Below are 144,179 nucleotides of genomic sequence, written 5' to 3'. Positions count from 1 at the left end.
AATGACTGCTATTGATTTTAAGAACTTGATTCTGGGATGGCAACAATATTGCTTGGTAATTTGGTTTCTTACATTTTATATCATTTGCTTAAAATACTACAGGGCACAAAAAGTAAATGGCAACAACCACATCACCTGGTAGGAATGACAACCAGGAAGAGAAGCCGGCCCAAAGAAGAGGTTAAATCAAATGGACATTTAAACACACACACGTCTTAAAAGTCATTGTTTTTACTTGACCTTTTTTGGTTAAAATACCGTCAACAACATCCTCTAAAATAAAAATTACAAACCAATTTCGAAAGAGGACGCACAACCCAATGAGTATGTGCGTGTGTGTGTGTGTGTATTCCAGAATGCAACTTCAATGTGTAGCAACAGCTTCATCCTTTAAATTAATTTATGGCCCTAAACACAATTTGTTCCTCAGTATTTTCCATTTTAAAAATGAAATTACTGTTCCCTGGGGGATGGACAACAGAAAAGGGGGTGAAGGGAGACGCCGGATAGGACAAGATATGACAAAATAATAATTTATAAATTATCAAGGGTTCATGAGGGAGGAGGGAGCGGGGAGGGAGGGGAAAAAAGAGGACTTGATGCAAAGGGCTTAAGTGGAGAGCAAATGCTTTGAAAATGATCAGGGCAAAGAATGTACAGATGTGCTTTATACAATTGATGTATGTATATGTATGGATTGTGATAAGAGTTGTATGAGTCCCTAATAAAATGTTTAAAAAATAAATAAATAAAACCCTTGTGCAAAAAAAATGAAATTACTGTTATCTGCGGACCATTCGTTTCTTGGAGGAACATTGGAAATTCTCTTAAGGGAATGCCATAATAGAAGGTTTTTTTCTTTCCTGTGTGCAGAAGGAAGTTTCTCCGGCTTGGTGTTGGGCGGGGGGGGGGGGGGTGTGGGGCTGGTGTCAATGTGTTGTGTGTGAGTTATTTATGTTTCAGTTGTAAACCTTGAGATGTTCTCACTACCACCCTCTCACATACCTCGTAATGGTTTTAAAACGTGACCACAAATCTATGGTCATTGTTAAGTCAGGCTCCTTCTCCTTCAGTCTGGCCAGTATGTGACTATTCCCCAGCCAGCCAGAGCAGAACGACTTCCTAATGGCTCGGAAAAGTCTTGTCTCCTGGAGAGAAGCAGGGAGTACAACTCACAACCCCAATAAAAATGAATCGATAGAACAGAATCACACATGACAGGGACAACTGAACTAGCAGATAAGCCCGTTAAAGGAGCTAGTCTACATACACTCGCTATGTTCAAGAAGGTAGGGAAAAAAGAAAACGAACATGCGGGGGACAGCAACAGAAAATATTAAAAAGAAGAAGAAGAAGCAGAAAGAACCAAATCACATTTATAACGCAAAACAGTATTTGAAATACAAAATACAGTAGGTGGAATGAACAGCGGGTTAGAGATTAAAGAAGAAAATATGAATGGACATGATAGATGCCAATACAAAATATTCAGACCAAAAATCAGAGGGGAAAAAAGACTAAAAACCAAACCAAACAAAAAAGTAACAACCTGTTACACAACAAAGAGACAGGATAGGAAATATATTTGAAAAACTTCCAAATGTAATGGAAGGATAAATTTACAGATGAAAAAAGCTCAAAAATTCCAAAGAAGCACCAGGAAAGCACACCAAGGGTCATCATACTCAAAGTGCAGAAGCCTGGAAGCAATCCGAGGCCCAAAGACACAGAGGAGCAGAGATAAGGGTTACAGCGCCCTACGCAAGCCAGAAGACAATGGAGTTATGGCTCCATAATGCAAAAAGGAAAAACAAAAGTCCTGTAAATCCAGAATTCTAAGCGTGGGAAAAACATCTTTAAAAATGAGTGCAAAACTGGACATCCCCTTACAGAAGGGTCCTGGAGAGGAGACAAGCCAGTCAGGGTGCAGTGTAGCAGTGATGAAACACAACTTTCCTCTACTTTTTAAATGCTTGCTACCCCCACTATCATGATCCCAATTCTACCTTACAAATCTGGCTAGACCAGAGGAATGCACACTGGAAGTGGAAACACAGGGAATTCAGGACAGATGATCCCTTCAGGACCAGTGGTCAGAGTAGCGATGCCTGGAGGGTGGAGGGAAGGTGGGGTAGAAATGGGGAACCAATTACAAGAATCTACATATAACCTCCTTCCTGGGGGACGGACAATAGGAAAGTGTGTGAAGGGAGACATCGGATAGTGGAAGACAAGAAAAATAATAATAATTTATAAATGATCAAAGGTTCGTGAGGGAGGGGGGGAGCAGGGAGGGAAGGGAAAATGAGCTAATACCAAGGGCTCAAGCAGAAAGCAAATGTTTTGAGAATGATGATGGCAACAAGTGTACAAATGTGCTTGACACAATGGATGTATGTATGTATTGTGATAAGAGTTGTATGAGCCCCAATAAAATGATTTTTAAAAAATGAGTGCAAAATTTAAAATCTTCAAATATACAAAGGCTGAGCAAATTATTATGAGTACACCAACACTTCTAATAATGTCGATAGAAGCCCTTCAGGAGAAAGAAAAGGACACTAGATGGATACTTAGACCCACAGGGAGTGGTAATAAATAGATTAGAAAAAATACCTTTTTCCTGTCAAAAAACCCTCTGTGATAATTAACAGATTAATGTAAAAGAAAAGAAGTTATGACCCCTACTGGGCATATACCCAGAAGAGGCAAGAAACAAACCAAGACCAGACATCTGTGCTCCAATGTTCATTGCGGCACAGTTCACAATTGCAAGGAGTTGGAAGCAACCCAAATTTCCATCAACTGACGATTGGATTAAAAAACTGTGGTATATACATACAATGGAATACTACGCATCACTAAAAAGCAGTGATGAACGTATGAGGCACATAGCGGCATGGGAAGAACTGGAGGAAATCATGCTAAGCAAAGTAAGTCAGGCACAAAAGGACAAGTACAACATGAGTCCGCTGAGGTAAGAATTTAAAAAAAAATTTTTTTAAAAAAAGCAAAAGTGGCATAGGGAAAAAAGCTACTGTATACAAACATTTTAGGGGTGAAGACGGTGTAGTATGGAAGAGACCAGACCAAAACCAGGGATGTACATGGTAGACAATGGTGGAGGAGGTGGGGAAAGGAAAACAAAAGGATGAATACAAGGAAGAAAAGGGTAGTGGGGTCATGGGGCATTAATCCACCCAAGGGGAGGGTATTGTTTATATCTCCACAGGGAAAGTGGGACCAGACTTCAACCCAGTGTCGCAAGGTGTGAATGCAATATCCCGGCGTGGAGGAGGGAACCGGTGGAGAGGTCTGGGAGGCTGGCCCCAGCACCATAAATTAAGTGGATTCCTGCCCCTCCCCCGAAAAGAATTTGTTCCAAAGGACGACATTGACTCTGCAGCTCTGGGAGATGGACATATTTGATCAGAGCACACGGGAGCAGATGAAGGGGCAGGAGGAGAGAGTGGAGCACAGCCTGGCCCACCAGGCTGTGATGATGATGTTCCTGAGTAGAGCAGCCAGTCCACAGAGAGAACAATATGGCTGGCCCCACTATGAGACATGATGCCCCTCAGTGACTAAGGGCGATACAGGGGACAGCACCGGAGACACAGTGTGGGAATTGCACCTGACTTGATCCCACCACACCGAGGCAAATCACTGGAGGAGTGCAGCGGAACAGCAAGGGAATGGAGTGGCAAGGTCCCCAGGGAATGCTGAAAGTGGACTTTGGGGCCAGGGCGTGGTGCCCCAACAGAATGGACTGGAAAACGCTCCTAAGGGCCAGCAGGCGATCCCTGAACTAACTACAAGCTTTTCTCTTGTGAACTGTTTTGTTCTGTTCTTTGTCAGTGGTTTGTTTTTGTTGTTTTGTTGTCTGGTTGTATACTGTTGCTTTGTTTTCCTCTGTCTAGTTTTCGTGCATGTTAGTGACTCCACAGGTCTGTCTGAATAGGACGGGCTGGATGGACTGTCTGGAGGAAAGGCAACGGGGCCGACAGTTCTGGGGGGACTTGGGGTGGGGGGGTAGGGGGGGTAAGGAAGTGGTGTTAACAGACCCAGGGACAAGGGAAAAACATGGGACCCCAAATGGTGGAGAAGGGGGAGTGGCGGGCCTGGTGGGAAATGATCAAGGGTAAGGTTACTTAGAGAAGAGGTATACTCTAGCCCAGGTGGCAATGAAGCTTGGTAGTAGGGCAGGAGGAAAGTCAGGGGAGATGGAGGAAGGAGCTAGGAGTCAAAGGGCATTCGTGGAGGTCTAGACAAAGACATGTACATGCAAATATATATAGGAGGATGGGGAGATAGATCTATGTGTGTATATTTATAGGTCAAGTATTAAGGTGGCGGAGGGACCTTGGGCCTCTACTCAAACACTCCCTCAATGCATGAATACCTTCTTTTATTAAATTGGAACTCTATGATGCTCACTCTCCCGACACAACGGCTGGAGCCAAAGTGGGTGAACAAGTAAATGTGGTGAAGAAAGCTGATGGTGCCCGGCTATCAAAAGAGATAGTGACTGGGGTCTTAAAGGCTTGAAGATAAACAAGCGGCCATCTAGCTCAGAAGCAACAAAGTCCACATGGAAGAACACACCAGCCTGTGTGATCGAGTGGTCCCAAAGGGATCAGTTACCAGGCATCAAAGAACAAAAAATCATATCATTGACTGCACACCTCCATGATAGGATCGCTGAAGACAAATGGGTGCATAAGCAAATGTGGTGAAGAAAGCTGATGGTGCCGGGCTATCAAAAGAGATAGTGTATGGGGTCTTAAAGGCTTGAAGGTGAACAAGCGGCCATCTAGCTCAGAAGCAAATAAGCCCACATGGAAGAAGCACACCGGCCAGTGCGATCACGAGGTGCCCAAGGGACCAGGTATAAGGCATCATGCAAAAAAAAAATAGATATAAGTGTGTGTATGTAGTGTATATGTATATATGTATGTGTATATATGTATATATATATCATATTAAATGAAGGGGGAAGTGCAGAGTGGAGACCCAAGGCCCAAGTGTCGACCAATGGAGATCCCCTCATAGAGGGGTTTAGGAGAGGAGATGGGTTAATTAGGGTGTGAGGTAGTATCGATGAAGAACACAGCTTTCCCCCAGATCCTGGATGCTTCCTCCCCCCAACTACCATGATCTGAATTCTACCTTGCAGGACTGGATAGGGCAGAGGTTGTACACTGGTGCATATGGGGGCTGGAGGCACAGAGAATCCAGGGTGGATGATACCTTCAGGACCAAGGGTGTGAGGGACGATGCTGGGAGAGTGGAGGGTGAGTGGGTTGGAAAGGGGGAACTGATTACAAGGATCCACATGTGACCTCTTCCCTGGGAGAGGGACAGCAGAGAAGGGGGGAAGGGAGACTCCGGATAGGGCAAGATATGACAAAATAACGATGTATAAATTACCAATGGCATATGAGGGAGGGGGTAATGGGGAGGGAGGGGGGAAAAAAAAGAGGACCTGATGCAAGGGGCTTAAGTGGAGAGCAAATGCCTTGAGAATGATTGGGGCAGGGAACGTATGGATGTGCTTTATACAATTGATGTATGTATATGTATGGATTGTGGTAAGAGTTGTATGAGTCCCTAATAAAATGTAAAAGAAGAAAAGAGAAAAAAATGATTAGGGCAAAGACTGTACAGATGTGCTTTATACAATTGATGTATGTATATGTATGAACTGTGAAAAGAATTGTATGAGCCCCAATAAATTGTTAAAATAAATAAATAAATGAATTAATTAAAAAAAAAGAAGTTATGACAACAATACACCAAGACCAGGAGGAGCCCTGGTGGTGTAGGGCTTATGCAGTTGGCTGCTAACCATGAGGTCAGCGGTTTGAAACCAGCAGGGTTGCTATGGTCAACATTGACTCAAATGCAGTGAGGTTTCGGGGGAGAAGGTTCTTACACAATACATGAGATATTATGATTAATTAAGGCTGTATGTTTTAAACCTTTGAGGAAGAAGTTTTTTTAAAAGGAGCTAATATCTCATTACTATGGATAACACTGATTTTAAAAATTCAGTTAATCCAACTTTAGTCAGAGGAGAACAAGGATAGCCAGAGCAAGTTGAAAACAAATAGTAAGAAGTTCGGGTACATTCCACCATATTAATGATCACATTAACATCAATGACCCAACTGTTCTGTTTATGAGGCAGCAGTTGTGAAATAGGATAGAAAAGCAAGCCGCAGCTCCCTGGTCTCTGTGAGAAATGCACTTTAAGCCCAAAGACCCTGATAGGTTAAAAGTTGTTGTTGCTAGGTGCCATTAGGTCTACTGCTACCCATAACGACCAGATGCACAAGAGAACAAAGCACTGCCCTGCTGGCTTTGTCCTCACAATTGTTCATTCATGTGCTGGAGCCTATTGTTGCAGCCACGTGTCAAACCATCTAATGGAGGCTGCCATCCTTGATCTTCATCAGCAAGGGCTGAAAGTGAGGAGGGACTGGTCTCTCCTGACAACATGCCCAGAGTATGAAAGATGAAGTCTTGCCATCCTTGCCTTTAAGGAGCACTCTGGTCTTACTTCTTCCGAGACAGAGTGTTTGTCCTTTGGGCAGTCCATGGTAGTTTCAATACTCCTCCAGCACCACAGTTCAAAGGCACCAATTCTTCTTCAGTCTTCCTTCTTCAGTGTTCCACTTTCACATGCATGTGACATGATTGAATACATCATGGCTTGGGTCGGGGCAGTACAGTCCTGAAGGTAGCTTCTTTGCCCTTTGACACTCTAAAGAGGTGTACAGCAGATTCACCCAACACAACGCATCTTTTGATCTCTTGACTGCTGCTCCCATGGACATTGATTGTGAGTTCAAGCAAGACAACATTCTTGACAACTTCAGTCATGTCTCCATTTATGCTACCCATTAGTCCACTTGGGAGGATTTTGGTTTTCTTTACAATAAATTGTAATCCATAATGAAGGCTGAAATCCGTGATCTTCATCAGCAAAGGCTTCAAGTCCTCACTTTCATCAAGCCAGGTTGTGTCATCTGCATATTGCAGGTTGTTAATAAGCCTGCCTCCAACCCTGGTGCAGCATTCTTCTTCATGTAATTCAGCTTCTCTGATGATGTGCTCACCATGCAGATAGAATAACTGCGGAGAGAGCATACAATCCTGACACACACCTTTCCTAATTTTAAACCATGCAGGATGCCCTTGTTTGGTTTGCAAAACTGCCTCTTGGTCCATGTACAAGTTCGACATGAGCACAATCAAGTGTTCTGAAATCCAATTTTTCTCAAGGTTATCCATAGTTTGTTATGACCCACACAGTTGAATGCCTTGCCATAGTCCATAAAACACCAGTAAACATTTTTCTGGTATTCTCTGCTTTCAGCCAAGATCCACCAAATAACAGCAACAATACCCTTGTTCCATGTTCTCTTCTGAATTCATCCTGGACTGCTGGAAGTTCTCTGTCATTGTACTGCTGCAACCATTGTTGGACGATCTTCAGCAAAATTTTACCTGCATACGATAGTAGCGTTATTGTTCTATGATTTGAGCATTCTTTTGGGTCACCTCTCTTTGGAATGGGTACAAAATTGGCCAAGTACCTGTCTTCCGAATTTCCTGGCATCGACGAGTGTTTCCAGTTCTTCACCAGCTTGTTGAAACATTTTAATGGGTATTCCATCAATCCCTGAAGCCTTGTCTTTGCCTAATGCTTTCAGTACAACTTAAATGTCTTCCTTCAGCACCACTGGCTCTTGCTTAAATGCTGTCCTGAAATGGACTGTTGGTTAGTTCGCTTTGCTTTGGGTACAGTGCTTCTATGAATTCTTTCCATCTTCTTTTGATACTGGCTGCATTATTCAATATTTTGCCCATAAAATCCTTCAAAATTTCAATTGCAGGCTTGAAATTTGTTCTTCAGTCCTTTCTGCTTCAGATATGATGAGTGTGCTCTTTTGTTTGTTTTCTAACTCTAGGGATGTGCACAGTTCATTAAAATATTTTACTTTGTTTCATGAGCTGTCTTGAAATTTTCTGTCCAGCTCTTTGACGTCATCATATTTTTGCATTTGCCTTAGGTGTTTTAGGATTAAGAGCAAGTTTTAGAGCCTCTTCTGACATCCATTTTGAGCCTTCTTTGCTTGTCTTTTAAATTATCTTTTGCTTTCTTCACACGTGATCTTCTTGATGTCATCTCATAGCTCATCAGTTAGTGTTCAATTTGTCAAATCTGTTCTTGAGTTGTTCTTGAAATTTAGGTAGGTTATACTCAAGGTCGTATTTTGGCTCTTGTGGATTTGTTTTCATTTTCTTGAGCTTTAACATGAACTTACATATAAGTAATCTGATGGTCTGTTCCACAGTCAGACCTTGGCCTGGTTTTAATGGCTTACATTGAGCTTCCTCGTCGTTTCTTCCCAGTAGTTATTTGGATTTCTGTGTTTTCCATCTGGCGAAGTCCATATGTGTAGTCACCATTCCTGTTATTGGAAAAAAGTAATTACTATGAATACATCATTGGTCGTGCAAAATTCTGTCGTGATCTCTAGCGTTATTTCTACCACCAAGACCGTATTTTCCAACTACTATTCCTTCCACTTTGTTTCCAACTTTTGCATGCCAATAATTATCAGTGCATCCTGATTACATGTTTGATCAATTTCCAACTGAAGATATTGGGGAAATGCTTCCATTTCTTCCTCACTAGTTTTAGTGGTGATGCATAAATTTTCATAATAGTTGTATTGATTGGCTTCCAAAAAACCACTATCACAAAGAGCATCATCCCTCAACATAGAGCATGAAATGCCATGCTTGTCTGTGCTAGTCTGAGTAGACTAGAAAACACATTCATAGACACTAATAGGTGTATCAGACAGAGCTTTATATACAAGAGCAATCGAATATTGAGAAAACACCCCAGCCTGGTCCAGATCAAATCTGTAAGTTCCATCTTAGCCCATATGTCTGATACCAATCTATAAAGTCCTCGTCATACTCACGAAACACATGCAATGACACCAAATGTAGGAAGATCACAGGTCAGTGGGTGCAAAGTCTTGTGGATCCAGTGGCAGTAGAAGCATCTCAGTGCTGGCAGGGTCTCCAAGTGGCTCCCTCCAGCTGCCAGGACACAGGCTCTATCAGCGTAGCATCATGTGTCTTGTGTGTCTCTCAGGGAGTGAGTGTGTGTCCCACCTCCAGCGAGCTAGTCATCTCCTTAGCGTCTCCAAATGAGGTCATCAAAATGCCACCTGATTGACAGGCTAAACTCCACCCCTTCGCTCTTAATCCTCTCAAATTGACAGCAGATGATGTAACTACCACATTACCTACGAACATGACGTATTCCTCTAGATGGTGTCATTCCTGGCACCATAAAACCATCGGATTTTCTGATTGAAAATGGACAACACTAGCCTACTTCAGCTCACTAATATCTAGGATGTCCACCTTTACTCATTTCATTTCCATTTTGAGTTCCAATTTTCCGAGATTTGTGCCCTGTACGTTCCAAGTTCCAATGATTAGATGTTTGCAGCTATCTCTTCCCACTTTGAATTGAACCCAACAGCAAATGAAGACCTGAGCGTTCCATGCCCACAGGCTTCCTTCCATTATGTTGCCAGTGCGGACTGCACTTGGAGGGAATAGGTACTCCTCAGCCACATATGAGCGCCTTCCCACCCAAGGGACCGACCTCCGGCACTATCTCACACAGTGCCTGCTTCTATTCATTAGACCTGCAGTATCTGACAATGTTGCTATGCTCAGCATAAGGTTTTCAGCATATACTTCCTCTGAAATATTCAGCCAATTCCTTCTTCATAGTCTTTACGTGGTCTGGAAGCTCCACTGAAACCTGTTCCCTTGGGGTGGCCCTACTGGCATTTGAAATACTAGGGACATGGCTTCCAGCACCACAGCCACACACAAGCCACCTCAGTATGACAGACTGACAGACAGTCTGGAGATTAAAAGCAAAAGGATGGAAAAGATATTCCACTAGTACATGAATCAGAACAAAGTTAGAGTAGCTATATCAATATTAGCTAAAGTAGATTTATGAATATACAAATATTTAAAAGAGGGGGATTTAAAAGGGATACATGCATCAACTTATAAAGATTTATGCAAATACCTAACTGTGTAAGTTGTTATTGTTAGGTGAGGGACTTTTTGTATAACAGAATACCGTTCAGTCCTGTGCCATTTCCACATTTGTGGTTACGTCTGAGCCCATCGGTGCAGCCATTCTGCCAACCCATCTCCTTGATGGTCTTCCTCTTTTTCACTATCCCTCCACTTTCTGAAACATGATGTCCTTTTCCAGGAACTGGTCTCTCCTGAAAACACGTCCCATGTATGTGAGATGGAAGTCTTGCCAACCTTACTCCTAAGTAGCATTCTGGCTGTATTTCTTCCAAGACAGATTTGTTTGTTCTTTTGACAGCCCATTTTAACTTCAATATTCTTCACTCTACTTGAAATCCATCAATTTTTCTAACTGTACATAATCAGTAAAAAGAAAGTCAGTAAGGGCAATAAAAGCCTAAACAACACCTTCAACCAACTTGTTCATGCACTGGAGAGCCCAATATTGTTGATACACTCCTCCACCGATTCACAAATTCAGTGCAGCCCTAATGAAAATTTTAACAGGCCTTTTTCCAAACTAGAAATTTGACAAGCAGATTATAAAGTGTATATAGAAAATAAAGGAGCCAAAACAATGTTGAAAAATAACAAATTGTTTCAAGATTTAGTAATCAAGACAATGTTGTATAGGCTAAGATAAACACATAGGTCAATGGAACAGAAATAAAGAGTCCAGAAATAGAAACATGTATATGGATAATTGGTTTTCAACAGCAGTAATTCAATGGGGGAAACTTTTTCAACAAATAGTGCTAAAACAATTGAATATACATTGAGAAAAAGGAACACTGACCCATTACCTCATTACATACACAATTGTTATCTCAAATAGAATCATTCATCTAAACATAAAAGTTAAAACTATAAACCTTCTAGAAGGCATTATGGGAGCAAATCTTTGTGACTGGCATAAAAGCTTACAAATGGGCAAAGGAAAAGGTAAGCTACAGATTGGGTGAAACTGTTTACAGTGCACATATCTGATAAATGATTTATACTCAGAATAGGTAAACAATACTTACAATGTCTATTTTTAGTGTTTTATTCTTAAATAATGATAGACTCAAGATAAGTGGGAAAACTAGTAAGGAAGAGTTTCCATGTCCCTATTATTCAGCTTCCTCCAATGGCAGCATCTGCCACATGTATCAAAACTCACCACCATCGATTCTGACTCTTATAGATCTTATAGGGCAGAGCATAACCAACACGGTGGGTTTCCCAGACTGTAAATATTTTAAAAAATCATATTATTATATTAGGAGTTCATACAACTCTTATCATAATCCATATATACATCAATTGTGTAAAGCACATTTGTACATTCATTGCCCTCATCATTCTCAAAACATTTGCTCTCCACTTAAGCCCCTGCACCAGCTCCTCATTTCCCCCCTCCCTTCCCACTTCCTCCTCCCTCATGAACCCTTGATAATTTATAAATTATTATTTTGTTATATCTTGCACTGTTTGACGTCTCCCTTCACCCACTTTTCTGTTGTCCATCCCCCAGGGAGGAGGTCACATGTAGATCCTTGTCATCGATTCCCCCTTTCCAACCCACCCTCCGCCTACCCTCCCAGTATTGCCACTCTCACCACTGGTCCTGAAGGGATCATCCACCATGGATTCCCTGTGTTTCCAGTTCCTATCTGGACCAGTGTACATCCTCTGGTTTAGCCAGATTTGTAAGACAGAATTGGGATCATGATAGTGGGGGGAGGAAGCAATTAGGAGCTACAGGAAAGTTGTATGTTTCATTGTTGCTACACTGCACCCTGACTGGCTCATCTCCTCCGTGCAACCCTTCCTTGAGGGGATGTCCAGTTGCCTACAAATGGGCATTGGGTCTTCACTCCACACTCCCCCTCATTCACAATGATATGATTTTTTTGTTCTGAAGATGCCTGATACATGATCCCTTAGACACCTTGTGATTGCACAGGCTGGTGTGCTTCTTCCATGTGGGTTTTGCTGCTTCTGAACTAGATGGTCACTTGTTTACCTTCAAGCCTTTAAAACCCCAGATGCTATATATTTTGATAGCCAGGCACCATCAGCTTTCTTCACCACATTTGCTTATTCACCCACTTTGTCTTCAGGAATTGTATCAGGAAGGTGAGCATCATGGAATGCCAGTTTAATAGAACAAAGTGTTCTTGCATTGAGGGAGTACTTGAGTGGAGGCCCAATGTCTATCTGCTACTGTAATACTAAACCTATACATATATGCACATGGACCTATTTCCCCATCCTCAAATATAAATATATTTACATATGTCTATGCCTGTATTTAGACCTCTATAAATGCCCTTTACTTCCTAGCTCTTTCCTCTCTTTCCTTTTACTTTCCTCTTGTCCCACTATCATGTTCAGCCTTCATTAGGGTTTCAGTAATTCCTCTTGGTTACATTACCCTTGGTCACACCCTACCAGGCCTCCTACACCCTCCTCACCACTGACTTGGATCACTTGTTGATCCCTTGTCACTGGGTTTGTTAACACCACTACCTATCCCCCCACCTCCCCCTCTCCCATGTACCCCCGGAACCATTGGACCCATTGTTTTCTCCTCCAGATTGTTCATCCAGCCTATCGCATTTCGACAGACCTGTGGAGATAATAACATGCATAACAACAAGACAGCAAAATCAAGCAACAAAATAAAACAAAACAACAACAAGCCAATGACGAAACAAAACGCAACAAAGAGAAAGAAAAGCTTGTAGTTAGTTCAAGGACTGTTTGTTGACCTTTAGGAGTATTTTCCAGTCAGTCTGTTGGGGCGCCAAGCCTGGCCCCAAAGTCTAGTTTTGGTATTCTGTGGGACTTCGTTTTTCTGTTCCACACCCTTGCTTTTCTGTTCCATACCCTTAGTGTTTTGCCTCAATGTGGTGGAACCAGATCGGGCGCAATTCCCACACTGTGTCTCCAGTGTTGTCCCCTGTAGGGGTATGGGTCAGTGAGAGATGTCATGTCTCATAGTGGGGCCGGCCATGTGGTCTTCTCTGTGGACTGGCTGCTCTGACTGGGATTGTCATCTTCAAGGCTTGGTGGTAGACTGTAAATCTTGATGGGAGTAGAAAGTCTCATACTTCTCTCATGGAGCAGCTGGTGGTTTTGAACTGTTGACTCAAGAGTTAGTAGCCCAAAGTGTTATGCAGTATGCTATCAGAGTTCCTCACATAACTGTAGTACATTTGTGAAATGAGAACATGGAGATCGATAATGTTCTCAAGTACAAAATGACAACGATATCTCTAAGGTGAACCAGAAATATGTACAAACCACGGAAATATAAATGAATTTGTCTTTCTGGGTGAAGAAGCTTGATGGTGTCCAGCCACCAGAAGGGAACATGTCTGGGGTCTTAAAGGCTTGTCCTCAAACAAGCAGCCATTTACATGAGGCATCAATTAAGTCCACATGGAAGAAGCATAACAGCCCATGTGATCCAAGGATTGTAAATAATAATATTCAGATCCAAATGTGGGAGGATGATGCCGGACCAGACAGTGTTTCTATTGTGCATAAGGTCGTTATGGGTCGGAACCGACTTGACGGCACCTAACAACAACAGAATCCAGAGAAGGCAATGGTATTAGATTTTAAATTGTGAACATTTGGTTTGCAGAAGGCGAGGGATGGCTGTGGAAACCCAACATTCATTTATGGGGACCACACATGGATTAAGTCACCAGTGACTCCCCTCCGATCATAGTTGAGGGTGAGAATGACGCTGTTGTCAGACAGAGACCATTGTAAAATTGGTTATGGCAGATGGAGTTAAGGTAAAATGTAACACCTTATCATTTTATCTTCCTTTTGACGCATTTTAAAACTGCTTCAATGTTATAAAAGGGAAGGGAAATACATGTGGATTAAGCCTCTGGTGAATCCCCTCGGAACATAGACCAGGGATGTGTCAGATTTCGTAAACCTTTGACCCACTAAAGACCGTTTGAAAAAACAAAAAAAGACCTTTCGAGTTGTTTCTAGGTTTCAGCTATTGCAAGCAAAACTGTTATGAGCTTTGGCATAAAGTGGGGTGAGCATCAGCTTTCACCTCTTGTCGATCAATGCCCGTGACTGATTACGGGTTGGATGTTAAGTACCCGCTTCCCTTTTCAAGGCCTTGCAAAACCGACCCCTGGGAGAGCTGGGCCCTTTTGCCCCATCATCAGTCAAGTCTGAGAGCACGTTGCTAGCATTTTGTACTGTTGGTGTTTTTCATTTAGCTATTTGAATAGGCATGCCCACCGCATACTTCTCCTTTGTTTTATTGACTACACAGAGATTCACAAAAATTTATGATCATAAACAAATATGGATCACATTGGGAAAAGTAGGAATCCCAGAACACAATTGTGGAGCCAGTGCACAGACCAAAAGGCAGTTGTTCAAACAGAATAAGAGGCTACTGCTTGATCCAAATTTCAGAAAGGTGTGGTCAAGGTCATTTCCTTCTATCCTCCATTCAGAATACATGCTGAGCAAATAATCTGGAAAGCTGAACCATCTGAAGAAGAGTATGGTTTCAGGTTTTGGAGGAAGACCAAGTGCTAACCTGTGATATTCAGGTGGGCAATTTTGCCTGCCTAAAGTGATGAGGCCTTGAAGCACTTCCTGGTAAAGACCAACAGAAAGAAACAAAAATTCCTCACAACTGGACCAGTAAGCGACATCATGATACACGAGGAAAACATTAAAATAGTTCAAACTTTCATTTTACTTGGTTCAACAATCCACGTCTATGGAGGCACAGACAAGAAATCAAGTGATAGCTGATGGTAAATCTGTGATAGCATAAATCTGTGATGGTAAAAAAGTGATAGCATTAGGTAAATCTGCTTCAAATATTTAAATTATTGAGAGGAAAGATGCGGCTGAGGTCTAAGGTGGGCTTGACCGAAGATAGCGCATTTCCATGACCTCATGTGTGTGAGACAGCTGGACAATGAATCAAGGAGATGGGAAAAATCAAGGCATTTGTGTTATGGTGGTGATAAATAAGCTTGCACACACCATGAACCGCTGGAAGAATGAATGAGTTGATCTCGGAAGAAGTACAGCCAGGCTACTCCTCAGAAGCAAAGATGGTGATAGTCTTGCTAATGTTGTACATCTGGCCAAGAGGGACCAGCTCCCGGGCAAGACAGAAAGAGATCTCTCACCTTGACGGGTGAGCCCACTGGCTCCAACACTGGGCTTCAAAAGCAATCGTGTTGAGATTGGGGCAGGGCAGGGCAGGGCAGCATTCTGCTATACGTGGATGGGCTGACTGTGAATCAGAACCGAATCAATGGCTCCTAACCATGATAGGGATGCAGTGGTAACTGATCATGGTGTTAGCTTGCATCCCTCTAAGGCAGTGGTTCTCAACCGTCCTAATACCCCCCGTGACCCTTTCATACAGTTCCTCATGTGGTGGTGACTCCCCGCAAGCATAAAATTATTTTTGTTGCTACTTCATAATTGTAATTTTGCTACTGTTATGAACTGGGTGACCCCTGTGAAAGGGTTGTTCATCCCCCAAAGAGGCCGTGACCCACAGGTTGAGAACCGCTGCTCTAAGGGCTCGTGTTATTGAATATCTTTTTATGTGCTTATTAACTATCCATCTATAGTCTTTGGTGAAATATTTGCTCAAATCTTTTGTCAATTTTTCTATTGGGATAGTTTTAGATACAATTGTGGTTAGTTACATAATCTGTTGTCAATTTTGAGAGAATTGAGAGTGAAGGGGTGGAGCTTAGACTGTCAATCGGGTGGCAGCTTCATGACTTCATTTGGAGGCTCTAAGGAGATAAATAGCTCGCTGGAGACGGGACACACACTCACTCCCTGTGAGACCCTCTACTGGTAAGATACATGGCACTACGCTGCTAGAGCCTGTGCCCTGGGAGGTGGAGGAGCCACATGGAGACCCCTGCCAATGCTGAGATGCTTCTACTGCCACTGGATCCACAACTTTGCATCCACTGGCCTGTGATCTTCCTGCATTTGGTGTCATTGCATGTGTTTCGTGAGTCTGAAGAGGATTTTATAGATTGGTAATAGACATATGGGCTAATATTGGACTTATGGATTTGATCTGGGATGTTTTCTCAATATTCAATTGCTCTTGTATATAAAGTTCTTTCTTATGAGTGTCTCTATGAATTTGTTTCTCTAGTCAAGCCAGACTAACACAATTATTATTCATTGGGAATTAATGCATATCTCATTCCATAGTTTAATCATGTCTGGCAGAATTGTACATTTGCTACCACAATCAGTTTCCAAACATTTCATTTCATCATCTCCCCTTCCCCCTGCCACCTCCACTGGATCCCCCTCCTCCTGAATCATTTTGTGTTAAACTTTGTAGACAGTGCAAGGTTTACACTTTCTTACCTACCAATGTCCAAATGTTCCAATGTCATTTGTTTTTAAAACAATCTATCTTTCCTCAATTAACAATTGCCCCCTTCTTTTTAAAGCATTAATTGGGCATATTTGTGTTGGTCTACTTCTGGGTTCTCTGTTTTGCTCTATTGATCTAGTGTCTTTTCCTACTATCTTGGTCACACTAAATTAGCATAAAGGAAGCAAGAGAGTTGAGCCCCTAAAAGGCAAGGCTCATGTAGAGTCACGTCAGTGAAATTGGGCTGGAGCGGGCTTTGCAGCCTAAGCCCTTCCTTTAAGATTCAGTCGGGAGAAAGCCCCAGCCTCGGGCTGAGAGAGTTACTAGAGGACACGCAGTCCCTTCCCTTCGGCGGTGGCTCAGTTTACACCGAATCATTGCCCTGAGTTCCCTGAGCAGCCGAAGATTCCTTCTAGTTCGAAAACTCCAAGAGCCACAAAACAAATCTCTTCATACATAAGCCAAGCTGCGGCAAAGGAATTTGAAAATGAAACAGCCTTTAGATCAGTGGTTCTCAACCTGTGGGTCGTGACCCCTTTGGAGGTCAAATGACCCTTTCACAGGGGTCGCCCGATTCATACCAGTAGCAAAATCACAGTTATGAAGAAGTAGCAACAGAAATGATTTTATGGTTGGAGGGTCACCCCAAACAAGAGGAACTGTATGAAAGGATCGCAGCAGAAGGAAGGTGGAGAACCACTGCTCTAGATGGTCCCACCTCGTCTTCCGCTGAGGAGCTTAAAGGAAGCCTGGCATTCGTTTCTTCCAACTCACTCAACTTCCCCCCACGCTCCGGAGTGCTGCCGCCCAAATGAGCATTCCTTGGCTTACAAAATCTTTGTAAGGTTGGCAACTTCCCTTTGAATTCGGAAACATAAAACTGCAAAGGCCTGAGCGATGCGCCATGGCGTCAGATCTTCCAACGTTCATGACAGTGCATAGATGGCGCTTTTCGTAAGGGCTGGGACCACATCTGTGGCACCTGCAGTCCAAGCAGCCAGCACAGTCTGCTACACATGAGCCACTTAATGTGTGTGGCACGAATGACCAAAGAAACCCAAGGGCTGCTCATCTGCTGGGGCGCTCCCACACCAGTTTGCACACCTTTCCTTTAGCTTGTGAATCATGCTGTAGTTGGTACGAAGGCACATGGCCTGAAAAAATGGACTACCTCACACTGCAAGTGGAATGCATTCAATTATTTCAAGAAAGAAAAAAAATCAAAGATAGTAGCCATAACTTTTCCAGGATCCCAAAGGGGCTGGAGCTCAGGGAAGCAAGCTAGGGTGGGAGCCATTCCATCTCCCACTTTATGGACTGGGGACCTTGGTCAAGGTTAGCAGCCACGAACCTGTTTCTTCACCTATACAGCGAGGACTGTAACACCACAGCTCTACCAGGGTAGGGGTAAGCATGACTTTTTGTCCACTGGGCAAGCACGCGGCGGGATCCTGGTTGGGAAGACCCACCGGCTTTCTTGTCCAGTGTACGCACATTGGCCTCCTTCCAGCTCAGCTCACCCACCTCGGATTGGCAGTGCCCTTGCCCCATCACAGCAGGGTTTTGTAATCCCTGCAGGCTGAATTGCAACAGCTTGCCTGGCTTGGGCTGCCTAGAGTCCCAGGTAAGGGCAGGATCCTGAAGCCTGTCACCCGAGAAGCCTCTGAGTCAATGTAACCACACCCCGCCTCCGCCCCAGGGCCTGCTCACAGGTTACCACGTCCAGTGCTGAGCCTAAACCTTCCTGGGACTTGGATGTCTTCAGGATGACCCGACCACACCTCTGTGTCTCATCCTGGAGCTTGTTAGTCCTGAGCGATAGTCGCAGGAACATGTAAAAAGTGAGTCAGGAGCCTTGGCGACAGTTCCTCAGAACACTAGGACTGGGGGGGCCTTGGACTCTCAGCAGAGCGAGACAAGCGGTCCAGCCCCTTTCCCGGGGAAGGCTGCCGGCTTTATGAGCATGCTGACTTCTCGGTTTCTCCTCTTGGGGGTGTGGAAAGAGAAAGATGTCTTAAGAACCTTCTTGATGGTGCCTGGCTATATAGTGTCTGGGGACTTAAAGGCTTGAAGGTAAACAAGTGACCATCTAGCTCAGAAGCAACAAAGCCCACATGGAAGAAGCACTCCAGCCTGTGTGATCACGAGATGTCGAAGGGATCAGGTACAGAAGGGTCTCTGGGAGGAGACGAGTCAGTCAGAGGCAATGTAGCAATGAGATGTCGGACACTGCAAGATATGACAAAATAATCATAATTTATAAATTATCAAGGGTTCATGAGGGAGGGGGAGCAGGGAGGGGGGAATGATACGAAGGACTCAAGTAGAAAGCAAATGTTTTGAGAATGATGGGGGCAATAAACGTGCAAATGTGCTTGACACAGTAGATGGATGTATGGATTGTGATGAGTTGTACGAGCCCCCTATAAAATGATTCTTTTTAAAAAGATCTTTCTGTCCAGTATTCTGATAAGCATCTTGTGAGGTCCCTTTCTCATTTAATTTGTGCAACTAGAGGACAGTAGTGAATCCAAACCAAATTCACTGCCATCAAACTGATTCTGATTCATAGCAACCCTGTGTGGGGTTTTTAAGGCTGCAATGTTTTAAAAAATCATTTTATTAGGGGCTCATACAACTCTTATCACAATCCATACATACATCAATTGTGTAAAGCACATTTGTACATTCATTGCCCTCATCATTCTCAAAATATTTGCTCTCCACTTAAGCCCCTGGCATCAGGTCCTTATTTTTCCCCTCCCTCCCCACGACACCTCCCATGAACACTTGATAATTTATAAATTATTATTTTGCCATATCTTGCACTGTCTGACATCTCCCTTCACCCACTTTTCTGTTGTCCAGCCCCCAGGGTGGAGGTCACATGTAGATCCTTGTAATCAGTTCCCCCTTTCCAACCCACCCTCTGTCTACACTTCTGGTATTGCCACTCTCACCACTGGTCCTGAAGGGCTCATCTGCCCTGGATTCCCTGTTTCCAGTTCCTATCTGTACCAGTGCACATCCTCTGGTCTAGTCAGACTTGTAAGGTAGAATTGGTATCATGACAGTGGGGGGGAAGAGGAAGCATTTAGGAACCAGAGGAAAGTTGTATCTTTCATCGGTGCTACATCGCACCCTGACTGGCTCATCTCCTCCCTGAGACCCTTCTGTAAGGGATGTCCAGTGGCCGACATATAGGCTTTGGGTCTCCACTCTGCACTTCCCCCCTCATTCACTATGGTAAGGTTTTTTGTTCTGATGATGCCTGATACCTGATCCCTTAGACACCTCGTGATTGCACAGGCTGGCGTGCTTCTTCCATGTGGGCTTTGTTGCTTCTGAGCTAGATGGCTGCTTATTTACCTTCAAGCCTTTAAAACCCCAGACGCTATATATTTTGATAGCCGGGCACCATCAACTTTCTTCACATTTGCTTATTCACCTGCTTTGTCTTCAGTGGTTGTGTCAGGAAGGTGAGCATCACAGAATGCCAATTTAAAAGTATTCTTGCATCAAGGGAGAACTTAAGTGGAGGCCCAATATCCTTTTGATACTATAATACTAAATCTATAAATATATGCACATGGACCTATTTCCCCATCCTCATATATAAATATATTTGCATATGTACATGTTTTTACCTAGACCTCTATAAATGCCCTCTGCCTCTCAGCTCTTTCCTCTATTTCCTTCGACTTTCCTCCTGTCCCACTATCATGCTCAGTCCCCATCAGGGTTTCAACAATTCCTCTTGGTTACATTACCCTTGATCATGCCCTACCAGGCCTCCCACACCCTCCTCACCACCAATTTGGATCACTTGTTGTTCCCTTGCCTCTGGGTTTGTTAACACCACTACCTTTGCCCCCACCTCCCCATCTCCCATGTCCCCCGGAACCGTCGGTCCTGTTGTTTTCTCCTCCAGATTATTCATCCAGCCTATTTAGACAGACCGAGACTGGAATTCTTGATGGGAGCAGACCCCTCAGCCTTTTCTCATGGGGCAGCTGTGGACAGCAGTTTGGACCAGCAACCTTGTGGATGGCAGCCCAATGCTTGTTCCACGGATTCTTGAGAAGACTTTTTTGAGAGGTTGGGCTACTCGAAGGCTGTACGAGAGGACTGGGGAATCATATTCAAGTCCTTAAGCAGGTGAGTGAAAAGGGGGATAGACTGCTTACAGTGTGGGAACTTGAGGCACTCCCAGAGACAAGGCTGTGGCATTGCACCGCGTCCCTGTTCAGACACCCCATCCTGGGGTACTTCAGGCTTTCTGAGCACTGCTTCCGTGGCTAGGCGTGGTGGCATTGTGGTTACAAGTTGGACTGCTAACCATAAAGTCAGCAGTTTCAAACCACCAGCTGCTCTGAGGGAGAAAGATGAGGCTTTCTACTCCCATAAAGAGTTAACAGTGTCGGAAACCCACAGCCGTTGTTCTCCTCTGTCCCATAGTCATGGACTTGATGACTGTGAGTTGCGTTTTGGTAGTCCAATCATTCGCTTTGGTTTCCATCCAAGAGAGCCCTCAGTAGCTGCTCTGTGCAAGACATTGTCCTGGGTGCTGTTGCGGTCTGAAGATTCACTTCCTCTTCATGAGGCAAACAGAGGAAACGATGTCTCCAAGAACTCATCTAAGGTGGACCCTGGTGAGTGCAGAGAGGACGGTGAAGATTCGGAGAGGAGGAGGCACTTTCTGGAGGCCCAGGTGAGCAAAGGCTGGGAAGGGAGTTGCTGGCATCTGAGGCAGGCCTGAAAAGCAGGTAGGCAGTGGATGCAATGGTCTAGGGCAGGTAGGCAGTGGGTGCAATGGTCTAGGGCAGAAGTACTAAGGTAAGAACCAGATGAGAGACAGTGAGAATGGCAATGAGCGGCAGATTTGCTAGATAGTGGGAGGCAGACTGATCAGACAAGGAAGGTCAAGAGGGAGGGAGTGCTCAGCTACGAGCCTCATGCGGACAAGGATTTACCTAGTGCACTGACGGCAGGGGGTTAACTGGGTTGGACCGCCCCAAAGGACAGGAGATGTTCAAGTCAGACTGCTTGAGAGCATAGGGGTGTCCATAACAACAGGAGGGTCCAGGGGTGGCCTGAAAAAAAGAGGAATATTTCAGAGCCACTGAACTGGAGGGGCCCTTATGCTGTAGTGACCCTATAGGGCAGGGTAGAACTGCCCCTGTGGGTTTCCAAGACTCAAGCTTTCCGGGAGTAGAAAGCCTCATTCCCCCCAGGACCGACTGGTTGTTCCAAACTGCTGACCTTGTGGTTAACAGCACAGCTTGTCAGCACTATGCCACGGGGTCGCAGTCAGAATCAACTCCGTGGTAGCAAGTCTGAGGCTATCTGCCATTGCAAAGATCCTTTATCTAGGGCAGCTGTGAGTGGGCATCACCTTGGTGGCAGGGAGTTACAGGGTCACTAGAACCCTGATGGCGCAGTGGTTAAAGCAGTTTGGCTGCTAATGCACCAATTGCTGTGTGTGAGAAATGTGGCAGGCAGTCTGCGTTCATAAAGATTAGAGCGCTCTGAAAACTCGTGCGAGGCCGTCAAAGGTGCAGCTGTCGGTCTTTCTCCGTCCAGAGGCAAGACCAGCGACGGCACTGGACACATGGAATCCAGGAGGGCCGCTGAGCAGTGGGCCGTGGGAACAGCCTCCACAACTCCGAGCCCGGAACTAGCCGGTGTCTGGCGCCTGTCATCAACTCTTCTGAAGGGGATCACATTCGAGGGTCCTAGATTGAGTGGGAGAAAAAGGTGGAACAAAATTCAAAATCAGCAAAGAGCCAAATCAGCTTAGTGGTCGGAGAGAGACTGGTGGAACCCTTGGTCACCTTCAGGCCTGGAACTGCACTCGTGCAGGTGATTCAAACTTCAGCCAAAGGACACGGCCCTATCCTACATGGGACCAGTACACGCGTGACATACAGACACCTTGGTTCATCCTTCACTGAAGATCACAAATGCAACCTTTAGAAGGGATAGGAGAAGACTGGAGACAAGAGAAACAAGGAAGAAGTCGGGTAAGGGGTGATGCTCCATTGAAGGGACTGTAGTAAACGAGACACAACAAAATGTGCATCAACGATCTGTTCTGTAACCTTCACCCAATCAAAGTTTATGAAAGAACAAGAGGACAGGCTTGGAAGCTCTATGGGCAGCTGTACGACTGAGTGGAGACTGACTGACCGGAGGGCCACGAGTTTGGTTTTCCTGCTTGGGTTTGGGATGGCAGCCCACAATGCGGAAGAAAGCTGAACTGCTGTGGGGACCATGGATGCAGATCTGGGACTTGCCCACCGTAAACCCAGCCTTGCCCTCCAGTCTATTCCATCTCAGACAGAGCACAGCCGTCTCCAGGGTTTCTGAGGCTGTCGAGTCTTCAGGGAAGCAGGCTGCCATGTCTTCCTCTCGAGGAACACTTAACCACGGCACCGCCAGTGCTCCTACGAACTTATAGTGAGCAGATATGTGAGTGGAGAACGGCGAGAGCCCAATCCTCAAGGGCTTCCTGTTTCTTTCTCACGCTTAGGCGACTGGGAGGAAGGAGGGCCGAAGAAGCACCCAGATAGGCAGCTGTTGGTCTGGAGTCTCTGTATGGGGATCGGCTCAAAGAACTTTGCATGGAGTCTCTCACCCGCGGAAGCCAGGTAGCTCCAAGGGATGGAAGGCAAAGTGACGGGCATGCTCCCATCGCTCACAGCCACAGCTCCCCAACTTCCGAAGGCTGGGGGTGGGGTTTGCCTTCAGCAGTTTCCCGCTTCTTTAACTTTCCCCTTTAAAAGATACATACCGGTTTGTTTTTAAATCATTTTATTAGGGGCTCTTACAACAATCCATGCATCAATTGTGTCAAGCACATTTGTTGCCATCATCCTTTTCAAAACATTTTCTACCTGAGCCCTTGGTATCAGCTACTTTTTCCCTCCCTCCCCACCTTTGTGACCCCTTGATAAATTATTTTCATCTTACACTGTCCATTGTCTCCTTTCTACCATGTTTCTATTGTTTGTCACCATGGGTGGAGGGAGGGGGTTATATGTTGATCATTATGATCGGTTCCCTTTCTTCCCACACCTTTCCCCCACCCTCATGGTATTACTACTCCCGTTATTGTTCCCAAGGGATTTATCTGTCCTGGATTCTGGGTGTCGAGAGAGCTCTCATCCAGTGTTCATGCTCTGGTCCAGCTGGATTTGTAAGGTAGACCTGGGGTCATAATAGCGTGTGTGTGTAGCATTAAAGAACTAGAGGAACGTTGTATTCTTGGTGCTATGCTGCACGATGGGTGATATGGGTGTCCCATTATCTAGATGGGCTTTGGGTCTCCGGTCCACCCCCTACATACCTATTTTTATCCCACCCAGGTTCAAGGACTGTTTCTGGCTGCTAAGTAAGGCTACCTGAAGGCTTCATGCCATATCCCTGCGTGTCACACCCCACTCCCAGGGTAATGCATGCCCACTCCTATCTCTGGGCAGATAGGCTGGTGACCGGAGGGGCAGGACAGGGGCCTGGGTTTAATCTTTCTGACTCATCTTTTCAGTTCAGAATTCACCACCAAACACATTTTTAATGCACTAAGCAGAGGAATGGGCAAATATATCCCTGCTTATTTCTCACAGAAGTGGAGATTGATTTCAGTAGACTCTGCAGGCCAAAGTCAAATGATTCCTCAGGGCTTACCGTCCAACCTCACTGAAGTCCTCTGGAATGCTAGCAGGGACCAAGCACCATCTCCAGTGTAGAGATGAGGCCCCGGGCACATCTCACTGACATTATGCCCAGGCACCGGGGCCCATTCTAAAAGGCACAAAGTTTCGGAAACACTCACCGGTAGGCGATCTTAGATCTGAAGCATGGAACCTTGTCCTCGCGATGGGAGCGCCCCCTGGTCAGGGTCTAGCTCGAAGTTGGTGCTCATTTCATGCTTTTAGAATATTTGCTTTTCAGCACGCAGGGCCCTGTCTTTGGGGAAACCCGATGTGGGAAGAGACCAATAGAAAACTCGGGACATGAGTTACAGAATGACAAAACCTCACTGCTAATGCTTACACAAAAACGTAACCTGCTTTCCAGCCTAGTACGCACATCTCTAGGCCTCCCCAGATGGCCGCGGAGGCCCGGGTGGGAGCAGATTGCCCGTGGAGCATGTCTGCATTAGCCCCCACGCTGCAACTATTCCTAATGTTTTGGCAACCCAGCTACAAGCCTCCATCCACCCACGAGCTTTCTCACTTTTTCTTTCCTTTTTTTCCTTACTGCTTTCATAAAAAAGGCTTTGGGCATGCTATCTTAGGGCAGCCAAGATTCCCTTTGTCTACTTTTTGCAAGGAGTTTAATCTTCATCTTTATTAGGATGCAAGGCTAATTTGCTCGTTAACAGTCTAGCACTATAAAGGCACAGAATCAGAGCACCTGACCTGACCTCCCCACATGCCAGCACAACAGGCTCCAAACTGCAGTGGCTGCAGAAGCCTACAAGATAAACAGGGTGGTGATGGGGAAGTTCTTACTCAAATCTAAGTGCAGCCGCTGCTTGCCGTCACAGGTTGAGATCACAGGGGAGATTGTGCCCAGACGTTTCTCTGATGTGACTTCTTGAGCAAAATAGAACATGACATACAACAGGCCTCAACTTGTTCCTGCTGGAGTCTGTGGACAGGTGAGGAAGTCAAGATGCAGAGGGACAGATCGCGGCCTAACAAATGCTCACTTGGATTTCCTTTCCAGATGCACCGACTTGTGTCAATGTAGAAGAAAGTCTACCCCCCCCCACCACCACCACACTCCTGTTTTTTTATCGACAGGTAAAGGGTTAGAAGAAGCTGTCACTCAGTCACGTCCCCACCAGCCTCTTGATTGGGTTGCAAAAGACAACCCCATGCCCATGTGGAATGTACCTAGCAACACCTTCTGTGGCTCATATAAACAATGCTTATTTGCATTCATTATAAACTCTTGGCAGCTCAGCAGCTGCTTTCAAATATAACCTCATGTCAAAATGATGCCGGCTTGTCGGAAACCCCCGAATCCTGAGGGGCAAGTGGAGGATAAAGGGAACGCGGCAGAGGCCCAAGGAAAGATGGGTAAGATTATACACAATAGGGACAATATTTTTCACACAAGACTAACGTTAATGTTGATCAGAAACAACCCACAGTGATTTTCAATCCAGTATATGACTGAAACTTTGAAGAATACCTACCATGACCACGATTTTTCCCAGTGATACAGACCATACAATTTCCATCTGATCACAGGAGTTCAGCGGGCATGTAGAATGGAACATAAAGGAGCAGGCCTGGGTTTCATATTAAGGCGTAATATAAATTTCTCAGTGAGACCACGCAATAGGATATGCCACTTTGTACCATAAGATGCTAATAATGAGCCAATTTTTACCTACGCAAATGAACAGATGGAATTTTGGGGTTCTGTTGACTCTTCAAATGTACGTAAAGTAGTATTCTGTATTTAAATTCTACTAGTGCAAGTCTGCCTTTAGTAATAAAACACCAAAAATATTTTTCAGGACCAGAAGCATTCACTTGGGGAAATTAAAAAACAAAACAAAACAGTATTATAACTAATACTCTGGGTCAAAGATCAGATTTTAATGATAAGTTGTCTGATAAATTGAAGTCTGGCATTGAGAAACAAGAGTTTGTACCTGGTTAGCATTTTAATTTAAAACGATTAGTTTTGTTAGCTTATTTTTAAATCGCCTTTTTACATTTATTGATTGATCCATAACCCGGGCATCATAGTGGCTGGAATACAAAGGGAGGGGCTACTAGCACACGTTGAGTGAATGATGCTGCCTAGAACTCTTGCCTCCACGGATCGAGAACTTCTACCCCCAGAGAGGCCACCCTGGTCTGAACAACCCCTGCGGCGGAGCTTTTGCCTGGGAACTATGACATTGTGGACAGGCTCTGTTCCTTGTGCACAACGTTTTCTGCCAAAGAATGAAGACAAAATGAAAAGCATGTGCTGGGAAGAGCTCCAGTGCCAAGACACATTGCTAAAGACCTGTGGAATTGGGTGAGCCAGGGCGAGGACCGAGAAAAGGGGAGCTTGGCTTGGGACTGTGGTAGAGAGGACTCAACCATGCTGGGTCTCTAGGAGCTGGTCAGCAAGTTATAAAATCCATGAGGCTTTGGGTCTGAAAATGGGTTAATCACCACAGCTATATGATCCGACTGCCTAAGAAGTAGATGAGCTGACTGATTTATTTAAACTGTTTGGAATAGGGCTAGGCACATAAGCCCTCATATAATTATCATCTATTAAAATTAATATCACAGAACAGAAGGTTGCTACGACGACAAGTAAGAACCTTTTCATTGGCTCATTGGCTCAAGGACATTTCCGTCCTTCGGAACCTACCTCCCACCTTAAAACTGAGAGATGGCACGGACAGCACTGAAGGCGATTAAGCTTTAAAAAGCATGAAAAAACCAAGTCTATATAAAACAGTCATCCACATACTTACTTGTTTGACTGTCGACTTGGATCCAGAAGGCCAAGCGCAGACGGAGTGAGAAAGCGGCGCTGGGGAAGAACGCCGGCCGGCTGAGAATGTCTACAAGAAACAGACATCTCGTCCGTCGAAAGCACTCGGCCTTGGGCCTCATTCTCCGGCCACCTGCTCATGAGCAAAGCCACTCAGGAGGCCGTTCTCCAGCCCGTGAAAATATTAATAATCTCATCCTCCACAGGCTCTTTCTCTGAAAGTTGGCAGTTTAAGCGATCTTGCCCACAGCTCTCTGGGAATTCCTAACCCCCAGAAGTGGCCGCTTCACTTCAGTAACCCCCTCTCCCCCAGTTCCCTTTAGCCCCGAGGTCTGACCCAGAAATTTCTCTGGCTTAACCATTTGCTCTTCCCTCTGGCATGTATTTCTGTGTATTTTCCTTTCATTTTTATTGGTGGAGGGAGATTAAAGTTAACCAAGCAGAAGGGGGTGGGGATGGGGAACGCTAGAGACACCAAAAAAGACACAACTCAGACACCTTGGCTTGCCCACAGGCCTGTGCGTGCCCTCGCAGAACTCTGGCTCCCCACAGGAGACGGGCACAAGATCGCACATGCAGAGAGCCCGGCATGTGCCTTCCTCTGCGAGGAAAAGGTATCTTAAAAGCCTCTGCTGCTACGGCCTGGGGTTCTAACGCCAGTGGCAGAGGACAAAACTAGAGACTGGTCCTTGGGATCTGAATTCGCTAGAATCTTCTTTCTGAATTCACTACTCATATGAAAACAATTAGCACCATTCAGTATCCTTAGAGCCTAAAACCAAGAATTCTTCCTGTATTTGTACCCAGCGCTGGACTCTCGAATCTCAGGGAGCCTGCTTCTTATTCTCATGTATGACCCCACGGGGAAAATCCAAGGGCAAAAGGTCATCAGATTGCCTGTGAGCCTGAGTTCTGTTATCCAGTAAGGATCTCTAAATCCAGGGGAGAACACCAGCCAGCCATGGGCACATGCCCTGCCCCGCCCCGCAGGTCCAGGGCAGCAGACAGGTGAGTAGGCAGCGGGGGAAGGGGCCTGGGAATGAGGAAATAGAGGGGAGAGAGGGAGGGAGGGTGCAAACAGACATGGAAGGAGGCGGGAAGAGGGGCACGATGAAGCACACAGAGCAAGCGGAGGTGGGGGAACAAGGTGGAGGCAGAGTAGGACGAGACTCTAAATTGTGTAAGCTTGCATTTCCTTTTTCAATCCGCGGCCGAGGGCACGCGAAGGTGTTGGGGAAACTCACACACGGGGAAACCCACTGTCAACACAACGAGGCCCCAGCACGGCACGTCACACTAATGACAGCTATCTGCTCACATCTATCGATATTGGTACTTTTAAGAGTTTCCAGAAGGCAGTCCAAATCTAGAGACAGAGAGCTGAAATTAATGGCATGATCTTAAGATTCTCTCGGTTTTGTAAACTCTTCTGAGGCCCCCCGCCTGATCTTCAGGATACAAATCCTACGTTCAAGTGTAGGATCCCCAGAGCAGTCCCTTGTGAAAGCTGCAAGACTAGGCTATCCCCAAGAACTGGATTCAGTCTTCCGGAGGTCTCAGAACACGTGGCTGCCACTGCTGAGTGGCAGTGGAAGTTGCTGGTTGCCGTTGAGTCAGCTCCAGCTCAGGGTGAACCCCATGGCCCCCCAGCAGGACTGCTCTGTGGGCGGTTCAGACTGGGGCCTTCTGGAAGCCCACTGCCATGCTCATCCTGAGCATGAACCACCAACCTTTCATTCGGCTACCGGTCCAGGGTTTAGCCTCTCGTGCTGCTCGGGGAACAACACTTAGTGGCAGGGAGGATATTAAAACAATTTCCCTATTAAAACCCAAACAAAACACATTTTAAAATCCTCTGATTTGGAAATGTAATCATATAATTCCTACTTGGCAAAAGGGTACAGTTTGGCTGGAGAACAAAAGGAGCTATCTGAATCCAAGTGATTGACTCTTAATCTTTTAATTAGACGAAGCCCTTCAGAGGGAAGCATACTTCATCGTTACTGAGGGAAATTCACAGAGAACCCAGGCTGTGATATACATTCACACATGTATCCACACATACATGCCTCAGTGCACTCGTGTGAGTAACACGCCGGGTGTCGGGCTCAGAGTCTCCATAGGAAGTTATTTGCCAAGGAGAACCATGGCTTGGAACATTAAGAAGGAGTTCTGCTTGAAGCTGATTCGGGAAGCCTGCTGTGGGAGGGCGAGGGCCAGCAATCGCGGGCATGTTAAAAGATGTGAACACACTGTCTTGAGTCAACGATGCTCTGACTTCAGGCCAACGGTTTTTGCCCTGGCGCGCACCGATGTCTCAGTGGTTGGGATTTATTTGGAACCTTTCTTCTTTTTCTTCTTCTTTTTCACGGGTGTTTCATGTAGCCTGGGGTCCTCTGCTGCCTCCACTGGGACTTTTAGCTTTTTCTTTTCTTTCCTTTTCTTGGGCTCTGGGATAAGATCCTGGTCATCAGGTGGCCAAACACAGCCCTCTTCATTCTCGGTTGAAGACTCGGGGTTCTCGTCACAACCAGGGCCTCTGAGCTGCTGTTCAACCTGGTCTCTTTTCTTCTTGGCTGCACGCTTAGGGTGCGCCTCTTGTTCCGGAGATTGGTTCTTTTTAGGTCGCTTGGCTTTGGGTTGGGTGCTGTTCTCTAAATTGCTATCTCTGTTTCTCTTCTTTCCCTCTTTCTGTTCACTTTGGGCCTCAGAATGGTTAGGAGCTGAAGCTGTGATTTGTGGCTTGTTCTTGAGCTCTGCCATCCTCTTAGCAAAATATTCCTGGATGGTGAAGGCACTGGTTGTCGTTGTGGACGGTTCGTTCTCATCTGGAGTGGCGCAGGTGGACTCCTCCTAAGGGAAGGGGGAAATGAAAAACAGTTAAATATCAACTCTTTACTCAACGTGTCCCAGGAAGCCTCCACAGTCCCCTTCTTCTGCCAGAGTTGATTCTGACTCGCGGGGACCTGTCAAGAGCGGAGCAGAAATGCTCTCTAGGGCCTCCAGGACTGTTGCAGTGCTATGGGAGCAGCCAGTACCACCATTCTCTCTTGTAGAGCCTGGTGGGTTTGAACTACTGACCTTGTGGTACACAGCCCAGAGTGTGGCCCCCTACACCACCAGGGTTCCTTCCACTCAAAATTAGCAGCAGGAAACAAGGCTCTTAGCTCAACACTCCCCTTTTCTCTTTCTCTTCTGCTACATTTGAACTGCAGTGCCTGGAACCAGGTGGCCATTTGTTTTGGGTGAATGAGGCAGGCTTTGGAGATATGGACTCAAACTTCAGGAGTTAGCTGGCATATCACCTAGTCGGATTTCTGTGTAAGCATCTCCTTGGGAACTGTTTTATTTCTAAGAGTCTCCCATGGGGAGGTGGGCACCCCAAAAGAGACACTGGAAGTCTTGAGCTTTGTGATTCTACTGGAAACACAGAAGTATTTCAGGCACATGATGGAATACCCAGGTCTGTGTGTGTGTGTGTGTGTGTGTGTGTGTGTGTGTGCGCGCGTGTGCGTGCGTGTGTTGACCTAGAATTGAGAGTGCTTGTTAATCCGGCCTATGAGAACAGAATCCAAATTCCAACCTGGAATCTGGGTTTTCAGGAACACCTCCCTCCTCCACTGGCAGCTGCTTGAGAGGAGGATGTGCAAGAGCTGGAGCCGTGTGTGGGTCATCCTCCACCCGGAAGGGCAGGCAGGCCTGGGAGCCTTTCTTCCCTCAACTGGGGCGGGGAGCAGGAGATGCCCTCCCCGGCTTTGGCAGGGGCTAGCCTATGTGGCTGTGAGGAGGCTTCACAAAGTTTGTGGGAAACGGAAGGAAAGATCACAGAACTTGCCCTACGGACTTCGTGAAGCCCCGCCACGGTAGTCTCATGTCTGCTCTTCAAGCACTACTCACCCTCAGCCGTTGGGGTTAAGGGAGGTAATAGTCTTGAACCCCAGAGAGCACTTCTACTCAGGTCGACAGGATCATTATTTTAATTTTAAATGATCACAGTTAGCTGCAAGACTTGAAAAGACACAAAAATGCCCGATATAAAAGGTTGAAAGATGTAATGAAATGTTGGCGTTGACATGAAGACTGTTTAAAAAACAAAACAGAAGCACAATTCAAACTCCCTGCTTTCGCGTCAATTCTGACTCCTGGTGGTCCTGTCGTTTCCGAGACGAACTCCTTACTGGAAGGCGCAACTCACTAGGCTACCAGGGAGGAGCTCGAACGTGGCTGGCTGGCAGCGAGCGGGTTTTCATCCTGCGTGTGCAAGAGAAAACAAAGCAAACCCCAAACCTGCCCATAGCTCCAACCCACTGTCATGGAGTCAAGCCCAGGCCAGGGACCCATCTGCTAAGAGTCGGGCTGCTCCCTGGTACCTTCCTGGCGGTCAACGTTGGAGAAGCGGTTCACTAAGACTCTCTCCCGAGATGCCACCAATTCAGGCAGGGCCTTTTCAAATCATCAAGTCAATAAAGGATACCTGAATGCTAAACTGGGTTGTTTGTTTTTAATCATTTCACCGGTTCTTTCATAGACACTTAGTCTTATAGGAAGAGACGGTTAGTTGTAGCCTTTTCTGTTGGGAAGTATGGGATTGGGTTCTGAATAGGCCACATATTACTCTGAACTTGGCTGGCAAAGACCCTATTGTGCCGATGATTGAATTAAAAACAATATATAAGTGACCCTGGGATATTCTTGGCACAGTGGCACTGGGTGTCCCTACAGAAGCAGTATTACAGACGTGTGTAATTGGGCCTTGCCTGGCAATCACCCACAGAGCTCGTCTTACCCAAGGTGCCTTGTTAACAGAAGTACTACTCAACCAAACCACGCAAGCCTTTTCACTGAGCTAAGAAGACCACAGCATGTGGTCAAGTGTGCATTTTCAAAATGTGAACTACGGAAATAAATTAACTGAGTTCTGGGAAGGAGTTCTAATTTTTTTTTTTCTGTTAACATTCAATTTTGCAGGTACCCATCAGGTAATTTTTCAGAAAAAGAAAAAAAATCCCTTACTCCAAGAGTCAAAAACCAGGTCATGGTGTCGTTTTAAATTATCAGACAACACAGGATCATTTCGGAGTCACTTGTTGAATCCAATGGGATCGTCTAAACCTAGAAAACAACTATGAGAAGCACTTCAATAACCCGGGGTCGCTGCATGCCAAGCTTAGTGGGGCATGGAGGCAAGCAAGGGAGAGGCCAGCCCCAAATCCCATTTATCCCCAGGAAAGTGTAGGCAAGAGAATAACGAGCAAGCTGTCGAGGGTTGTCTAATGTCGTGGGAGCTGCTGTCGAGGGTTGTCTAATGTCATGGTGACCTAGGAAGAAATGCTGCAAATCAGATCATCCAGGGTCAAAACCTAAGACAAATATTTGATACACTTAACTTAATAAACCTAATTTTACTACAGAGGTTATATACTGTTTATGGGTTCTTAGCCACAGACTTGTGGGAAAAATATACACCTTTACACAAGAAAACAAATACTGTTGTTTGTTTGCTCCCTGCTTAATTGAGATCATTTGACCTCTAGTTCTTTGATTTTGAGCCAGTGGCCTGTCACCGTATCTGCTGATCTTGACTTTATCAGCCCATGTGGCTACACCAGGCAGTAGAAACCCCCAGCCCGACACAGGACCCCTGCCTATGGATTTGAGACTTGCAAGCCTCATGTAAAACCAGTGAGCCATTTTCTTGAAATCATTCTGCATATACTTATAAAAGCTCGACTGGTTTTGCTTCTCTAAAGAACCCAGACTAAGACATGTCTGACTGTTAAAGGAAAGGTTGACAGTTCAAATCTTCCCAGAGGCACCTTGTAAGAAGTTAGATTTACTTTCAAGATATGATCCATTGAAAACCCTGCGGAGCACAGTTCTACTAAGACACAAACAGGTGCTGCCATGAATCGACTAGATGGTGTGTCAGTCTGTGTAAACTAGGGAAACAAATCCACAGAAACTCCTATGTACAAGAGAGAGTTTTATATAAAAGGTGAGTGCACATTAAGAAAGCATCCCAACCCAGTGCTGTCCAAGCCCATAAGTCCCTATGTCCGACACTGATCTACAAAGTCCTCCTCCACCTCACAAAACACACATTGCCGCCGACTGCAGGAGGAAAGCTGAATCAGTGAGCATGTAAGCATCTCAGCACTGGCAGGGGTCTCCACACAGCTGCTCTAGAACCCAGGGCTGCATCAGGGTAGGTTCATGTGGCTTCTCCTCCAGGATTTTTTTTGCAGGAAGTAAACCTTGCCAGCTGAAGCAGGGAACTGGCTAAGGCAGCTGCACCCTGGTCCATCCACCAGAGAGCAAAAGACATGAGAACTAAAAGGGCGAGGCTCATCGAGCCATTTATCTCTCCACCCTTCAATCAATCCCACGTGTTTATCAGCTAGGTTGGCACGATAAACCTTAACTATGTCAGATGGCAAGTGGCTATAAATATGAAATTGGTCAACATCAGGGAAATTTGTCCTTCTGATCAAAACAGGCCCCACTCACCTGCCAATTTGTTTGCGTGTTGCTGTGATGCTGGAAGCTATGCTACCAGTGTTTCACACACCAGCAGGGCCACTTATAGTGTACAGGTTTCAGCAGCGCTTCCAGACTAAGGCAGACGAGGAAAATGGAGCGGTGGAGCCATTTGAGAATCTCATGAATAGTAGAAGATTGTCAGATACAGTGCAAGAGGCTGAGGTCCTCAGGTTAGAAGGCTGTAAAAATATGACCTGGGAATAGCTACGTCCTCAAAATAGGGTTGACCTCAATGAGAAGAAACATTTGGAAATACCATTAATAACCAAAACATGGAATATGCCAAGTATGAATGTAGGGAAATTGGAAGCCATTAAAAATGAAACAGAATATATGAAGGTCAATATCCTAGGTGTTTCTGAGATGAAATGGATTGGTGCTGGCCATGGTGAATCAAACTGTCATATGGTTCCCTTGGTTCATGTAGCAGAGATGGAAACTTGAGAAGGTATGGCATCACATTCACTGTCAAAAGAACATCCAAGTTTACCTCGAAGTCAAACACTGTCTGCCGTAGGATGCCATCAATATGCCTTAAGGAGGACAACTACTGTTCACTTTGATGTACGGACCACTATAGACACTGACAATGGTGAAACAAATGAAGAGTTCTAACCATCTGTTTAGTCTGATACTGATCAAACACGCAACCAAAATGGATTGATAATTTCTGGTGATAAGAATACAAATGTTGGAAACAAAGAAGAAGAAATAATAATTGGAAAATAATGCCTTGATCATGCAAATGAAGCTGGAAACTTGAAAGAAAGAATTTAATAACACCAGGATTCTTTGTGGCAACAAAGTTTATTTTACAAAAACATAAACAATTACATACTTGGAACTAACCAGATAAAAGATAGAGAAGCTCAATAGCATCAACCAAAACAAGGTGTGGTAGTTACATAATCTGGTGTCAATTTTGGATTTGAGAAAATTAAGAGGGAAGGGGTGGAGTCTAGTTTGTTGGAGTCTAGTCTGTCAATTGGGTCGTGGGCATGGCCTCCCCCTGATATTCTGGGAACGCCTGGATTTCCTCCTTGGAAGTAGGGGAGCCCCTCTCTCTGCTGCCTTCCTGTGAGATATCCCTGAGGAGAAGCCACATGGACTGACCCTGATGCAGCTAGAACCGTGGACCTGGAGAAGCCACGTGGAGACCCCTGCCAGTGCTGAGATGCTTAAAATGTCACTTGGATCTACAAGACTTCCCACCTGCGGGCCAGTCATCTTCCTGCAATTGGCATCATTGCATGTGTTTTGTTTGAGTCTGAAGAGGGCTTTGTAGATTGGTATTGGACATATGGGCTTAGGCTGGGATGGGTTGGGATGCTTTCTTAATGTATAATTACCCTTTATATAAAACTTTCTTTTATACACATATGCATGTTTATGGATTTGTTTCTCTAGTCTACCCAGACTAACGCACAAGACCAGGGGTAGAGTGTGGAACAGACTTATCAACTGCTCATATCCAAGTTCAGGTTGATGTTCAAGAAAATTAAAACAAGGCCTTGAGAGCCGGAATGTGCCTCTGAATATATCCCATTTAGACTCTCTCCAGAAAAGCATGAAGGATCAAAGACCAGAGGAGCTGCAGGAGCGCATCAAGAACATCATACATGAAGAATACAAAAGGTCACTAAAAACAAAACAAAAACAAAAAAGAGATGACAAAATTGGATGTCAGAAGAGACTCTGAAATTTGCTCTTGAACATAGAGGAGCCAAAGCAAATGGAAGAAATGATGAAGTAAAAGAGCTGAATTTGAACAGGCAGCTCAAGAAGACAAAGTACAGTATTATAATCATGAAATGTGCAAAAACCTGGAGTTAGCTGAAAGTAGGGAAGAAAAAATTCAAGCCTCAAATTGCCAATATTAAAGAATTCTATTGGCAAAGATTGAACAGCATCAAAAGAAGATGACAGGAATACAGTCACTGTCCCAGAGACAACCGGTCAACCATTTCGAGAGGTAGTATGTGATCAAAAACCAACTGATACTAAAGGAAGAAGTCCACCCTGCACGGAGGGCATTGGCGGAAAAACAAGGTAACGGGTTATACAGTGGGCGGCCAACTGCAAGCTCAGCAGTTCTTCTCTACCAGTGACTGTGTGGGAGAAAGACAAGGTTTTCTGTTTCTGTAGTGATTTATAGCCTCAGAAACCATCAGGGTTGCTATGAGTCAGAATCAACTTCGATGGCAATAGTTTTAGGAATTGACAAAATACAAATTGAAATGTTTCAACAAGCTGATGCAAACACTGGAAACACTCACTAATCCATGCCAAGAAATTTGCCAACTGACTGGAAGAGATCCCTATTTGTGCCCATTCCAAAGGAAGGAGGCCCAAATCAAATGTGGAAATTATCTGTCAGTATCATTTATATCAAATAAAAATAAATTTTTTGCTGAGGATAATTCATAAGTAGTTGCAACAGGAAACTGCCAGAGATTCACGCCAGCTTTAGAAGAGAATGTGGAAGGAGGGCTATCACTACTGATGCAGATGGATCTTGACTAAAAATAGAATGTCAGAAAGAGGTTTACCTGTTTTTTTAAACCATTTTATTGGGGGGGGGGGGGTGTCTCGTACAATTCTTATCACAATCCATCCATCCATCCATGCATCCATTGTGTCCAGCACATTTGCACATTTGTTGCCATCATCATTCTCAAAACATTTGCTTTCTGCTTGAGCCCTTGGTATCAGCTCTTCATTTTTTCCCCTTCTTCCCGTTTCCCCCTAGCCTCATGAACCCCTGATAATTTATAAATTATTATTGTTTACTTGTGTTTTATTGACTATGCAAAGTCATTCGATTGTATGGATCATAACAACCTACGGATAAGAATGTAAATTCCAGGACACTTAATTGTCTTCATGCAGAATCTGTACACACACAGACCAAGACAGTTGATGGAACACTGCAAAGGGATACGGAATGGTTTAAAATCAGGGGAGGTGTGTCAGAGTGGCAACCGGTCATTATACTTACTTACTCCATCTGTATGCTGGGCAAATCATTGGAGAAGCTGGACTATGTGAAGAAGGCGGTAGCATCAGGATCAGAAGAAGGCTCAATAACAACCTGCAACAGGCAGCTGACAAAACTGCTTGCTGAAAGCAAAGATGACTTGAAGCACTTACTGATGATCAAAAATTAGATCCTTCTGTTTGAATTGCACCTCAATTTACATTTCTTTCTTTACAGAAAGAACACCCCAAGCCTCACAATTGGGCCAAATACATGACATGAAGAGAAACAAAGGCAGTTGTTAAGGATCATCTTACTTGGACCCACAGACAGCTCTCAAGGAAGCAAGAAACCAGGGACTGCACTGTAATGAGCCCATTAGCGCAGAGCCCTCTCTAAGGAGTCCAAGAATACAGGTGTCACTTTGTTTTTTTTTAAATCATTTTATTGGGGGCTCTTACAACTCTTATCACAATCCATTCATCCATCCATCCATCCATGCATCCATCCGTGTCAGGCACATTTGTACATTTGTTGCCATCATCATTCTCAAAACATTTGCTTTCTCAACAAAGCCCACATGGAAGAAGCACACCAGCCTGTGTGATCGTGAGGTGTAGAATGGATCAGGTATCAGGCATCAAAGAACAAAAAAATCCTATCATTGTGAATGAGGGGGAGTGCAGAGTGGAGACCCAAAGCTCATCTGTAGGCAACTGGACATCCCCTTAGAGAAGGGTTGCGAGATACAAGCCAGGCAGGGTGCAGGGTAGCAATGATGAAATATACAACTTTCCTCTAGTTCTTAAATGCTTCCCCCCCACACCCACTATCATGATCCAGTTCTACCTTACAAATCTGGCTAGACCAGAGGATGTACACTGGTACAGATAGGAACTGGAATCCAGGACAGATGAACCCCTCAGGAACAGTGGTGAGAGTGCCGATACCGAGAGGGTGGAGGGAAGCTAGGGTAGAAAGGGGGAACCGATTACAAGGATCTCCATATCACCTCCTCCCTAGGGGGTGGACAACAGAAAAGTGGGTGAAGGGAGATCTCGGACAGTGTAAGATATGATGAAATAATAATAATAATATACAAATTACCAAGGGTTCATGAAGGAGGGAGAAGTGGAGGAGGGGGAAAAATGAGGAGCTGATACCAAGGGTTCAAGTAGAAAGATATTGTTTGGAGAAGCTGGACTATGTGAAGAAGGCGGTAGCATCAGGATCAGAAGAAGGCTCAAATGTACAAATGTGCTTGACCCAATGGATGTATGTATGGATTATGATTAGTAAGAGCCCCCAATAAAATGATAAAAATAAACCCTCTTTCTTATACATATGAGTGTCCCTGGACTTGTTTCTCTAGTCAACCTGACCTTAGCAAAATTATTAATAGGCACTGGAATCTATTTTAAACATAAGTCCTGCAACTCTCTTAATACAGTCTTCTAACAAATGCCCATTTTAAACATATGGTTTAGAGGCTTTGTTTTTATACAGATGGACTGGAAAGTTTCTATTAATGCCTCATATGCCTGCATTTTATCAGAAAGTATGTGTGTGTCAGTGTTCTAATGTTACCACATTAGAACTGAGCAAGTACACGCTGGGCTTCTCGAACAGAATAAACTGGCAAATTACATACCTCCACAACCGAAGATTCTTTCTTGGGGGAGGGGAATGTGTTGGCATTGACTGCAGGTGAGAGAAAAACCATTGATTCTATTGCTCTCCTTGAAGTATTATTTTGTATTAATATGCGTTTGGAGTTCATGGCTTTCGTTTTTGAAATCAAGGGCATTTCTTTTATTTTATTGTCTTTTGTGATATTTTAATTCAATGAACACAATGAATACAAAGATTAACAGGGATTTGGCTATAGAGTCTCAATTTTACGTTGAAGCTCCAAGTTTTAGCACCTGTCTGATAGAGACACATGCAGAAAGAAATGTAAGTTTTATATTTGGGAAGGGCGACAGAGAAGAGGGGGTCATCGTGTGTGCAGGCAGCAGCTCCTTCCCTGGCATCCCTCAGCTTTCTGTGGACCGTGGTGCACAGCGCGCCAGCTCACTCCCGGCACCACCAGGGCTTCTGTTTGGCTTCACTCGGGGACTCCGGAAATGAAAGCCAGGGCTTAATTTTGCCCAGTCAATAAATAGTCTACAGACTAAGAACTTTTAGGAGATCATTTCGAGGAGAACCAGTCCGGTACTTCGCAGAAGCTAAGCATTATAAAGCAGCTTTCTCATGCGGTGGTTGTCCCGGGTGCCGCGAAGAAGGCGGCCTCAGTGTGCTAATCACTGAATACCATCTCCTGTGACTCACAGCAACCAGAGAGGCCCTGAGCTCCACTTACAAAGAGAACACGAGCACCGGGTTGCAGAAGGTCTCAAGGGTGAGAAACCAGTAGTAGCAGATTTGGGTCCAAGGGCACCACGCTCTAACACCCTTGCTCCCTCCCCTCTGGCATTCTGACTTCTAGTCTGGTGCATGGCTCTGGGTCTGCAACTTTTCCTCTCTCTTCCAAAGTCATCCGAACACTAAAATATGTGTCAATAAATCACAGTATTAAAAAGGAGTAACTAAGGTCCATACTAAAGTTCAACTGAGGCAGAAGCCAGCTGATGCACAAAGAATAAAAGACTGCATATAGAACTTTTAAGTTTAGGTATAATTGTGGATGTGCACTGTGTTAGTTGGGGTAGACTAGAGAAGCAGATTCATAGGCACTCATGTGTGTATAAGAAAAGGCAATCGAACATTGAGAAAACATCCCAGCCCAGTCCAGATCAAGTCCATAAGTCCGATGTTAGCCATGTGTCCTAAGGCAAGCTGTAAAGTCCTCTGCAGACTCACACAGCACACGCAATGACACCAAGTGCAGGAAGATCACAGGCCAGTGCGCGGAAAGTCTTGTGGATCCAGTGGCAGTAAAAGCATCTCAACACTGGCGTGGGTCTCCACGTGGCTCCTCCAGCTCTCTGAGTTTTGGCTGCTTCAGCGCAGCTCCATCAGGCTTGTCCCCAGTAATGTCTTGCAGGGAGTGTGTCCCACCTCCAGCAATCTCCTGAACTCCTCCAAATGAGGTCATCAAGCTGTGACCTGATTGACAGGCTAAACTCCACCCCTTCACTCTTCAGTCTCAAACTGACAACAGATTATGTAATCACCACATGCATATAGTTACATAATTCATGCCTGTGACAAAACTGATCACATCACGCTTACCTAGGAAAACACATGAGTTTTACAAAAAAAGATTTTCTACTTAAGAGTCACACTCCAGCAGGCTTTCCTGAGGCAGGAGAAATAGAAGACAAGAGCGCAAAGAAAGGGACAGAAGAAACAGGGCAAATATGCCTTAATAAGGAACCTGGGAAATCAATGAGTGAAAGCATAGTAAATAAAAGACTCCCCTAATAGTTCCATTCAGAAGAATGTCAACAGAAATATAAATTACTTTTCCATCAGAAAAAAACAATATTCTCTAGTTTGCAATTCATAGAATTAAAAAGTAGTGAGACGTTTATACTCTACTTCTCTCTGTCCCTCAAGCTCGTCTACACATTTACTTGACAAAATAAAGCAGCTGCAAAGCGTGAAGCAAAGACCAATCACAACCTTCCGTCTACAGACACAATCCTTCTGGGATGGAGAGCTGATCTGTTTGCACGTGGACACTTCCGGTACAGAGAGCTGATCACTCTGGGGGGCAGGCCACCTCACTGTCAGCTCTCTTGATCGTGATTTTCTCATCAGCAAAAGGTGGCCCAGGCTTCATGGGTATACTGTGTTCTAGAATTAGAGCTAGGGCATCTCAGAACCTAAGCCCGCCTCTGGCCAGTTTGAATGACCCTGAAACAGACAAGCAAACACTACTGAGTCTGGACGGAAAGAAGATATCAGCGAACACACCTGCTTGGGACCCTGAAATGCACCCGAAACTAGGCGTGTCAACTTTTCTCGAATGTCCATAGATCTGTGTTTGTTCTTTCTTTTAGATAGGCGTTTTTGCAGCTTAACGAACTACCTGGGAAAGCTCATCTGGGTTTCCAGGACCTCACTCGTGCTGTTCCAATATGTACAAGATGGAATCACAGTAAAACGCCTCACTTATAAGCGGGCTCTGCATTATCCTCAGAAGAAGGCGGAGGCTAACATCTTTTGAGGCAGGGAAATGAAGCCTATTGTAAAGAGAATTTACTGAGATGTTCAGGGCAGATACACCGTGACTATGAAATCTTGCTACTGTGGACAAGTGCAGCAAGGAAAGGGAAGGATTTCACAGGCAAAGTTCCTCAGCTCACCAGCCTATGTCACACAGTAATGCTGAACCTAAGTGACAAGATATCGGAAGCTTCTTGATTTCCATGTCACAACACAGAGATCATGTTGCAACAGTGACGCTCCAGTGAAATTTCCATGGACAGAAAACACTGGGTAATGGATGCAGCAATTGTGACTTTTTATTGTGGTGGCCAGTAATTAGGATGGCCAAATGTTCACTTCCACCACAGCCTGCGTTGGATTAGCTTTTTTTATAAAAGGGTAAGAAGGTTTGGCAAGTTAGTAGTATGAAATAACTTTCTGTACTTTCCCGCAGCACTGTTCTGACAAACACAAATTATATCTTGAAGTAGTCCTGGGACTCAGCTATGGTACCCAACTATTTTGGTGGTGTAGTGAGTTATGAGTTGGTCTGCCGATGACAGGGTCAGCAGTCAGAGCCCAACAGGCCCTCTGTGGGAGAAAGATGAAGATTCTTCTCCCTTAAAACGAGTTACAACCCCAGAACCCACAGGGGCAGTTCTATTCTGTTCTATAGTCACAACGAGTCAGAATTGCCTCAATGGCAGCGGAGCTTTTTGTTTTTGTGTTTTGGACAGAGATAAATAATGGTAGATGTAAGTTTGTGGGATGTGTCAACATGATAGTACTGCTGAGGTCCACTGGCTAGTCTCTGTGGGCGTTAAACCCTTCTCAAGAAGAGCGGGTGGACGGCACTGACTCGGCCACTTCCCACCCTGGCCTAGAATGTTCTCCCAGATCCCAGATCCCTGTGCTCACTCCTGCACACCACTCCTGGCAAGATCGTGTGCCAGACTGTCTCCTTCAACAAGCCTGGTCCTTTGAGAACAGTTCCTTCTGGTTTATATCTACAGCTAGCAATGACTGCTTCCAGCTTCTGTATGTGTATAATTTGCTTCTTTCCAAGGAAATTAAAGTTCTTTGAGGACAGGGACCATCTAGTTCATTTATATTCAGCACAACTTCCAAAACGAGGAACAAACACACAGCAAGGAGTCAGTGACACCCAATCCAACTGAATCAATTTAGCACCAACTGAACAGCCAACAGCAATGTTTTTCTTTGTGTCTGCCCTTCAGGCATCTCATGACTAGCAGGTGCGTGTAAGGGTAGGGAGGAAGAGCTTGGGCATTCTGAATTAGAGCTTCTTCCAATCCACAGACATACTAATCACGTCACATACCTGAGTCTTTACACAAACTCGTTCTGCAATTACCCACAGGGACATTTGCGCGCCTCCTGGTGTGACTGGCCAGCTCTGTGGCCTCTCCTGTGGCACAGGAACTCAACCACCCAACTGACGGCTTCTGACTTAGATGCCACATGCCGCCACGGTCACTTTTGGGGAGACACATCAGAACAGAAAAGAAAAAGCATTGCGTTGTGTGTGCACGGTCGCAATCTCTCTGGGTTTCCGAGATGCTAACTATGGCAGTGGAAAGCCTCGTCTTCCTCCCAAGGAGCAGCTGGTGGCTACACCTTACTGACCTGGCGGCTAGCAGCCCAGGGTGTAACCACCATGCCACCCGGGCTCCTTCCAAAGTGAGAAGGCTGCTGCTGAAAGCTGAGATGCGAGTGTGCAGTCCTGTGCCTTTCCTCAAGCAGTCAATGACGCACAGGTGGAGCTGGGCTCCGCACACACAGCCGTACCAATACCAGTGCAAAACCGCGCAGAGGCCAGACATGCCCCCTCTGCACTTTTCTTCACCAACCACCCTCCCAGGGCACCCTGATTCTGTGCTGGGCTCGATAATGTGCTGCACGGCCACGTAGAACTCACAGATTACAATCATGTTTAAGAGGGTTTATTAGGGACGAGAGCGGTAGTCAATTAATAGGCCGTCTACCCATAACCCTGATGTGAACTAGTCATGAGCTCCACACAGTTTGGAAGGTGTTCTGAACTGTCCTAAAGGACAGGACCTCACGTTAGTGGGGGGAGTGAACTGAACCACACCTCGTTTTCCTGGGGCATTGGTAGACTCGACCTTCGTCCGGAGCGGGAGGTGTAACTTAAAGAGACACCATCCTTTGGAGCGGGTATATATACTGTAAAGTTTAAACACCCCTGGAAAGTCGAATCTCTGTTTCCTGACTAGCCTTTGACAGAAGCAAGAAGACCTGCTGTGACTGTGAGACATTTTTGGCTCCTGGCTTTAGTCCCTGAATTTAGTTTGCTTCTGCCTGACATTCAGATCTGGGACTGAATAGCACCCACCACCACGTGAGACAGTTCCTCAAAGTTTTGTGAATTTCGAACTGCAGAAGCCAGGGACAGGAGGGGATAGACACTCAAGGGAAGAGTGGGAAGAAAAAGGGATAGAATAGCATCTTAGAAGAGTTGCACGTCTGGGCCATCTTTGATCTCTAGCTCCGGGGGACCAGTATGGTACCAATTCTTATTAAAGATATTACCACAGGAAGTTAACAGTCATGGTACAGGTCAGCATCTCTCCTCAGTGAGTAAGCACGTTTCTCTCTGGCCCTCGGCATCCCGGCCACATGGTCTGCCTCTGTGGGCCAGGAAGCCTGCCTGCTGCTCTGTTTCACGGTCTCATAGTCTCGGCACTGGTGCCCTACCTTGTCTATGGTTTCCGTGCCTTGGTCTCTGATCTTGGCCTGGTTCCCTTGCTCTGTCTCATGGTCTTTGGGCTGCAGTCTCTGGTCTCAGCCTCCACCACTTCAGACAGAGATCTCGCATGTGCTCCAATTCTGATGGTTCTGAGATTTCTTCCTGGGTCTGAGTTGGCTCTGGCACACAGAGGAATGGTTGTGATGGAGGTGTGCTTTGTGTCTGCCAGCAGTGATACTCCCAAGGAAACAAAGGCTGGTGGTGTGGTTCACACCTACTAAATCGGAGACTTAATCCTGCCTTAATCCTGTCCATTAGCATGGCACAGAACAAGGGGCTATAGCCCCAGAGATACAGGCCAGAAATATATCACATAAAATGTTATGGCTAGTAGAGCCATATTGATCTATTACATCTCAAACAATGCGTTTTTTAAGGTACAATTAACTTTTAGTATCACAAGATATTAAAACAGACCAAAAAAACCCTCCCCATTGATTGATAAGAAGGCTTGATTGGAAGTAGTATTAATCAAAGATATAACAATAGAAATAGAATTAGATAGCCACTTAACTGGAAAACACTTCTACAAATTGGATATGCATGTGTGCACGCAAACAGGTTACGGGGAAGCACAAGCTGTATTCCAAACCCACAGTGCAGGGGTTTCAGAAGGGTTTCTCTAGAACAAGCGACGACAAGCAGCCTGCTGCCTATTTTTATACAGCGTGCAATACGAGAATTGTTTTTAATGATTGAAAGAAAAAAATCAACAGAACATTCCTAAAGTAATATTATATGTCATTCAAATATAAAAACCAAACTTACTGCCATTGAGTTAATTTTGGCTCATAGCAACCCTATAGGATAGAGTAGAACTGTCTCCAGTTTCTGTTCTCTGTAGTAGTGGAGTGATTCATCTTTCTCCTGAGGATGAATGATGGTTTTGAACTGCTGACCTTGTGATTAGCAAGCTTAGTTACCCACTATGGCACCTGGGCTCCTTGAAATTCAAATGTGTCCAGAAACAAAGTTCTGAATTTCATCATTAAAAAAAACATATGTTTTAGAAATTTGCTTTTTCTTTAATTATGTTGAGTAGAAATAATGTTCTCAATTTTGCCTACAAGATTTACCGATTCTATTAAAAATGTTTGTCAACCCCTGTTCTTGTGATTGCAGAGATTCAAGAATGTTCCATGAGCTGAGACTTGCTATTCTAGGGAGATCTTGCAACAAACAGTATTAGCATCAGATACCACAAGCATCATCCCCAGGGAACTTGTGAGAAACATAGGTTCTCGGGCCCTATTCCAGCCCAACCAATCAGAATCTACCCTTTAATAAGATTCCTCAAGTGATCTGTATGCAAATGAAAGTTTGAAAATCACCATCCTAGAAGATATTCACTAATCAACAGTCTTTAATCAGGACCTCTAAATGGGAAAAACTGCCACTGAATAGATTCCAACTCATAGCGACTCTATAGGACAGAGTAGAACTGCTCCTTTGTGTTTTCAAGACGTTAAATCTTTACAGACATCTTTCTCCCGTGTCTGGCTTTGAACTGCTGACCTTGCGATTAGAATTTAGTACCTAAATGTTAACCCATCCAACTGCTAACCAAGGCCCGGAGATGTTCAAGGCAGTTTGTTGAGAGGCACCTTAAAGAAAGGCCTGGTGATCTACCTCTGAAAAACCAGCCATTGAGAAGCGCCCGGGGCCCAGCTCTGACCTGAGACACACGACCTCCATGAGTTGGAGGCGACTGCACAGGTGGCTGGACTGCTTACTCGAGATGCGGGTCCGTGTGGAAGGTAGATTCAATCTCCAAAGACAACAACACTCTCGGTGACACCCACCACAGGGATTTTTGAGATAAGCCACCTCATTAGCTTGCGCTGTTGGTTGGTTTGCTCACTCATGATTAACCTTTCCCAGCAGTCTCTGTAAGAGCCTGCATGCATCACACAGATGACACAAACTGGCTTGCAGAAAGCCAAGGGGACCCGACGCATTTACTGATGAAAATCAAAGAATATAGCCATCGTAGAGATTACAATAACGCATTGTAAAGACAACAAAAATCCTCACAACCAGATCAATAGACATCATGAGAAGCAGAGAAACGATGGGAGTCATCAAGAATTTAATTTTACTAGGATCTACAATTAATGCACATGGAAGCAGCAGTCAAGAAATCTAATGACTCACCGTATTGAGCAAATCAGCTGCACAGGATTTCTTTAATGTGTGAAAGAACAAGGATGTCACCTAGAGACCCGAGGTGCCCTTGACTCAGGCCGTGATATCTTCAATCCCCTCATCTGTATGGGGAGCTGGACAACGGATCAGGACAACTGATGGACACAGTGCGCTTAAGTTTGGTGCTGGCAAAGAATATTCCAAGTACATGACTGCCAGCTTTTGGAGGAAATACAGCCAGAATGCCATAGTAGGGAGGGTGACAAGACTTCGCCTCACATACTCTGGACATACCATCAGGAGGAGCCGATTCCTGGCAAAGGTATCGTGCTCAGTAGAGCACAAATGAGGTGAAAAAGAGGAAGACCCTCCAGAAGATGAACTGGTCAGGTGGATGCAGCCATGGGCTCAGACATGGCAGGAAGTGGGAGGCTGGCGTGGCAATTTCCTTCTGTTGTACATCGGGTCATTATGAGTTGGGAGTTGACACCACAGCACCTAAGTACATAGCAACAGAGAAGACTCACTTGGCACTGATTTTGCAAATATCTGCTAAACCATTTTCGGCAAATAAAACAACCACATCACAGAGGTTACTATCTTTAATATCAATGGCACGTGTTCTCAAGCAGCAGGATGAAGGAATCAGGAAGGAATCCTCTCTTCTTGGCAAAGCCGGCACTAAACCAGCTCTCCCTTTCTCAAGTCCAATGCAGGCTGACCGTTCTTATTTTCCGCTTCTTCAGAAACCATTGTGATTTCTTCTGAGCCATTCTCCTATTTTTACACTCCATAAACAAAAGAAAAAAAATCCAACTCTGATGTTGTCACTAGTTAGTCATACAATAGTAGTAGACCTCAAAAAGTTTCTGGAAAACTTCCACTATCTTTAAATTCCACTTTCCCCTGAACTTTTGGGAGCATTATCATAACAATTTTTGGTTTCTCCTACCATGAGGCAAAAAAGAAAGCCGGCCTAAAACCTTTCTACTTTTAAAAAGCATAATGTCTTTCCAAATTGCAAATGTGTGACGTAAGAGTCCATCAAATCATTAAATGTTTTGTAGAAAATAGTGACTAAATCAATTTAAATTTAAAATAAATGAATTTATTGATTTCTTATAAATGTGACATGATATGGCATCTTGAGCATAATTAAGATTGACTTACTGGGGAAAAACCACATCTATAAATTTGGATTTTGACACTAGCAGTGAAGTGAAATTACTTGGTGTGGCTCGTCTGTCTTGGTATCTCCTCCCAAATGACTGAAGGGGAGCATGCAAACCAGATGGAGGGTCCTCTAACTCAGAGACCAGTCAGTTTTGACATTCCACTCGGTATCAAATGAGTCATTTCAGAAGCAGGAAAAGGAATCAATGGCAACAAAGAAAGAAGAGCCACCAGTGAAGCAGGTGTGAGACCCTGGGGTGAAGTCATGGTGGCAGTGGAGGCACCAGAGGCCACAGCATGAAGACCAGGAGGTGGAACAAGCATCTGGCTTCTTGGCCCAAAGAAAGAGTAAAAGTGAACATCTTTGGGCAAGAGGCTGACCCGCAGAATGGGCATTTCAGTGCTAAGGGAGTTTTGAAATGCTTGCCCGAGCAGGGCAGAGGCCAATGAGCATGGCTGAGGCCCAGAGTGAGAGGTGAGAAGCCCTGCTATGGACAAAAGGAGAGGGCCCTGGTGGCACAGTGGTTATACTTTGAGCTGTGATCCTCAAGGTTAGCAGTTCGAAACCACTAGCCAATTTGAGGGGCAAAGACGGGGTTTTCTATTCTCATAAAGAGTTCCAGTCTTGGAAGCTTTCAGTGGCAGTTCTACCCTGTCCTGTAAGATCACTGTGAGTTGAAACTGGCTAAGTGGCAGTGAGTTTTGTTTTTTGGTAGACAAAAGGGCTATATCCTTCATGCTTTCTGATAGATTTGCTGTGACCTATTAACTAACTTCCCTAATAAGCCTCTATAACAGTGGTTCTCAATCTTCCTAATGCTGCCACCCTTTAATACAGTTCATGTTGTGGTGACCCAACCATAATAACAAAACTATTGTGTTGCTACTTCATCACTGTAATTTTGCTATTGTTGTGAATCGGGTGACCCCTGTGAAAGGGTCGATCGACCCCCAGGTTGAGAACCGCTGCTCTATAATCAGGAGTATTTCCAGTGAGTTCCGTCTGGCTGCTGCAATGGTTATGGAACCCAGTGGAGAAGCTGAGGGCCGTGGGAGGGAGGTTAGTGTCAGAATAGCATGAAGAGAGGGAGAGCGTATCAGACCTCGGCTTCACCGGAATCGTTCTAAGGCAGGTGTGACATTGGATTTTCCTTCCCCCTTGTGCTGCTTCTGTCTCCTCAACATTCAATTCAACATGAAGTTATTTTCATGTCCCAACTAATTTTAAAAACCTAACTCACTGCCATCGAGCCAATTCCAAATAATGGCAAACCTATAAGGCAGGGCAGCATTGCCTTGGTGGCATTCCAAGACTGTAAATCTGTATGGGTGTGGTGCGTCTCATCTTGCTCCCGTGGAGCAGCTAGTGGTTTCAAACTGTTGGCCTTTTGGATCGCAGCCCAACTCGGAACCACTACATCATTAGGGCTAGTAGACATGGATAATTTATACTACTGTGGCTATAAGACACCCTTGGGTGGTACAAACAGGCACATTATTACTAGCTGGTGGTTCAAACCCAGCCAGAGGTGACTCAGAAGACAGACTTGGGAAGGTGCTTCTGATAGGCTTGAAAGCCCTGTGGAGGGTCTGCTTTGCACCACAAGCCAGAATCAATAGCAACAGCACCAGCAACCATATTGTAGGTACAGTAAATACTGTTCAACATATACTGTGACCCACTTGGCTTTGCTTCTTAAATCTTTTACGCCCAGTTGAGGGGTGGTCCACATGAAGTCACCTGATCCATGCGTTTGTTGGATACAAGACCACACACACTAATTAGAAGGCAATTCATTTGCCTGTAGCAGAAGTTGCCCCTGAGTATAGCGCTGATATAGAAATTTTCTCTTGCTAGCTAGATCTCAGTATCTTTTAAACAAATATTTATTTCTGGAATAATTTGTTTCTCATGACTCCTGCTACTACAATCCTAATCTTTCACCTGAACTTTCCTGAAGCTTCCAAACTGTGCCCTTTGTGTCCATCCTTGTTTCTCCAAAGTCAGGTTGATACAAGTCCAGGGAGATTATTTTAAATAAGGTGAACGCATGATACCTTTCTGCTCAAAACCTTCCAATGGCTTTCTTCTTAAACTCAAAATAAAATCACAGGTGTTCCCAATGGCTTTCAAAGCCTCAATGTTTTCACCTCCTAAGATACCTCTTCATAATTTTCTTGGATTTTTACTCAGCAACAACTAATTCTTTGAACATGCCAAGACCCTCCATACCTCAGGACCTTTGCATTACCTTTTCCTGTGCCATAATTGCTCTGCCCCAAGTATCCATCTGGTCTGCTCCCTCACTTTGTTTTAGGTAGGGCTCTGCTCAAAGGCTACTTTATCACGCAGGTCTTTCCTGAGCAGCCTATATCAAGGAGCACAATCTTCCCATCGTGTGCTTCTCCAGGGCGTGTTTTCTTTTCATGCGGTGCCCACATCACCACCTGAGGTACTTAGTTTATTGTGCCAACCTGGCCGGTAAACACATGTGGGGTTAATTGAAGGGCTAAGGGATAAATGGCTCGGTGAGCCTTGCCTTTCTAGTTCTTGGGTCTCTTGCTTTCTGATGGTCGGACGAGGGTGCAGCTGGCTTAGCCAGTTCCTGCTTCAGCTAAAGGCTCACTTCCTGTGAGATATCTCTGAGAAGCCACATGAACCTACCCCGATGCAGCCCTGAGTGCTGGAGCAGTCCTGTGGAGACCCCTGCCAGCGCTGAAATGTTTACACATTCACTGACTTGGCTTTCTTCCGGCAGTCACACCAACACTGCGTGTATTTTTGTCAGATGGAGGACTTTGTGGATTGGTGCTGAGGACATGTGAGTTAATGTTGGACTTGTAGGCTTGGGCAGCACTGGGTTGGGATGTTTCTTGATGTGCACTTACCCTTTATGTAAAATCCTCTCTTATGCATATGACTTTTCTGTGGATTTGTTTCTCTAATGTACCCAGACTAACACAGTGCGCCTAACATTTTATCAATCTCCTTCACCTGCTCAAGCCCCAGGAGAGTAGGGATTTTGCTATAGCTGAATGTCAGAACAATGCCTGGTACATTGTAGATACTCAGTAAATAGTTTCTGAATGAATATCAATGAAAAATTTTATTGCAAATTGTGACCTGCTGTTGTGAACATCGTACTGCTGAGCTTTGAAAATGCTAGAGACTTTCAAGGAGATATTTCTGGGGGGTCAGGTAGGGAGAAAAAAGAAAGGGCTTAGATCTTGGATGAAGTCCTCGGCCTCTTGTCAGATACAGAATGTCTACCTTACTAAATTATGTAAATAAATAGAGGAGGGGAAAACACACGCACACACGTTGCCCTTGATTTGCTTCTGACTCATGGAGCACCCATGTGGATGAGAGCGGATCTCGGCTTAATAGGGATTTCCCTGCCTGGTTTCTCAAATACAGATTTCTAGGTCTTCTAGTAAGGCTCAAGCTGGGTAGCCTGGAACCTCCAACTTTTCAGTTAGCAGCCGAGTGTGTAAGCCTTTTGCACCATGCAGCAGCTCCAGTAGAGTTAGTGGAGAGGCTGCTTTTGAGCAGCAGAGGATGGTAGACAAGGAAAATATTTGGTTATGAAGCAATCTGACATCATAGAGAGCTCTGAAGAGCACTATAATTATGCAGAGATACCATTCTAGTCATCAGGCATCAGAGCTTTGCCTGGCTGAGATCCACTAATGTAGAAAAATGAACTATACTTCTTCAGGGACAATAACGGAGAAGTAGAGCACCCCAGTGATAGCGTTGCTCCTGGCTTTTCACTGGACGAGAACGGAGGAGGAGAAATAGTGCCAAATCTTCACATGAAGGCCAATGCTAACAAAGCTGTTCATTTTATTTATTTATTCTCCATTTGCCTAGTCAGCTGCCCAAATTACCACTCATTAAGAAAAGCCAACATAAACTTGTTTTAAAAAAGATGGTTCTCTATGGCAACAGGTTCTCAAGAAACTGACATCAGAATCACTGACAAGAGTTTTACAGCCTCCAGGGAAAAGGGGGAAAGGCAAAGAACAGCAGGCTTCCTGCCTCTAAAATGCTCAGTTTTGGAAAGATGCAGAGACTCATGCGACACCATTTCACAACCCCGTGGCCATTATAAGATAAACGAGGCTCCTCCAAAGCTAGAATGATCAATGTGACATAGGCACCAACCTCTCTGAATGAAGTCTAAAAATAATCCAAATTGACTGTACTTAATAATTCTAGGTCAACTGGTTCTCTGCCTTGCTCTTTAGAGGCAGGACAAAGAGTCTCTTAAGTAGTTACAGGCCAGGACTGGAAAGTCAGAGAAGCAGACTAGGGCAGGCTACGAGCCTTCCAGCTGTACTCAACAGCACGACTGGAAAATTACGCATCACGGCAACCCAAACTTCTCTTCCTTATTATAAAATACTCACCATTTGCGGGAGATTTTAGAGAACTGAGTATCTTAAAAGCAGGAATAAGTAGTCAAGGTTATCTTTAAGAGAAAGTGTGCTAAGGTCCCCCTGCTCAGTGCTTGTGTACTATGGATAAGACTTGTGCTTATTCATCAGACTAGCCACCCTGAAATCAATTCTGCCTCAGGATGACTCCATGAGAACCCCAAAGACCTACATGATAAGCAATATTTAAAAATATATTTAGAAGTAAATTTGGCAACTAATTTTGTTTAAAGGATATTGAAATTGGTAAACTAAAGATTCCAAACTCTATGAATCATCCAATAATATTAAATGATTGCCCCCCCCCCAAAAAAAAAACACTGGGGGAGGGTGTTATATTAGGAAAGATAAAAACTAAAAAAACTTACTCCTCTTACTGTTACTCCTACTACAAAATAAGCCCATTCAAGGAAAACTCAACAACTTAATTTGAGATTGCAATTTCAATGAACTCACAAAGAATACACATTATTGCCATATACAATCCCACATTTTAAAATTTTATAACAAGTGCAGGGGCGCTTGGATTATTTAATGTGGCTCTTCTACCCAATGTTTCTTACCTCCCACCAAATGACCTTTCCCTGAATGGGTCCAGGAAGAAGGTGGTAGAAGATACTCATAAGATTCACCTGTGACTACTTGCGAAGTGGATTCCCTTGGACGCCATCCTGCTCTGTATAAAATGGGCCCTCTGAGCAGCAGCAGGAGCGATCTCATTGCTAGCAAGGTTCCGGAGAAGTGTGCAATGAGCCTCCTGGATCCAGAAGACAGCTATGACATTAGAGTAGCAGCAGCAGCAGCAGCAACAGAACCAGAGAACAGGAGAGTGGAAGATTTCCCACCAAGTAAAGCTGAGTACTTTTCTGCAGGAGGCTGGCTTGAGGAGTGGGGTGCCTTCGGCACTTAATTGGAGAAGTTGGGTTTGCTGACCCATGGAAGTGGAGCTGGGTATCTTTGGGCTGAGGCTTAATGGAGCGCGGTGCCTCTGGGTACTTAATTCAGGAAGTTAGCCCAAGGAGTTTGAGCTGAATGTCTTTGGGTGGCGGCTTCGAGGGGAGTGGTATGCCCTTTGGCTATTTATTAGCAGACAGAGAGAAATCTGTAACATGTCCTGATAAACTCTGTCCAAAGCATTTCTCACTTTCGTTACAACCTGTCAACTTCCTTAATAAGCTTTTAACAATGAACAATGACTCAGTTCGGTGTAGCCATTGCAACAGATATTAGGACCCAGCCAGGTAATATAGAGAATATTAATCCCTTTCAAGGAGAACCCTAACTAATTAAATTCAGATTACAATTTCCAAGAACTCACAAAGAATAAACCTTATTATTGCCATATGTAATCCTACATACAGAACCCTATAAAGGCCCCTTGGTTTTAGGCGGCTTTATTTCCAATTTATAAGAAAAAAAGATAAAATACTATGAATTTAAGGGGAAAAGAAAAAATATTTGCTCAAAGTTCAAAAACATCACTGACAGTAAGACCTGCCTGTTGTTTGTAACAAGCAGGACCGAGGGAGCGCCGTGCCACACAGGGCTGGCTGCAGGTGTGGGTCGCTGAATGAACGAACTCTGGAAAGTCAATGCCTGATCTAAGCTGTGCATCTCAACTGTCACAGGCAGAGGATCCGTTTTCTTGGGCCAATATGTCGGTAAAATGCAAAATGAAAAAAATTTCTTAGAAAAAAATCTAAAAAAATGGAACTCATTGGATAACATCTAACAATAGCAGCAAAATTTAAGATGTAAGAGAATGGTCCAAGTAACCATTTGTAAGGTCCTTTTCTAATCCAGGCTTTAAAATGATATTTACTAAAAAATGAAAGAGCCAGCGGATGTCAGGGAAAGCCCCAAATCCATTGCAGAGTTCCCCCACATGTTAAGCCTCCACTGAATCCTTGGCCAGGGATGCCTTCCTCTCGGACAGAGTGCATGGAAAGAAGATGAGTGTAGATAAAATGCAGTTAAAACTAACATATGAGCATGTTTTCCCTTCTGACCCATTTATACTTGGTTGTAGTCTCTATTGTCTTCTGGACTGAGGCTTTTGTGTTTTATTGTCACTGTTGGGGTTTTTCTAGGAATGTCTTTATGTGAAACCAGAATCGGTAAACCCACAGAAGCAGTAACTAGCTGTAGTAACTCCTTTGGCTATGGCCGAGGAGACGTGGGTAAGAGAGAGCTGGGATGAGTACGAAAATGACGGAAATGTTCTGGGTGGATGTTCTAAAAATGATATGGTAATGATTGTACAATTCTCCTCGATATGATGAATGACATGTAGGCTTTGTACATTATGTGCCAACAAAACTTAAAAAAAATCTTAAAAAAAGGCATAAAACACGCAAATTTAGAAAATGACCAACAAATAACTAAAAAAGCTTCTAACTGCCTACTCTCGTTTTCTTTTTTTAATCATGTCACGGGCTGGTCTCAGACTGAACTTCACGTAGCCCTGCTATAAACAGTAGATACCAAAGCAAAGAAAGGTGCTGGACTCAATGCAGACTTAGGGAGAAGTGGTACTAACCTAGTAGGTGCCCAAAGGGCTGACTCATCCAGGGGCAGAAGGTGTGATCTTGGACAAGTCCTTAAGGACTTTGTAAACCCTAAACAGAATTATTTGCAGACTAAGGAAGTAGGGCTACTACTCAGTGACTTAATTCAAACATAGCTTTTGAACTGTGTGTCTTTCCTTCAAATGAAATCTTAAACATGAGACTAACACACATCGGGGCAGCTTCGGCTAAAGTGGGCTGCCCTCAACTGCAAAGTCCTAGAGCGAGCGCTGAGCAGCGCAGGATTCTGTGGAAGAGTTTAAAGAAGAGCATCAGTGATTGTTAAAGCCCATTCATTACATTTCTAACAGCTGTCCTAGCCTGGATACTTTCACCCCATTCAGCAACATGAGGGTAACACATTCTCAATGAAACCACATCTTTGGTATTCTAGCTTTATAAAACCGATGGTATGGTGCAGACATCTGACTGCCTCTAACTTCACAAGGGTGCTGGGCAGGGAGGGTAGAAGGAGGGAGAATCGGCAGCAGCCTACAGCTGATTTCCATGAAGTAGATGTCAGACATACCTACCCCTCCAACCTGTGTACGATTCTGACAGACACCAACTGTCCCCTTTTCTTTTGAAAAATTTAACCGTTTTAATGACATATAATTCACATACCATAAAGCTCAAGGGTTTAAATGTATTAAAGAGTATGCAGCCATTACAATCATTTTAGAACACTTTCTTCATTCTTAGACTCACTAGTAGCCCCGTTTCCCCCTCAACCCCTGCTGCCAAAATCCTAAGCAAATACTAATCTATAGATTACATATCCTGGATTTCATATAAAGAAAATCACACAAGTTGTTCCCACCACCAAAAAAAACAAAAAACACCCCAGAAAAAACTCAATCCAAAAGAAAGCAGAAAACAAAAGGGAAAAAAAAGCAGAAAATGATAAAAAATGGAACCAATTAAAAATGAGCCAAAAGGAAAAACAAAGGATAAGGTGCTGCATTTTAACCCAACTTCATCTGCATTAATCCACTTTCCAGTGCATTCTGTCCAAGGGCAAGGCTGTCTCAGGCCTGGGTCAGTGGTCACAGCTGTCTCTTCCCCGGTACTCTACTCCTCTGCAGAGTCTAATAGTGTGGGGCAATGGCCACAAAGAATTCAAACAAAACTCGGGATTATGAGGTTTATTAGGGAAGTAACAGGTCACACCTGTTACTATGAATAACCACCCCTCCCCAAGACCCCAAATCAGATCAGGAAGGACTCCAGAGACCACTCTTTGATTAGGATAGCCTATTCTCCATTTCCATGGCCCCTTGGGGCCCGTGAGGCTGGTCTCTGCCCTGCTTTGGCCAGTGCCACACAGCTCTTTAGGTAAGCCAGTAAGTGCTTATTTCTTGTTAGTGAGGCGCCACCTTAGCCACCCTCTGTCCAACAAAACGAATCCCTGCTCAGCTCTGTACCATCCCCGATCCTTCAATAAGCTTCAGCTTTAAGGAGCTCCATTCTCATGCTCTGTAGGTCCGCGAGCTTAGCTCTGCTGACAAGTGTCAGGAGGAACCACACTGTGAGCGAGCCTCCTGCCCAAAGGTGCTCAGCCACTTTGCTGGGGGAACTGGCACAGCCCATGTAGCCGCCATGCTGTGCAGGTCAGGAGGCTGCCGGTGCTGTCTCACACCAGGCTCTGGCTTCTGCAGTCATCACTGCTCCACTGCTGCTCCTCACAAGTGTCATATCTTTGTTTCCTGGAGCTAAGAGGTTCTCAATGCAGAGACCCAAGGTTTAATAAGCATGATCAGTTCTCAGCTCTACTTAGTGGTATGAGAGCGCCTCTCCAGACGTGTGATGGCAAAACAGACTGAGCATCTTCTTTAGGGTTCCATACCTTTTTGAGGGGGCTTCTAAGAGCTCATGGAAGAACTACATTATCTATTTTAAGTGCACTTCGTCCACCCACTTTTAAAGCTCCCTTGGATTTTCACGGTGGCAGGGAGTTGTGAAGCACGGGGTCAGCAGTGTGAAACAGCCGTGCCGTGCCCGCCTCGGGAGAAAGATGAAGCTTTCTGGGCCTGTACAGATCTCGTCTCTGACAACCACGGGGGCCAGCCTCCCCTGTCCTACGGGGTCGCTAAGAGTCAGAATCGACTGGATGGCAGGGCTTCAACTCCCATAAGGGTGCCACGTGCCTTATTTGCATTAATAGCAGGTTATCCAGTGCCCTTGATGGGCCACCGACACTTAACTTGTATAAGCCTAAAAATCATCGTGGGGATCCCAACGACAATGGCTAACTCGCTGCCACGAAGTCGATCCTGACTCATAGCCACTCTCTAGGACAGGGTGGAGCTGCCTCTGGTTTCTGAGCCTGGACATCTCTCTGGGAGGAGGCAGCCTCAGCTTTCTCCCAAGGAAGCGGCTTGTAGGTCTGAACTGCCAATCTTGTGGTTGGTCGCCCAACTCATAACCTGTTAAGTTTCTGGGATGGTTTTCTCTGGTTCTTGCTTCTCCATGCTGAAAAAAATGCATTCACCAGAAGCACTTTTGTAAATCCAAGTAACTTTTACGAGGGAAAGGGAAGTTTCGGGTCATACTGTCTCAGGCAGCCCATGCTCTCCTTGGAAAGCATGCAAGGCCGTGTGGGGGTAGCGTAGGAGTTTGCAACCGAAAACGGCTGCTTCAGGGGAGTGTGAAAAATGGCTGTAAGAGGAGAGGCTTTGAAACCAAGAGGAGAGGGCTGGAGAAAAAAAAATTCCCGCCCTCCGCTTCTGCTTTCTGTCCCTTCTGACCCGACATAGGGACGTGGTTGAAGATCTTGGCCGCTCGCAGGGCTGCCTTTAGCCATGTGTGTGTAGGGGTGTGCTCGGGTGATTTTAATCTGCAGGCTCAGGTGGCTTTCGTCTCCGCATACCCAACTTTGAGTCTTTCCCACAGGTGTCTGATGTGCGCCTGATTTCATTCAAACCCCTTCCGGTGGCATGGCCAGCTAATGTTCGTTTAGCACAGGCATTCGTCCCTAATCTTCCAACCCATCACACCCAGTGTGACACCACAGCTCAGGGACCCCATGTGGCGCAGTTCAACCGCTCCAGTTTTCTTGGCCCCAAGCTTCATGAACGCAGACCACCAGGCCTTCCTTACACGGTGCCACCGGGCCGGTTTGAATGGCCAACCGTTGGGTTAGCAGCTATGTACTGAATTAATTGTTGGGCCACCAGGGTTCCTTGTGGTATTTCAACTGGTAATTCACACTCAACAACTGGGTCTTATAAAATTGTCCAGCATACCATCTTCTTCTACAGTGTGTAGGAAAGCACGAAGCCTAGAGTTGGAAATCGGATCTTCATGGATACACATAACTGCAGCCAATTTCAGATGATCTGCCTCTCAGTTTATCCCGGGGGGGGGGGGCAGGAGGAAGACAGAGGGGACATGGTAATGCGCAGAGACCCTCCAGCGCTCCACTTAAACGTAGAACGAGAAGCAATGTGCTGCCTTTCCCGTTAGGGATGCCCACGGTCTTCCCTGAAGGTCTTTAGTCCCTCAGCGCCATGTTCATTACCACCCAGGCTGAAAGTCGGGGTGCGAATGTTGACTTCTGGGTTCCTGGCAGGGTACGAGGAGAAGGAAAAGTGGCACCACACCTCATTCTTCTCCTCTAACACCAGGACATCTGTGTGTCTATTTCTTGTGATCACAGCTCTTCAAACTATTTGCTTAATATGTCAACAAACAACCAATAACAAATGAACCTTTCAGGCTAACCGTATGTTCTGGCAAAAACCTTTAATCAAACTAAAGAGCTCAGTGATCTGCAACCATTGCTGGGTGGTTTTGCTCCTGTCCTTGTCTCCCCAACTCTCCTTTTCTCCCTGCCCCACCCCTTTCCTTTCTTTGTTTTCCTTTCCACTCCTTCTTTTGTTTTTTTAATTTCAATGAGCATCTTAACAGGGAATCGCGTTTGCTGATGCAGAAGAAGCGTGTAATTTTTTCCTAGCACTAAAACCACTTTCAAAAAGAGCAGTGGGCCACTTTCTCCTTTCTGGCCCTTCAGAAAGTAGAGGCAGGCCCCTAGGCCCGTTTGAAGTCCTGGCTGCCAGGAGATGGTCAGTTTATGTCTCTTGTTCTAGGACAGGAAAAGGATGCACTCTCGGCACCATGTGCTCTGCAGCGATAAGACCAGAGATTTCTGTCCTCGACACCTTATCAGCTTTTCCTGCTACTTTCCAGAGCCCACAGCACCACGACGGGCAATAAACTAAACTCGTTTAAGGGGGGCGGGTGTGTAAGTGGCTTGGGGATTAGGGGGGGGAGAGTGAAGTAGGGAGGAGTGTGGAATGAGGAAAATAGAAGAGGTTTCAAATATATCTTCTAATAGTTTGGCCCAAATAAAATTGCTTTAAAATGCACACATACTTTTTGCATCTGTTTGTTAAAGCGGAAGCCACAGGAACAGCCTGGCAAGAACTTGTTCTGGTTGGAATGTATCAGCAGCTTTCAGCACTGCTCTGGAAGGTCTTATGCACGCAGCCTGGGGCTGATCTGGTGCCCAGTTCTCCAACAGCATGCCTACAAACCACGGGCTACAGAGAGAATGCCTTCCACAGCCATGCAAGCCTCCATTTGGACAACTGGTACTTTCTGGGGACCAGGGCACCGCGGCTTGCAAATCGTAATTCCATTTCCAAATTGCCAAGGAACAAGCAAGGCTACAGACTATGCCTTCAAATACAGACAGATCTCCTTGATGGCCTACTTTGTTTTGCAACAAATCAGACCTGCAATATAACACCAAAATCAAACCCACTGCCATCAAGTCAATTCTGACTCACAGTGACTAGATCAACGAAGGATTATACTTTTTGAAAGCCCTGGCTTTTGGGGCACTGGGAGCACACAGAAGAAGGCAGGCAGGCGAGCGGGCGGGGGTGGGTGGGTAGAGAAGCTCAAATATAGCTGCTAGCAAAGAAGGTAGCCTGGGGAAATAATATTTTAAATTATTAGGGACTCAAGTCATTTCTAATAAGCTTATAGGAATGTAGTACAAATTTGCTATCTTTTTAAAAAATGTATTTTGAAAATTGTCAAACATGTAGAAAAGTTGAGAAAATAGTCAATGAACCCATAAGCCAGCAAATCACTGGCACACACACATCAATGCTACCCTACTCTCCCCATTAACTCAAAGCAAATCAGACAAGGCAAGCTCTTCAAAAGGCTCAAGGAAAAGAAATATTATAAAAAAAACTATGCACAGAGTTCATGAAATTCTGGTATTTAAAAAAAACCGTAGACTAACTTGTTATAACATTTATGAACATACCTAGCCTGAGGCACTAAGAAGGTTAAGATATCTGAAAGGGCTCTGTGATATGTAAGATTTTATGTCAACTTGGTTGGGCCAGGATTCTTAATACTTTGGCAATTAAGTCATAGTAATCTTCCACGATGAGATCTAATATAATGTAATCACTTCTATGCTGAGATCTGCTATGTGCAGCAAATCCACAGAAAGGAAGTTTCCTTGCGCGTGTGGCTGGTTTTCAATACATGCGGACACTGTGGAAACACGTGCTTGTTTCTTCTTAGCCTTGGATTCTGCATCTGGCTTGTCATCTGACCTCGGGTTCCTTGGACTTTAACCACAGGCTGGCATATTGCCTGCAGATCCTGGTAGTCATACGCAGCTGCCTTATTTCTGCAGTCAGAGGAGCCTACCATATGACCTGACCTCAAGGTACATGAGCTAGGAGAAGCCTCCAGCTCTTTGTACATATGACCCCATGAATTTGGCATTTGCCCGCCTTCACATTCAAGTGAGCTATTTCCTTGGTATAATCTCTCTACATCTTTCTGTGTGCATGCGCGCGCGCGCACACACACACACACAGTGGGTGGTGCTGTCAGGTAAGCATTGGGCTGCTAACTACCAGGTCAGCAGCTCAACCAGATAAGGTGCGCTGTTGGAGAAAAATGAGGTTATCTGCTCCCATAAAGACTTATAACCTTAGAAAAAAAATCTATAGAGTCATTATGAATCTCCCTAGTAGAGGGTTTGGTTTTAGTTTTAAATATACATATATAAGCTTCACTGGCTTTGCTTTTCTAGAGAACTCAGCCTACGATAAGCCTCTATGAAAGCAACATGAATTCTGCTAAAATGGAAGCAGAAACAAACATCAAATGTACGGTGAAGTTTGAGCGGAAGAATGGTGAAATCACTGACGCTTGACACTACTACGTTCATGGGGACAATGCTCCAACAAAATTAGCTGTCTATATTTGGATAACTCGTTTTAAGAAAGGGTCCACTGATGTTGTAACTCGTTGGCCCTGGTGCCATAGTGGTGAGCAGTTGGACTGCTAACGACCAGATTAGCTGTTTGAAACCCCCCATCACCCAGTGGGAGGAGGACAAAGCTGTCTACTCCCATCAAAAGCTACAGTCTCAGAAACCCACAGGTCCAGTTCTCCTTGTCTTATGGAGTTGCTAAGAGCTGGCCTAGAATCAATGACAACAGCAGCAGCAGCCTATACTAACCAATCTACATCAACTTGCAAGAAAACACTTCATTTTGTTCGTGTCTTAATTGAAGAGGATTCATGATTAACAATAGAAACAATAGCCAACACCACAGACATACCAATGGTTCATTTCACATTCTGCTGACCAAAAAATGAAAGTCAAGCACACATCCTGCTCCACGGGTGCCAAACCTGTTGCACCCAGGTAAGAACAGCACTGTCCGTGAAAACTTTATAAACAAGATCTCGAAGCGTTTCTTAGAAGGACTTCAACAGGAGATGACACATGGCTTTACCAGGACGGTCTTGAAGACCAAGCACAAACAAAGCAGGAGCTACCAAGCGTTGGAAGTGGTCCAGTCAAAGCAAAAGCAGACCTGGCAAGAACAAAGGTCATGCCAACAGTTTCTGGGGATTTTCAGGCTTTTTAATGGTTGATGTGCCAGAGGGCCCGAAAGAATAAGTATAGAGACCGAATACAACCCTGAAATGCAGGCTTCCAAGCTCAAATCATGCAACAGTCTCTTGTGTTCAAAAGCCTGCCTCGTAGTTTCTGGATGGGCTCCACAGGAGTATAATGAAGTGTTCTAGCATTTCCATTTTTAGCAACACGAATCACAATTTGTTATGAACTACACATAGTCGAATGCCTTTGCATCATCAATAAAACACAAGAGTTTTCTGGTATTCTCTTCTTTCATCTAAGATCCATCTAAAACCAGCAATGATGTCCCTAGTTCCACGCTCTCTTCTGAATTCAGCTTGAATTGCTGACCATTTCCACCCATGATACCGCCGCAACTATTTTTGAATTATCTTCAGCAAAATTTTACTTACATCTGGTATTTTCAAATTGAGTGCACACACCGTGATGGATATGTCTCAAGTAGCTTTTAATCTCTAGGTTTCCATCTCCTGTGTATTTCTGAAATTGTGTTAATGAAATTGAGCTGTTTGTTGTGTAGAGGTCTCTTATAATCTCAATTTTGCTGTTTCCGTGTAGTATGTTGGCAAAAATTTCCGCCCCCCCTTTCAAGATTTTCAGTTAAATCTAGAGGCTTGATCAAACGTAGGTTTGTTGTTTTGAGGGTTGGGAGGTGATTCATTTTTTAGGTGGTAACGCTCCACACTTCATAAAAAAGGTGCATACTATTAGGCGTTTTGTAGCTTGTGGTTGTCCGCAGTTATTGAGTTACTTGCCCGGATCCAGTCTGTTCCCTCCCACCTATTACGTGGGTGGTTACCCAGAGTACAGAGCATATAAGAGAGGCACAGCGAAGGCTTTGATTCTTCCCCTTATTTTCGAGTTTAGAAAACAAGGATGTGGCTTACTAGTATCTTACGAGGGTGACCAATGAGTTTTAGCTCTTTCTTTTCCTTTCTTTCTTCCCTTCTTTTTATATAACTGCAAATTCATCGATGGAAATACATGTGATTTCCAAAAATTCCAAAATTCCCATCTTTGCCCAGTGGAGCTTTTCAAGTTGGCCCCTGAAATCTTTTGACATGTGCCTAATTAATATTTGATAGCTTCCTCCTTATCACGTGTGACAAGATGGTCCACGCCCAGTCTGTGGGTTTGCTCCTTTAGAACCTGAAACACCACTCTCTAGTCAGTGGCTCTACGCCTTCCTCATGCCACGACCCTTTCATACAGCTCCTCATGGTGTGGGGACCCCTAGCCATAAAATGATTTTTATTGCTACTTCATAACTGTAATTTTGCTACTGCTATGAATCGGGCGAACCTGTGAAAGGGTCGTTTGTCCCCCAAAGGGTCGCAACCCACAGGTGGAGAACCATAGAAGGCATGCTCCTTGCTACAGGGTTGGACTGTTTCCAGGCCTTTTCAATGGCTCAAGCTGGTTGGAAAGTATATATAGTTCCCGTCCAAATTCAAGACTACAGAGTGATTACTTAGCCTCAACAATTTAAATCTATCTCTTTTCATACATGCTAAAAGTCATGATGTTCCAAAGCAATCACTTATTTGTTTTTTTCATAATATATACACAAGAGTCTCAGAATAGCTGGAGAACAGTTGTAGTAATACCAAAACCAAACATTTTTTGGAGTCCTTATTCTTGGCTTTACAGTAAAATTACTTGTGTTAACATTATCTAGACTAATGACTAAGCATGTTGATTCGATGTGCTTCACTTTACTTTCTATGCTTTGAGACTTTTAGAATTTCATTTTACTTTCTAATTATGGAGTGATTTCTAGAATTTGAAATATGGACAAAGTTCCAGTCAATAGTCAAACAGACAGTTCTAGACAGTTCTATCTCTTCCACTTTGATGGTTCAGGTCCCATGGGTCACTGTCAATCTGTCTCATCCCTGAATTGAAAAAGGAGAAAAACATAAGCTAACTATTTACATATTTTACTTTCTTTCTTGGATAGACCTTGCCGTATTAGCCAGATTTCTTTGTTTTCTTTCATTAAAACATAGCCTGGAGATTACTGCAAAATGGAGCTATTTCTTTCCTTCTTATGGCTGCCTCAGACGACTACAGGAAGCAAACCCAACCAATCTCGCTGCCATCGAATCCATGCCGACTCTCTCACCGCATGAACAAGCTACAATTTATTCAACCAGTCTCCACCGAGACGTGTGGGTTATTTCTAATCTTTTCCCAAGGAGTCCTGCTGGCACTGGAGGTAAGTGGTGTGCTTGCTAACCTCAGTAGGTAGGCAAAGATAAGCCTATTTTCCGCAGTACAAATGTACAGGCTTGGAAAGCTGGTCGAAGGGTGGCTCTGAATGGGCAATGACTTGCTGGCAGTGGGGGTGGGATTCTTTGCCGATTGCCAACAGCAGGTGATTGTACTTTCCTTAATCTATCATTTTCCAAGTGCAGCATATTGCTTTGTGTGAAAGTAGGATTAATTCTGTGATGAAGAATCCTATGTGTCAATTTCACGAGGCTGTTTTTGCCGTGCTTTGACTAAATGTTAGCCTAGCTGCTGTTATGTGTTGCATGTCATGTTCTATGTGATAAAGTCATTGATCTTGAGTAGGACATATTGCCTTCCATAATTTAGATAATTGCCACCTGGATAAAATGAGTAGTTTTCTTGATTAAAACTTGTACAAAAATCATTAGTTTATATGGGTCAGCCTTAGGGGGCCTTTGCCGTAGACAATACATTTCATGCAAAGATGGGAGAAAGACCTTGCCGTTGTGGAATGGAGAAGACAGAAACATAATACATTCCAAATCATGTCGATAATACAGCACGACATTCGATTTAGAAAACTTATTTTTGGATCACGTGCAAGTAGCCAATGCTGCAGTCTGACCAGTGGGGCAACCAGGATTAAGAAGAAAGGTCTTGAACTTAGATTTCTCTGAAATCAGTTCAAAGTTCAAATTGTTAAATAGTGAATAAATTTATATCAGCAACAACAGGATGAAAATAGAAAATGTAACAGTTAATAGACAGAGTAAAAGAAAATTAATTTAAAAAGGGAAATCCTAAAAATAAAATGAAACATAAGAACCCAATTTTATAAATAGCTGGCTGAATAATCAGGGAGACATATTTCAAATGACTTTAGAACACCGTGATTTAACTGTGTATTCATAACTGGATAGTCCATAAGGACAAAAAGAACTTGTGAAATAAAATACACATTATCTACAGATAATTTCCTGTTAAAAGGAACCAGGGGAAAAAAGATGATTCCAAGTATGAAGGAGCAAATACATAAGGTAAGCCTGAAAAATCCTATGCCAGACAGGAAGGAAACTTATCATTTCGGGTTGTGTCAAAAAGACTCAGAAACCAGAGGCTCCCACTGGGTCAAGAGCGGGTTACAAGACTTGGGTAAATATTGTGAAGCTGATACTGCAAGTACAAGTGTCACTGAGACATAGAACTGGAGGTAGCTTCCCCAGTCAGCTTCTTATTGGATCTCCCCTTTGATCTGTTTTAAAGTTGTTTCAGTTTTTAATATTTTCTGCTTTCTTTTTGAATGAGGATTTTCTATGTTTCGTCTAGTCATTGCTTTTTCTTTGTATCCTGTTTGTGTTTTGTATGATTTTCTGTATATGAAATTCAGGATAGGGAACTCAATAGACAGTAACAGGATTAAAAATTACATAGCAGGGGAGGATGGTGGGGCGGGGAGTACAGAGCTAACAATGAGCTCAAGAAGAAAATGTTCGGAAATGGAGTGTGCTGATAACTGTACAATCCTTTTTAATATGATTGAAAGATTAAATTGCATGATATGTGAAGTATATGTCAATAAAACTGGTTTAAAAAAAAACACCCCCAAACCTAGAAAGCCCAACAAATCTAATGTATTGTCATCAAGATAAAGTCAGTTTGACAACAAGCTTTAGAACCCGCCAAGTAAACCTGAGACGCTTCCTCTGCCTTTCAGAGTCAGAATGAGCTCTACTAAAGGAGCTGGGCAGAAGTGAGGCTGGCTGCCATTTCTGCCACCATTTTGTTTAAAGCAACTCTTTTTGATGCAGAAAAGATAAGCCTGTCAAAGAACGACAGAGGACACATCCAAGAAGGCCAAACCATGTCACCCCTGTGCTCTTTGGCAGAGATGGGGTTGGAAGCAAGACAAGCGGAGTGAACTTCCTAGACACTCAGTCTGCTTCAGATAAGAACAAACAGAAACACCTACCAGCACATTCGGATTTCTGATAAACACTCACGGTTTCAAATTTAAATCTTATAGGAACAAAAATAATGGTTTGGAAAACTTCCCGAGAGTTCTGGGTTAGCTGGAAATTGAGTTCTTATCAGAAAATGTTGGTTGTCATAAAGTGATTCCAATGAAATTATTTAAGATAACAATTTAATGACTGATTGCCATCAAGAAGTACACTAAGCTACAACTGGAGATATTAGTGAAAGCCTTCTTATTTATGACTGGGTTAGAGTTCCTTCTTGCATGCTCCTATGGGAGGATTTGCTGAGCTAATTAGCAGGGCAGGACCTTCTTTTAGTTCTGTACTTCAGAAGCTAAATCTACAAAAAACCAAGATTCTTAGATTCCATTAAATGGGTGTTCATATGATAAGTTATCCAAATAGTTTAATTACACCAGTCTGAATCACAAGAACTCCTAAGGCTAAGAGAAATATATATATGTTTTAATAAATCATTTTATTGGGGGCTCTAATACCTCATAACAATCCATACATCAATTGTACATATGTTGCCATCATCACTTTCAAAATATTTCTTTGTTTGAGCCCTTGGTATCGGCTCATCTTTTCCCCTCCCACCCTCACATCTTACACCACCCGCTGTCTCCCTTCACCCACATTACTGTTGTTCATACCCCTTGGGGGAGGGGGGAGGGGAGGTTAAAGGCGGGGAAATATTTACATTACTTAAATGAGTTGCTTTCAGATGGCTGCAAGCACTTTAGTAATACTAATTGAGATACTCACATGAGCTGCATTACCAGTAATTAGTTCTTATCAAAGCAATCCCATTGGAATAGTTGAAAACAGTGGTTCTCAGCCGTCCCAATGCCGCGACCCTTCAATACAGTTCCTCATGTTGGAGTGACCCCCAACCATAAAATTCTTTTCGTTGCTACTTCATCACTATAATTTTGCTACTGTCATGAATCAGGCGACCCTTGTGAAAGGGGTTTGTTTGTTGTTATATTTCAGGAGTCATCTAAAAGAACTTGGCTAGCTAAGATTCTGTATGTCCAGAAGCAATCATGTTATCGGTGTGTCTGTTCATTTTGCGATGGCCACTTACACCTGTATGGGACAGGATGACTACACAAGGTAAAGTCCAGTTTCAGTTGTATTTCCTGGGTCAATTAGGCCTGAAAAGTGAACCCCGAGGCCTTGTCTGTGAATGCTGTCAGTCCTTTCTGCAGCAAGTAAGAAGTGGAGTGGCCGGTGCTAGGCCCCTTCTCTCCAGTGCACAGTCTGCTCCGGGACAAGAACAGCTCCTCCATCATCGGTCAATAAACACTGGCATCCAGTTAGGGCTTGAAAAAGTTCATGGAAACATGGAATGAAAAGTTACTGGAATTTTCCCATCAAGTTTTTAAAGGGTCCCTTGTATAATGTGGAAGTTGTATGGTTCACAGGAGATTTTCCCTAGGCCATGAGTCACAATGGCGTGAGCAGAAATCTAATCCTCAGGAGGAAGGGAATCATTTCAAAGTTCTAGGCCAGGACCCCTTCAGCTCTATTTTAAGAAAAATAAATATAAATCCCTGGAGGGAAATGTTCTACCCCACACCAGGTCTTCACTCTGAATTGAAGGGCTGATTCACCCAATACTGCGTGAATTCTCAGCCCTCCTGGGAACAGCCACTTGGGGACAGAGAAGAGACTGGCCCCAGGGGAGGGTCAATGCAAGAGTATGGGGGCTCCAGCCCCTGCAAGTGACCTGCAGAGGGCCCTACAGCTGAACTGGGGCAGCACTCCCTGGGCATCTGCTGAGACTTGTGCTCCTATTGCAGCCCAACTTCTCCCCAGGTCCCCAGTTCTATGCCCACCTCTTGAAGGCACCCTACCAGTCCCCTCCAATGAACGTGTGTCTGCTTCTTAATCTGACATCGACTGTGCTCTTGAGAACTCACACCCAGAGTTTCTTCCCCATGGGGCACCCGTCCCACTCTCCTGCCTCATACAAAGCTCCCAGCTAGTGGAAGACTGCCCTTTGCGGCAACACCACTGGCTCAGAGCTCCCAACACCTGCGCTGTCTCAGCTCCACAAGCTCATACTTTCATTCTACTGGCTTTGGAACGCTTTGAAGATGCATGAATTTCCTCCTGTGATGACAATTAGTTATTAGTGTGTGTGCTCACTCTGGTTCCAAAGCTGCTCAGGTATTCGAAGCCTGCCTCTCACCCAGTTGTTCTCATAATCTGTTGTTTTTAATGTGTAATTTTGAAAACTGTGGCATTCTTCATGAACACACGCATTGTGTAATATCAGAAACACCTGTATCTGACATCTTATTACCTTTGTGTACCATATATCTGACATAGAAAACCCAGAATGTGGGACATACTCAGAGGACGTACACAGTCTTTTCAACAGTAACTTGCAAGGAATAAAGAGAAAACGAGAACCCGTATGTTGAAAGTCTTAAGCAATATGACTGAGTAATTGCAATAGATAAGACTTCATTAGAAGATTGGAAACCTTGACAAAAATGGGTCAACTGAAGACAGATGCACTCTGACTGGACTTGACAATATTAGGAGCTGTCGCTCACGTGTGAGGCCTGAAGACAGTCCTGTGACTGAGGCGTCCTCATCTTCTGGAGGTATCTCGTGAAGGTCACATCGATGCGCTGATGTCTAGGGCTTGCTTCAGTCGTTAGGGGAGGGCAGGGGCAGGGAAAAAGTAGGCGGAGAGTAGAAGCAAGACTGCCCACAACTGGTAACCACTAAAATGATGGATAAAAAATTCACAAAAGAGGATCAGTCTCTCTGCTTTCATGTCAGAGCTCATTTAATGTTTTCTACAATAAGAACGGTGGCGGCAGAGCCGCTGCCATGCCTGGGCGCAGCGAAAAGCCTGCACAATCCGGGTCATCAGTGAGAGGGAGGAATCCAGTACTGGTCTAACTGACGCCTGAGACTTCTCGCACCAAAGGAAAAATACGTTTGGATTCAGAGCAGAAACAAGGCTGAGGAGATCCCAGGCAGGGCAGAAAGGTAATCCCATCTGTGAGCTGACTCAGGCAGGAACAGAGAAGCCTGCAAAGCGGGTACGTTTCTCATATGAGCTCATGTATTGGACACCGGCAATTACTAATGTTAGAACAGGGTTTTCCCCTGAAAGAGTCACAATTCCTCTCCGCAGCAAAACAGGAACTGATCATAACAGGAATATTATGTAATACCAGGGAACTGAGGAGATCCGGAAAAGGAGGAGGGGTAGGGACAAGCGACAGGATGAAGGTGGAGGCGGGGAATGGAAAAGCAGAGCCATCAGTGGGGCCATTAAAGGGACAAAGCTGTGGACAGGCTTCCTAGACACCCCCGCCCCCTCCCTGGATGACCTGCAACCAGGAAGAGGGAGCAGACAATCTTCTCTGCAGATGCATACTTACGCTTCTACAGGGCTGACAAGTGTCTCAGGAGGGGATCTCGGGTGAAGATCTTAGGCGAAAATAAGAAAAGGCGGACCACGGAGGGAGAAAGCAAGCATGCGCGCTCCCTTTCATTCTGTGACCAAAAAAGAAAACCAAACCAAATTCCTTGCCGTGCGAGGAGACTGATTCCTGGACACTCCACACAGGGGTTCCGAAGCCGTCAATCTGCACGGGCGCAGACAGCCTCACAGTTCTCCCTCTGAGCAGCTGGTGGATTTGAACTTGTGGTTAGTGGTCCAGTCTTTATCCAACTGGGATGCCTTTCATTCTAGAGACAAAACCAAATTCATTGCCACTGAATCAATGCCAATTCATAGTGGCCCTGTGGGACAGGGTAGAACTGCCCCTGTGTTTCCTGAGAAGGTAACTCTTTACAGAAGTAGAATGCTCAGTCTTTCTCTCAGAGAGGCAAGTGGTTTCGAACAGCTGAACATACAGTTAGCAGCCCAAAAAGGAACCACTGGCTACCAGGGATCACTTCATTCTGTAGACAACAGCAGGGGTCAGATGTGAGCACTTTAAATAAGTACAAGGTCACTGGCTAAAAGGCAAGCTCCCAAAGAGGCACAAAAACAACAATTTTTTTATGTCACAATACAGTAGGCACATTATGACCTGCTTTTGAGACAGACAAGAAAAGTGATATATACTCATACCACATGTACCTCGATAAAGTTGTTACTAAATCATACAAGCCTTCATTAAGCAAAAACACAAAAATGTGAAGCTACTGTTTCTTGACCCAGCCTCATTTACGAATGGCGTCTTTTCGTCTCTCTAACTAAAACCTTCGCAGAAGAATTCTTTGATTTCCATATCAGCTTTCTTAAGAGGCTCCTTCTGTGTTCCACTAAAAAGATCAGGATAGAAGATCAGACGAGATAAGGTTTCCCTAATGACAGTCTCCAAGGGCAGCCCCTGCCACCCTCAAAAAAGGAGCAGGTCCATGCTGTGATGGAAACAAATTTGGTGATGCGCCTCTCCTGGGCCTCTTCTTACCAGAGCAGCTGGAACATTTCGGGATAACAAGACCTGGATCCTTTGAGAATACCCACACCAAGAGTAGCCCTCAGAGCCTCTCCATTCAAAAATAGTCACCACATCCTCTGCGCTGGCCGCCTGTCTTGGATTTGACTGGCCCAGCAAATGCCCTGGAAGCACTGTTTGGATCGGGCACTGTTTTAAGTTGGTGCAGTAGGGTACAAGCTGGGCTGCTAACCACAAGAGCAGCAGTTCAAAAGCACCGGCTGCTCCGTGGAAGGAAGATGGGGGCTTCTACTCCCTTAGAGTTATAGTCCTGGACACCCATAGGGCAGTTCTACTCTGACCTGCAGGGTTACTGCGAGGCAGAACTGCCTCGATGGCAGTGCGAACAAGACTAAGACAAGAGAGGACTTATCTGCAGCCACTCCCTGATCACAGAGGCATGTTAAAACACATTTTGTTTGGAATAAACATTTAGGAACCCAAACCCTAGTTTTTGAATCATCCTCCTATCTGTCCTGTGTTGCTGTTGCAGTGCCTGCCGGGGACCCCGACACAAGCCTGCCCCTCTTGTAGTCTGTTCAAAAAGCATCTAACTTCCAGAGAGCCTGTGTCCCCCAGGACAACCCACCTGACCCCGTCTCTCCACTGCTGTGCCCCCCTGCGCCGACGCAGGAAGTAAGGAAAACACCTTCCCCAGATCTTTTTTGTTTTCTCTCATTTTTCCAAACACTCAGGAGGAATGGCCTCATTTACTTATTTTCCCACTAGTTTTGGGGGCGATAAAGTTTCTCTATCTTACACTTCCATAGTTCAGTCATATTTAAAAAGAGTTGTATATACACCACCACAATCTGTATTAGTGCACCCTCCCCACTTCTTTATTTGGTCCCAATTCCCCTCCTCCACCACCCCTGTATTCCCAGTAAGATATTATATCATTTTTTTTCAGTGATCATAAAACTTTAATGCTTATTGTAAGTACAATAACAATTTGATACAATATAGCTAAACACATGCAAAACCCGTCTATCCTGAACTACAAAGCCATTTCCACAGCCCTGTGAGTTTAGCTAAGTATACATTTCCACAATGAAAAAAGAACAAATGTGGTCATAAACCACTACCCCAATGCTTACCCTGACAGCAGCCTTTAGCAATGCCATTCCTAATACTGAAAGCATTTATTTTTTAAGACTTATCTGGAAGATCAAGGTCTCCAAAAACTTGACAAATAGCATGTATAAACCTCACAGGTTTTCAATAGAAAAAATCTCCCAACTTTACTGAAACATTCATAGGAAAACTGGTCCTCAAAAGGTTAGCATTGCTATCTCAAGACTATTAAAGGATCTGTTAAGTCAGATAAACATTCTTACAAGGCCTGTATTTTCCTACATCATCTTCTACTGAAGAGACATCTAAGTCCGTTCACTATCTTTAACAATTTCCTAGACTCTTGTTGTCTAGATACCTGAAATCCAGTTCACCTATCAGTTTAGATTTCACACACAAACTAGTCACGGTAGAGACGGCAAGGGCTCAAAGACTCTGAGCACGTACATACTACTTTGTCATTTAGATGGCCAAAAGACAGTATGCCATTTAAGTGGGGTCATTAAAACCCCATAGTTAATTCAAGCACATAATAAATAAAGGCAGGTAATTGCAGGCTCACATACCAATCTATAATCAAAGACATGAAAATAAACGCTGAAAATTTTGTGCTCTGCCACGGTTCATTTGCATGGTTAAGTATCAGAATCTTACAGTAGAAATCGCAGTTACCAGAGAGAGACAAGGCAGCTTCAGAAAATACAAAACACTGTCATGATCCATAGTTTGCTTCGTCAAATGCTTTTCTAGCTCTTTTCAATTCTTCATTCATAGTCAGCAGGTCTTTAACCCTAGCAAACTTCCTCGGGTCCTTTCGGATCAAAAAGACAATATCTTCAACTTGTACTCGACCTTGTCTTCCAGTTGACATTGCCTTGTGAGTCATCTCCGTGATGAACTCCACGACAAGGTCTTCAAGGATATCCACTGACTCCGTGTAAGGGTTCTGGTCGTCCCCAAACCCGTACATCATACATCTTAATTCTTTGGAAAAAAGTCGCTTTCGTTTGCCCTGTCCACCTTCTGCACCTCCTCCAATTTCTTCATTTTCTTCCTCAAAGTTGGGGTCTTCTTCCTCATCTGCCATCCCATCGATCGCGAAACCCAGAAGACGCCGCCGGCTCGCTCTCGGAAAGAGGCTTGCCACTTCCGACGCGTCACTTCCGGTGATTATATCATTTATTGTCTCTATGTATCCGCCACATCTATACTTCATCAACCAGGAAATACACTGAACAAGCAAACAAACGAAAAGGACTACTGGCAATATTAAAATAAACCAGAGAAATCCTGTCGAGAAACAAGCCAGTAGTAGTTAAACCTAGAACAAGTCCAGAATAGGTCAAGCAGGAGATCAACTGACCAGGTATCACATTACACCACAACTCTAGCCGCCATAATCAGGTTTACAACAATCTCTGTGTGACAGTAAAGCCATCCATGTCCCTTCACTGTGATCAGAAGGGAGCTGCCAGAGGCTGAATCCGCATAGCTACTCTATATTTATCCTACTCTTGAGGAAAAGGTACAGTTAGTTAGCGTGAAAGACCTGGGAGACCCAGGATATCCAGCCCTCGCAAGGTGTGCGGAGGCTGCCTACAGTCCAGTGCCCATTCATCTCCAAGGGCCCTCACCTAGCAGACACACCGCTGACCCCAGCTATGGCAACCCAAGTGGAGACAACTGCCTCTCCGTGTTTCCCTTTGACTTGTTTGCACATATTGCTACTTCTGTCAAAAACCCTCCTCTGCTTCTTCCCTTAATGAACATTTCATCGTTACAGACGCCCATAACTTTAATGCAGGGGCAGAGCACATCTGCGGGCTTGTACTCTCCTTGGGGTCCTACTGGATCACATGTACCTAGCAAAATAGTCATCACACTGCACTGAAATTATGGGTCACTTCTCTGTCATTGCTTCGTGAACCTCCTTATCAGGAAAAAGCAGCCCCTGCTTGAGTCTCCTGTTGCTGGGAGCCCTGTCTTGGCAGCTCACTGTTTGGACGCCTACGGAGAGAGGTGGGAAGGATGAGGGAGGGAGGATGTTAATGAGACCTGTAAGGGGCTTTAACATAGGGATGTGATATGGCTTATGTTGTGCGTGACTCCGTATTAGGAACAAATGGCATTTTAGGTTGCATTGCCCACAATACGGTTACGTCGTTGTGAGAATCCATCCGGTCAGTTCTGACTCCGATCATCTCTACGGACAAGGAAAGACTGCCAGTCGCGCTCCAGCCTCACACTCATTCCTAGGTCTGAGCCCATGGTTGCAGTTTTTGTTGAAGATTTTCATCCTTTTTACTCACCTCTACCAAGCCTGACATCCTTTGCAGAGGTTGGTTTTTCCTAATAATGTGCTTACAGCCTCACCATCCTCACACGTCTAGGGAGTATTCTGGCTAGACTTCCTTCCAAGATAGATAGGCTTGTTCTTCTGGCAGTCCAAGGTACATGTTCAACATTATTTGCCAAAACCACAACTGAAATGCACCAATTCTTCCCAAGTCTTCCTTATTCACTGGCCAGGCACCGGAGGCAATTGAAAATACCCATGGCTTGAGTCCAGAGCACCTCTGCCCTCCGTCTGCCAACTCTGGTTTTCAACAGTTTAAAGAGATCTTGCAGCAGACTTGCCCACTACAATGTATCATTTGGTTTCTTATGGTTGCTTCCATGAACGTTGATTATGGATCCAAGTAAAATGAAATCTTTGACAACCTCACTCTTTTCCTCCATGTATCATGGTGTGAGGGCTGGCCCAGATGTGAGGGTTGTTTGCTTAAACTCATTGAACTCCATACTTGGAGGTTGCATAGTCTTTGATCTTCAGCAGTAAGTGCTTCAGGTCTCTTTGCTTTCAGCAAGCAAGGCGGTCTCATGCATTTTGAAGGTTGTCAATCAGCTTTTCTCTGAGCTTGATGTTGAGATCTTCTTTAGATAGTCTAACTTCTTGGATTATTTGCTGAGATCGAATACATATGGTGAAAGGATACCACCCTGGAGCCGACCTTTTCTGCTTTAAAGCCCTTGGTTGGGTTCTAAGGAGTGCCTCTTGCTCTGTGTACAGGTTGCTAATGAACGTCATGAAGTGCTCTGGAAGTCCCATTCTTCACAATGTTATCCACATGTTATGATCTAAGTAGTCAGATGCTTTTGTTCATCAGTCAATAAAGCACAGGCAAAAATCTTTTGGGTATTTTGCTTTCAAACAAGATCCAGCTAACATCTATAATGATACTCCTTGTTCCATATCCCTTTCTGAAGCTGGCTTGAAATTCTAGAAGCTCCCTGTCGGACATACTGCTGCAACATTTCTGAATTTTATTCCGAAACAACTGAATTGCATGTGATACTAATGATAGTGTTCGATGCTTTCTGCACTCTGTTGGGTCACCCTTCTTTGTACTGGGCACAAATACAGATCTCTTCCAGTCAAGGCTAGGGAGCGGTTATCCAAATTTCCTGGTATAGATGAGTGAACGTTTCCAGCAATCTATCAATTTGTTGAAACATTTTAATTGGCATCCCATCAATTCCTGGAGCCTCAAGTCCAACTTGGTTCTTGATCAGATGCTACCTGTTGAAATGGCTGGATGTCAACCAATTCTCTTTAGTACAGCGAGTGATTTGTCCCTTCCGTCTTCTTTTGATGCTTCCAGCATTGTCCAAATATTGCTCATGGAATCCTTGACTACTTCACCTTGGAGTGTGAATATTTTGCTTCAGTTCTTTTAGCTTGAGAAATGCTGAGTGTGTGCCTCTCTTTAGCTTTTCTAACCCTGGGTCTTGCACATTGCATAGTAAATCATATTATTGTACAATTCAAAATGGCTTCTCTCAGTCCATTCGGTTCACTAATGCCTAGAATATCAATCTGTTTATGTTGCATTTTTGATGGCTTCCAAATTCCTGAGATACATTCTGTTGCAATTATTAATGGGTGTTGGCAGCTAGTTCTTCTCATTTTCAGTCATGCCCCACCAGCAAATGAAGGCCTCAAACACTTAGCTCCGTTCATGTCATGAAGGTGACGTTACTGTGAGGAAGCAGTTCTTTCCCAGCCACTATCTGGGCGCCTCCAACTGAAAGGCTTCACCTTCCAGCAGCAAATCCAGTGATGTTCTGCTGCTAGTCATAAGGTTTCCAGCGGCTGACTTTGTTCTTCCTAGCTTTTCGTAGTGTGGAAGCTCCGCTGAAACCTGTCTACCAGGAGTGAGTCTGCTGGTGTTTGAAATACCAGTGGCATAATGGAGAGCATCACACGAGAACTGACAACTATATAAAGCTACAGCTGGGTTAATTACTGAAATCATATTACATAGTACAGGCAGCTGTATTATGAGGATTCTAACAACAAGCTGGTGTATTACTTGACACGCTCATCTTATGGCCTAGTCCAGTCTGTTACTCAACCATTTCCCCAAGAAGGTGCCCTCTATTTACCAATGAAAGCCAGTTTTCCACGCCACCACTGCCAGCGCGCTTCATCTCTGCTTTATTGCCATGTCCACGTATTCCACCACGCTCCCCTCTAGATGTTCAGCCCTGTGTGCTACTCCGACCCTGTTTACAGGGGAGCTCTCTTCTGTGCCAGGCGCTTTGATCCAGGTGCAGACATACCCACGAAAGCAAGGTCCTTGGCCTTGAGGAGCTTCTAGAAGTTAAGCGTGAGCAGCTCCCCCCAAGGTATTTTAATGAGAACATTATCTGCACAGCTCTCCTTTAGCTGGCTTTTTAAAAGTTCCAATCAAAATGATTGTTTATGGCAGAGTTTTCTGAGTCAAGAGTTAAACTCCTTCAAGAAGAAAGAAAATGTTTGGAAACTGATTGTGGTAGCAACTGCCCAATCCTGCTTGATGTGACTGGGCTGTGGAATGACACGATGCCCGTAAGCGCTCCCAATCAAATGAAAGGAAGCAGATACACTGAGCATGCGAAGACCCCACCGTCAGCCACGAAAGAGCTGCACTCCTTCGCTGTTTCTTGAAATACTGTGACCCAGGCAATGAGGCGAGGACATGTTTGCCCCATCACCGTGGCTTGCACGCGGCTAAAAGTCTGAGGAAGAGCACACACGGCGACTGGACTGAAGGTGTTTGTTTTAACTTGAAGTATGAAATGACATTAATTCCAATAGCCAAGTGAAAACAACAACAACACCTTACCTTCAGAAATAAAAGGAAAGTGAGTTTATAAGTCATTTTACCTCAGGGTTCTCGGTCAAAGCAGCAATCTGAACACAGTTAATGTTTTTATAACAAATCATGACAACATGAGTCACTTACAGGCATTTTAACATACTCCTTATTACCTGTACAAATTTAACTTAAGATAAACAAGTATTGCAGTACCTAGTCACAGATTTAAACAGGAGGCAAAATAACTGAATTGGGTGTGTAAAAGCTATGCTTTTATATGAAAATAGCTATATTCAAAGATTTAGGGAGAGTATTAAATTAGAACAAATACAAACTAATAAAAGTAGACTTGCTAATTCCTTATTGTTTTTCAACAGGATTTAACTCTCGTCTTTGTCTTTTTTTCTTTATAAAAGGGGAAAGTTATGGGAAGGCAATGAAGGATGTATCCATGAATAAAAGTATTAATGCTCATGCATTGGTAATTTGTTACCAATTTAAGTTTACCATCTCTAAGAATCCCTACAGTGTTCTACTCTGTCCCACAGGGTTCCGAGTTGGAATAGACTTGATGGCAATAGGGGGTGTGGGTTAAGTATCACCCACATAAATACACCCTTTAAAGTGGAAAAATAACCTGTTTTCTCTCCCAAAAAAGTAAGATAAAACGGTACTTCAAAGTATGGGGAACCAAGCTCAGTCTGAATTTTAAATAAGTGGAAAGATAATCTATGCCTTCAAATTAGACTTTTGGGATTTTTAAAGTAAAATCTGAAAGCATAAAGCTTCTAGCAGGGCATTTTGTTTTTAGTGACATCAGAAATAAAAAGAGCTCTAAATTATTCTCAGGAACACCAAGACCATTTAATGTACTGTATTTGTTCAGGGCTGGCTTCCTTGCTCACGTCAGCCTGGGAAGTGTGGCATCACTGAAAAAGAGAGACAGTGCCAAAGGAGGTAAGAGAGGTTAGACATAAACACAACATGTTTCCAAATATTTAAAAAGAGTGGATTTTAGGCTCATCAAGAATGCACAGATTCATTCAGAAAAGACTCACGACCATCGAGCTGATGCCAACCTACAGCGACTCTATAGGGCAGGATATAACTGTCCCTTTGGGTTTCTGAGACTTTAAATCTGTCTCCTTCAGAGTGACTGGTGGGTTCAAACCCCTGACCTTGTGGTTAGCAGCTTAGTGCCTCAACTACTCCACCACCACCTTTTCAAGTTAACAAACACAAAATTCTAAGATGAGTTCACGCTACATAAAATCACTTGGCTAGGTCCAGTGCAGTGAACTGTGTCATATGGCTCTTTAAGCCAGTCTGGGTAATTCCCCCAAATTACTTTGTCCTGATGTGTCCAGGTAAGAAAGTCAGGGAAGATACTGACTGGATTATATGATTCAGTGGGAGTGACTCTGACTGCATCCTGTGGGGTATCTCAGAAGAAAAAAGGGGGGGGGCGCTCACTACAAGTGAAAGAACAGTGCATTCTTTGGGCCTCAATACCCCACACAATGATTTTCCTTGATCTGGGAGACGGCCGTGACACCGGAGGAGTGGCAACAGTAGAACCGAGAGTCAAAGTGTGAGCCACAGTGGACTTCCAGCCCACAGAGCAAGTGAAGTCAAGTGCTCTCGGAAGGCGGGGTGGGGTGTGTCTCCAGGCAATCAATTGGGGAAGTAAGGTTTGCTGACACACTGAGCTAGAACTTTTAGGTGAAGGCAGATGGTGGAGTGGCATGCCCTTTGAGCATTTATTGGCAGTCCTATAAGAGCTTTGTAATTATACCTGGAACATTTGTAGCTGTTAATTTCCCTAATAACCCCATAATCATTGAATAGTGTCTGTGAGTTCTCTGTGGCCATTGCAACTGATTACCAGACCCAGTTGAAAAGTAGAGTGCTACGGAATGAATAGGTGGTCTCAGAATTGGCGGGGTGGGTAGTCTGACCTCATCCTCATAGGAGTCAGCGTTGGACGATGCTAATGTGGAGCTTGCTTCTCTTGCCCCTTGTGAAGTTAGAGGAGGCTGGGTGCCACCCCACATCATTTCTATACTAGGTGAAAAGGACTGCTGAAGCATACTTGCAGCAGTAGGGCTATGACGCCCCTACCTCAACCAAAGAATGTCATACAAGTCTGGCTCATCCCATGCTGTCTTTCTCGCTCTAACACCAATGAGGCATAAAGCGTATGTTCTCAGATGCCAACAAAAAGCTTTCACCTTAAGTTTTCTTTTTGAGTCTTTACCTTGTAACTCCATAGAATTACTTAATATTCATTGTTTATTAAAAGCAAAATAAGACTCTCTAAGAATAATGGATATATCTAAATAGATTCAGTGAGAATTACAGAAAAATTTGTTAAGTTTTATTATTAAAATCCACTCTGTATTAGAGGATATCATATATTATGATCATCAAAAGTGACAAAAAGATGTTTATTCACAAATATTATTTAAATCTTTTGCAAGCTGCCTAACCTTCCTTCCCTTTCAGTTAAGCATAGAATTTTATGGATGAACAAAATGAAGTTTTTGCTTTAACTGCGTGAGGCAGTTTAAGAAAACCTATTATCCTATAAGCAGCGAGGTAATGGTATTTCATAAATGGTATTTGGTTGATGACTTTGGGATGCCAGGTAGTCAAACAGCTTGGGCATTTGGAGTACCAGCAGCAGGCTCAAACGAGAACCAGACCGAAGATTTCTAAGGTAGATAGAAACAACATCCATCACTGCTGAACGCACAGAAGTGGCTTGTTTGCTAGAAGAGAAGTTATCTAAGGGCTTATGGGCCAAAATCCGGCAGTAGGGCAGGGTGGGCAAAATATCTTCAATCTGAAATCAACAATCTCAGACAAGGTACAATTCCACTGAGCCAAATACAGTTTAAAAGATACGTCAATTTGATTAATTTCAATCAGATAGTCTACAAAAATCTGATGATGTTCAGATTTCCAATCTTCTATTCAAGCCCCCAAATATATCTCAGTCACTGGGTCACCTTCTGGAAGGTGATGAGAACTGGAAAGATAATTATTCCCTGTATATATTGTTGACCCAGCTAGCCATGCCTCCCTTCTGGGCTGCTAGTTATTTCCTGGTTGCTGTTTGAAGAAATGTGGTGGAGGCCTTGTCTGGCTTCCTCCAGGTTCGCTGCAGGGAAGGAGAGCCCAGCTCCCCATCTGCCCAGCAGAGAGGTCCAACATGCTGCCACCCCCCACCTTTCTCTAGCCTAATGTGAGACCAACCCTCCTCCCATGACAGCTGCCCTTCGGAGTTCAATAGTCCATTGCAACCGCCACAGAGAACTCAGAGAAGACTCATGATTGAGGGGGGGGTTGGTTCTTAGGGAAGTTAACAAGTTACAACCAGCCCAAATCAGAAATCATTAAGGATATACTTCGTTTGTCCACAGCGCCACTTTTCAACCATGTTAGCAGGCCCATCGCTCTCTGGTCCTGGGTCTCTCAGGCACGCAAGCCCGTTAGCACTGATAAATGCCCCCCCCCAACCCAACCCCACTCTGTAAGCTAGTTCCTCGACCTCGTGGTCTCTGCTGGTGTGGCTCCTTCACCTTGATCTCTGCGGCTGCCGTGTCTGCATGGCTGCTCCTCCTTCTGTGGGCCGTGGGCCTTTGTCCCTGCTCCCAAATTGTTAGGTGCTGCCAAGTCCCTTCCAACTCATGGTGACTGTACACACAACAGAATAAGACACTGCCTGGTCCTGTGCCACTGTGCCAACCCAGTTTCTCAAATAGCTCGCTCGGTACCCAGCAGAATGGCAAAGCGGACTAATCTTTGAGTTAGAGTCCTCTACACCGTATTTCCTGCCACTGTGGTGGTGTAGTGGTTACACAGCTGGCTGCTAAACGCAGGTCAGCAGTTCAAAACCACCAGCCGCTCTGAAGGAAAAGGTGAGGCTTGCTACTCCTGTAAAATCACAGCCTGGAACCCACAGGGGCAGTTCTGCTCTGACCTATTGGATTACGATGAGCCAGAATCCACTCGATGGTACTGAGTCTGGTTTTGGGGGTTGACACCAGATCCGTGTGACCCTACCTGGTCATGCGGTAAGAGCTACAAACACTATGGAGAGAAGGGCTACACCAAGTAAAGTCACTCCACAGTACTGTGTGCTTGTGTATTTTTCTGTGTTGTTAACACAGTTCCCTTAAAGCTTACATATTTAAGAAGTCCTGAAAACAAAGTTGTTGACTTCAGATAAACCAAAAAACTTAAAGCCATCCAGTCAACAATGAACTCCTGGTGACCTTCTAGGAGGTTTCTGAGACAGTAACTCTTACGAGGGTGGAAAGCCGCACCTTTCTTCCTCGGATTAACTGGTGGTTTGAACTGCTGGCTGGGTGGCTGGCAGCCTAGTACGTAATCACTCTGGCACCAGGGCTTCTAAAATGCCAGTATCAGGGACTTCTTCACTGTAACCTGGAACAACTTTCTCCAATTTTGGGAAAAAAAATGTAAACAGGCGTTTCCTTAAAAAGGTGTTCACAGTCAAGCAAGTAACAGAAAGTAAAACCTTGACATGGCAACCACCTGCCTATCCAGGGAACGCATTTTGGGACTCTGCTTGATGGCAAGTTCAGCCTTGGCAGTAAGAGCTCCTCCCAGCAAGCAGAACCGCGGCTTAAACTGGAGCTTTTCTCCCAGCCCTGGCCTCCTCCTTCGCTGAGCCAGCCCGACCCTGGGCCGCAGGAGTGGACAGCAGAATGACGGCAGCGACATTTCCTTACAGGGGGCACAAAGGCCTGCTTTTCAAGCACAGTTCCTGACACTTACTTTGAGTCTTCAGCTAAATTACTTTAACCCCTGAATCTCTTTCTTCATATCCAACATCTGCCTTGCCTACTTCCCAGGGGAGTGCCTAAAAGATTTAGGATGAAACAATGTAGGAACTGTTAGGTTTAACCCAAGGCATCTTCCCTACGAAATCTGCTGCGCTTAGCTCTTCTCTGATCCAGTCAATGGTGTGCTCGACTGACCTCAGGGGCTTGGACCTATGTCTATATGAGGCAAATAGCATATAGCTGTCAGAAAAAAGGGGGGGCATCTAAACTTGAACAGGGTCTATTCCTGCAATAGAGTACTGCAGTCTGCGGGGATCCTAGTAAACAATTCTTGTATTCAATTTAAGGAGAACCCTTGTATCAGAGACAGACAAAGGTTAAGCAACCAGACTGATGGAGGGAGATGGGGGGTGTGGGGATAGTAGAGGTATCTGAACTTCATGACCAAGATAGTTTGCTAAACATGATAGATTCAACAACAACAATAATGCCTTGGTACTTTCAAATAACTTGAAGAAAAAGAAAACTGCTAGCCTATTTTCAGGCGCAGAAAGAACTTCTTAATAATTTCTGGGAACATTTGGTGATCAGAAAAAAGTGCACTTGGATGAGTCCGGTTTCTGATGGGGAGGAGAGATTTCACTTAACCTTCAGAAACCGGTTACCCTACCAACACATTAAAGCTTAAAGTTTTACATAATGTATTAAGATAAAATAACGTATCATTTCCTCCACACAGTCAGAAACAAGGCCCACATTAAAAGCAGAGAAAATATAAAGTTATTCATTATCACTTTCCAGGAAGGAGCCCTGGTGGTGCAGTGGGTGCTGAGGTTGGCTTCTAACCCCAGATGAGCAGTTTGAAACAGTCTGAACCAACTGAAGGAGAAAGATGAGGCTGTCTGTCCTCGTGTAGCCCAAGGGGCAGTCCTACTCTGTTGGTAAGTAGCCATGAGTTGGAACTGACAGAATGGTACTGAGCTTAGGAGCACTGCACCCAGAAAGGGAAGAGGGGCAGTAAGACAGTTTCCACCCTGATTCGCTCTAGCACGGAGGGTGCGGAAACGTTTGTAAGACACTAGGTTTTCTTTGCATACACAGGTCAGCCCCAATTCTTCACCATCCAACCACATTTCTCCTAAAGCACACCTGACCTGTGTAAAGTCTATTGAATGCACATCACTGGGTGTGCATGGTGTACACACGGGTGTACCACTGAAATCCTAACAGATGCAGAATCCTCAGGCTCAAGGAACTTCTCCCACGTTTCCGGTGGACTTCTACCCCCTCCCAACCCTCACACACAACTGGAAACTAATGAGAACAAGGTACTGTGGCTACCATAGTTTTTTTAGCAGTTTCTAACAAGCACACGGATTAGAGTATGAAAGCACACTTTCACTTGATACATATAATGAAAATGTAACAACTGAAATTATTAAGTTATCAATGGAGCTTACAGCCAGCACTCCTGTTAATAAAATCCAACCAGCTAATTCAAAAGGCACGTGGGTGCATCCTTAGTAATACTCCTGTGGCAGTAACCTTCAAAATATTTCAAAAGCTGTTTTCATGCTTGACATGCGTTTTGCTGCTTTGCTTTTACATCAGAAGGGGCGTCCCAGGCCTCCCTGTGGCTGAGGCGCCTGAACGAAGTGCCACTCCTCTTTCCCCTTCCTTTTACCTGGCGCTGCAGGTCACCTTATTCTGCATTCAACATCGGCCACAGGACATTCCTCTTCCCTCCCCACCACCCCGCTTGGCTAAGCAAGCCCATCTTTGATGGGGCTGAAATGTGCACAAGGACTAAAGCCTTGGGGGTAACCAGAGGTGTCTAATAACCAAACTTGCCATCTTCCTCGCCCAGTTGGTGTGCAACACACAAAACCATGAACTCAGTATGGGTGGGAATGCGGGGGCATGGCACCTGAGAGGGCGGAAGAAAGGGTCAGCCGGCAGAAAATCAAAGACAGTGGATTTCAATATGGATCTTAGGACTCTATTGTACCAAGTGATGTTATGGCTAGCCGGGTGGCTTCCTAAGAAGCTGAATAGAAAACCTGTTCTGAACTGGAGTCGACTTTGGTTCACTACACTACTGAGATTCAGAAAGGTTAAATTCTTGCTTAAGGTGAGCATCATGGAATGCCAGTTTAATAGAACAAAGTATTCTTGCATTGAGGGAGTACTCGAGTGGAGGCCCAATGTCCTTCTGCTACCTTAATACTAAAAATATACATATATACATATAGATCTATTTCCCCATACTCATATATAAATACAATTACATATGTACATGCCTTTATTTAGACCTCTATAAATGCCCTTAGCCCCCTAGCTCTATATCCTTTGATTTTCCTCTTGTCCCACTATCATGCTCAGCCTTCATTTCGGTTTCAGTAATTCCTCTTGGTTACATTATGATGCTCACGTTCCCGACACAATTGCTGAAGACAAATGGGTGCATAAGCAAATGTGGTGAAGAAAACTGATGCTGCCCGGCTATCGAAAACACAGCATCTGGGCTCTTAAAGGTTTGAAAGTAAACAAGGGGCCATCTAGCTCAGAAGCAACAAAAGTCCATGGAAGAAGCATACCAGCCTGTGTGATCACGGGGTGTCGAAGGGATCAGGTAACAGGCATCAAAGAACAAAAAATTATATCATTGTGAATGACCCAAAGCCCATCTGTAGGCACTGGACATTGCCTTATAGAAGGGTCATGGGGAGGAGACAAGCCAGTCAGGGTGCAATGTAGCAACAATGAAACATACAACTTTCCTCTAGTTCCTAAATGCTTCCTCCCCTACACCCCCTACTAACATGATCCCAATTCTACCTTACAAATCTGGCTAGATCAGAGGATGTACACTGGTACACATAAGAACTGGAAACACAGGGAATTCAGGACAGATGATCCCTTCAGGACCAGTGATTCCAAGAGGGTGGGGTGGAAAGAGGGAACTGATTACAGGGATCTACATAAACCTCCTCCCTGGGGGACAGACAACAGAAGAGTGGGTGAAGGGAGACATCGGACAGTGTAAGATATGGCAAAATAATAATTTATAAATTCACAAGGGAGGGGGCTCGAGGAGGGAGGGGGGGAAATGAGCTGAAGCCAGGGGCTTAAGTGAAAAGCAAATATTTTGAAAATGATGAGGGCAACGAATGTACAAATCTGCTTTATACAACTGATGTATGGATGGATTGTGATGAGTTGTATGAGCCCCCAATAAAATGATTATAAAAAAATTATTGCTTAAGTTCAAATGATTCAGGAGGGCAGGATCAAACTCAACAGCCACCTCTGCCTGTTTACACAGGCCGTACTCTTTCCGCCATGAACAGACTGCTTTGGCATTCCTTACTATTGTTCTCTATGATCTGTTTTTCTTTTTGTTTTGATTTAAATTATATTTTTCTATCAACATTGCCCCTTCTACTACGGAGACCCCGGATATAGGAAGGTTACCTAAACAGTCTGCTATACAGAATTTGTTCCCTTCCTCAGGGGTTGGCGAAAGCCTCGACACAGCAAACCTGCCTGTCAAGGAGAAGGACCCAGGCGCTACCCTGCACGGAAGCGAAAGATGCAACCTCAGGGTTCGATCCATGGCCAGTGATAATGATTTTGTGGTTCTTTTATTCAAAGTGCTGTTAAAAGTAAATCGGTTTTTCTCTTGGTTAATGAAAGCAATGGAATGGAGTTTATCCATACAATCTTTGTAAGGATAAAGGACAAAGTCTGTAGTGTTAAGCCACTGTCTTCTCTTTACTTTCCCCCAGAGTACTTATTGACACTCTTACTTAGCAGGACCCACTTCTTATGTGACAGACAAGTCAGGCCCAACTCAGCTCGTGCACTATGGGGCCTTTTGCACTGTTCTCGGGCCTCTGCAGCTCTCCATTCTAGCCTCAGGACAGAGCGCCACTGGCTCTATCTGTACTGCTAGGAGGGGCCCTGCCGGGGCACTCGTTAAGCCTGTGGTCAGTAGCCAGGTTGCTGGCCCGAAGCCACCAGCCACCCAGAAGAGATGAACAACCTGGAAACCCCATGGGGCGGTCCCACTCTTCTCCGGAGGATCCTTATGAGTCAGATTAACTCAACAACAACTGTTTTTCTTTTTACACTAAAACCACACTGCCATTGCGTGGATTCCATCTCCTTGCGATGTTACGCTTTAAAGATTCGCAATGCGTCTTTACACACATTTCTTTCTTCACCTGTTTATGAGGAAAGCATAGGTTATAATCCATATTTGCCAGGTGAGAAGCAGAAGCTCAGAGCAGGTAAAAATGGCCAGATATTTCCAGAATTTTTAAAAGGCCGTCAATCTCGTGGCACGGCTCTACAGTGGGCAAGCAGAGCCTCCATGGGCCTGGTTCCCTTTCTAATAAGGAACGACAGCGCTTCTCAACCTGTGGGTTGCAACCCTTTCACAGGGATTGCCCGATTCATAATAGTAACAAAATGACAGTTCTGAAGTAGCAACGAAAATAATTTTATGGTTGGGGGGTCACTCAACATGAGGAACTGTGTTAAAGGGCCACACTGGGGAAGGTTGAGAACCCTGAACTAGATGATCGTTTACAACTCTTAAAACTCTATAATGTGCCCAAAGCCCCAGTGATAGTCCAGCGAGAGAAGTGGACCCAACCAGCAGATACTGTGCAGCACAATCTCTAATGACCCCGGGGTCTTGCACTGGGGAGTAGTGTTTCGAGAACCCTAACTGCTTGAAAAACCAAGGTTGCCTAAAGTGAGAAAAGCATTTCCATCACAGACCATGAGGCTGCCAGCCAGAGCGAACGTGGCGAAGACAACATCAATCATGCAAACGAGCCACGGAAGGTGGCAACCAGTCCTGCTCCTCCAATGGGAAAGGTAATAAAAGAAATGCGTCACCTCAGTCACACCTGTGTCCCTTTAATAACCTGAACAAGGCGAAGACACGGAAAAGCAACCAGAGATTTCAAAGAAATCTTGGAGGATGCTGGAGGGGCATGAACCAAGCCATTCCTGCCTTACGACACATGCCCAGAGCAACTTCAGGGTGACCTCTTGGGCTTGATAACAGCGGGATCATCCTGCCCTCTAATTTAAGAGAAGCCCCCGGGACTCATCCATAGGAGTTACAAGTCCCTCAGCATGCTTCACTCCACATACAAAGGCAAGCTTCGTCACCTTGGTGAACACACCTTTTCCACCTAAAACACTACTTAAATTTGGATATTCCAGAGTCAGAAAAACTTTTGCCTTTCCTTCATTCCCTGATGAAGCCACCCGTTTCTGAACTCGCTCCCATTCCGGATCTTTGACAGCACCCACAAGATGACTTATGATGGGGTTCTGTTTTGACAATTCCATTCTACCATATATACTCAAGCATCAGCTCATCCGAATGTCAGCCGAGACACCTATTTTACCACAAAAAAGGCATTAAAAATGTGCTGGAAAATTCAGCTTATACACAAGAACATACGGTAAGTTAGTTGTAACATCAGAAGAATAGCTCATTTGGGTTTTGGTTTTTTGTCCCCATCATTATCAGCATCTTTATAAATCTAATCCTCATTTGTCTTTGGCAGTCGGCATGAGAATGACTGCAGCGCATCAGAAAATGACACACTACAACGTTCCGTACAGATCTGTTGCTAATGATCAGATGTAAAAGGAAGGAAGGAAGGAAGAAAATGGTTGGTGTCAAGAACAGGGTACTAATAACCAAATGCACTATAACTCTGGGACTACCTGTAGTTTTTTGCATTTCTAAATCTTTCTAAATTCATGCTACTTCCCAGACTTCAAGCCCCCAGTCACAGGAAGCAGATGGTCACAGACCCAAGAGAATCAAGCACTCTATTGTTTCATTTCTGTTTCATGTGACCAGTGATCAGCTCTAAGTAAGGATTGTAGGTGTGTGAGGGAACAGGCTGATATTCCATGAAAAGAACCAGAATATTTATTCTCTTGTGACACTTATCTTTCTCTGATTTTTATTCCCACTACCTGCTTCCATCTCTGATTTCTATGAATATTAATATACATGACAAGATGACTTATCGAAAGGATTTCAAGAAGGAGTAAACTAGGGCATATTAGAACAAAAATAACCTGGGCACTCACACCCTGCACTTGAAGGATGACCATGACATTGTGAACCTAACACACAAAACAAACTACTCTTAGGCCAGAACTAAATACAATTTCAAGGACAAATTATTGATAGATAATTTGAATTGTTTTATTATGAAGAATTGCAAATACATATAGTTAGTCAATCCCAAATATTCCTAATTGAAAAGTTTTTTTACCATATTACCTGAGTTCCTTTTTCATTTGCTAAAGTATGCAAGCCAACCCCAAGCAGTTAAGTCATTTCACCCAATATCCTTCATTATGGAACTCTAAGAAATATGAAAATTCTTACACAATTGCAATGTCAATAGCATACCTAATAAAATGAACGATAATTCCTGGTTAGCATCTAATGCACCACTCACAATCAGATTTCTTCAAAGGTCTCATACGAGGGAATTTCAAAGAGTTAGTGGAAAATTGGATGAAAAGATAATGGAATTTTCCCATAAACTTTTGAAGCTCTCTTAGCTATGTCATTCTTGGTTCAAACCAGGTCGTAAACAAAGCTCCCATACTATATCTGGTTACAGACATCTCCTAGGATCTTTGTTGTATATACAGCCGCCCCTTTATCCCCTTTTTCTCTTGTGGTGATTTCGTTTGAAAATTGGGTCAGCTGTCTTAAACAATATTCCACATTTTGGGGTTTTGCTTGCTTGTTTCCTATGTGTTCATTAAGCTAATGTCTCCATACCCTGCCTCCTCTCCGAGTCACAATTACTTCAGACACTTGTTTAGATGTGGGCCCAACTTGACTTTGCAGGTGATGCTGTGAGTTTTATGTTGTACTTTCAGTGTACTCGATCGATCAGGGCTCCTTAATTGTACTAAAATGTTTGCCTTTTTCCTGTTGAAAACAGATTGACTTTCGAAGTGAGTTTTGCATAATTCTTAAATAAAGTAGATTATTTATATGGCTTTTAGTAGTTAGAAACTTAACAGTTATGTTATATGGTTATTAGTTAAGAGGGAAATTCACCAGTAAGTGAAACAATATACGTACTTGATTCATACACGCATTTTAAAACAGCTCAGTCTAGCTATCAATTTCTAATTATATTGGCCCTTGACAAGATGGATGCAATGAGGGGCTCAAACATGAAGAACAAGAGTGAGAATGGCATTGGACTGGGGTGGGGTGGGGTAGGGTGGGGCGGTTCCATTCTACAGTACATTGGGTCATCGCTGGGCTGGAACCTATTGGACAGCACCGGGTCAACAACAGCAGCTCCCAGTCAGTTACCTAGTTAGCTAGAGGGCAACTACTAAAGACATCAAGGGAGAGCCTGGGAAGGGGTACAAAGACATGACCTCTGTCCTAAAGAAAGCGAACGCCTGGGTGAAGAGTTAAGATTTAGCCATTATAAGGACACTAAAAGTGGTGACAAACCGAGGCAGTGCACGATGACCAGCAAACTCAGACAAATGCAGAGTTCAGTGAGAGGAAGGGCAGAGATTAAGAAGGCTTTCATGAAGACGGCGCTACAATGTAAGTTTCCCGAGGGCAGGGGTTCCTGACTGCTTTGTTCACTGATGTATCAAGAGGGCCTACAATAACACGTCTAACACAAGAGGCACGGAATAAAAATCCAAGAGTTGAATGGACCAGGATTTTAATGACTAATGTTTGCTTGACTGAATAAGTAGGCACGCTTTTTTCTTTGTCCCTCAATGCAGGAACTTGGACTTGAGCTGAAAGTTAAGAACTTGGATAGGTGGAACTAGGTGAGGAAAGGCAAGGGCATTTAAATGGAGGCAATTGGTGTGGATAGAACTTGAATAGGTGGAACTAGATGTGGAAAGGCAAGGGCATTTAAATGGAGGCAATTGGTGTGGATAAAACAACAAAGATATGAAAGGCCTAAGTGTGTCTGGAGAAGAGGATGGTATTCTGGGCCAGTGGTCATGAGCACTGAAGCACAGATTTAGTGGGTGGGGAGCGGGTCCAGTGTACTGGGCCAAGCATGCTGGTGTCTGGGCTTTATGGTGGGACTACAGCAGCAGGAAGGTAATGAGAAGACAGGGATAACAAGGCGCCCTGAAAAGGGGGAGGCGGGTCAGAATGATCCGGGGTACCCATGACTAGGAATGGCTGGTATCAATAGGAATGGGAAGGTAGCTGAACGACAGCAACTACTAACAAAAGAAAAACCACTGAGTTGGCGATGGTTTGACTGAGTATGAAGTTCAAAGAGAGAAGTCAGAGCCCACATCCTCGCGTTCATTATCCAACAGTGTTGGTTAAATAAGACAGCACGTTTTCTCGCATTTTCCCTAGAACTCTGGCTGTGTGTTCCATCTATTCATCAACATTCTCACATGAAATTAGCCACTCAGGGTTTTCCATCTGAAACCCAGGACTAGAGAAGTTAAAAGACTTGGCTCAAGGTCTCAAAGGTAGTTGCTGACAGATCTAAGCCTGAACTTGGAGACTCCTCCACTCAGTTCATTACTCTCGCCACTGCAATATCCAAACTGTAGTTTCCATTAATCTTTCCCCATCGTGCAATTATAATTTCTAAGAAAGGCCAAACAGCATTAGGTGAGGTCTCTCTCCTGGCAGAACACTGTGCATTCTTCCTGTGGGAGAGGAAAATGGGAGCCAGGGGCAAGATCTATGGAGAAAGACTCCCTGTGGGCTCCTGCAGTGTGTTTGAAGGAACAGGTATCACACACAAAAGACCTAGGAGGTAGGCCCATAAGCATAGCCAGGTATTTGGGAGGCTGACAGAGCTTTCTGTGATCCAGTCACACATTTTCATGTAAGATAAGTCAGGAAAAGTGCATACTGACATGATATTCCCATGATACTCCCACATGGGAAGAATCAACATTAATGCTGAGGGAAAAAGATAAAGCCCCAGTACCATTTCCTTCACATCAAAGTTAGGGTTGCTTCAGTCTTTTTCATGCTCAGATTAAGCAAGCTTCAGTAGGAGAGACTCACGAGGAGGAGGAAGAAGGAAAAACAAACAAACAAGAGGGTGGGGAGGGAAAGGAGGAGACAATATGCATGTGTTGAGGAGGAAGTTGGCAAGGAATGCTGACTGTCCCACGGAAGGAGCTGGAAAAGGACTGTGCGTTTTCAAAGGAGATGTCTGTCTGGCGAGTGCTGCCATCACAGAAACAGCGCGCCAGCGGGGCTTTAACAAACAGACGTTTGTCCTCTCACAGTAGAAGAGCCCAGAAGTGGCATGTCATGTGCTTTTGTAGTTTGTGCATAATTATGAACAATAGTTGTATTGATTGGATTTCCTCGGAAGAGGAAAAATATAATCCAATCACAGACAGCACTGTACTTCAGAACAGATCTCAAAATGGCTTTTTTGACAAGGAACGCAAGCCCATTCCTCTTTCCTGTGTCATTCCCAGCACAGCAAACCATGATTATGTTTCAAAATGGTCAAGGGCAGTTGATTTCAGCTCACTGATGCCCAGGATATTGATCTTTATCCGTTCCATTTCATTTCTGACGGCTTCCAATGTTCCTAGATTCATGTATGGTCCATTTCAGAGTCCCATGATCTGATGTTTGCAGCTGATTCTTCTCACCTTGAGTTGTGCCTCATCAGCAAACAAAGACCAGGGAGGCTCTCTGCTCGCTTAGGCTGACAGGTCTTGTGTCGTCATGATTATTGCTATGTGGATTACGGCGCTGGCAAAGAATACCGAAAGTGCCCTGGTGCCCTGGACTGCCAAAAGGACAAACAAGACTTTCTCGGAAGAAGTAAGGCTAGAGAGCTCTTTAGGGCCAAGGACACTGAGACTGTCAATACATACTCTGACCACGTGGTCAGTAGAGACTAGCCTCTGGCGAAGGGTATCACGCTTTGTAGAGTGGAGGGGCAGAGAACGAGAGGCAGGCCCTCACGGAGATGGACTGACAGTGACCGCAACAATGAGTTCAAGCACAGGGACAATGGTTAAGGACGGCACACGACCGGCAAGTGTTTTGTTTTGTCATGCTGTGGGTTGGAACCAACTTGATGGAAGCAACCATGTCACAGTCCATTGAGATTTTTAAAAACCAAGAATAACGAGATTCTAAAACTTTTAAAGAAACAACAAAACCTGGTCAAGTATGAAGGATTGAAATAAGAACAAACAAAATGGATAGCAAAGTACACGGGAGTAAATACCTTTAAAGTCACAAAAGAAAATGAAGTTCAGCTACAATTCTATATCCAGACAACATGATGGAGATATTAGAACAGAGATGTTCAGACATAAAAGGTTTGAAAAAATTCTGGAACCTATGTAGCACATTCAGGGCAGAGGAGACGGTAAGAGTGGGGTGAAAGGAATGCTGAGAGGACAGGAGTGCAGCAAACCCAGTATGTTAGTCTGGGTAGACTAGAGAAACAAATCCACAGAAACTCATATGTATGTAAGAGAGAGTTTTATATAAAGGGTAAGTGTACATTAAGAAAGCATCCCAACCCAGTGCTGTCCAAGCCCATAAGCCCAACATTAGCCTATATGTCTGACACTGATCTACAAAGTCCTCCTCCATCTCACAAAACACACACCATGATGTCGACTGCTGGAGGAAAGCTGAATCAGTGAGCATGTAAGCATCTCAGCGCTGGCAGAGGTCTCCACGTGGCTGCTCCAGCATCCAGGGCTGCAGCAGGGTAGGTCCATGTGGCTTCTCCTCAGGGATGTCTTGCAGGAAGTGAGCCTTGCCAGCTGAAGCAGGGAACTGGCTAAGGCAGCTGCACTCTGGTCCGACCATCAGAGAGCAAGAGACCCCAGAATCAGAAAGGCGAGGCTCACAAAGCCATTTATCTCTCCGCCCTTCAGTTACTCCCACATGTGTTCATTGGTCAGGTTGGCAAATAAACCTACCTAACACACCCAGCAACCAGTCCAGAAAAGAGCAGGAAGAAAGTCCCAGGAGACAATGTCTCAGGGGTAAAACTGAGCTGACAGATCACCTGGTGTGTTTGGTGTTTTAGAATCGTATACTAAGAACTTATTAGAGGGTATGGTTTCCAAGACGAGAATTCTTTAGGGGAGTGGACAGCCTCATCTTTCTCCACTGGAGCAGCTAGTGGATTTCAACCATCAACTTTGCAATTAGTAGCCCAATGCTTAGTAGGAACAATATTTACACAGTCATAAACATATTTTTAAAAATCAAGCAACATATTATATTACAATTAAAATGTATTATAATCAGAATACATTAGGAGTTCGAGTGGTAAAAAGATCAATCCTGACCTATCAAAATACTTTGATGGCCAGATAATATGAACTGAGACTGCAATCTCTCATAAGTTGCCTGTGGTTGCAGTGGGTCCTGACTCGGTGACTCTAGGTACAAAACCGAGCCACTGCCCAGTCTTGCGTCAGCATTACAACTATTGCTGTGGTCAACGAAGTGGATCTCTTTTACTTGCCTTTTCTCACCACGGTCTTGTATCTCCCACCAAGCGACTGGGTGGGGCTATGAAATAGGCTGATATGAATCACCACATGGATTACTTTGCCAAGAATGCAGATAAGGTACGTGACCCCCTGGCCTGGTGGGAGGAGGCCAAGCATATGAGGTGTGTGGAATGCTGTCAGTTTTGCCACCCCCTGGCTTAAAATGAGGCACTTCAAAGGAAGGAAAGGGGACCTGACTACCAAGTGTTGGCAGGAGAGAGCATTCTTCAGAACCGAGGCCTCTGCTAGACCCAGCAGCAGAGAGATCTAACACTGGACATGTATGTAAAGCAGCAGCAGGGACAGCAGAACAAAACCATCAAAAGATGGCGCGTCCAACTTCCTAGCCCATAGAGTGGGAGAGCGGAGTGCATTCTGGCTGGGGGTTTGTTGGCAGAGTGGCGTGTCACTGGGCAACTGATGGAGCTAGGCTTGTTGATCTACAAAGTGAGAGAGCTGGCACCTTTGGACCAAGGCAAGAGTGGGGTGCCTCCAGGCACTTATTGGTGGAGCTAAAGTACTGCGTGATACTTTCCTGAGCAGGGCGGAGATTAGATTGGCCCAAGGACTGGAGAAAGGCTTACCTGAAGGCATAGCTGAGAAGAACCTATCCTGCCCGATCAGAGAACTGTGTGCTGAGTTACTTCTGATGCCTAATTGCAACCAGCCACCTCTCTAAAAGAAATCATAATCCTGAGTATTATGTGGGTATTGGCCACTGCAAGAATAAGAGATGATTGAACCCAGAGAAGCAGTGAGGGCTGTGGGAGAGGAGGCTGGTGTCAGATTGGTAAAAAAGTTGGTGAGAGGAAGTATGTCTAAAGCCCACTTCACAGGAAGCCACGTGCAGCAGATGCTGACACCGTGTGAAGTTGGAAGAGGAGGTCTGACACTGTAGCCACACCATTTTTATACTGAGTTTGAGGCTGCGGTTCCAGCTGCTCATCTTAACAAGTCTTCCTCGTCTCTTTGTCTTTGACCTCTACTAACTATGTTACCTCCCAATGCCATAGCCAAAGCACATGAGATGAAGTCTCACTGCCCTTGCCTCCGGCGCAGCCCAGCTGTGGTTCCTCTACCACAGACCTGCCTGTCCTTCTGTCAGGCCACGGTACACTCAATATTCTCTGCCAGCACCGTCATTCACGAGCACCGACCCTTCTTCCGCCTTCTTTATTCATTGTCCAGCTTTGGTCAGGCAGGTGAGGCGACGGAAAATATCATGGCTTGGGTCAGCACATTTTAGTCCTCACGGTGACATCTTTGCTTTTCTATCACTTTACAGGGGGCTTTTGCAGCAGATTTGCCAATTCACCACGTCATTTGAATTCCTGACTTCCGCTTCCATGACGTTGATTGGCGGACGTATAAAAAAATGAAATCCTTGACAACTTCAGTCTCTTTTCACTTAATCATGATGTTGCTTATCATTATCCCTATTTTGAAAATGAGGAAATGGATATACTGAAAGGGTAAGTAACTTTTCCAGCATCACACTGCTCAGAGTTCACGGAGCTAGGACTCAATCCCAAGCAGTGTGGACCAGAATGTAGACGTCTAATTTTGATGGAAACCAAAGAAGGAGGATTTCATTAATGATGGTGGAAAAAAGCTCTCTGATATTCAACTACTGATAAACTAAGACAGTCAAAGGCAATCAGCATAACAGACAAGAAAACGTAGAAGGCATATATTTTCTCATATTTCTAAAATCCTGTGTTTTTCTATCAACAACAAAAAATGCAGCCTAAAAAGCTAGGGCAGCAGAAAAGAAAAAGTTGGGGCAAAATTGCAGTCACACAAACTGTAGTTAAAGAATGACTAAGTTTCCTTGATATATGAATTTGTTGGAAAACCATTTATCAACAGCCTGTTTCTCTCTAGCAGAGTCCCTCAAGCCGAGAGCCATGTCATTCCCCTTTGACTGATTAATTAGCCAATCAGGGGACATTTTTCATTGTGAGGCATGATGGTTTATTTCAGCTAATGTTTGGTCTCTAATGGCAACATATTAAAGCCAACTCGGCGATTTTAGCCCTGTGGAGTGACCAAAAGGGAAGGACAGAAGATAAATCAAAGAGCTCCCTTCAGTTTCCCTTCAGTCCTTAACAAAACCCCTAAGGAGCAAATGGCTGGAGCAAAGCCACCCTACCAACGAGGAGAAGAAACAAATAAAAGAAAGGTACAAATGCCTTCAAGCCAAAGGCTATCCTTTCCAGTTTCTGAAAGCAATAATTTATCCTCTGCTGATTAACAGACCACTGATAGAGGAGGTGGCAAAAAGTCAATATCTAGCTCTTCTTCCTTTTATCAAAAGCTGGGCTCAATAGAAAAGCTGGCTCTGCAATGCTTCTTACTCACTTGGACCGATTTCGCCTGCACTCTGAATTAGAGGGGGCGAGTGAATAACCCAGCCTCAAGCACCTAGCCCACCAGGGTGGTGCCGTTCAGAGAGCTGTCCACTGTTCCACAAGTTCTCTAGGCTTTCATCTGCCCCAATGGCTCTGTCTTTGACAAGCACGAAAACACAAAGTCGAAGTCCAAGTATCAGAGGAATTCAAGTTCCTACTGTAATAGCAGACAAAATGTGCACTATAAGAATGCCTCGCACACTCAACCAGATGGTTCCACATAGCTTACCTTCGATGCCATCCCACCCTCAAACACACAAAATCACCCTGCCGTCCTGCCTCCACATAAACCAGTGATTACACACTGGCTGACTGCGTCAGCCAAAGAAACTCTCTACACGACAACTGCAAAGCTTCCTCTCTGTGCTACGTCAAGAAGATTCCGATCAATCAGGGAGACACACAACACACCAGCAAGTTACCCACAGTTAATGCAGAACATACTCGCTATACACTCTCTGCCACCGCCCCCAAGGTATTTCCATAAGCATGCCACCCCAGGTTTTGGTTTAACAGCAACATGTAGAAAACAATTAGGACAGTGTGTTTACAAAACAACTTGTGGGGGAGAATGTATTGGGGAAAACTTGTAACATGGTGTTTTTCACATAAGAATACAACAGTTAGTATGTCAGGAGGTGACAACTGCTAGCGGGGAAAATAGAGCAGGACAAGATTACTGGATGGCACAATTCATACATTTTAGATCCCAACCACCTTGGCCTTGCGCCACTTGCCACGCCTGGCAAGGTGCATACTGATGGCTAGGTAAAAGGTGCTTCTGTTGAGGAGCAGCTCAGCATGCCTACGCTGGGAAAGTGTCCCACCTTCCCGGTGCTGACGGCCAGACTGGGAATGAGGAGAGCTGGGGACAGTGATGGAGGAACGTGAGCGATTTGAGTTTTTGAGCCAAACTCTGTAACCATTTAAAAACCTCAACCTAACTCACCAACGTGTGAATGACATGACGTATTCATGACAATTAAGAACTGCCATCAAGTTGACGGCAACTCCCAGCGAGTCTGGGGAAACAGCCTTTAACTGAAAGGCATCTCAAGCACACATACAAAGAATGAAGGACGATTTTTTTTCTAAGTGGTATTTCCTATGTGGCACTTGAGTCTCTGGGTGGGCCACATGGTTAGCATGATCAGTGGCTAACTGAAGGTTGGCAGTTCAAGCCCACTCTGAAGTACCTCGAGAGAAAGACCTGGCGAGCTACCTTATACAAAACCAGTCACTAGAATCCTTCAAGGAGCCTTGGTGGAGTAGTGGTTACGAGTTCAGCTGCTGCTACCTGAGGTCAGCAGTTCCCAACCACCCGCCGTGCCACGGGAGGAAGATGAGGCTTTCTATGCCTGCAGAGTTAGTCTCAGAAACCCACAGGGGCAATACCAGCCTGTCCTAGGGTCACTGCGAGTATGCGTGAACTCACTAGCACCGAACTGAGTTGGGAAACCTTCTGGAGCACAGTTCCAGTGGGACCCGTATGGGGCTGCCAGGAATTGGAACTGACACTGCAGCACCTGGAGAGGGATGGGGCTGAGTTATGGGGATAAGTGACAGAACTCAAGAAAGAAGGGCCCAAAGCATTAAAGGACTAGCAAAGGGGAGAGTCTGCTTGAAAGTTAGTTTTCAGATTGGGCTTTCAGTAAGAAATGGGAAAGAAAAAGGATTCAAGATAAATGACGGAAAATGGCACAAACTGCAGAGACCCCTCCGTTAGTGGAAGACTTCAAGGAAAACGACCACTAATTGGGTATCCTGGGAAAGCATGATTTCTGCGATAGTCAAATTAAAGAGAAGACCCTGGCATGACTTCCCCAGGAACGATGCCAGAGCACGGTGTTTGCAGAAACAACGAGGGACTGCTGGTCAGGCATTCCCAGCCTGAGTTTGGTTTAGGAGCATTTTCTCTGGTGATAAGGCTGGATCAGGAAACAAGTCAGATAGAGGAAGGAAACGAGCCTGGGGGAGGGGAAAATGAGAGAGAGCAGGAGAAAATAAAGAGAGTATCAGGAAGTTCAATTTGATAGGAACTGGTGGAATTTGTTTTTCAGTGTCTCATACTTGTGAACCCAATAAGCGAAGTCTCACAGGCATGAACACGCATGCATGCACATGCACAACTCCTGGCAGGCACTGATCAGCAGAAGGACCTGCTGCAAATCTCAAGAGACCCTCGTAATTTGAATTCAATATATTCGATCATTTCTTTGTCTCTGTAGAAAGTGCATACAGCTCCAATTTAGGTGCGTTCCCATCCAAAGTTACTGCCTCCCAATTAATAACAGAGAACAAAAATGGTGAGTACAGGAAGAACTTAAGACATTCGAAACGCGCAGCCAGCTCTCCGCCGACAGAGCGGCTGCAGATACCAGGGGCTCCAAGAGAAAGTAAATGTTTAGAAAGTGGTGACAGCAACATCTGTACAAACGTGCTTGATATAGGTGATGTATATGGGTTGTTATGAGCGCACCCCCAATAAAATGATCTTTAAAAAGAAAACAACAACAACAAAGTTTTTCTGGACACACGGTAGTTTGTTCACTGTTTCAGCAAGTGCTTCTGGACACCCAGATGCAGCAGGGAGAGACTGCTTTTGCATGGCTTGAGGAAACACTACGTGCTGGTAACGTCGGCGTACAGTCCCTGCAAAGATACGGATGCTTGAACTCTGTCAGCACTGAAACACGGTCAGATCAGAGTAAAACGCAATATCCCAAATCCAATGTAAGGCAAATTGGGTTGATTAGATTGTATCTGACCTGGAGAATAAGTGGATATATATTTCCTACTCCTTTAGAAGAGGCAGCTACTTCTTGATCAAAATATTTCTCAAGGAAAGGATACTTCAAATACCAGCCCTGAAGATATATAAACCAAGACATTTTCAGCGAACAACCTCTTGAAACAGGAAAGTTCAATTTACGGAGTCCCTACCACGTACCAGACACTGCATCCGTCACATGCTGGGGGCACGGAGGAGAGGGCGATGCACGTCCTCGCTCCTTATGTTTGCAGGACAAGCACAGTGCACTTCTCTCCGAGAGAAAGCAAAAGCCAAAACCCAGCACTCTCCCACTTATCGTCGAAAATTCTTTCTCTTGGCCATGCTTGCAAAAACAAATCCTGGCGTTTTTCTGGGGATCTGAGAGTGGATACTTCCTTGCTATTCCTTTCGCCTGAGAAGTGGCGCTGGGGCCTACAGGACAACTGGATAGCTCACAATTAATTTTTATCATTAGCTACATAAAGATCAGGTCCAAGATAGAACTAGGAGTGATTTAAATTTTATCAACAGACCTACCCATTGGAAGTTAGCTTGAATTACTGCTACTGCTTTGTTCTGCTGTTCTCCCCCACTCTCCCCGACCCCTAGATTACACTCTGATTTCTGACTTGCCATGGTTAGCTCTACCTTACAATATGACGGGGCTTCAAGAAGTCTGTAGAAAAATGGAACGAAAAGATAACGGACTTTTTCCATCAGTCTTTCGAAATACCCTTACCCTTTACAAGGCTTACTCATTTTGTTTTGCTTTGGATGGGAGGAAGTTTTTTATGTAAGCTCTGTTTAGATCAAGAACCCCTTTGAAAAGCTACAGAAGCTACGGGCTTTAAGTATAGATCCATCCATATATGCATGCACGCCCACAAGTTTCCTGTGCAATTACAAGGTGCTCGCCAGCCTCACTATTGTGAATATGTTGAGATACTGCCCAAGGAGTTCTCCTTTGTTTCACATGACAAGCTTGTCACGCAAGAATGGCACCACTTTATAGTAAAATATTACTTTATAGCTAGATATATTCTTGGAATCACTTTAAAGTACAGGACTTAACTGATGGATTTGGACTGTACAGAATCAAACGACCTGCTTTCTACATGGAGTTCTCTGCAGATCACTGAGATAGAAGAAATGAAATCTAGCATAGGTAAGCACAGGAGGTAGGTTAGCCCTTAAAACCTCGGTATTGACGACTGCCAAACATCGCAGATGCAGCCCCTACCTGTAAGAGAGAAAAGGTCTATGGACACTATATTCTATGACAGATTGGACTATTTTGGGGTAGCTGGGGTGACCAAGGGTTAGGAATGGTGATGGTGGTAAGACAGCACAAGGGAGATCTCTGATTGTTTAACAGCTCAGTACCCTAATTGAGCAAATGCTTTTAAAGACCCCACAGACTGTGGCAAAGTGACATAAAATTAGACACACAGATGGTACCAATGTCAACGTCTTGATTTTGATCCTATAGTACAGTTATGTTAAGATAGAACCACTGGAAGCTGGTGACAGATATACCGATCTTGTCTTTGCAATATCCTGCACATCTTTCTTTTTCTATTTTTTAGTGAAAAACAAAAGGTATTAAGACCATTAATCAAGAACTACTGATTTATTTATTTTGTTAATATAAACATCTCCAACTCATTTAACGCATCGCACAAGTAACAGCATCTGTGCTCCAGACACTCAGGCTACGCTTCCCACAGCCGACAGCCCACTAGGAATGGAGAATTGTTCCCAAAGTCAGTGCAGGACTGGACTCACAGGCTTCGAAACCCACAGTAGTCAACTCTGACACAAGGCAAGGAGGACCTTTTAAACCGTAAACCACGATTTCCAGCAAAATTAACAGTCAATAATCTTCCCACAAACCCAGGATACAGTGCTAACCACTGATGACTTCTAACAAAACCTCCGAGAGCACGACTGAGCAAGAGCAGAGATCGCGTCGACAGCGAGGCACACCAAACCCCCAGAGAGCGCACTAACACCGGCAGTGGCCTGGCTACCGAGGCACACCAAACCCCCAGAGAGCGCACTAACACCGGCAGTGGCCTGGCTACCGAGGCACACCAAACCCCCAGAGAGCGCACTAACACCGGCAGTGGCCTGGCTACCGAGGCACACCAAACCCCCAGAGAGCGCACTAACACCGGCAGTGGCCTGGCTACCGAGGCACACCAAACCCCCAGAGAGCGCGCTAACACCGGCAGTGGCCTGGCTACCGAGGCACACCAAACCCCCAGAGAGCGCGCTAACACCGGGAAGAGCACTGACTGCGGCCGGCCGGGAGGGCTGCATTCCCACTTTCCCTCTTTGGAGCTTGGGAACAAATCGCTCTCAACTGTGTCAGAGCCTTGAGCTGCACTGAGCTACACAGGCGACGAGCATGTCTACTTCTGAAGTGCCCGGCGCAGAGGCTGCCCCACAGGGGTGTTCAGTAAGTGAAGTACTTTCTGCTATCAGAATAGCCAGGGGCCGTGGAAGGTAATCATGCTGGTGTCCAGTGAGAGTTCTGGTGTTGCCCAAGCCCTAACGGTGGTCAATGCCCAAGATCCTTCTAATTGATTTGCAGAAGGCCAGCCCCTTCCCGGGAGAGGCAGCCCTGCGCTAACTTTCAAAACCACCAGGGTTTCTGAGATTTCCGGATGTCGGACCTGCACAGCACCTCTGCTCTGACAGTGTAAAATATAAAGCCAGGCCAATGTTACTATGAGGATCAGGCAGTCAGAACAAAGCAATATTCCGCCCAACTGAGGAGAGCCGCCAAAAGGAGTTGTTTTTTCAAACAAATCTGATCAAAGGCTTCTTGCTCTTTGCTATCAGGACCGTTGTAACCAACACAGTACGGTTTCATAGCAACAAGTTAATTCAAGGGGTACAAATGCACCTCAAGGAAAATCTAACCTACTGTATGAAAACCCACATGTACGTAAGAGATAACCTCAGAAGTGGCTCCGCTTAAAGGAAGACTTTTTAATTTGCTGTCTTAAAATGTGATCTGAATGGATAGCTATGTTATACACACATGAAGAGGCTATGCTAATGGAAAACAATGGAATGAAAAGAAGAGAACTTTCCCACAAACTCTTTGAAGCTCCCTGGCGTATGTGGACGCGCACACACACTCCATAAGCCCTTGGTAAAGTACAGTGCCCGGACCTAGCACAGCATCAGAGTTTGTTAAAACCTCACTGTCCCAGAATCTGCACTTTCATGCCCAGATGATCTGCCCGCACAGAACAATTTGAGCAGTGATGTGCCAGGCGTTATTCTTGGCACCGCCGTGGGAAGCTCAACCAACACGTCATGTATCAGGGCTTCGACCAAAGGTTCTCAAACATACTCCTTACCAGCATGAAAATGACCTGAATCATCAGGGTAGGCTTTTCAGAAATGTCTTCTTTGTTTAAACACTAACTGGTGTCTGGCCCTTATCCCAAGATCTGTCTTTAATTGGGTTTAAAAAGATCCACAGGGGCCGAGGATGCAGCTGCTCTAGACAGAGGGCAGCAAACTAATGTGCAGCAGCCTCACCAAGAGTTAAGATTTGAAATGCGCCCTCAGGAGGAAACGTCAAACTAGAAAGAGAGGTGGAGACGTGGCCTGATATAAATCTTGCATGAAACACAGTATTAGATCAAGGTTGATCTTCTCTCTACCAATTACATCAAAATAGATTTTCCCTGGGCTATAGCTCTAGGAAATTGTTTCTGAAGCCCCTCCAACCCAAAGGAACTGCTCACTTTAACATGATTATGAATGACACGCCACCAGCAGGGAACACAGAGCAGTGTTGACAAACCTCATGGCTCCTAATGCCATTAAGTCCTCAGATGGGTGTCTGCCAGAGGATTACAAACCTCTAAGCTCCTTTAACTCCAAGGTTTCCTGCACTAACCGCATAACTTCTTTTAGAGCTCAATCAAAGCCCATAAATATTTCCTTCCCTGATCTGTTCCACCGTGCAGTTTCAAAGAGGGCACTGCTGAAGATGAGGGTGAGGCGAGAAGGGTTGGCAGCGGGGAATGCCAAGACTTGGAGAGGCCGGTGCACTGAGAGAAGTGAGACTGATGGGTGGTTCTAGTTGGCTGCGGTGCCGAGGGGCGAGGTGTGGCCGTGGTAGCAGGGTGTTAGAGGACACCGAGTATACAGCACAAGGGAGTTGAGAGGCTGGGTTCTTCTTGAGAATGTTCACCCGACTGAGGACAGCCAAAGGAGAGGAATCAGAGAGAATACGGAGACCAGCCAGGGGCCAGGGCAGTAGTTGTTGGGTGCCAACAAGTTGCTTCCACCTCATAGCACCCTGTGCATTATGAGCAAGAGAGCAGAGCATGCCGGGTCCCGGGACAGCCTCACAGTTGTTAGGTTGCAGACCGAGCAGCTTCCTCTTTTCTGCTGGCCCCCCACTGTACCGAGCAGGATGTCCTTTTCCAGGCACTGGGCCTCCCTCCCAACACGGCCAACGTAATGGCCCAGGGAGAATGGCTTAATGCAGGTGTGGGCTCAGCACGGCGTGGGAGATGCATGAGCAGAAGCTGGGTTCCCTGATGGGCCGGGCTCCTTCCAACACTTCTGAGGAAGCAGAGCACCTAGTGCGCCCTGTCAGAACACTTCCTGCCTCACGGTCCCGTTGCCTTTCGCATGACTCAGCACACGAGGGCAAGTCGAAAAGTACTGCTATGAAAGCACAGAAAACTTTACTACATAGAAATCTCAAAATATGAAGCTACAAATCTAGGTCTGTACCCTTCTGAAGGAAGTGTTTCCACCTCTCTTACTTGTTCTCGAAGGACTCCTCCACTCTTCAATTCACACCACACCAAAAGGGCGGTTTTGGTGTCTTCAAGGGACTCACATTGTGTTCCATTTCAACGTTCTCTGACTTTGGAGAACAAAAAGAAGTCCGACAGGGCAAAGCCGGGGTTGTGGTGACAGGGAAAGGCTTCCCAGGGCGGGAAGGTTCTCACAGCCCCCATGCCCTGGAGGAACCGGCAGGTGCACCGTCCTGATGGAAAGGAACGGCTCAGTGCAACTTCCGGGTCTTGTTTCAGGGCTGTCAGTTCCCTTTTCTTCAGCCCTCCTCAGAGCAAGTCCCCGGGATCATCTTGTGTCCTTCAAGGAGATCCATCAAGACTAGCCCTGTAGAATCTCCTAAAGAAACAGGTGCCAGACCTTCTAACGTGACCTCTTAACCTTGGATGGAGCTGGCCTGGAAGAACCTCTTGGCAGACACTGTTGGATTTGATTTTGGGGGGGAAGGCACCCTAAGGAAACGGAGCCAAGTACATTACGGAGAGAACCTGTCTGCAGGGATCTGCTCACGGGAGAGGCTTGCTTGAACACATGGTGTTTGCAATCAGTCCGTGCGTGAATGAGCTGGAACGCTACAAGTACTGTTTTTCAGTTGCTCCGTAGCTCTTCCTGGGCACCCCCTGCCATTAGCAGCTGGAACCCGGTTTTCCTTCACAGTGTCTCCTCCTTCCCTGTCCCCTTATTCCATCCTTGCTTGGCTAGGTTGTGGGGACAGAAAAGGGGCAAACGACCTAAGGATATCTCCCATAGAAATCTCTACTAACTGGTAATTCTGGAGCCTTTAAAAATGTTTCATACTAGGTGACAGACGCACACTGGAAAAAGACGTCGGTCTGCCTGGAGAAGGCCAGCAACACATGAGACAGGTCTGCTTTCCTGTTCTCCCACGCAGGGCCACGCCAAATCAATAAAGGAAGAGGAACACGAGCCACTGCATTCGTTGATTAATCATGCTACCAACCAAAGACAGCAGAGTTTTCAGACCACACCAGTTTTCAATTTCTTATTCGATTCTCAACAAATCTACAGTGCAAATTTTTTTTCAAAAAATTCTAGTCTTTTGCTATCAACACTACATCCAGGATGGCCTCTTACACTTAAAAGTGGAACCAATTTTTTGTGTGCCATATTACACAGTCCAATTTCATGCTTGGGTGGAGGTGTGACTTTTAGATGGATCACATGCAAAGTGGCGTTTAGTCACCCTATTCTTACCTTGCAGTTTTAAAACAAAGAGCTGCATACAGTGAGGAAAACCGTGTGTCTCGTATGTAGATTTCTGACCCGGGGGCAGCTCTACTGTCCTGCGGGGTTGCTGAGCTGCGACACCCCCTTGGCAGTGGGTTTCGGATTACACATCTGACAGTCTTCCTCTTCAATCCATAGTCCAAATCATTAACGTAGTTTGATCAAAATAAACAAAATTGCTACATGCAACCTCCCTTTCCTGAGGGGCGGGGCACCTGTTTTCCCTTTGAGCTTTCTGACAACACGGAGTCTTCCCTGAGTGGAATCCAGTTCTCAGGCACCAGAAAAGAAACAAACCCTAACAGATAATATCCTTTTGAAAACTTCCTTTCCAAATAGACCCTGCACCAAGGAGCACTGTGAGGAGGACCACATCTGGGCCTGGTGTGCGCCATCTCCAGGAAGGTTAAGGTGAGGGAGGGTGGCTTCATACCTCAGGAGTCTTCTTAGTCTGTCTCTTCCCAAAAATGCAATCCAGGTCCATTTTGCTCCGAGACGAGAGATCCTTCCCTAGAAAACAACACACTGCCTTTCAGGAATACTATTCTTTGACAAACGACAGCCACCGATCTAAAGGAAGAAATCCCAGCAGGAAAAAATGTTTCTTGGAAAAAAAAACCAAAAAACCAAACCAAAAAAGCATTGTGGCAATGGTTGACTGGCTGCCAGCCGCGAGTTCACAGACTGGGAGTGGTGGGCGCCGTCCGCCAACTGATTGCCACTCGCCGAGAGTGGCCCCCTGCGACCGAGCGGGACTGGGTTTTCCTCGTGGTCTCCTTTAAGGAGTAGACTGACAGGCCTCTCTCCCTCGGCGAGTTTGAAACACCGGCCGGTGGGTTAGCAGCCAAGCACTTAAACCTTTGCTGCCAGGGCTCCTTAGAGTAGAATACATTACTGACCACGCTGAATTAATAAGTAAAATTGATTTTTCAGTCACCTAAAAGTGAAATAATCATTTTAGAATGAGGACCCTTCAAATTCTCTCTGAATTGTAAAACCATCTAGAGCACGTGGACTGAGAGGAATGTTATATTCTAAAGCCGGCTGTCCTGTCGCTAGGCATTCCAGGTGTGACTTCTACATCTCTGGGTTCTCCGTTAAGGAGCCTGGTGGGGCTGTGGGTTCGGGCTGCTAACTGCACAAGGTGGTTCAGAACCACCAGCCAGTCACTCCCCAGGAGAGATGAAGCTGTCTGCTCACATAGATGGACAGCCTCAGAAACGCTGGCTATGTGGTGTGGATGCCCGTTGAAACCTACGCCTTGACAGTGAGTTTCTTTGGGAGGTGGGGAAAAGTGGGGGTATTTTCATTTATAAAATAGATCGTATCCGTTTACAAAAGATATGGGCTACTTAGAAGATAAAATGAAGAATAAAAGAAATGCTGCTAGATCTCTAGCCTCACAACCCCAAATATATGCACATGAACAAGAAAGAACTCATGGAAGTTTATTACTTGAAAGATTGAGCATTGCAAGTTACAAGTGCAAATAAAATTTACTATATAGGATGAATAGATTTGATTTTTCTTCTTAAGATTTTCTTTACCATTAGACCTCGATCATCTCAAAATAAAAGAATATATAATAAGAACACAAAATTAAACAGCTTCTGCTAAAACTATCCAAAGGATCTATGATGTTTCATTAATAAACAACAAACCCACCTAAATTCTTTAACCTTAATTTCAAACCCACAAATCAGCTAACTTAAAATTTACTTTTGTGGAATTTCAACTTCTACCAGTAACACCCTGTGAGCAGCCAACCACATCAATTCCCCTTCGTCAACACAACGTGCAGGGTCCTTGAGCTTGACGGTAACTCCCGCAGGGACAGGCGCAGGCTCTGGGGGAGTGGGGCATGAGCTTGCACGCAGGCGTTTTTCATCTGAGTTGGAAGCCCAAGTTCCACCTGCCACTGGCTCACTTGTCATCTTGGGTTTCCTGTAGCAAACGAACTTGGCAACGTGCTATCTTGACCCTGAAGGTTTGAGTTCACTGACTCTCACTGGGGCATTCAAATATGATATTGCTCAGTGACTCCACGAAATTCAAAACAAAACAAAACACCCTGCCATCTGATTCTAAAGCAGTTGCCAGAACCAGCTAGGTCCCTCGGCAGCACAGCCAGATGAAATGATCCACTTACTGTGACCGATTCCTACCAGGAAGGGAGTGCTCCCGTGGGGACCAGAGGTCAGTTGATTGCTTGCTTGTTCTCTCTCTCTCTCTCTCTCTCTCTCTCTCTCTCTCTCTCTCTCTCTCACACACACACACACCTCAGCTAGAAACCAATCCTTCACTGGTTCTAACTTATTATTAAGGGGAACCCATTTTTAAAAAGACCCAAAAGGAAACACATTTGAGAACAAAATGAAGCCTATCATGGACAGGAACTCAAAAAATGAACCAGAAAACAATGGGACTTAAATTGGTCCCAGTGGGGAGAAAGGGACCCACACAGGAAATGAAGGTGCCTATCCTCAGCTGTGTCACCAACACAACTCGCTACTCACTGTGAAGTGAGAGAAAGGAGTGGTACTTAGTTCAGATTATGTAACAGCCATCTACCCCAACCTATCTTCTGGCACGAAAGAAAGTCTTAGAGAAATGCAAACTAAGGTGCATCTTACAATGTGACAAGGGAAAGAACTACAGGAAGAGGTAGGAAGAGAGGCGACTTGGGGAGAGCCACAATTACAAAGCACAAACACACTGAGATAAAGGACAAACTGCTAAGCTGATAGGGACAGTAAAGATGCAAGTGTTTCTCCAGTTTTGGTGCTGGGCCCTCGTATCAAAAATTTCTATCCTTTAGTTGAGAGTTCACTTAAGCAAACGTAGAAAGCAGCCTGGTTATGGGCCTTGCTCGGGACCTGTCTGGAAAACAAGGACAGAGGGAAGACATAAAAGCCAGAGACTAGCCAGCGGCAAGGAAGTCAAGAGGAGGGAAAACTCTGGCGATGGACGCAATGTGGAAACACTGATGAGTGGGTGATCTTGGTTTACTGCTGCATCAGCATCACGTTGTGGCCACTTCTGAATGAAATACACACAGTAAGATGAATTTAAAGGATAATTAGTCTTAGGTTTGAGTTGTGGTCAAACTGGAGTAATACATTTTATAAAGTATTAAACTTTACTGATAAACTCAAATAACAGTAAAGAAATAAGAGTAAGAAATGCGATCCACGGCCTTTGACCCCTCTATCTCTAGTTTTCAACTGGGCATAGCACTTTGGAGAACCAGGAAGTTGCTACAAGAAAGCCCAAGAAAAGAGGAGCAGCACTTTCCAGGAGAATCCTGTATTTATCATCATTTTAGGTGTTTTCCAAATCACGAAGGCACACTGGCGGCACAGTGCGTAAGCTCTGAGTTGCTAGCAAAGGGTCAGCTTTAAACGTCACCACCACCCCCCCGCCCGCGGGGTGCGGCCGTCTGCTTGGGCAAAGACGCACAGCCTTGGAAACCAACAGGGGCAGGTTTACTCTGCCCTACCCGGTTGCTATGAGTCAGAACCAACTGAATGGCAATGGGTTTGGTTTTGATAAAAATCATCACAATGCGCAGGCTTTCCAGTCTACCAGAGTAGAAAATTGAAAGGAAGGAATGTTATTTCTGTAGCCAGGCACACCACACCAAGAAGTGCAACCGGAAGCCGCTGGAACTAGAAAAAATAGAACGAGAACTTACGGATATGTGATATGGAGCTACTTAGTTTAAGAGCAAAGAATTATATGTCCCCTAGCAAGCTCTAAGGAGAAAAGAATCGTTATGACACCACAGCAAAGGCTCTTGCACACATTCATCTGTAGAGAATTACAGCTTGTCTACTCCAATTAAAGGAGCAAGGGCAAAGAAACGAAGTTGTTGAGGTCTATTTCTTCTTCTTTTTTTAAATATCTAAGTAGGAAGCTTCAACTTTTGTCTACGTAAGCAGCTTCAATTACCGAGAAAATTCACCTGCATGCCTCATGCTTTTATTTATTTATTTTAGTAAAAACAAAGGGAACGAAGAATAAGTCTAAAGCAAGACATCATGACAAATTCATTAAAGTGCCAAGGTTAAAAAACAAAAGATCAGAGTACAGTGCTGAAGAGTGAAATGTTAAACCCACTGCCACCCATCTCATTGAGACCCTATAGGGCAGAGAACACACTGTCGGCGTCTGTAGGTAAATCTTTCTCCTGGGGAACAGCTTGTAGGTCCAAACCTTCAACCTGTGGTGGGCCGCCAGGCACCTTAAGCACTGTGCCATCCTAGTTAACAACACCAAGCGAGTCTGACTTAGAAAGAAGACGACGAGGGTGCTTTTCTAGAGCTAAACCACAGGAGGGGTCTCCAGGGGCCCAAACAGCTCGAGCACTACTCTCTGAAAGGCTGGAGGTTTGAACAGACTTAGAGGAAAGGCAGTGGAGAAAGGAAGCGGTCTGCTTCCAAAAGGACAGCCAGGAAAACCCAATGGAGTCAAGTTCTACTGTGACACACAGAGGCTGCCCCAAGTCCGACTCCAGGCGACAGCCAGGGTGGCAGCGGAGTCGGAAGAGGAAACGCTCTGCCCCTGGACCGGCCACCAGCAGAAGCTGACTGTGGAAAGAAGCTCACTCTGCCACCAAAACTACCAGCCTCTACAATACCCTGTTTCTAGATCAGCAAGCCAACGAAGCCGAGCATGCTTTCCACAGGCCTTGCTTACGAGGCCAAATATTATGAACTTCACAGACGAGTCTGAGTAAACTCCCACTGTGAAACTGCACAATGACAGCTGGTGTAAGTTTTCGTCTAGCCTTTATACAACTGGGACGGGGGCACAAATCTCGACAATTTCTCACTGCTTAGCTGAACATCTTCAAAACATAATTTGTGTAGATGGTTTCTATTTTCCTTCCCCGCTGATGTTGTTGTTAGGTGCCACTGAGTCAGCTCTGACCCATAGCGACCTTATGCACAACAGAACGGACCCTGCCCGGCCCTGCAGCGCCCTCTCATTGTTCCCATGCTCCGGAGGGCCGCCGTCTATTTTCCTGGGCCTTCCATTTGACCAAGCATGAGGGCCTCCTCCTCCAGGGACTAATCAAAGTGACTCCATTCCTGCCGACTCATCGAGCGCTTCTGGTTTAAGATACCTGTTTGGAGTCAGGCTCTTAATAAACAAGGATGAAAACGTTTAATCGTCCAATATATTATTTCAAATTAAAATACCACTGGGTACTTTAAGTTATATATCAGACCTGAAATGATGTCAATATTTAGATAGTAGCAAAATCTACAATCTAATAAATGATATTTGGTACTGTAAAATAAATGATATTTGGTACTGTAAAAATATTTTTATTTTCATTCATTAACAAGTTGCATGAAATGCCGCCTATGTTTTAGTTTCCTGAACCAGACATGCAGTTACAATTTGAATCATTCTCATCAACGAAGCGAGTTCATTCCATTTACTTGTCATGAGACTACTCCAGGGCTATAATCCTTGCTTTCCACAATGCCGAATCCCAAATGTCCTGCGGATAATTTCTGAACAATCATAAAATAGAACCCAGTTCAGAGTAGGCAGGGACTTACTTTTCTCCATTTTACAGAAGAGGAAAGAGTTACGTGACTAATCAATGACTGTCCTGAGGTCACACAACAGTAATAAGGGGGTGGGCAGGGCTCATCAGTGGCCTAAAGCAATCCTAGAAGAAACTGAGCTTCTCACTCAAATCCAAAATAACACCTGCTCTAAAAGAAAGTATCCCTTTTATTAAATGAAAGAAAAAATGTTTGAATCATTTTATTGGGGGGTTCATACAACTCTTATCACAATCCATACATACATCAATTGTATAAAGCACATTTGTACATTCATTGCCCTCATCATTCTCAAAACATTGGTTCTCCACTTAAGCTCCTGACATCAGCTCTTTTTCCCCTCCCTCCCCGCTCCCCCTCCCTCATGAACCCTTGATAATTTGTAAATTATTATTTTGTCATATCTTACACTGTCCGAGATCTCCTTTCACCCACTTTTCTGTTGTCCATCCTCCAGGGAGGAGGTTATATGTAGATCTCTGTAATTGGTTCCCCCTCTCCACCTCACCCTCCCCATATTGCCACTCTCACCACTGGTCCTACGGGGATCATCTGTCCTGGATTCCCTGTGTTTTCAGGTCCTATCTGTACCAGTGTCCATCCTCTGGTCTAGCCAGATGTGTAAGGTAGAATTGGGATCATAATAGTGGGAGAATGGGGTGGGGAGGAAGCACTTAGGAACTAGAGGAAAGCTGTATGTTTCATCGTTGCTACGCTGCACCCTGACTGGCTCATCTCCTTCCGAGACCCTTCTGTAAGGGGATGTCCAGTTGCCTACAGATGGGCTTTGGGTCTCCACTCCGCATTCCCCCTCACTCACAATGATATGATTTTTTGTTCTTTAATGCCTGAAAATGATCCCTTTGGCACCTCATGGTCACACAGGCTGGTGTGCTTCTTCCATGTGGGCTTTTCTGCTTCTGAGCTAGATGGCCATTTGTTTATCTTCTAGATGCTATATCTTTTGATGGCTGGGCTCCATCAGCTTTCTTCACAACATTTGCTTATGCACCTGCTTTGTCTTCAGTGACTGTGTTGGAAAGGTGAGCATCATGTAATGTCAGTTTAATAGAACAAAGTATTCTTGCATTGAGGGAGTACTTGAGTAGAGGTCCAATGTCCATCTGCTACCTTAATACTAAACCTATAAGTATGTGCACATAGATCCATTTCCCCATCCACATATATAAATATATTTACATATGTACATGCCTTTATTTAGACCTCTATAAATGCCCTTTGCCTCCTAGCTCTTTCCTCTATTTCCTTTTACTTTCCTCTTGTCCCACTATCATGCTCAGTCTAAATGAAAAAAAATTTTTTAATAAAACCAACGTTTACTGTAGGATTTAAAGATGGAACATACACATTTTCTGCACTACCTGGATTTTTGTCTCTTTCGGGTTTTCTACTTATTTTCAACTTTTGACAACCTATCTGGAACTCTTTCCTCCCCATGAAAGGCCGTCAGCCAACCTAATCTGAGCAGAGAGAAAACGAAGGCACAGCACACCAAGCAGCTGACGGGTCTCTCAACAAGGGAGGCGCTGAAGCAGCCAGAGAAAGCGGGTAGCAGCATCCCCTAAGGAGGCTTAAGGAAGCGGATTGATCCCAGCTTCAGCAATTGCCGCAGACGAAAGCATGCAGGGAGTCAGATACTAAAGGGAAACCAGAGGGGTCTCTCTTGCCAGTTACAGGCCGTTCTTCATTTCATTAACTTGCTCCTCTCTATTGTTTTTAAACAGGGCCTAATGAGACACAGGACAAAGCCCCGAGGGAGTCCTGTGAAGTGACTACTCAGCGGAGACATCAGTGAGAAATGATTTCTGTTTTGCAGCAGGCGGGGTGAAGAGAAACACTGAACACAAGCCATGAACACACAAAAGTTCTCATCTAAGAGAATGACAAACAAGAGCCTTAAAAAACACACCAGCAGGGAAGGGGAAAGGGGGAAACACCAATCCGTGGGCCTGTGTATAGTACAGAGACTCGTCAGCATGGCTGGGGCCTCTCACTGAAACCAAGCTCACATCTACCATGTCGGAGTCCCGACCTAAAACGTGAGAACCAGCACCAGCAGCTTAAAGCAAAGGGAGGTCCAGGTCCCACTACTGTCCAAGTTGGTAAACAAAACCCCAATCACTGCATGGAGTCTGTGCCAATCCACAGCCGCCCTAAGGACAAGGGAGAACGGCCTCTGTGGGTTCCCAAGACTGTCTGCCACTCTACAGCCACAGAAGGCCTCACCTTTCTCCTGAAGACAAGCAGGTGGTCTTGACGGCGACCTCTCAGTTAGCAGCCCACCATGTAACTACTCTGCCACCAGGAGCCTAGAACCCTCAGCCAAGTAGACAAGATGCGTTCGACATGCCCTTTCTGCACTTTGAAGCCAAGGGTTTTAAAACTGAAGCTCTGTGGCAGCCCTCCACCCAGCAAGCCTCTTGGTATTTTCCTACCATGTGCTCACTTTGTGTCTGTGTCATATTTTGATAATTCCCACAATATTTCAAACTTGTATTAATGCTACTGCACATTTAATAGTCTATAGCATAGGATAAACATAGTTTTATATGTACTAGGAAGCAAACAAACAAAAGTTTGTGTAATTTATTGACATACTCGCTTTTTCGGGAGGACCTGGGCCCACACGTGCAGTATCTTGGCAGTATGCCTAAACACCAGTCTCCCGTAGAAGAACCAGCAAGTGTTGATGAGGAATCAAATGACACATCAAAATCTTACACTTTAAACATATTTTGAAATAGATGGGTTTTTTGTGGATAGAAAGCACGCTTCATTCATAAGGCTGTTCTACTGGAAAACATTGCAGGAGTGGATTTGGGCCAGCTGTAGCTTCCTTACTAGTACAAGGCTGCCATCTTGTGGTCACAGAGAATAACTGCACCCACACCTAACTAGCCAAACGGTATTGGTTAAGTTTGGTTCCTAAATCTGCCTTTTTGTATGTAAATCAGAACAGTTAGGTAGGCCTCCTAGGTAACATTAGTCATTAAAATGTTTACCTTAGTATACAGTATATGCTGTACCTTTCTACACAATAGCATCATGTTTAGGTACTGTCGAATCAGCTCTGACCCACAGCAACCCTATGGAAAACAACGAAACAGCGCCTGGTCGCTCCTGCACCGTCCTCACTGGTTCAGATGTTCGAGCCCATTGTTGCAGCCACTCAGCCAATCCATCTTGCCCAGGGCCTTTCTCTTTGTGGCTGCCCTTCTAGTCTACCCAGAATGACGCCCCTTTCCCAGGACTAGCTTTCCTGACAACACACCCGTGCCTCTAAGGAGCACTCTGGCTGTGCTTCTTCAGGACTGATGTGGTCGTACCTTTGGTAGTCCATAGTACTGCTTGCCAGCACCACAAACGCAGCAACACATTGATTCCCCGCTGAGCTTCTTTATTCAATGTTCCACTCTCACACGCACATGAGGTGATTCAAAATACCAGGAGTTGGGTCAGGTGCACCTTAGTCCTCAAAGTAGCATCCTTGCTCTTCAACCCTTTAAAGAGGTCTGTGCAGGAGATTTACCCAGTGCGGTGTGTCGCTTGATGTCCTGACTGCTGCTTCCTGAGCACTGATTGTGGATCCAAGCAAGAGGAAATCCTTTACACCTTCAGTCTTTTCTCCGTTTGTCATGTTACCTACTGTTCCAGTCGTAAGGATTTGGGGTTTCTTTCCATAGAGTTGTACTTCACACTTAAGACTACAATCCTTGATCTTCAGCAACATAGAGAAATACTTTCAAGTACTCTAAAACATAACGTCTTCAACATAAACATATAGCAATAATGGTGTTTGGATGTGCATTGCAAAGTTGCATTATTTGTGTGGATCTTGAATTTTTAAAATGAGGGGCTCTACAGAACTACAGGTGTATGTAAACAGAGTATCAGTAAGGCAGGGACAGCTTGCACATAGGAATGGGGCGTGGGAGGGGTGTAATAAAGACTGCACTAACCATCTAGTTCTCACACGTATTCTCTAAGACTATCTTGGCAATAACCTTGGATCACCTATGTTAATTCTCCATAAAATGGGCAAACTGTGTGAAATAATGTAGGGGTCAACCCAGGGGAGAGAATGTTCATATTGGAGACCTGAATGTAGAATATAATTCTAATTCATAGATGAGGAGTTACTTACCAACAATATCACCCTATATTTTTTTCCCTTTGTTTTCTTACCTAGTAATATAAAAGCACATTTATCCCCAAAATAGCACGTTGACTTCCAACGTCAGCTTTGCCTTAGACTTGGACACCATACAGCGTCTGTTCATGGGCTTTATCTCAACTCCACTGAACCTGAACGTGCATGGTAACAAGACCCCAGGGAAAGCACAGCAAGCGCTGGTAATTTAGCACCGCCTTAGGTCAGCCTGGACTCTAGGCTCTCAACCTGTGGGTCGTGACCGCTTTGGAGGTCAAACAACCCTTTCACAGGGGTTGCCCGATTCCTAACAGTAGCAAAATTAGTTATGAAATAGCAACGAAAATAATTTTATGGTCGGGGAGGGGGGTCACCAAAACATGAAGAACTGTATTAAAGGGTCATGGCATTAGGAAGGTTCAGAACCACTGGCCTAGAGGCATCCTTGAGGCGTAGTGGTTACAAGTTGGGCTGCTAACCATAAGATCAGTAGTTCAAAATTATCAGCCCTTCAGTGGGAGAAAGACAGGCTTCCTATTCCCATAAAGAGTTAGTCTCAGGAACTCAAAGGGCCAGTTCTACCCTGTCCTATATGGTCTCTATGACTCAGTTATCACCTGGATGGCAGTGAGTTTGGTTTGGATTAGGCCAGTTCAGTCAGGCTCTGCATCCACCCATTGTTGTATGTAAAATGAGAAGTCACTACTGATGAACAGCAAAAACAGGTTCAGAATTTCAGAATGAACATATATCTGTCAACAACAAATTTAAAAAATGCTAAACCTTACCTTTTGTGAATTTCTTATAATGAACACGGTTTTTTGAAATTTTGGACTTTTCTTCAAGGCTGAAAGATTTCTTCTCTTTGCTGTCTGAAGAGTCTAAAATACGATGAAAAAGCATTTCAAATTAAGCTCCACAGAACAGTCTCAATTATTCTCACAGAGTGAATTGGTCTTATTAAAATAAAATTCTAGGTACCTGATTATTTACTATTGACCTTAAATCAAATGATTAGGAATATTTTTCTTAAACTGCAGTATGGATCAGATAAGGCTTATCTTCCAGAATTTGTAAAGAGAAATAGGAACTTGTGTTTATAAAAAAAAAACCTGTCTGCAGACGTTGACAGTTGCTTTATTGCAATAATAAAATTACTAGAAGCAATCCAGATGTTCTGCAACGGAATACTACTCTGTAATACAAAGGAATGATAGCGTGATGCATACACATGCTCAGCATATCCAAGATGAAAGAAATGAAGGAAAACATTCAAGCTTCGAGTTGCAATAGTGAAAGATTCTATGGGAAAATATTGAGCAACGCAGGGAGCATCAGAGGAAAGGGATATACAGAGTCAGCAAAAAGAAGTGGTGGGCGTTCTACAGCCACATCAAGGGGTAGCTTACGGCCAATAAGCAATGGTACTGAAAGAATAAATCGTAAGTGCACTGAAGACATTAACAAAAAGCAAGGCTCCAGGATTGGAAGAGATTCCTATTTGTGCCCATCCCAAAGAAAGGTGACCCAAAAGAATGCAGAAATTACTGAACAATATCACTCAGATCACATGATTAATTCTCCCTTATGATCATTCACCAACCATTACAGCAGTATACTGACAGCTATTAGAAATTCAAGCCAGATTCAGGAGGAACTATGAAATGAGAGATTGGTCAACGGCAGAGAATATCAAAAAGATGTTTACTTGTGTTTTTTTGACTGTGCTAAGGCATTCAACTATGTGGGTCATAAAAAAACTACGGATAATACTGGGAAGAATGGGACTTCCAAAACACTCTCTGTGCTCGTGCAATATCTATACATGGGTCACGAGGCAGTCATACAACAGAACAAGCACACACTGTGGGGTTTAAAACTAGGTGTAAATCCGGGCTGTATCCTCTCACCAGCCTTACTCAATCTGTACGCTGAGAAAATAATCTGAGGAGCTGGACTACATGCAGAAGAACTCGGCATCAGGATTGGAGGGAGGGTTGTTCACGACACAGCCTCAATGTGGATTACAACTCGATGTAAGGAAAACCAAGATCCTCCCAACGGGTCCAACTGGCAATATCATAACGAACAGAGAAAGGTTGACGTTGTCAAGAATTTGACTTTACTTAGATCCTTGGTGGCAGCAGCAGCCAAAGAATGAAGTAACATATTGCATTGGGGAAATCTGCGATACGAGACACCTTCAAATGTCGAAAAGGGCACTTTGAGGACCAGGATGCCCCTGAACTAAGCCATGGTACTTTCAACAGCTTCATATACATGTAAAATCTGGACAATGAATAAGAAAGACAGAAGAAGAAATGATGCATTTGAATTACATTGTTGGTGAAGAATATTGATAGTACCAAGAACTGCCAAAAGAACAAACAAATCTGTCTTGGAAGAAGGGCAGCCAGAATGTTCCTCAGAGGCAAAAATGGAGACTGCTCACACACTTTGGACATGCTTTCCAGGGAGACCAGTTTGTCCAAAAGAGCACCATGCGTAGAAGAGAAGAGAAGAGGAAGGCCCTCACGGAGATGGACTGGCACAGTGGCTGCAACAACGGGCTCTTAACACACCAACAACTGGGATGGCCCAGGACCGGGCATTGTTCCCTTCTGTTGTGTACAAGTTCACTATGAGTTAGAAATAATCTGATGGCACCTAAGGGCAACAACAATAAAACTGTGTCCCCAGATTTCTTCTTGTACTTGAGGCTATAGCTGAATCGCCTGAACAGCTTCTCTGGCTTCAGAGTACGGTCAATCCGTAAGGGAGCCAAATTTGAACACTTTTCCATGTACACTAGTTCCCAATACTAATCTGAGTCTGACTGGAGCCGCCAATCTGGTTCTCCTGCTCCACTGCACAAAAGACAGGCCACACTGTCCTCTTGCTGTTCATCAAGGACAAGCTTAATGACTGGTGTCAGGAAGAACCCTTGAATCAAAGCCTCGAATCAAAGCCCCACTGCACATGATCCCTAAGCAAATGAAACAGGTTTACCCTTTCATCTAACAATTTATCAATTTTTATGCTAAGTAATCAATTAAAAAGAAAAACTTAAGTATAAAAATACAGTAGCACAATATATGGGATTATATAGGATACAGGAGAGTGGAAGACGATTCTGGTGGGAAAAAGCCCCATATAGCATTGCTGACCATTGATGGTCTTGGTTGTACACAAGGAGTGCAGGTGGCACATGGTGTTAGCCATTGGATTGCTAACCACTTGGTAGGCAGTTCAAACCCATCAGCAACTCAGCGGGAGAAAGATGAAGCAGCATGCTCCTGTCATGATTTATAGTCTAGGAAACTCTAAGGAGCAGTTCTACTCTGTCCTACAGGTCGCCAGGAATAAGAAGAGGATAGTAAGAATATCTATTTAGTTCAAAGGCACTGTGTGAATTTGGGACTCAAAGTTAACGAGATCAAGTATAACTAGAGTATGAAAACATGTCACTGTATCATCTATGCTTCTGTGTCAACACAAGTAACATGCGACAATGACCAAAAATTCACTGGGAATTACTCTATTTAGCCAACATCTATTGTTCTCCAGGTTCCATTACTTGGAACAGGTTTTCCCAGATATGGTTGTCTTTTTTTTTTCTGGGTACAGTGTACTTTATTGATGGTACATGACAAGGTCGGGCTCTCTAAGCGACCCCCTATTGCTTCAGGGAGTCTGGATGTTATATTCTGAGTATGTTGGGGGATTGAATTGAGGGCAAAGGCTCCCCAGCAGCTGAGGGCCTCTCTTCCTCCAGTGCTGTTGCTGGGGCTGGTGGTCCAGGGGGGCTCTCACTCCTTGGAAGCCACGTGGACCATGAGGTCCACCACCCTGTTGCTGTAGCCAAATTCATTGTCATACCGGGAAATGAGCTTGACAAAGTGGTCGTTGAGGGCAATGCCAGCCCCAGCATCCAAGGTGGAAGAGTGGGGGTCACTGTTGAAGTCACAGGAGACAACCTGGTCCTCAGTGTAGCCCAGGATGCCCTTTAGGGGACCATCGGATGCCTGCTTCACCACCTTCCTGATGTCATCGTACTTGGCAGCTTTCTCCACACGGCAGGTGAGATCCACGACGGACACATTGGGGGTGGGGACATGGAAGGCCATGCCAGTCAGTTTCCCATTCAGCTCCAGGATGACCTTGCCCACAGCCTTGACAGTGCCAGTAGATGCGGGGATGATGTTCTAGACAGCCCCATGACCATCACGCCAGAGTTTCCCACAGGGGCCGTCCCCGATCTTTTGGGTGGCAGTGATGGCGTGGACTGTGGTCATGAGTCCTTCCACGATGCCAAAATTGCCATGGATGACCTTGGCCATGGGGCCAAGCAGTTGGTTGCTCAGGAGGCACTGCTGACAATCTTGAGGGAGTTGGCGTACTTCTCGTGGTTCACGCCCATCACAAACATGGGGCATCAGCAGAAGGGGCAGAGATGATCACCCTTTTGGCACCGCCCTTCAAATGAGCCCCGGCCTTCTCCATGGTGGTGAAAACACCGGTGGACTCCACGACACACTCGGCACCAGCTTCGCCCCACTTGATGTTGGCGGGATCTCGCTCCTGGAAGATGGAGATGGCCTTCCCATTGACAATAAGCTTCCCATCCTCAGCCTTGACAGTGCCATTGCCCTTGCCGTGGGTGGAATCATACTGGAACATGTAGACCATATAGTTCAGATCAATAGAGGGGTCATCGATGGCAACAATATCCACTTTACCAGAATTGAAAGCAGCCCTGGTGACCAGGTGCCCAATGCGGCCGAATTGGTTCACTCTGACCTTCACCAACGTGTCTCAGGGATGTGGCTGGGACTGCACGGGAATGCATGAGGAGGAGCAGAGAGACGATATTGTTGTCTTTTTAGTGTAGTATTTGCAACTACAAAGGACTGGTTTGGACTGTACATCAGTGATTGGCTGCTAACCAAAAGGTCAGAGGTTCAAACCACCAGCCAGGGTAGAAGGCTGCAGAAGACAGGAAATGTACAGAGCAGTTCTACTAGGTTCTCCAGGGGCCACTGTGAGTCAGAGGGGACTGGACAGCAACGGTGTTGGTTTAGGGTTGTGGTTTTTTTTAAATGAAGAATAATATAGTGATGAAGAATGCAAACTTAGAAATCAATGAGATTTGTATACATTTTCAAAGAAGTCCCCCACAAGCCAAAGGTTTGCCACATCTTCTTAGGAATTCAGAAACTGAAAGACTGAAGAAAGAAATCAAGCAATGTGGGTGACTATTTTCTCAATTCCCTCTCCCGTACTGAAGTTTGTGTTTCTTAAGTGGAATGAATGAGTCTTTTGTCTACGTTTCTAGTGCATAGAACCCAGCACTGATGTTACACTGTTAGATGTTGTTGAGTCAGTTCCGACCCATCGCCACCCTAAGTACCAAAGAGCGAAATACTACGTGGTCCTGAGCCATCCTCAAAATTGTTGTCCTGCTTGAGCCAGCCCACTGTTGCCGCCGCTGTGCCAACCCAGCTCCTGGAGGATCTTGTCCTTCTCTGCGACCCTCCACTTTTCTAAGGGTGAGGTCCTTTTCCAGGGGCTGGTCTCTCCTGATGGCATGTCCAAAGGATGTGAGACAGTCTCTCCAACTTCGCTTCCAAGGGCCATTCTGGCTAGACTTCTTGCAAGACAGATCTATTTGGACGTGTGGCAGTCAACTATACTTTCAGGATTCTTTGCCAGCAGAGTAATTCAAATGCATCATTTCTTCTACAGCCTTCCTTCCTCCGTTATCCAGCTTTCATATGCATACGGGGCAATTGGAAATTCCACGGCTTGTGAGAGGGCACCTTAGTCCCCTGAAAGCGCTGTCTCTGCTGGTGTATCAGATTGGCCTGGTTTCTTGGCTGTTGTTTTCAAGAGTGTGGATTGTCAATCCAGGTAAAATGAATTTTTTGCTAACTTTTATTTTTTCTCCATGTATCACGATGCAATTTATTGGGTCAGCAGCAGATAAATAATCCATATCACAAACATTTTTTCAAATAAATGATTTCATGAAAACTTGGCAAAAAGCATTCTCGTAATTTCCAGTACACTGCTAATGGTTCTGTCATTCACAAATACATCATAGATAAACATAAAATAAACAGCAAGGAATTACGAGAGGGAATGGCAATTTCTTGCTAAAATTCTTAGGTAGAAAGTTACTGGTTCTCCTGCCAGCAAAATAATTACGGTAACTGAAAATCTGTAGCATAGCACTGCTAAACCTGACCAATCTACTTAAGTCAAAAATATAAAATACAAAAATGCTTAGAACAAAATATGTAATGTTACAAGGACGCTAAGATGAATCATGGGGGCGGGGGTAGTGCTTTTGGGAGGAGGGGAAATAGTATTTTCAACAAGTGCCGTTCCCTAAGACAACAGTATCATAAGCTAAAGAATGAAGCCGGACCCTTACACACCATATATAAAAATTAATTCAAAATAGATTGACACTAACGTAAGATCTAAAATTTGGGACGCGCATGGTAGGGTGTCAAACAGTAACCCCTGATTTCTATCCACAACACGGCAGTAGCAACCCCTCTCCCACCTCAGACTTGTGGCAATCACCATTGTCTCCAACGCTGCCAAATAGCACTGGGAGCCTGAGGGACGTCCACGCACACACATGCGTGTCTCCTTCCTCCTTGTTTGTTTCCATAAGTACATGCTAAATAGTCTTCCATCTTCTTGGTGATTCTTAATATTGGCAAGTATCTGTCAGCAGTACAGAAGTTTCCAACTTTAAATCTTGTTCTCACTAAGTCTATTTATTTAGACTACTGGTTACCTAAAAGGCATTCTTTTTTGGGGGAAATCAACTTAGTTGGGGAGAAAGCACACTATTTTCTTTGAATTCTCGAATGACACCGAGGAGAAGCGTAACTAGAAAGTGCGAATTCATTCAAGCCCCACTCTTTACTGGGTGGTAGACCATCCTGATTGCTCAACATCATCCTATCTTTGGAGATGTGTATCTGCAATAACAGCAACCGTTATAGTAACGGCCTCAGCTAGTGCTTAGGAAGCATCACGTGCAGAGTGGGTTCCTGGGAGGTCCGAGGGGTGCAGTGCTTGGCTACTAAGGAAAGGGCGGCATTCAGTACTCACGCTGGGAGGAAAGCCCTGGGGACCACTTCCGGAAGCACGCACCGCTAACCCCCTGCGGGCGGTGGCTCTGCCCTCAAGCCTGTGGGTCCCTCAGGAGCTGCTTTGGTCTGGCTTATGTGTTCAACAGTACTGATGTACAGTACAGTCTCACTCACTGCCAAAGAATCGACATCAACTCATTGTGACTCTGCAGGACAGGGTAGAACTGACACTGAGTTTCTGAGACAGACCCTTACAGGATTAAAAAGCCCTGTTTTTCCCCGCCGCGGAATTGTTGGTAGTTTCGAACTGCTGACCTTGCAGATCTTGGCCCAATGTGTAACCCCTATGTCACCAGAGGTCCAGTGGTACATTACTACATATATCCATTTATTTCTCACAGCAACCTATTCTCTCTATTTCACCAATAAGAAAACCAAGGTGCAAAGAGGTTCTGCAATTTACTAAGGGGCACATGGGCAGTCACGGTCAGAATGAGGATTCAAACCCTAACAGCCTGGCTGTGCCGTTTCTCTCGAGCCACCGCACTGGAGTCTTTCAAGCCAAACTGTAAGTCTTAGGTTGCATTCATGGCTGCATTTCCACTGAGGTCTGCTACGATCATGAGGAGAAACACAGCTTTCGCTTATCACGTGTAAGAAACGATGCCCTGGACTTCTATTGCTGCACACGTCCTGCATTTTTCGATACGAGTCCAGCCAATACTTGCACCATAGTTTTAGTTTTGTTTGTTGCTAACAAATAACTACCCAATGACTACTCTTGGTAGAATGTATAAGTTGGGTAGTGGTTTTCTTCATGCATGAGACAACTTTGAGAAATATTCTCACAGTTCTAGGACCAAACCAGGCCTGTCTGGTACTTTCTAATCGTCGTCCATGGCTAAAGGAAACTGTTCAAAGTGGGCACACCACAAAGCACTCCAGTTTGGCTAGGGAAAAAAAATCAAACAGTATTTCCCTGTCATGCTTTTAGGCTCATTTCTATACAATGCGCTGCAGGACATCGTTCTAAAGTCAGATTCGCCGTGATTTCACCAGTTAATTACCAGCACAGCCTGCTAGTGACTTCCCCACTAGGTACTGTGTATTACACATCTCCAGACTCTCAAGTCTACCCCGGTGTGCAATGCACAGCTCAATACATGTCTGCCCAACTCAAATCTCATTTAAAATTTTATTACACAAACTTCTCTTTCAATGTAACAAATATCTTTCCACTGATCATTGTATGTCCACAGGGAATTAAAAAACTAACCAACAAACGAAACAACTCTTAGGTCTCCTTCATGAATATCCGGCCAGAATGAACTGAAATAGCACCCCTGACTTCTACACAGCTGCCTGTGTAGAGAGGATAGACATGAGCTGAACTGGGTGAACAAGAAAGCAATATATGACAAGAGGGAGGTTGACAATTACGGGCAGGAGAAGACATGGGGAGAGGGGGCAACAGAGAGTGCAGTGAGACAGGCCGTCCTGCAGGAACTGCGATCCACAGCACATGCAGACAGACAGGCAGGCAGAACGGGTGCGGGAAGGAAGAGGAGAGTTTGCCCACGACATTAAAAGGCTGGGCAGAGGGGACTTGTACGGGGGCATTTACTTTTGTTGCAAATATATCCACGAATATGGTAGAGCACAGAGGGAGCAAGGTTATGAAGACCTCTTCAGATTCTACTAAACGCCTTGGGGATGAGTCACTGAGCCCAGGGTCTCAGGCTTCTAGACTCGGAGACACAAGATCACCTGGGCATAACATGGTCCAAAGTCAATTTTCTATATCCTACTTTGGTGAGGAGTTGATCGAGGTCTTTAAAAGCTCTGAGTGAGCATCTACGATGCATTGAGTCCAGAAGAAAGAAACGTGATGGAAATAGAAAGCACATGGGAACCACTGTAGATGAACGGAGCAGCAGGCATCAGTCTCTAGGACCACCCGAGACAGAATGACATGGTGCCCGGTCGTCCCATCTACAGCTCTGAGGGTCCTACTGAAGGTCCGGGGAGGAAAAAGTGGGGCCAAATCCCAAGTCATAAAGAAGACCAGGCTGACTGGCTGGACAGACTGGTGGGACCCACAAAACTACAGTGCTAGTCAACCTTCAGGTTTGGGACTGACCTAAAGCCCATGGCTCAATTTCAAGCCAAGCAATTAATAGGTCTCTAAGGAGAACGCAGGCTGCAGGCCTTTTAGAGAGCAACTCTTTGACCTCCAGGGAGCAGCGTCTGCCCAGGACAGGCTGAGCTGAGGTACAGGGGTGGAGACAGAAGCACAGCAGGAGGCGGATGAGAGATGCTGCAAATGAAGGAGGGGAAATACAATCGTGAATGACGTGTTGAATGTAAAACTGACCGCCTGCGAGGTCAACCTTGATCCCATTCACAATAAAACATTTTTTGAAATATATACAAATAATTTATAATCGCTCGCATACGATGTTTACAGTAAACGAACAGACTGGTGGTGGCTTATGCCTTGGGCTGCTAACTGTGAGGTGCCGCTTTGAAACCCCCAGCTGCTGCACACGAAGATGACGCTTTCTACTCCCACAGGTACCATGTCCTAGTGGGGTAAAAACAAGGGGCTTAACAGTACTTTTAAGGACTCTAAGGAGGGAGTGTACCTGCACATTTGTCTGACCCTGGGAACTCAGGCCATGTGCCACAGAACACGGGGACATGGAATCCTGGATCTTCAAGGTGCACAACATGCACCAAAGGCCACACAAGAGGTTTCCGATGTGGAAACCTCACTAGGTGAACCAGGTGTACTGCAAACACATCTGTAACCTGAGGCCTTACGACTGGGATGACACGGTGAGTGAGTAAGCAGAAGACAGCTAGAACAAGAGTACTCGGTGACGGACTAACACTGACTTACAACTTCAAAGCCCTACTTGCTGTATTAAGATATGTATTTTTCTTGCAGACCTGAATCTCACATTGTCAGTGAATATTACTGTAATTTTTGCCTGATAACCAACTCCCATTGTTTGGGTAAATTGTGCCCAGTCAGGTAAGGATTTATTCCGCACAAGTGAATAATTCAGGGATTGTGATATGTAGTTACCCAACACTTTTTCAATTTCCCTTTCAATAGTGTTTTAAAAATTAGTATCATGTCGAAGTCAAATGGGTGCATAAGCAAATGTGAAGAAAGCTGATAGTGCCTGGCTATCAAAAGATATAGCATCTGGGGTCTTAAAGGCTTGAAGGTAAACAAGCGGCCAACTAGCTGAGAAGTAACAAAGTCCACATGGAAGAAGCACACCAGCCTGTGTGATCACGAGGTGCCAAAGGGGTCAGTTATCAGGCATCAAAGAACAAAATAAATCACATTATTGTGTGCTCACCTCCCTGATACGATCACTGAAGACCCAAAGCCCATTTGTAGGCCACTGGACATCCCCTTATGGAAGGGTCTCGGGGAGGAGACCAGCCAGTCAGGGTGAGATGTAGCAATGATGTAACATATAACTTTCCTCTAGTTTCTAAATGCTTCCTCCCTACCATCATGATCCCAATTCTAGACCAGAGGATATACCCTGAACAGATAGGAACTGGAAACACAGGGATGATCCCTTTAGGACCATAACGAGAGGGTGGAGTGGAAAGGGGGAACTGATTATAAGGATCTACACATAACCTCCCTGCTGGGGGACAGACAACAGAAAAGTGGGTGCAGAGAGATGTCGGGCAGTGTAAGATATCACAAAATAATAATTTATAAATAATCAAGGGTTCATGAGGGAGGAGGAAGCGGGGAGGGAGAGGGAAAAATGAGGAGCTGATGGCAGGCCCTTAAGTGGAGAGCAAATGTTTTGAGAATGATGAGGGCAATGAATGTACAAATGTGCTTTACACAATTGATGTATGTATGGATTGTGATAAGAGTTGTATGAGCCCCCAATAAAATGATTATAAAATAAATTAGTATCATGGGCTAATCAATGACACTATAACCAGAAGGTCCTTATGCTTCAGGGAGATGATCAATAAGATTCTCTATCACAAATTAACAAGGGTATCTCTAAGATGAGCCACAGCAGATAAAAACATAGATTCAGGAATGGATTTTGGGCTCAAACTTAATCCTAGCTCCAATCTAAGAATAATCAGTCCTTACAACATGGCCTGCTCGATGCTCACCCTCATGGAGAAAACATGGAAACATGGGTGATATGGTAAGTGTGGTAAAGAAATTAGATGGTGTCTGACTACCAGAGAGAATAGCATCTGGGGCTCTTACAGGCTCGCGTCCAGATAAGCAGCCCGCTACGTGGACATGAGTCCATAAGGAAGAAGCACACCTATGTCCGTGACCCAAGGACTGTAAATTATATAATGCAAAGCTAAAGGAGGGAAGAGCATCAAAGCCCAAATAGTGAGATCCTGATGTGCAGAAGGCGATGGGTAACAGTTCAAGCCCAAACTACATCGGCAGGATCTACACAGGGAATAAGCCTCCAGTGATTTCCCTCTGAGTATAATTGAGGGATGGGATAGGGTTAACCTGGTTACCAGACAGAGAGCATTGGAGAGATGACTACAGTAGATTACGACAATACATCTGATTTGAACAGTTAAAACTTTGCATTTTATCTCCCCTATGAGACACTTGGGGCTTGATCTAGTTTTAAATATTTTCTGTGTTTTTTTGTTTTTTCAAATTAGGGTTTATCTCTGTTGTGATTAGTCATTATGGGTAGTCTTCTTAAATCTTTATTATGAGTTTTTCTGTTTTCCAGTATATGAAACCCAGGATAGATGAACCGATAAGAGACAACTAGATTGAGGGATTTGATTATACGATATATAAATTAAGTGCCAATAAAACTGTTGGAGAAAAAACAGAGTCTGAATTGAGTTGGTTTGAGCATTCATAAAAAAGACTTCAAATTGAAGTGTCCCATTTCTATTAATTGAGCGTACAACAAAGGCAAAGGTCGTGCCTACCTGCTGCTTCTTGGCCATGACACGTGCTTAGTTCCGCCAGAAGCTGGTTAAAGTCATCTTGATGAGCAATCCAGTTGTCCTGAAACGTGAAGGATCACAGGCAAGTCTAGTTATGTACCCTGACTGAAAGGCGGTCTGTTTTAGAGGCAAGGAAATGCAGTCACTTAAGATAATACTCTAAGCCTTTAATAATGAAAATTACTTTATAAATTTGAATAGAAAAATAAAGTAAGTTTGAAATGGAATTTATCTATATGAATATTAAAAAGGGCTTCTTGGAGCTTGAATCCTGATTCCCAATGCTAATAACCTATCAATGGTTAATTACAGTCCAATAACCAATAGGTTACACAAAATAGTAACATAAAGCAAACTTACTAGTTTTTGACTAGGGGAAATTCAGTAGCATATTTTAAATATAACACACTTGTATTAAGAATGCACCTGCATACAATATACACAGACATGTAGTGAATTATTATATTCAGGGTTATATAGTTTTTCAAAACCACCTACATGTATTCTTTGTGCAAAGTATGACCATTCAAAGGACATGAGCAGTGAGGGGACAGGGGGTGTTCTCCAGTGCTCTGGGTCACAATCCACTGAACGGCAACAAGCTTATTTTATGGGTTTTTCTTTGCTCATTAAAGTTTAATGTATTCTTCTCACTGTATTTGCTTGCAATGGCGCCACCATTTCCCCTGCATCCATCAACACCTAACTGCAAAGTGTAAAGCTAAAGTTGGACAATAAGTTCATTAGAACAGGGAGAACTAGATTTTTAAGGAGCCATCTCCGAGGCAAGAAATCAACCCAAACCAGAATTTCTAAGGAGGAGTTGGCATCATATATGATTTCTCAATAATGTGTGTTAGGCTAATTACATCAATAAGGTCGCTGGGTGGTGTTTCTCGTCAGAAAGTATTATCTGTCTTAGTAAGTACATTCAAAGTGGACGTTATGTTCTCTTAACAACACAAAACCTAGCTCTTACTCCAGGAACACTGAGCTGTTCCAATCTGTAACACTCAGAGCTACTGAACTGATCAAATTACTTCAGCTTACCTGAGCTAGTTATATAGATGTTTTACCACATTCTCTGGGCCACAAATTTAAGAACAAACCTTCGGTTTCAAAGGCGTTACGCTGAACAAAATTGCTGAAAATGATACCTACGGTGGGCCATTTTCTTTTCACGAGGGCATCATATTGAAGAGGAAATGTGAGTAGGTTTAGAAACAGACACAGGATGTGATCTTCATGCTGTGTTTCTGAAACTACAGGCCTCCGGCTTTTAGTAACGTAAGCTAACACTGTACTACACGCACAGGAAACAAGGCTCTATCCAAGAATGAGTGCTAACATAAAAACAAAAATCACTTTTTCAGTGTTTCGCACTGCAATGTTTGCAATCCATTAGCAAACAAAGGATCCCATAAGGACAATAGAGCAAAGCGCAAAACCTGTTACATGAACCTGCTAATTAAGGGGACTTTTGCTTTTTCTAAACACGGCCACTAAACATTTGGATAATTAAAAATTAATCAACTGGATCTGATTATCGCTTTTAGGTTTACAAATCTGAAGGCAATTACGCAATGGAACCATCCGGAAGACAGGCTGTTGCTCACTTCATTACTGATTGTCGCTCCAAGCCCCAGGGTGTTATTTTTCACTTGAACCTTAATATGATCCGTGGCTCCTTGCTCCTGAGCTCCCAAGCCCTGTGAAAATGAAGCACAAATAAAATCAGCCTCTTCGTCAAGGACGCAGCTATTCATTGAGGAGTCAGGTACTATGTCGCCCTCTAGAGTCAAATCTGACAAACAGAGACCCAAAAAACAAAAGCCCCTGCTCCTGGCCCAACACATCTCCCTTTGCTCTCTCTTAGTGTTTCGTAAAATTATTTTATGGAGACAGCCAGAGACTCTTTTTTTCAAAAAATTTAAGGCCTAAACAAACTCTAAGGTGAATATGTCTCTTTCAGATGTTCAGATGCAAAGAGGACGGCCATGAAACGATCAGAAATCCATCAGCGGCGTAACGAGTAGGAATCCCACCTGACCATGTCCCGGGGATGAGAGCACTCTCCCTGTCAGGGACACTGGGAAGAGGATTATTGCAGGTAGCTACGTTAAAATGTAGCACCCCAGCATGTGATTTCCCTTTTGACCCATTTTATATTTGTTCCAGTTTTTAATATTTTCTCTTTTCTATTTAATTGAGGTTTTTCTGTTTTATTGTTAGGCCTGGGTGACTAGAGAAACAAATCCAGTGACCCTCATATATGCTTTAGAAAGAGCATTGTATAAAGTAATTATCTATCAAGAAAGCGTCCCAATGCAGTCCAACTCAAGTCTCTAAGTCCAATACGAGTCCATTAGTCTCTCTTCAGACTCACGCGTCCACATGCACTGGTGCAGAGTTGTGTGGATATAAGATTGGTGGGAACATGGCAGGCCTCCAGCAGCTCTCTGGGTCAGTGGCAGAGAGGGGGGGAGGATCCCTGGACCCTCCTTATAGAAATAAGGCCACACACCCCCAAGGAGACAGCACCAGGCTGTAACTGATAGGCAGGTTGGATCTCACCCCTGTCTTCTTACAGGTGCCAGGTTGGTACAACACCCTAACTATCGCAGGGGGGTGTCTGCTTAGTCGCCTGCATCTATTAGCACCCAGTAACAAGGAGTTCCTGGTAAAGGGGATGGCAAGTACAAAGACCCTGGGGTGGAGTACTGCAGAACCCAAAGACACCAGGGTGGCTGCAGCAGGGTGAGTGCAGAGACATCAGAATGAAAGGGGTGAGACCTCACAGGGCCCGGCAGCAAGTTGCGGCAGCAACTGAATGTCACTGAATCAATATTAGGAACCTAGTGAACTTTTAAGTTAGGTAATGATATTGATCTGGCAAGTGACCAAAGGAGGGCAGAAGGAAACAAAGCAGGAAAGCACAGAAGCTTTGCTGTGGTTGTGGCAAGCGATGACGGTGGCTGGATGGCGCTATGCCCCAGAGAGGACTGACTTCCAGGACGGGGGAAGAAAGAGCGGAGGAAGAACGCCCCATGACTCCTAGGCTTCTGGCTTGAGTAAGTGAGTAGACAGGGAGCCACTGCTTAGTACTAGGAAAGAACAGAGTTGGGAGGATGAAGAATTTTGTAATAAAAATGACATTCTTGAGATAGCTGAAACTCCCACTGATGCTGACTCAGAGTGACCCTATAGGACAGGGGAGAACCTCCCCTGTGAGTTTCCAAGACCGTGCCTTTATAGGGGAGAACAGTTCTGTCTTTCTCCCAAGAAGTGGCTGGTGGTTTCCAACTGCTGACCTTGCAGTTAGCAGCTTAACTTGTAACTGCTATGCTGCCAAGGGCCCTTTTGATCGATGAAAACATAAGTAGGCTGCTGAATTTATAAATCAGACTAGACACAGAAAACTAAGAGTTATCAGACTTGCGATGACAGTTCAAATCCATGGAAAGGAAGCTGTGAGCAAGCAGAGCACAGTGCAAGTGCCTGGGGCTGAAGTCAGAGGCTCCAATGCTGAAACGCTGGAGGGGAAGCACCGGCAGCAGATGTCCAAGTTCCCTGACAGGTATGAAGAGGAAAGCAGGGGAGATGGTACTGTTGTGGAAGCCAAACCAGAACCAAGCCCAGGGTCATCGAGTCAATGCCAACTCGAGGGCTTCCAAGACTGTACATCTTTGTAGGAGCAGGCAGTGTCACCTTCTCCCTCGGAGGGGCTGGTGGGTTGCAACACTCAGCTCAAACGAGAGCCCTAAAGTCGACGATAAGTATTCTGGGGGCGCAGAGGTTACACATTAGGCTGCTAAGTAAAAGCTTGAAACCGCCAGCCGCCCCACAGGAGAGAATGATGCTTTCTACTCCTCTAGAGAGCGACTCTCAAACTCCTAGGGGTAGTACTGCCCTGTCCTACAGGATCACCGTGAGTCAGAATCCACTTGATGGCAGGGAGTCTGGGGTTTGGGAAATGCAGAGATATGTGTAGAAGCCCTACTAGAATCAGGAAATAATGGAAAGTGAGAAAAGGGAGAAACATGTAGATTAAACTATAATGCAAAAGAAAATATTACTCTTAGTTACATAATTTCATGCACATAGCTACATAATTTCATGTCAACTTGAAGATCTACAGAAGTGTAGGGGTGGCACTCAACTCGTCAAACAGCTCACCACCGGCTTGTTGCTCCCAGGGGGCGTGGCCTTCTCCTAAGGAAGGCCCCGGGAACCGCCCTCTCTGCCTTCCCCTTCCTGCTGGCCGGCTAGAGCTGCCAGAGCCCAGCCACGTTTCCACTGACCTGGGTTCCACATGACTGCACCCACGGGCCTGTGATCCCCCTGCATTCTGTGCAGATAAGGCCACATCACTGCATGCGGCTCTGGGAGTCTGAAGAGGGACGTACAGACTAGTACTGGATGTACGGACTTGAGTTGGGAAGCTTTCTTGATATTAGGCGCTTTCTTACACATGTATGAGTTACCACTGGATTTGTTTCTCTAGAAACCTGGTCTCACACAGCAATATAAACACACTTTATAACCACACTGATGGTAAAGCAGGCTTCCACAGCTAACAAACTGAATGCACCATATATGAACTACCCCAGTCCTGGCAGTTGTTAGAGGCCATTGAGTCCCACACTAATCCTAGGCACGACAGAACCAAACACTGCCAGGTCCTGTGCCATCCTCACAACAGATCCTATGCCTGAGCCTGCTGATACAGCCACTGTGTCAATCCATCTCATTGAGCGCCTTCCTCTTTTTTGCTGCTATTACACTGTATCAGACAAGATGTCCTTCTCCAGGGACTGGTCTCTCCTAACAAAATGCCTAATGTATGTTATGCCAGTGACACACGTGTATGTGTAAGAAAGAGTTTTATATCAAGAAATTTCTATAACAACAAAACATCCCACCAGCCCAGTCCAACTCAAGTCCTTAAGTCTGACTCATTCATAAGTCCCATTGCAGACTCACAGAGCCACATGCAATGATGCAGAAAGATCACAGGTCAGTCGGTGGGTGCAGAGTACGTGGATCTGAGGTGTGCAGGCAGAAAATATTGCAGGGATCCAGCAGCTCTCAGGATGGCAAGCAAGGAGAGAGAGAGAGAGAGAGAGACAGAGAGAGAGACACAAACCAGCTTCCCAAGAGCTATATATCTCAGTCGCAGATTCAAGTGAGGTCATCAGGCTGTAACCTGATTGACAGGCCAAACTCCACCCCTAAACTTTCATGTATCTTTAGGCTGACATGAAGTTATGTAACTACCACGGTATGTAAGATGAAGTCTTGCCATCCTTGCCTCTAAAGAGCACCCTGGCCTTAATTCTTCCAAAACAAATCAGTTTGTCCTTTTAGCAGTCCATAGTCCTTTCAGCATTCTTCTCCAGCACAATTCAAATGCATCAATTCTTTTACTGTCTTCCTTTTTCAACGTCCAACGTTCACATGCAAATGAGACAATGGAGAATACTATGGCCTGGGTTAGACATCCTACCTTACACCTCAAAATAGCACCCTTGCTCTTCAGTACTCTAAGAAAGCTTGTGCAGCAGATTTACCCAATGCAACAGGTCCTTTGATCTCTGACTGCTGCTTCCATGAACACTGATCGGAGATCTAAGCAAGAGAAAATCCTCGACAACTTCAACCTTTCCTCCATTTATCATGATGCTATCTATTGGTCCAGTTGTGAGGATTTGTGGCTCGTTCACACTGAGTCATAATCTATACTGCAGGCTACTACAATCCTTGATCTTCCACAAGAAGTGCTTCAAGTCCTCCTCTTTCAGCCAGCAAGGTGGTCATCTGCATATCACAGGTTGTTAATAAGCCTTCCTCCAATCCTGATGCTGTCCCCTTCTTCATATGATCCAGTTCCTGATGGACTGCTCAGCCCACAGACTGAACAAGTATGGTGAGAGGTTACAACCGATGTACACCTTCTCTGATTTTAAACCATACAATTATCCCTTCTGTCTGCACAACCGCCTCCTGATCCATGTTCAAGTTCTGAGTGAATTACAAGGAAGTGTCTGGAATGCCCATTCTTCCCAAGGTTATCCAGTTTACTATGGTCCACATGGTCAAATGCCTGTACATAGTCAATATAACACAAGTAAGCATCTTTCTGCTATTCTCTGCCTTGAGCCAAGATCCACCTGACAGTTCCCTGTCAATATACTGCTGCAACTACTGTTGGATGATCTTAAGATTGTATCTGCATGTGATAGCAATATCACCCAGCAGTTTGAGCATTCTGTTGAGTCATCTTTCTTTGGAATGGGCACAAATATGTTCGCTTCCAGTCAGCTGGCTAAGTAGTTGTCTTCCAAATTTCCTGACATAGATGAGTGAATGCTTTCCAGCTTGCTGAAACATTTCAACGGGTATCCCATCAATTCCTGAAGCCTTGTTTTGGGCTAATGCAGCGTGGTTTGAACTTCTTCCTTCCGTGCCATTGGTTCTTGCTCATATGCTACGTCTGAAATAGTAAAGTGTTGACTAATTCGTTTTAGTGCAATGACTGTGTGTATTCTTTCTAGCTTCTCTTGATGCTTCCTGCATCAGCCAATATTTACGTACAGAACCTTTCAAGATTGAAACTCGAGGCTTGAATTTTTCCTTGGGTTTTTTCAGCTTCAGATAGGTTTTGCTCTATTGGTTTTTAATCTAGGTCCTTGCACATTTCATCATAATCGGGATTTGTCTTCGCGGCTGCCCTTTGAAATTTTCTACTCGGCTGCTTGACTTCATCTTTTCTGCCATCTGCTTTAGCTACTCCGCAGTTAAGGGCAAGTTTCCTCTGACATTCGCTTTGTTCTTTTCGTTTTGATTTGGTCTTTCTCATGACCTTTTGGTTGCCTCATGAATGGTGGCCTTCATGTCCCCCCACAGCGCATGAGGCCTTCTGTCATCAGTGTTCAATGTGTCACATCTGTTCCTGAGATGCTCTCAAAACTCAGGAGGGTACACTCAGTCACAGGTTGACTCTTGTGGACGTGTTTTACTTTTCTTTAGCTTTACTCTGAACTTACATGAGTAATGGATGGTCTGTTCCACAGTCGGTGCCTGGTCTATTTTTGGCTGCTGATACTGAGCTTCTCCATTGTTTTTCCCACAGGTATGTCCACCTGACTTCTGTGTATTCCATCTAGAGATGTCCATGTGCACGGTCGCATGGAGATTGATATCCTAGGTATTAGCTGAACTGGACTGATACTGACCATTCTGAATCAGAAAATCACATGATTTATGCCGGGAATAACAACAATCAAGAGAAAGGGTGTGGCGTTCACTGTCAGGAAGGATCTTGCTAAAACCAATCCTGAATTACAATGCTATTTGTGATAGGATTATATCTATATGACTTCCAGGAAATCCAAACAATGCAACTATTATTCAAATTTATACACCAACCACAAAAGCTAAGGAAGAAGAAATTGATTAATTCTACAGACGACTTAGGTAGAAATTGATCAAACATGCAATCGAGATGCATTGTTAATTATTGGGGACTAGAATGCAGAAGCTGGAAATAAAAGGAAGGATTAGCAGGTGGAAAACATGGTCTTGGTGAGAGAAATGAAGCCGGAGATCGCATGATAGAATGTTGCAAAATCAACACCTTGTACTCAGCAAATACCTTTCTTCAGCAAGTCATAGCACAGTAACTGCTAAACACAGTTGACATTTATGTTCAATTCTAGTGTCACTATCACAAGGCCACAACACTGTAACGTTTTGTCTAAAATCATTGACTGATCTAAAACATAAATTTCTCCTGATAAATTATCCTGATTTATAATCTATTTGCACGGCTCAGGTGTTTTTGCTTTTCTTCAAAATACCTTTCCTTTAGACCAACCCATCTTCTCTAACATCTTCTGGCCAAACTTGGAATCATCATTACTCCATGCTGTGTTTCTTGGATCCAGTGCCCACCTCTGTTTCCGCCGACCTACAAATGAACAAGTATTTCATCAGCAGTGGAGCCTTCAAATATGAAATTCAGACAAATATACATATGTCATACCTACTCTCAAACGAACTGTCATCAAGTCAATTTTGACTTCTGGCAACCCTGTAGGATAGGACAGAACTGCCCCTGTGAGTGTCTCAGACTGTAATTTTTATATTATTAATTGGGGTTAATATCATATCATTCCATAGTTCAATCACACCAAGCAGTATTGCACAACTGCTAGCACAATCAGTATCCAAACATTCTTCCCCTTCCTGGACCCTCGACTATAACTCCAATGGGAGTAGAAAGCCTCATCTTCCCCCCGAGTAGTTGCTAGTGTTTCAAACTGCTCGTTAGCAGCCCCACTTATAGGCCACTACGCTGCCTACATTAAACCTTATAAGCCAATGTACTATGTGAGGCTGGTTATTGGTCTGTGTCCAGAGTTCATGTCTCCATAGAGCAATGTGAGCAGCAATCTTTGAAGATTATATTTGTGAGCATGCTTGAACTGCCCTGTACAGTAAGAACTGCACACAGTTTAGGCTATGCATTTATATATAATAGGCTAAATTGCTTACCACACAAGAGATTGGCTATCTGAGGTCAATTTCTCTTCCGAGGGAAAAAGGTAATTTTCTCTAACTAATGTGGCACGAGCAGTTTTTCCCAAATGAGGAAGGGGCAGCAGAGAGGGCCCAACAAATGAAAAAGAGTAACATTGGGTTAAAAACTGTAATCTTCTGGAAGACTGCCTTAGCATCTTTACTGTACAAATGTGCATGTCCTCTGAGAGTGTAAAGTAGGCATGCTGTGTTTCCCACACTTACTTGGTCAAACCTCTGTTTCCCTGGAACACTCTCTGACCAGTGCTGTAGGAATTCTCAGATTCAGAAAATCTCCCAAGGAAAACAAGCAACCTCTAGTCTGCGGAGACAGGATCATCTTTTACATGCCTGTTAGCATTCGTACTGTGGCCTATGCTCCTGTGCTCAGATGTCCGCTCGGTGCTTACTTCTGTGCGGAAAACGCTAACAGAGCTTACAAGGTTGCTCTTGACTGGGGTCTGTTCACTTGGGTTTCAGGAGGGTCCTCACCACTCGCAAGCTAAGAAGAGGGGCATGCTGTGCCTGTCTGTACAAACAAGATGGTTTGTGTCAAACACATGCTTTCATTCAAGAGCGCTTGCAATTTGGGTCCATGACAAGCAGGGACTGCCTATGTGATTAGCTTCCCATAAAAGCCCTGGCACCACGTCTCTGATGAGCTTCCCTGGAGGGCAACCTTTCTTACAGGTTGTCGCCCTTCACTGCTAGGAAAATCAAGCATGTCCGTGGTGACTCCATGGTGCTGGCTGGCACAAATGGTTTGTGCTCAACTGTTAACCTTAGTTTGTGGTTCCAACCCATGCAGCAGCACCGTGGAAGAAAGTCCTGTGACTGGCTTCCATAGAGATCACAGCAAACAAGGTCCTGTTGAGTAGTCCACTGCACTGTAACACCAAAAGAATTCAAGCCTGGAGTGGCGTGATTAGAAGTCTATGGGAAAGATATTGAATGGTGCTGGAAGTATCATAAGAAGATGGATGGAGTCACTGTACCAAAAAAAGAACTGGAAAACACAGAAAGGAGCCTAGCTGTACTGGAAGACCTTGGCGAAAAGCACGGCTCCAGGAATTGACAGGATGCCAAGTTAAATGTTTCAACACAAGAGTAAAGCATTGGAAGACAGCTCCCTGGCCAACCAACTGGAAGAGATCCATTATTTGTACCCATTTCAAAGAAAAGTAACCCCAGAGAACGCAGAAATCACTGAACAATATCATCATTACCACGCAGAAGTAAAATTCTGCTGACGCTATTTCTAAATCAGATGCAACATATTGACTGGGAGCTACCAGAACTGCAAGCTGGATTCAAAAGAAGGGGTGGAACAAGGGCTATTATTGCTGATGTCAGATGGATCTTGACTGAAACCAGAGAATATCAGAAAGATGTTTAATTGGGTTTTATTGGCAACATAAAAACATTAGTATATATGGATCTTAACAAACTAAGGACAACAGTGAAAAGAATGGGAATTCCAGATCAGACACCGATACACTCGAGTCTAAGCCGACCCGAATATCAGTCGAGGCACCTGACTTTACCACAGAGACTGGGCTGAGCAGCTCGCTTATCCACGAGAATATATGGGGACTGTGCTCACGCAGAACCTGCACAAGGGCCCAGAGGCAGTCTTTGGAATAAGCCAAGGAAATACTGTGGCTTTAACATCAGGAGAGACGCGCTTCAGGGGTGTATTCTTTCATCACACCGAATTCAATCCACGTGCTGAGCAAGTACTCAGAGAAGCCGCACTGAGCGAAGTGGCATCAGGACTGGAAGAAGGCTGAGTAACAACCAGCAAAATGCAAATGACACAACCTTGCTCGCCTGAGAGTGAGGACTTGGAGCACTTACTAGTGAGTATCGAATACTAGAGCCTGCAGCATGAATTACACCTCAATGTAAAGGGAAAAAACAACAACAAAATCCTCATAAGTGGACCAATAGGCAAGATGAAAAAAATCAAAATCCTCATAACTGGACCAATAGGCAAGATCATGGTAAATGGAGACAAGATTGAAGTTGCCAAGGATCTCATCTTACTTGGATCCACAATCAACGTTCTCAGATGCAGTAGTCAAGAAACCAAACACCATGATGCACTGGGCAAATGTGCAGCAACAGACCTCTTCACAAAGTTCAAGAGGAAGGACGTCACTTGGAAGATGAAGGTCACCTGACTCAAGCCATGGTAGTTCCAATTGCCTCATAGGCATGTGAAAGTTGAACAATGACTAAGGAAGACCAAGGAACAACTAATGCCTTTGAGTTATGGTACTGAAAGTACCATGGGCTAGAAGAGCAAACCAATCCGTCTTGGACGAAGTACAGGCAGAATGCTCCTTAAAAGCGAGCACTCATCTTGTGTACTTTGCATGTGTTAACTGAGATCACACTCTGATCTGCAGCGGGTCAGCTAACAACAGAATGACCTTCAATGCGATGGACTGGCATAGTGGCTGCAACCATGGGCTCAGACATAACCGTATCCTAGAAAAATCAGGATAATGTTTTTGAGAAACAAAGAAAACCACTAGATTGGAAAACTGGGCACATGCTTGTGATGGGGGGAAAATACCCCCCACACACACACACACAACCCAATATAGTCCACATGGCAAAAGAACACGAAGGAAATACTTCAGTATAACAAAATTCACTGTCTAATGTTAACTCTAAAAAAATATATATAGAATCAAATTATACCCAGAGAATGATGCCCCTTTTATATACTTTCAAAAAAGTAGTAAAGTCAATTTTAGTTCGAATGAACTGAACTGCCACCAACAACAGTTAAATTAAGGATTATGGGTGGTGGGTTCTGCATTGGGCTGCTCAAGAGGTCAGCAGTTTGAAACCACCAGCAGCTGTGCAGGAGAAAGCGGAGGCTCTCTACCCCAATAAAGAGTCACAGTCTGGGAGTCCCACAGGGCAGTTCCAGCCAGTCCTATAGGGTCACTATGAGTGGGCATCGAAGGGATGGAAGTGAGCCTGAGGATTTCTATGCTTCTATTTTTTTAATCTCTAAAAAAAGAGCAACTAAATATCTAATCACAAGGATGCCTTAAATATAATTTGGCAAATTATCCTTAAAAGCAAAACAAAAGATTTTCTATTGGCATGACAGAGATTTCAAAATTTAGAGTAATAATGAAAAGGACATGAAAATAGACTCTTGAAATCCAGCAGTTTTGAATGACTACTTACACCTGTGTACCATTCCATAATTGTAAAACTATTTCCCCATCTCTCCCCTTAGTGATTTTTTTTAAGTCCACCTAGTGATGAACAGAAGGAGCCCTGGTAGCATGGGAGGTTATGTGTGGAGTTGCTAACCCCAAGGTCAGCAATTCAAATCCACCAAAGAGAAAGATGAAGCTTTCTGTTCCTGTAAAGGTTTACAGCCTGAGAAATTGCAGGGGCAGTTTTACTCTGTCATATGGGATCCCTATTGACAGAATTAACTCGATGGCAGTAGCATAAGGAATAGAATTAATAGTTCTTAATATTCTCCACAGAAACTGATTATGAATAGCAGGATTAGGTTCAGTGTTCTCAAGTGCATGCTGAATTGAGCTTCCTGGCTTTTCACGAACAAAGCTTGGCTGCCATCTGGTGGCAAGAAATCGTTGCTAAAGGTAGCATTCAGTGTGGGAATTAGACAAATGTTGAAAGTTGGGATAAAGCTTTGCCGCCAACCTTCATCGTCTAAGACCAAAAAATTACCTCACTGCTATAGTTAATTCAGACGCTTAACGAGCCGTCAGGTTTGAGTGTTAATAATTTCACTTACCCAAGGTAAAATCGCTCCAACCTTACTTTTTCGTTAGCCCTGTACCCCGGGAAAAGTCTAACTTCTTGTGTGATTTTGGCAACCCCCTTGCTTTTTAAACCAAACGTGTTCATCTTTTGTACTACCGTGAGACTCTCCTTTGTTCTAAGTTCAATATTTTCGAAAATGAGATTTCAATGCCTGAAGAGACTTTTCTGGCCCAAGTTCCTTTTTAAATAAAATCAGAGATCGCCGAGCCCTGGGGAAACGAAAGAACAAGTCCGAGTTCCCACGACCCGTGGAGGCAGAGTCTCCGGCCAGCTCGTGTCTTAGCTCTCCTTAGAACACATGGCTCGCTCCATGAGATCAGGGTGCCGACTTAGCGTCCCGAGGTCACGCTCGCAGTCTTTCTCACGAGCATACTGAGCACTTTCCGGGGACTCTCTGGAACCGGGGACTGTCCGGGGCAGGGCGAGCAGAACGGGACTCCCCAGGCCCTCCGCCCCGGGTGCCTGCCACCTCTGCCCGACTACGCGCCCGCGACTCCAGCGCAGCCGCCGGGAGCGCAGCCGGCCCTCGGCACCCTCGGGCCCAAATCGGGTCGCCCGTCCCCCACTCACGCTCCGCCAGCATCGACATCTCGGCGCCGGTCGGCCTGGGATCGTGGCAACGCCGCTGCGGGAGGAACGCCGAGCGAGAAGCCGGTGTCTGACCCGGCAAGGTGCGCCGCCGATGGGGCGCTTCGTGGTGACGTCACGAAACGCGATGGGCTCCTGGGCCGCGCGTCGGGAAAGTGGGCGGGGCGAGAGCGGCCTGAGGCTGGGATTGGACGCCGGGCCGGAAGAGCTGGCTGCGGGCATGGCGGCCCGCTGCCACGAGCCCCGTGGGCTGGCTTCCTGGTCCAAGGCAGTAAGGGAAATCTTTATTCGCTTAGCAAACGCCCACATTAATTTTGTCTACTCCCATAAAGATGTACCATTTTGGAAACCCAACGAGGCAGTTGTAGTCTGTTTTGAGGGGTCGCTGTAAGTTTGAATCACCTCGATGGTAGCAAATGGTGGTGGTGATGGTCACGCATTATGCTTACTGGAAATAAGTATAAATCCTGTCCTCAAGGAGGACCCGGTCTAATGAGGTAAAGAAAGGTGCAAGCAGGCGTCATTAGGGTTGTCAGTGTCTTAATAATTGTGTGTAAAGGAGTTTGGGAACCCTGATTGGAAGGAAAGAGTTTGCACTGTTGTGTCCTCTTTTAGTTCCCTGCCACTGAGCGCACATGCATACACACATGATAGGTTACATACGCAAATAACTAATTCTAGAAAAATGTTGCACATCTTTAAATAGCTTGATACTATCAAGACAAAGGTTTTGGTTTTTACCACTATAATCTACACACTGAAACTATGCCTATATCATATTCATCTCTCTATCCATACCAGCACCTAGCAAAATTATTTGAGTCTGATAAGAGTCCCAGAGATGTTTGTGAATTTTAGTCAAAGGGCCTTTGTTCCAATGTCTCCAGGGTAGTTCTAATTCAGGCAGTAAGGATTTATATTTGGACCAATGACTGACTCTCCAGTGAATTTCGGGTGACAGTACATAAAGAAATGGAATAGAACATGACCAAAGAAACTGCCAAGGACTAGATTCCTGATCTAAAATGAACCCACCTTTAGCTAAGGAATCTAGTCAAATAAAGTGTTGTTCTTGTTCTTAGGTGCCATCAAATTGGTTCCGACTGATAGTGACCTGTGTACGACAGAACCAAACCTGCCTGGTCCAGCAGCATCCTCATGAGCGGCATGTCTGTGCCCATCATTGCAGCCACTGTGTGGATCCGCTTGTCAAAGCATCTTCCTCTTTGTCATTGCCCTTCCACTTTACCAAACCTGATGTCCTTTTCGCTCCTGATGCATGTCCAAAGTAAGTCAGATGAGGTGAGGTCTCACACACCATCCTTAGTTTTAAGGAGTAGTCTCCAAGGCATCTTTGTTTGCTGTGGTGACCCCTGTTGCTCTAAATATTCTTTACCAGCACCATAACGCCTATACATCGATTCTTTTTCAATTCTTATTCAATGTGCAACTTTCACATTCAGATGACACAATTGAAAATCCCAGGGCTTGGACCAGATACTCAAAGTCACATCCTTGCTTTTCAACAGCTTAAAAATCTTGTACAGAAGATTTATCCAATGCAATATGTGTCCTTTCATCTCTTGGCTGCTGTTTCCATGAGCAGTGATGTAGCTCTAAGCAAGATTAAACCCCCAACACCCTCAATCTTTTCTCTGTTTATATACTGAAGGCTTCAATCTTTGATCTTCAACAGCATGCATTTCACATCCGCATTTGCAGCAAGCAAGATTGTATCATCTGCATGTCACAGGTCACTAATAAGCTTCCTTCAAGCCAGATGTCACATTCTTCTTCATGTAAACCAGCTTCTCTGATGACTTGTTCAGCATACAGATTGGATAAGTATGGTGAGAGATCCAACCTGGATGCATACCTTTCCTGAGTTTCAACCATGTAGTTAGTGTCCCGCGTTCTACTGGCACAACTACCTCTTGAACAACTATCCATGAACAGTTTCCACAAGAGCACAAGGCAGTGTTTCATATTGAGGTTTATTGCTAATATATTTTGTCATTGGGAGTAGTCCTCTTGAATTTTTGTTATATGTTTTTCTGTTTTCAAACCCAGGATTGATGAACCTATAGAGACAACAGGTAGAATAAGGCTTCCTGAGGGGCACAGTAGGGGAGGAAATTGTGAATAGTGTTGAAAACAGCTATGAGATCTACTAGTATGAGTACTGAGGTGCAGCCATGAGCCAAATCTCTGACACTCTGTGGTTGGGGGGCGGAGGAGAAATAAGGGGAAATGTATAACCCTGAAAGACAAAAACAGATACCCTGCCTCAAAATCAAAGAACACAAATCTCTCCTTCAACTTCAAAAAAAAGTGGTCGTTATGTGTTGTAGAGTCGCTTCTGACTGCTAGCAACTCTTAATACAAGAGATTGATCTACTGCCTTGTCCTACACCATCCTCACAATTGCTATGTTTGTGCCCATTGTTGCAGCCACTGAGCCAACCCATCACTTTTGTGTTAGTCTGGGTAGACTAGAGAAACAAATTCACTCATATTTGTTTTATAAAGAGCTTTATATTCAGGAGCAATTGAATATTGAGAAAACATCCGTGCCAGTTCAGCTCAAGTCCATAAGTCCAATATTAGCTCATATGTTCGATTCCAATCTATAAAGTTCTCTTCAGACTCAGGAAATACATGCAATGACACTAAATGCAGGAAGATCACAGGCCAGTGAGTGCAAAGTCTCATGGATCCAGTAGAAGCCATAGAAGCATCTCAGCATTGGCAGGTGTCTCCAACTCCCAGGGCACAGGCTATATCAGCATAGCACCATGTGCCTTGTCAGTAGAGCATCTCTCTCCAGTGAGCTATTTATCTCCTTAGCACCTCCAAATGAGGTCATCAAGCTACTACCTGATTGACAGGCTAGTCTCCACCCCTTCATTCTGAATCCTCAAATTGACACCAGATTATGTAACTACCATACCCTCCCAGTCGTCCTCATACCAAGCATGATGTCCTTTTCCAGGGACTGGTCTCTCCTAACAAAATGTTCAAAAGACCTGAGATCAAGCCTGACCAGCCTCACTTCTGAGGAGCATTCTAGCTACACGTCTTCTAAAGCAGAGCTACCATTAAGAAGAGGAAAGGGTGCTGTGGTGCACTGAGAGCAGGGGTTGCTATTGAACAATGAATCTCGAAAACAACCCCTACATAATAACCTGTCCATGGGCCGGACAGACAGAAGTGGTCTTCACCAGACTGCTGTACGATGAAAACAGAATGAGAATCAAAGCATTTGCGCTGAGCACTCCCCACCTGTAAAACCAAGCCCAAAGCAAACAAACAAACAAACAACCCAACTTAACCAGTAATCCAAAATGAATGAAATATCCTCAAGCAATTATTTGGGAATAATTTTATGTACATATGTTTCTGATTCAAGGTGTATGTGAATGACCATGAAATAAAAATTCAGAAAGTGACAGAAATGAAGAAAAGAAAGGAGAAACACTTTAGGCAAAAAAAGAATAATATAAAAATAATAAACAACAAGGACAACAGCAGGGAATTGGGTTGACATTAGACTTTTCAATATCAATGTATAAAGCAAGCAACCGTGAAGCGACAATTTCAACAAATTCGAGAGAGGAAACCATGGACCACATTGTCCTTCATGAGGCATTGGTGGTCTAAGGTCGCATTCTCATCTCCATGTGGAAGATCCAGGTTTGAGTCCCCATCAACTCACCTCAGACCCAACCGCACTTACGTGTCAGTGGAGGCTTGTGTGTTGCTAAGAAGTTGAGCAGGTTTAAGCAGAGCTTCCAGATGAAGACCAATCAGGAAGTCAGGTCCCGAGATCTGCGTCCTGAAAGCAGCCAACCAAAACCCTGTGGATCATAACTGTCCAACCCACTGCTCATTGTGGGAATGGCACAGGTCAGGGCATCGCTCATTGTGTTAGGCATGAAGCCTAATAACAGCAAAAGAGAAATAAACCCAATATATACTATAAGGAACACGTGGATCGGTCAGAATGGGCAAAAGCTGGAGAAGGCGAATTCCAGCCATGCAAGAAGTCCTGCGCATCTTCTCTGTTTAAATGGTTCTCAACAAGAGGACCCAACATTTCAACTTTTTCTTGAATAGGTGCGATAGTTTATTGTGCCATGGTGTTATCTCTCTAGAGAACCCTGTCTAACACAATAGGCTTTGGCAGGCATCCGGTGCAGGTAAGATTTCACGAGGATCCATTCACATTGCCTCTGCTTTCAGCCGTAACATCCTCCAGTGAGAGAGGGATGGGAGAGAGCTTGTAACCTTGGTTTAAGATCAAAACTCAGAGAAAGGGAATATCATGGTTTCCCTCTTCCCAACATCTTCATGTAAAGAGCTCCATTTGTTTGAAACAGGTGGGCACACATCGTAATGATCCAGGCCAGAAGACATTCTGTCCAAAGAAGCAAAAATGTGTGAGATGAAACCCTGAGCTAGTGAATGTCCGGGTCTCCTTAAAGGTGGGGCATTAGATGAAATATTGCCCCACAATGGATGGACGGATGGATTGTGATAAGTGTTGTACAAGCCCCCAATAAGATGATTTTTTTAAAAGATGGCAGCCTAGAAAAAAAAAGAAAAGAAACATTGGCCAATTGATAACAGAATAAACTCTGAATAACTTCTATTTGTGATAACTTCTATTAACAAAGGGAGGACCAGAGGAAGGAACCATGAAGGGAGGAAGGACGCCCAGGCATTTAAAGGTGGGTCATTGAAGGCAATAGTCACCAACATTCCTGCTAAGGAGCTGGAGCTGCTGTGGATCCCGACTGACTGCACTCAGAAGCCTGACTGCATTTCGTCACTTCCTATCAGGCTCAATTATTTTTACTTTTTCCCCCCTCTTTGGTCCATTTAGCATTTCCATATTTCCTTATTACTTGAGGTAACCCAAGTGTGTCTTGTTTCTTACAGCCTGAAGTGGAATACATGTGGGAAAGAGTCAAAGATATGTTAGGAAATACAATCAGGATACCAAATTGATCTTCCAGAGATAATCCGTTTGATTTCAATAATAGAAAAGAATGTATTGAATCCAACTCCCAAAGCGAATCCCTTAATTATTAACTGAGGTCATTGCTGGTTTGTTAGGTTTGGGCTTATTTTCTGATCTGCCCAGTTCTTTAAAATTGTCCTCCTGCTCCGGCGGCACATTTTCCTGCTTCTTTGTGGAGCCATTAAACTTTTGATGTCATACCAGACATTGTGATGCTGCACTGTTGGGTACCTGAGGGTTTTCATGTTCCTTTAAGTACTTTCAAGTCCTCCTGGGAGACCGTTAAGTTCCTTGGGAACAATTTGATCTTTTCAAGGCGTGCTTTTTCAGCTTCATTAGGTGGGTCCCTAGAGCCTTGAAGTCCAGGTGTAATTTGATTCCACTGGTGTGGCAGTCCCTTTCAAAGGGTTTTATTCAGTGCCACATGCATTAGGAAGTCTTTCTACTCAGCTCCGTGTAAGCTCTGGGGATTTCTGCCTGCTCATCTCAGGTAGCTTGTTCCCAGGGGTTTCTTCATATGCAGGTGGTGCTCAGTATTCATCTCACGAGTCCAAGGGACAGCTATGTGGAGCTCTCCTTGGGTGTAATTTTCTTCTGTCTGATAGCCAGCTGCCTTGGCCTTGTTAAAGAAACCAGGTTGACACAGCTGGATAAGCACTGGGCAGCTCACCATGAGCTAAACTGAAGGAGAAAGAGGTGGCAGTTTGCTGCTGTAAAGACTGACAGCCTCAGAAGGCAGTTCTACTCTGTCCAATGGGGCATCTATGGAAAATCTCTAACTTGATGGCACTGAGTTTGGCTTGTGAAGTCTTTCTGAGTGCCACCCCTGTGCTGCAGCAGCCTCTTCTCAGCCAGCGAACTCGGGCCACCCAGGGCTCACCTGATTTGTATCTCATCCACCAGGGACATCAAGCATCGGTCTGCAAACCCTTGCTTTATAAA

The 144,179-nt window shown here is 44.6% G+C and overlaps 2 protein-coding genes across 2 annotated transcripts; both read right to left on the bottom strand.

Moving 5' to 3' along the window:
- Nucleotides 1–29,023: 29,023 nt before the first annotated feature.
- On the bottom strand, nucleotides 29,024–138,322 carry PINX1 (PIN2 (TERF1) interacting telomerase inhibitor 1). The gene is made up of 7 exons (XM_075556440.1): nucleotides 138,197–138,322; nucleotides 133,081–133,190; nucleotides 126,838–126,930; nucleotides 125,204–125,282; nucleotides 113,903–113,995; nucleotides 103,795–103,871; nucleotides 29,024–29,935 (listed from the first exon to the last, which is right to left on the bottom strand). The coding sequence occupies exons 1-7, from the start codon at nucleotides 138,213–138,215 to the stop codon at nucleotides 29,414–29,416; spliced, it is 993 nt and encodes a 330-aa protein (XP_075412555.1). The 5' UTR covers nucleotides 138,216–138,322; the 3' UTR covers nucleotides 29,024–29,413.
- Nucleotides 70,425–71,721, bottom strand: LOC142454982 (transcription initiation factor TFIID subunit 13). Its single transcript, XM_075556439.1, has one exon. The coding sequence runs from the start codon at nucleotides 71,649–71,651 to the stop codon at nucleotides 71,277–71,279; it is 375 nt and encodes a 124-aa protein (XP_075412554.1). The 5' UTR covers nucleotides 71,652–71,721; the 3' UTR covers nucleotides 70,425–71,276.
- Nucleotides 138,323–144,179: the final 5,857 nt, after the last annotated feature.

The sequence above is a fragment of the Tenrec ecaudatus genome, chromosome 8, assembly GCF_050624435.1.
Source record: "Tenrec ecaudatus isolate mTenEca1 chromosome 8, mTenEca1.hap1, whole genome shotgun sequence".
Classification (NCBI taxonomy): Eukaryota; Metazoa; Chordata; class Mammalia; order Afrosoricida; family Tenrecidae; genus Tenrec; species Tenrec ecaudatus.
This window is presented reverse-complemented; position numbering and strand designations above follow the sequence as displayed.

Bases quoted from the DNA above. Each gene is read 5' to 3' on its own strand.
- LOC142454982 (XM_075556439.1), bottom strand. From the start codon at position 71,651: ATGGCAGATGAGGAAGAAGACCCCAACTTTGAGGAAGAAAATGAAGAA.
- PINX1 (XM_075556440.1), bottom strand. The intron at 126,931-133,080 runs GTATTTTGAAGA...TCATTTTCACAG, and splicing joins TGGGTTGGTCTAAAGGAAAG to GGCTTGGGAGCTCAGGAGCA. The intron at 125,283-126,837 runs GTGAGCAACAGC...TTCACGTTTCAG, and splicing joins GAGCGACAATCAGTAATGAA to GACAACTGGATTGCTCATCA.